Consider the following 144,179-nt stretch of genomic DNA (forward strand, 5'->3'; position numbering starts at 1 on the left):
TTCCTAAGGGGGCGGGTCGTGCGGCGTCATAGCGACGTCAAACGGCCAATAGCGGCAGAGGGGCGGAGATGAGCAGGATGTAAACATCCCGCCCACCTCCTTCCTTCTCATTGCAGCCGGGAGGCAGGTAGGAGATGTTCCTCGCTCCTGCGGCTTCATACACAGCGATGTGCGCTGCCGCAGGAACGAGGAACTACATCGTACCTATCGCTGCAGCGACATTATGGAAATGTCGGAGAATACACCGATGATACGATAATGACGCTTTTGCGCTCGTTCATCGTATCATCTAGGATTTACACGCTACGATGTCGAAAGTGACGCCAGATGTGCGTCACTTTCGATTTGACCCCACCGACATCGCACGTGCGATGTTGCAATGTGCAAAGCCGCCCTTAGGCTACTTTCACACATCAGTTTTTTGCATCAGGCACAATCCGGCGTGTGCCTGATGCAACGGATCTGGCGCAGAATATGCAAAAACTGATGTGCCTGATCCTTTTTTTTGACGGTTCCAATATACCTGATCCGTCAAAAAACGGATCCGGCGCATCCGTTTATGCATCCTTTTCGTCCGTTTTTTTTGCTTGATCCATTTTTTTCAATACATTGGAGCAAGCTCAGTTTATAAAAACGGATCCGGCGACCACATCAGTTTTTTACCGCATTACGCCGGATCCGGCGTCCATAGGCTTCCATTGTAAAATACGCCGTCTCGTGCCGGATCCGGAACAATGCGTTTTTTTTGCCGTACAAAAAAACGTTACAAAATACGTTCTCTCTTGCCGCCGCTTTAGGCAATTATGACGGATCCGGCAAAAGCCGGATGCAATGCAAGGCCATCAGGCACAATCTGGCGCTAATACAAATCAATGGGGATAAAACGGATCTGGCGCCGGATCCGTTTTACCCGTTTTTTTCCGGATTGTGCCTGATGGAAAAAAACTGATGTGTGAAATTAGCCTTATTGAGACCTCTCTCCCAGTTACAAACATGCAATGACTTTACAAACTTGAGATCCTCGTTAAAAAAATCATAAATTTTCCTAGTTTTCCATCTGGATGAACTCTCTGGATTAGATGGAAGAGAACCCACAGATTAAGGGATATGATATTTGTTTGCAATTCATTTTTGAATAGCCTTCTTAATAGACAGGAATGGGAGGTAGCGCAACTCCGGCAAGGTACATTTATGTTTTAGTTTTTGAAAGGAGACAAGATCAACAATCTTTTTGCTGCCCCCTAAACAAGGATCCTTTTTGTACCACCTCATGTGAAAAAGGGACAGCTCCTTCTATGTGGACAGCAGTCGTGATCTACCCCCCAAAATGGATAATTTTTTTAAACCTTTTTAATAGCCTAAAAAGTCTGTTGCCGCAGTGTGGTACTAAAAAGGCTGCCACTCACCATCTGTTCTCCCTATACAGTTAGATCGAGGCGCATTGTTTGCATTTCGGAGCTCCTCCAGACCAGCTGTAGCCGGATGTCACACGTCCGCAGTATAAAGGATTATAGCAGCTTTTTATATGTGCCGTATATGGCGATAGTCACTGAGCAGGTCCATAATAGGTTAGACAGATAATGAATTATGACTGCGACTTTATTCTTTCTCTTTCTATAACCTCTTCAGACTTTGTGCCTCGATGCAGAGAACAGGACGGGAGGAATCCGAAAACTGCTGCCCCCAGATTAAGGCTCATACTCACATTTACCTTAAAGGAACAACTTCCAAATACCCCGCACTTCAGTGTCCACAGGTAAGAAGGGATCTTTACTTTTATCTTCCTTTTATTAGGTGCAGTCCGCACAATGGTGAACTACAGCGCCCCCACCAGGTGTAGTGCTAGTGCTCAGGGCCAAGTTTGTCATTTGAATTTAACTTTATAACTTTTCCTAACTTTTTAGAACTTTCTTCACTTTCCACCATAAAGTTTGGTCTGCCCGAATTATTAATTAATGTATTAAATGATGTTTCAATCTCACAGAACATCAAAAAGAAATCAGCAACACTAATACTCCCAATTCTAAGATTCAGGGTCTGTATAGATTGTCTCATGGCTGTAGGGCCCGACCTCCGCTCCCCTCGGGGGCCCCCAGTATCTATGGCTGGAGGTACACTGATAATTACATAGGAGGAATTTTCTACTGAGGACATGATAATGTGTGGGCTCCTGGTGATATACTGTATATTAGTGACGGCAGCAGAATGTATGGGCTCCTGGTGGTATATATTAGTGAGGACAGCAGAATGTATGGGCTCCTGGTGGTATATATTAGTGAGGACAGCAGAATGTATGGTCTCCTGGTGGTATATATTAGTGAGGACATCAGAATGTATGGGCTCCTGGTGATATACTGTATATTAGTGACGGCAGCAGAATGTATGGGCTCCTGGTGGTATATATTAGTGAGGACATCAGAATGTATGGGCTCCTGGTGGTATATATTAGTGAGGACAGCAGAATGTATGGGCTCCTGGTGGTATATATTAGTGAGGACAGCAGAATGTATGGTCTCCTGGTGGTATATATTAGTGAGGACAGCAGAATGTATGGGCTCCTGGTGATATATATTAGTAAGGACAGCATAATGTATGGGCTCCTGGTGGTATATATTAGTAAGGACAGCATAATGTATGGGCTCCTGGTGGTATATATTAGTGAGGACATCAGAATGTATGGGCTCCTGGTGGTATATATTAGTAAGGACAGCATAATGTATGGGCTCCTGGTGGTATATATTAGTGAGGACATCAGAATGTATGAGCTCCTGGTGGTATATATTAGTGAGGACAGCAGAATGTATGGGCTCCTGGTGGTATATATTAGTGAGGACAGCAGAATGTATGGTCTCCTGGTGGTATATATTAGTGAGGACAGCAGAATGTATGGGCTCCTGGTGATATATATTAGTAAGGACAGCATAATGTATGGGCTCCTGGTGATATATATCAGTGAGGGCATCAGAATGTATGGACTCCTGGTGGTATATATTACCGAGGACATCAGAATGTATGGGCTCCTGGTGATATATATTAGTGAGGACATCAGAATGTATGGGCTCCTGGTGATATATATTAGTGAGGACATCAGAATGTATGGGCTCCTGGTGATATATATTAGTGAGGACATCAGAATGTATGGGCTCCTGGTGATATATATTAGTGAGGACAGCAGAATGTATGGGCTCCTGGTGGTATATATTAGTGAGGGCATCAGAATGTATGGGCTCCTGGTGATATATATTAGTGAGGACATCAGAATGTATGGGCTCATGGTGATATATATTAGTGAGGGTGTGAAGCCCCGCTAGTATGTGTCTGTGCATTACCTTCAGGGACTCCACTCGGCTGGATCTGGTCACAGGTAGGAGATCTTCTTCTTGTCGTGACGCCACTCTCAGTATTGCGGTCAGTGGGGGACCGCCACTGCAGGTTGAGGGACGCCTGGGGCTGATGGTGAGTGCAGTTAGTTGGAATAGCCCCCTGAGAGCGAGGCAAGCCCCAGGGCCCTGTGTAGGTGCGTAGTACCACAAGGCGCAGAATAACTCCACACAGGCAGAATGTCTTTCAGGGTTTTTACTCACTTCAGGTGGCAGGGTGAGTAACCCGGGCGTAGCTGGGATGAACCAGGCGGGAACCAGGTGTCCTTCAGGCTGACTTGTGAGGGTGACTACTAACTCGCCTTCCTTAGCCCTTGGTGGTTTGGGGTGACCCCGACTTTGAGTCCCTATGGGGGTCACCCAGGGAAGTTGCTGAAGCCTCACTCCCCTTCGTTTGCCGTGTGCTTGTTGCCTGGACCAGATCACTCCAGCTTCTTGCCTCCTGTGAGCTATGGGCCCTAACTGTGGCTACGTGGCTGCGGCTTTTGTGGTGTTGTGGCGTGGGCTTTGAGAGCCCCACACCGGCAGGTTTAGCAAAAGAAAGCTGGATCTATCTCCGCTTCGGGATCTGCCGCCCGTTTGGGCCTGGTACTCCCTAGCAGTCTCCTTACTTCCCACTCTGTGCTCTCTCTCTAGCTGGAGATGGGTTTCGGGTAGCCCTCCTAGTTGACCGTTCTCCCCCGTCGGTAGCCACTGCGCGGACGCTGTCAGACTACAGCAGCCCAGGGGAAGGGGTCAGCTCTCCTCGGAGCTCCCTGGACTCTGCTCTGCCTGGCTCACTGCTCCTCCTCTCCTGTTCTTGCCTACGCCACCTAGCAACCAGATTCTCTTACCACACCCCTTGAGAGGAGATGGAGGCTTTTGGCCCCCTCCACTATTCCAGTGAAGGTGAAGGCTTTTCCCCCTCCTGGGATCCCCAGGGGTCCTCTCATGGGTACATGTGTGAGACCTGATCACTATGCGCCTGTGTACCACACCCCAGTCAGCCTTCTGGATTACCTGTGTTGTACTGTCCCCAGCATGGGTGCAGTACTCAGTGGTGCCTGACCAGGTCAGGGGCGCCACATTCCCCCTTAGTTATCACCAGCACGTCCTCGGGCTGCAAGACAACATTTTAAAAATGCATAAAACATTAAAACATGTAAAACATTTTAAAAGCACCAGGTACCATACATCACCACCCTCCACCCACAAGTCCGTTAACCCACCCAAAACCCTTTCACGTTGGCCGCGACTTCAGCCACTTCTGGCAGGATGTAGAGGCGGCTTTCATGGGCTGGTGGTCTTCAGGGTATACCTGGCCTGGTGGATCCGCGCCTTCAGCCTCTTCTGGCAGGATGCAGAGGCGGCCTCCACAGTTGGTGCTGACCAGGTACCCTCTTTGTGGTGGAGAGCCAGGCCCCATAAACAGGCATGCTCTCTGGTCGCAGGTGAGCCAAGGCCCTATATACGGACGGGCTCCTCCTGGTTGCAGACGAGCCAAGCCCCTAAACAGGCTGACTCTGGTGGTGGTGGTGCCCTCTGGTGTAACTATTTACACTGCGAGAGTTTGTGGCTATAGCCAGTTCATAGCCTTAAGGTTTATTTCTCACAATAGTTTTTGTGGGCACATTCTTGAACTTTTAAAACGTTGCAAAACAAACTTTCCAAACTGGTCAAAACTTGCTGTACTTTACTTAAACTTAGGCAGATTCCTCTTCACCAGGGCTTGGGCCTGTAGGGCTGCGGCACCTGTTGCTTTCTTGACCTTTTTCCTCATCTGTAGTTGTCTCATCATTAGGTCTTTGGTCTTTTCTTTCTTTATTACTGTCTTTCCTTTCTTCTTTGGGACATGGTACTACATCTAGGGCATACCAGCCTCTTTCTCCTTGATGCAGGGTAAACTGTACGGAGTCTCCTGTACGCAGGTTCCTTCCAGGATGTCCTCTGGGCAGATTAGCTCTGACGTCTCTTCTGTTGACGAAGATACCTTCCTTTATGCCAGGTGCTACGATGAACCCGTATCCTGACTTGAGGCTGAAGTCCTCCACTACTCCTCTGCAAAGGGGTCCTCGGACCTGCGCTTTGGCTCTTCTCAGGAACCTTTTTTCTTGTAGGTCTCTGGCCGTGATGTCATCTCTCTGCTCTGGGGATGGCGGTGCAGGGGAAAACTGAGTTCTGCTGCGGCGCTGTGTCTTGCGGGCTGGATTCTGCGAAGTGCAGCTTACAAGCTCCCAGGTGAGGCTTTGGGGCAGATCTTCTTCTTCAGCAGGAGGTGTCAGGTCTTCCTCGTCCCAGCGGGAATATGGCAGCATCTCCGGCTCTGGGACTAGCACTGCTGCTGGCTCCGGGGGCAACTCCTCAGCTTCTTGCCCTCCTCTCCCCCTTAGTTCTTCGCTGCACTCAGGTCGTGGCAGCACTGGGGATGAGTGCTCCTCAGCTGGCCCAGGCGGTGGACTCTTCAGCGTGGTTGCTGCAGGGGTTGCCTTCGGGGTGTTCGGAGGGAGCATGTATCGGTCCACCATCTCCTGTGGGAACTTAGCCTCCAGGTCAGCCTTCAGCTGCCAGTATGCGGAGTCTTCACCTATCAGGGATTTCCTAGTAGGGACTTCCTTAGGCTGGGGAGCGGTGTCTGCTCTGGCCTTGCAGGCCGGGGTAAATGGTGATGCAATCTCTTGGCGGGCCGCGCCCTGTATGGCGGCGGCCTGGTCTTGGCGGGCCGCGCCCTGTATGGCAGCGGCCTGGTCTTGGCGGGCCGCGCCCTGTATGGCGGCGGCCTGGTCTTGGCGGGCCGCGCCCTGTATGGCGGCGGCCTGGTCTTGGCGGGCCGCGCCCTGTATGGCGGCGGCCTGGTCTTGGCGGGCCGCGCCCTGTATGGCGGCGGCCTGGATCGGCGTCGCAGCTGCGATGGGATCTGTGCAGGCTGGGCTGGGCGTCGCTGCAGGGACCGGGTCTTGGTGGGCCGAGCAGGGCATCGCTGCGGCGGCCGGGGCTTGGCGGGCCGAGCAGGGCATCGCTGCGGCGGCCGGGGCTTGGCGGGCCGAGCAGGGCATCGCTGCGGCGGCCTGGGCTTGGCGGGCCGCACCTGGCATGGCTGCGGCCTGGCTCAGCGTCGCCGCGCCGGGCGCCTCTTCTGGGACCGCGGTCGTAGCAGCAGGGGTTGGAGAACTTGCGCTGGCCGGGGCAACTCTGGACTCACCCATCAGTGGCACCATCGGGATCTGAGTCGTCGCCGCTCGATCTGGCAGGCGTCGCGCGGCTCCCTCCTCGTAGGTCCGAACCGCCGCAGCCATCTCCAGAAGCTCCGTGCGTCCCTCACTGAGCTGTCGCATGATCCTGGCCTCCAGCTGATCGCAGAAGATAGCAAGCTCCCGGCACCACCAGGCAGCAGAGCCTGGTTCTGGGTATCCACGTCCGGACTCCATCTCTTCTCTCTGCAGCAGCAGGCTTGTGGCTCTCTTTCCTTCCCGCCGTCTCTGGACGCTTCCGCTCTCTTCACAAGCGAGGTCAGAACTCTGCAGGGGATCTCTGGGTAGCCACACCTCTTCGTGGGCGGTAACTTCTTCCAGCGCGGGCTGCTGTTGTTTTTCAGCGCGCTTTTCATGGTGGCAATATGGCGGCGCTTCCAATTTTTCAAGCGGACCGCCCAGGCACATGGTCACCTGTCTGAACAGGTCTAGTCCTTATCCTGTTCGTGACGCCAGATGTGAAGCCCCGCTAGTATGTGTCTGTGCATTACCTTCAGGGACTCCACTCGGCTGGATCTGGTCACAGGTAGGAGATCTTCTTCTTGTCGTGACGCCACTCTCAGTATTGCGGTCAGTGGGGGACCGCCACTGCAGGTTGAGGGACGCCTGGGGCTGATGGTGAGTGCAGTTAGTTGGAATAGCCCCCTGAGAGCGAGGCAAGCCCCAGGGCCCTGTGTAGGTGCGTAGTACCACAAGGCGCAGAATAACTCCACACAGGCAGAATGTCTTTCAGGGTTTTTACTCACTTCAGGTGGCAGGGTGAGTAACCCGGGCGTAGCTGGGATGAACCAGGCGGGAACCAGGTGTCCTTCAGGCTGACTTGTGAGGGTGACTACTAACTCGCCTTCCTTAGCCCTTGGTGGTTTGGGGTGACCCCGACTTTGAGTCCCTATGGGGGTCACCCAGGGAAGTTGCTGAAGCCTCACTCCCCTTCGTTTGCCGTGTGCTTGTTGCCTGGACCAGATCACTCCAGCTTCTTGCCTCCTGTGAGCTATGGGCCCTAACTGTGGCTACGTGGCTGCGGCTTTTGTGGTGTTGTGGCGTGGGCTTTGAGAGCCCCACACCGGCAGGTTTAGCAAAAGAAAGCTGGATCTATCTCCGCTTCGGGATCTGCCGCCCGTTTGGGCCTGGTACTCCCTAGCAGTCTCCTTACTTCCCACTCTGTGCTCTCTCTCTAGCTGGAGATGGGTTTCGGGTAGCCCTCCTAGTTGACCGTTCTCCCCCGTCGGTAGCCACTGCGCGGACGCTGTCAGACTACAGCAGCCCAGGGGAAGGGGTCAGCTCTCCTCGGAGCTCCCTGGACTCTGCTCTGCCTGGCTCACTGCTCCTCCTCTCCTGTTCTTGCCTACGCCACCTAGCAACCAGATTCTCTTACCACACCCCTTGAGAGGAGATGGAGGCTTTTGGCCCCCTCCACTATTCCAGTGAAGGTGAAGGCTTTTCCCCCTCCTGGGATCCCCAGGGGTCCTCTCATGGGTACATGTGTGAGACCTGATCACTATGCGCCTGTGTACCACACCCCGGTCAGCCTTCTGGATTACCTGTGTTGTACTGTCCCCACCATGGGTGCAGTACTCAGTGGTGCCTGACCAGGTCAGGGGCGCCACAAGGGCATCAGAATGTATGGACTCCTGGTGGTATATATTACCGAGGACATCAGAATGTATGGACTCCTGGTGGTATATATTACCGAGGACATCAGAATGTATGGGCTCCTGGTGATATATATTAGTGAGGACATCAGAATGTATGGGCTCCTGGTGGTATATATTAGTGAGGACATCAGAATGTATGGGCTCCTGGTGGTATACATTAGTGAGGACAGCAGAATGTATGGGCTCCTGGTGGTATATATTAGTGAGGACATCAGAATGTATGAGCTCCTGGTGGTATATATTAGTGAGGATATCAGAATGTATGGGCTCCTGGTGATATATATTAGTGAGGACATCAGAATGTATGAGCTCCTGGTGGTATATATTAGTGAGGACATCAGAATGTATGGTCTCCTGGTGGTATATATTAGTGAGGACAGCAGAATGTATGGGCTCCTGGTGGTATATATTAGTGAGGACATCAGAATGTATGGGCTCCTGGTGATATATATTAGTGAGGACATCAGAATGTATGGGCTCCTGGTGGTATATATTAGTGAGGACATCAGAATGTATGGGCTCCTGGTGATATATATTAGTGAGGACATCAGAATGTATGGGCTCCTGGTGGTATATATTAGTGACGGCAGCAGAATGTATGGGCTCCTGGTGGTATATATTAGTGACGGCAGCAGAATGTATGGGCTCCTGGTGGTATATATTAGTGAGGACATCAGAATGTATGAGCTCCTGGTGTTATATATTAGTGAGGACATCAGAATGTATGGGCTCCTGGTGATATATATTAGTGAGGACATCAGAATGTATGGGCTCCTGGTGGTATACATTAGTGAGGACAGCAGAATGTATGGGCTCCTGGTGATATATATTAGTGAGGACATCAGAATGTATGAGCTCCTGGTAGTATATATTAGTGAGGACATCAGAATGTATGAGCTCCTGGTGGTATATATTAGTGAGGACATCAGAATGTATGGGCTCCTGGTGATATATATTAGTGAGGACATCAGAATATATGGGCTCCTGGTGATATATATTAGTAAGGACATCAGAATGTATGGGCTCCTGGTGGTACAGTCATATGAAAAAGTTTGGGCACCCCTATTAATGTGAACCTTTTGTCTTTATAACAATTTGGGGTTTTGCTATTTCAGTGTCATATATCTAATAACTGATGGACTGAGTAATATTTCTGGATTGAAATGAGGTTTATTGTACTAACAGAAAATGTGCAATCCGTATTTAAACAAAATTTCACCTGTGCAAAAGTATGGGCACCTCAACATAAAAGTGACATTAATATTTTGTAGATCCTCCTTTTGCAATAATCCCAGCCTCTAGTCGCTTCCTGTAGCTTTTAATGAGTTCTTGGATCCTGGATGAAGGTAGATTTGACCATTCCTGTTTACAAAGCAATTCCAGTTCAGTTAAGTTTGATGGTCTCGAGCATGGACAGTCACTTCACATCATCCCACAGATTTTCAATGATATTCAGGTCTGGGGACTGGGATGGCCATCCCAGAACATTGTAATTGTTCCTCTGCATGAATGCCTGAGTAGATTTGGAGCGGTGTTTTGGATCATTGTCTTGCTGAAATATCCATCCCCTGCGTAACTTCAACTTCGTCACTGATTCTTGCACATTATTGTCAAGAATCTGCTGATACTGAGTTGAATCCATGCGACCCTCAACTTTAACAGGATTCCCGGTGCCGGCATTGGCCACACAGCCCCAAAGCATGATGGAACCTCCACCAAATTTTACTGTGGATAGAAAGTGCTTTTCTTGGAATGCCGTGTTTTTCCTCCATGCATAACGCCTTTTTGTATGACCAAACAACGTCCACAGGAGCTTCTTCCAAAATGTAACTGGCTTGTCCAAATGTGCTTTTGCATACCTCAGGCGACTCTGTTTGTGGCGTGCTTGCAGAAACGGCTTCTTTCGCATCACTCTCCCATACAGCTTCTCCTTGTGCAACGTGCGCTGTATTGTTGACCGATGCACATTGACACCATCTGCAGGAAGATGATGCTGCAGGTCTTTGGAGGTGGTCTGTGGATTGTCCTTGACTGTTCTCACCATTCTTCTTCTCTGCCTTTCTGATATTTTTCTTGGCCGGCCACTTCTGGGCTTAACAAGAACTGTACCTGTGTTCTTCCATTTCCTTACTATGTTACTCACAGGGGAAACTGACAGTTTAAATCTCTGAGACAACTTTTTGTACCTTCCCCTGAACAACTATGCTGAATAATCTTTGTTTTCAGATCATTTGAGAGTTGTTTTGAGGAGCCCATGATGCCACTCTTCATAGGAGATTCAAATAGGAGAACAACTTGCAAGTGGCCACCTTAAATACCTTTTCTCATGATTGGATACACCTGCCTATGAAGTGCAAAGCTCAATGAGGTTACAAAACCAATTTAGTGCTTTAGTAAGTCAGTAAAAAGTAGCTAGGAGTGTTCAAATCAAGAAATTGATAAGGGTGCCCATACTTTTGCACCGGTCAAATTTTGTTTAAATGCGGATTGCACATTTTCTGTTAGTACAATAAACCTCATTTCAATCCAGAAATATTACTCAGTCCATCAGTTATTAGACATATGAAACTGAAATAGCAAAAACCCAAATTGTTATAAAGAAAAAAGGTTAACATTAATAGGGGTGCCCAAACTTTTACATATGACTGTAGATTAATGAGCACAGCTTAATCTATGGGCTCCTGGTGGTATATATTAGTGAGGAGTTTAATGGTGTCACTTGTTTGTAACAAGTTTTTTGTTCATCGGATGAATTGTCGCTGTTTGTTTTTTTCCGACAGTAGTTCGGGTTTTTCAGTCACTTTCAATTCTGAGTGGGCTGGAGAGGCATGGCCGGAGAGATGGCATACGGCAGGTGTGGTCAGGATTGAGTTTGTTTTGGAGCTATTCGCCATTTTGGTAGCTTTTTCAATTTGGGGTCATTTATTGGCTAACAAACGCATCAAGTTGCAGTCCGTTAGCAAGGGGGTGGTCCTCTGTATTATTACCCTTTCGTCAAAATGCTTGTGGGCAAATAGAGTTCTGAGGCGTTTGGTTTTACAATGTCTTAATTGTAATATTTGGTTGAAATCCTCCTGGGTGCAGGAGACAAGTGAAGCAGTAACACTGCCTTTCTTGCAGCAGAACCGGGTGGATTCAATGTCAAAGAAGGTGCCATTTTCGAGGACACTGGGAGATAATTTAGATCTGGTTCCGGAATTCATTAGGAACTCTATAGCTCCTAGAACATGGGCAGCTTTTGCTGCTGCATGTGAAAAATTGAAGGAATTTTGTCTGTCGGTAAATGCTGATTATAATCGTTGTAATGTGAATCTGGTTTTGCAATTTATTAACTTGTCTCTATATGATGGCTTAAATTATGCATCGTTGCATAAACGCTTAGCAGGAGTGTCTTTCTTTTTCAAGTTACGGGGTGGGGTATCCCTTTTTTCGCATTTTCCGGTTAAACAAGTTATGAACGGTTAATTTTCACCGATACTAGACGTCCTCTTTCTGTAGAGTTGTTGGAGAAGTTGTAGGATGTTCTGGGAGTTGTTTGTTATGGTAGTGTACCGCCCTGAGAGGGGCCCGGCCGCTCTCCGCTGCTCGTGCCGAGCCGCTCGAGGTCCGGGCTCGGGTTTGTCGGTGGCACGAGCGCCTCCGGATCGGGGGCCACGTCGCTCTGTTAAGGGGAGGCAGTGGGGTGGTGGTGTGGGACGAGGTTCGCAGTCGGGGGAGGCTGCGTTGTCGTCGTACGGGTTGTGACGCCACCCACGGGTCGTGGTGACGGGATGCACCACCGCTGTGGCTGGAGTGATGGGGGGGCTCGTCCGGGATCAGTGTTGTGGCCGCAGCCTAGATGTTAGCCCCTCCATGGGTAGGGGAGGTGTGTCCCGGGGCCCGTTGGGGACGTACTGGCGACAGTATTGTTGTCGGTGTGCAGGGCGCCGTTCTGCGGTGCAGTGTCGTGCCCGGATGGCACTGGTATACTCACGATTAATTCACACTCAGAGTCACTGGTAAACCAAAGTTCGGGTATGGTCGGGTCCCGCAGCCGGCTGCTTGTGTTCCTTGTGAGGCTGATGGTGGCCCCTTTACCTTGCACCCCTTGTTGTGGTTTTTGGCTCCCCTGCCTGGACAGTGGTAGCCCGCTGCCCGGTGTTGAGCTGCCAGAGGAGCCCTCTGTTGCCCGCAGGCGCTGGCCCGTCGGGTGTTTGGCCCTTGGCGGTGGCTCTCACCCGGTATCGGTGGGCTTTTGCCTTCTTTCGGGACTTTGGGTGAGAATGAACCCGTGAGGTCCAGACTCCAGACTGCAATCAGTTAATTTGCCTATACTCAGTGGCTTCTAAGCTAGGACGGGGTCTGAGTACCCGGTTTCTGGTGCTCCAGTAAATGGTTAACTCCCCGGTTCAGGGTCGGCGGGCTCCAACCCTGGCCCGGTCCCTACGGTTCCGCCGGTTTCTGTACCGGCACTCCTGCAAACGGCCACCACCGTCTGCCTGCCTGCCTGACGTTACGGGGATCCCAGGCTCCAACCCGGGTCCCTGAGAGCTCTACACTCCACTCCTCTCACTGTCACTCTACATCTTAAACTGTTTGAATTTCCTGCCTCAGGACAGTAGTCTCCTCGGTGGGCGTGTCTTTCCGCCTGACTCCGCCCACCTGGTGTGCCCTACTGGCCCTGAGGGAGGCATCAGGTCTCCCTTTCGGGTGACGGGTGTGTCCTCACAAAAGATGGGGGGGGTGTGTGTGATGTGGTAGGTGTTGTTACCTTTGACCCCTGGGGTCCAGGGCGTCACAATAGTGTAGAAACTGCTTTGTTTCGTTGCGCTTTTGTTTTAGCATTCTTTGCAGCACTCGGGATCGGGGAGCTGGTTTCACCTAGCAAGTCTCAGGTAGGTGGGTTAATGTTGAACGATGTAAGCATATTTGTGCAATACTGCTTAATTTTTCTTTCTAGATCTAAAACTGATCAATTGGGAAAAGGGAAGATCATTAAACTGGCTATGATTGATGGTTCTAGGGAAATAATTTAAAGTTATGGTTGGGGCTACGCCCTTCTATACCTGGCCCTTTATTTGTACATGCTAATGGGGAACCAGCTACCAGGTTTCAATTTTGGAAGCTAATGAAAAGGTCTTTAAACAAATTGGGTTTGGGAGATTTAAAGTTCTCTTCCCACTCTTTTCGCATAGGTGCGGCAACTACAGCTGCATGTTCTGATTTGACAAAAAGAAAGATAAAAAAGATTGGTAGATGGAAATCGGACTGTTATAGATTGTACATGCGTCCAGATTTGTTGTCTAATTGATTTTCTTTATCTTTAGGACCTTTAAGGCTAGGTTCACACACTGCATTTTTTTGACGCTGCGTTTTTGTGCTTTTTGCGGCAAAAAACGCACAAAAACGCACCCGCGGCACAAAACCGCGGCAAAAACGCGTGCGTTATTACCTCGGTTTGGTGCGTTTTTTGCTGCGTTTTGCTGCGTTTTTGCTCACTGCGTTTTTATGCATTTTTTATCAGTGAACAATGCCATTAAAGATTGTTGAAAAGAAAAAAAAAAAAGAAGAAAGGTCTGATGTCATTTCCTTCTTCAATATGTTCTTCATTCTCCACTAGTGTATGCAGGAGAGCATGACCAGCTGAGGGAGGATTCTCCGGTCATGATGTCTGTGTAACCAAACCCCCTTATCCTCTAAAAATAAACACACGGACTGCATGCGACTTGGTTCAAATGGCCACAGCAGCCTTTTTATTGCCTATTGTTTTACAGACTAGTACCTTAGGGACGCCGTCCAACGGGCGACCCAAAACAACCACATAACGGTAACAATAGACAATAACATTTACAATACCCCCCGGGGTAGGCCCAGTCCACTACTACTACTCCCCCTGTCCCCGGCCGCAACACACCGACCCAGAGACGAGGTGCCAATCACCCACGGATTGACCCCCACACTTTGGCAGAACCCCGTGCCTGCCACATCCCGGAAACCGAGAGCCACCATACCAAGACAATGACTCCCGGTCCAGCCACCAATCACTTCCAAACCTCTGGACCAGACCTACCCCCACCGCTACTGTGACAAAAGGTATCCCAACTACCCAAAAACATCTCCCACATGACAACACAAAGGGAGGGTGGGCGGGGATCGTTCGGCGTCCGGAAACAGAAGAGGAGGTAACTCCTTCCTCTCCCAGCTAACCCTTTCCCTGCTCCTCCTCTTCCTCCCCGGCTAAAACCATCCCCCAAAGCCATATTAGGCATATACCACTGTCCCTATTAACCCATCACTCCCTACCTCCCCCTTGGTCATGTCGCCCCTCCCCCCAAGTGGGTCCGTGGCTTTCTTGACCAGCTGAGGGAGGATTCTCCGGTCATGATGTCTGTGTAACCAAACCCCCTTATCCTCTAAAAATAAACACACGGACTGCATGCGACTTGGTTCAAATGGCCACAGCAGCCTTTTTATTGCCTATTGTTTTACAGACTAGTACCTTAGGGACGCCGTCCAACGGGCGACCCAAAACAACCACATAACGGTAACAATAGACAATAACATTTACAATACCCCCCGGGGTAGGCCCAGTCCACTACTACTACTCCCCCTGTCCCCGGCCGCAACACACCGACCCAGAGACGAGGTGCCAATCACCCACGGATTGACCCCCACACTTTGGCAGAACCCCGTGCCTGCCACATCCCGGAAACCGAGAGCCACCATACCAAGACAATGACTCCCGGTCCAGCCACCAATCACTTCCAAACCTCTGGACCAGACCTACCCCCACCGCCACAGGACAGACCACGTGACACCTTACGTGGCCTGGACCCGCCACACACCAAAAGCACGCTCCACACCATCCTGCAGACCCAACGCCCATAAATCCAGACCGACCTCGTTGAGGTGCACACCATCACCCCTCCGAAATTGCCAATCAGCCGGCTCCAAATCCCTGTGCCGTACCACAATCCCACCATTCCTGGTCACAAACCTAGCCACTACCCTATTCACCTGGGCCCTGGCCTTATTAACCTTCTCCACCGACCGAGCCCCTCTCCATGCCAACCTGGTCACTATGTCAGACCATACGACCAGCAAACCAGGATACCGCTTCCACAACTGCAGTAAATCAATCTTTATGTCTCGGATCAAATCCCGCGACGCCCTGGCACCAAGATCATTACCCCCCACATGCAATACCAGCACATCCGGGGGCCGCTCAACTTTACAATGGAAACGAAATTCCGGGACCACCCTGCCCCACTCCATGCCCCGAACTCCGATCCATCGAACAGTCGCCTGCGCACGATCCAAACCCAGCTGTCGACCATTCGGGCGGACCTCCGCCCGACGGGCACCCCAAAATACGAAGGAGTGCCCCAAGATCCAGATCAGGCACTTCCCTATAACAAATAAAACAAAAACGAAAATATCAAAACCAATAACAGCACAACCACCAACACATCAAAAAACACCCCTTTCCTCAAACCTTCCGCACGTAACCAAAGTCCCATGATGCTACAACAACTGCGGTCTCACATACCGCCGAAAACAAGAAGATTCCCATCTACCAATACGCTTTACCACCTCATCTCCAAGCCCCCAACGGGCTGCCTCCGTTGCTGCACCAATTCGGAATGAATGCGACCCGAATTCCTCCGGGCGCTCCCCCGCGTTACGTAGACTTAGCCGCAGCACCGCCACAAACTGAAACCTCGACAAAAACGACCCATTCAAATGCCGCAACAACGGGCCAGGTAAGCCTCCCCTCACGGCCATAAATCTCTCGACTAAACGCACAGGGCACAATTCCTCTCCTGGAACCGCATATAACACCACCAATCTACCACGGCCCAGCTGATCCATTTTTGACCGGCGAATCCGGCACTCCACCTGACTACTGCTCACTTGCACGTCCTCAAACATCAAACCACCACCCGTCACCCTGGACGGGCTCACCAGCTCGCCTATCCGGAACGCCCCATAAAAAGCGAGACCGAAAGCCGTTGTAAATAGAACCGTCTCGTACACAGACTCACAAATGCCGCTCAGGCCACCCACCATCCGTCTCAACAAACCAAACGATACAGGGCGCCTCTTGTCCCTCTCCCGTACGCCACGGCGAAAGCCCCGCAAAGCCTGACGAACCCGAAAATCCTGTGAAACATCACGCTCCCCTCTCATTTTTAACCAAAATGCCACTGCCGACACCCGATGTGCCACAGCCGATGCCGATCGCCCGGCTGAAAAATCCGTACTCACCAATGACAACAAAGCCACCAAGTAATCCACGCTTTCCCCACCAAACATCAGACACAACAACTCCTCCCATTCAGCCCACACCTTAGCATACCGGCACCAAGTCACCTCGGTCACCGAGTTCCGAATCAAGTCTGAGATCACCGCCTCACCAGATGCCACAAATCCTCGGGGCACTCCACTCCAACTTCGTCCGCCCACGGCAACAGCGCCCGAAACCTGCTGAACTGAAAACGAGACAAAGCATCAGCCACCTCGTTGTCAACACCCGGAACGTGCCTTGCCACTACCTGCACATTCAACTGCAGACATCTCAACACTAAATGCCGCAAATACACCACCACCGGCTCCGACTTAGCAGACAAGTTGTTAATCGCGTGCACCACCGCCTGGTTATCACAATGAAAACACACTTTCCTTCCGGCAAAGTGCGACCCCCATAGCTCCACTGCCACTACAATGGGGAATAGCTCTAACAGAGCCAAATTCCTAACCAAGCCGCTCTCCCGCCACGCCTGTGGCCACTGCCCGACACACCAATGACCTCTGAAGACAGCCCCAAACCCGGCCGACCCCGCCGCATCCGTAAACAGCTGCAACGCCCCGTTAGACGCCACCCTCTCCATCACCAGCGTCCGGCCGTTGAAATGCTGCAAAAATTGATCCCATACTTCCAAATCGTCCCTGATCGCCTTTGTGATCCGCACAAAATGCGCCGGCAACCGTACCCCGGCCGTCGCCGTCGCCAAACGCCTCGCAAACACTCTCCCCATTGGCACAATTCTGCAAGCAAAATTCAATTTTCCAAGCAAAGACTGCACCGCCTTAAGCCGCACCTTCTTCGCCGCTTTTACCCCTGACACTGCGGACCTCAAATCACGGACCTTCTCCGCCGGCAACCTGCATTCCATAGCAATGGTGTCAATTTCAATTCCCAGAAAACACATCACCGGCGCCGGGCCTTCCGTCTTATCCGGCGCCAAAGGAATCCCGAAACTGGCCGCAACTTTTTGCAACGCAAATAGCAAACCCGCACAAACCATCGAACCCGCCGGCCCGACACACAGGAAATCATCCAAGTAATGAATGATGGACGTAAGCCCGGACACGTCCCGAACCACCCACTCAACAAACGAACTAAATGCCTCAAAGTACGAACACGAAATGGAACAGCCCATTGGCAAACAACGATCAACATAATAACTGCCATCCCACCAGCAACCCAACAAATGCTGACTATCTGGATGAACCGGTAACAACCGAAACGCTGCTTCCACATCCGCCTTTGCCATCAATGCACCCCGCCCCGCCGCCCTAACCAGGTCCAACGCCTTATCGAACGACACATAATATACCGCCGACAACTCCGGCGCAATGCCATCATTCACCGATAACCCTTCCGGGTAAGACAAATGATGAATCAGCCGAAATTTATTCCGCTCCTTCTTTGGTACCACCCCCAACGGTGACACCACCAAATTCCCGCACGGCGGGGCGACATAAGGGCCGCCCATCCTGCCCAAAGCCACCTCCCTTTCCAGCTTCTCATCCACCACTTCCGGGTGATCCCGAGCGGAACGCAAATTACGATACGGCGGAACCGATGCATTAACAACCGACGGAATATGAAAACCATCCGAAAAACCAGAACTTAACAACGCCGCCGCCTCCTTGTCCGGATACCTATTTAAAAACGGAACCATCACTTCTACCTTCACCGGCGTCGTCCCTCTTACCAGCCCCATCACCAGCCTTTCCTTTTCCTTTTTTAAAACATTTGGACAAGCTATGTCCCCCCCCACATCCGGAGCATTCATGCTTAAAACGGCACGCCGCTCCAAACCTGCACTGCCCTTCATTGTACTGCCAACACAAACCTTTCTTGAAACTTGCCGGGGACCCGGCCCCCCCCGAACCCCCGGCGCCCCCCCGAAAGGGCTGAGCCGGTGCCGACATCAATCGCATCCATAAGGAAATATCCTTATGGTCCCAACGCATATCTGGCCGCAATGCCTTCCGCTGCCTAAATTGCTCGTCGTAGCGCAGCCACGCCAGTCCGCCATAAACTCGATAAGCCTCCCCTATCGCATCCATGTAGCCGAACAAAGCCGAACAATGCTCCGGCTCCTTCTCCCCGACCACGCTCGCCAAAATCGCAAATGCCTGTAGCCAGTTGGCAAAAGTCCGAGGAATAAGCCTATAACGGCGCTTTTCCTCCTCGTCCTTCTCCTTTTTGGAATCACTCGGCTTAACCCTATCCAAATTAAATTTCTCCAGGGGAAGCAGAGAAAATATCTCCACATATTCCCCTTTCCAAATTTTTTCCCGCACCTCCTTCTTTAAATGGGCCCCCAGCGGGCCCTCAAAACAAACATAAACTTCGCTTTTAGCCCTATCATCTAAGCGCACCACCTCATCCTCCTTCTCCTTTTCCTTCTCCTTTTCCTTCTCCTTTTCCTTCTCCTTTCCCCCCCCCGTCTCACTCCCCCCTTCGCCCCCCCCTCTACTCGCACCCGCTCCGTCACCCCCCGTCGCCGCCGAGGCCCCTAAACCGGCTGCACCCACCCACGCCGCCACCGGCGCCTGGGCCCCCTCCCCCCCCCGCTCCCGAAGCCGCCGCCAGCCCCTGCAACAGCCCCAACAATTGACTCCACACTGCGAAACCAGCGGGCGCTGCCGTAGCCGCAGCCGCCCCCCCCCCGAAGCCCCCCGCCAGCGCAGCCCCTGCCGCCTCCGCGGCCGTCTCACCCGACCGCCGCTCGGCGTCTCCCGAGACCGCCGCCTCGCTGTCCTCCGTCTGTCGTCCATCCGACTCCTCCGAACCGAAAGCCTCTTCCCCCTCCTCGCCGCTGGCCTCATCTTCCATCCGACATCCGGGGGGCGCCGCCGCAGCACCCCCCCCACCACGGCCGCCAGACAGGGCCGCCGCGTGGGCAGAGTCATCCCCGCTCCATCTCTTGCCCCGGGGTGACAACCCAGGAGACCGTCCTGTCCCCCGCGCCGGCACCCCGGGCCTCGACCTCTTGCGCCCGCCCCCCTGCCGACTGCAAGGGGCCTCTGGGCGCGGACGACCAGACGCCCGGCTCCGGATCTCAGCCGTCGTCGCCTCTGGCCCTCCTGGGCTATTGCAGGCCTCCATCCGCCGAGTCCTCCCGCTCCCACGGGAGACTGCCACATCCGGGGGCTGCACAGCGGTACTGAGTGACCCGGCGGTTGCCGCAGGGCTCCCGCCGTCACTCCTTCTCTCAGCCGCACCGGGGTCAGGCACCGCCGACCCCCCCCCGGCGCCGGACCTACCGCCACGTGCAGCCCCGCGGTCCCCCCGCCGACTGCAGGGGGATCTGCTGGCCTCTCTCCTGCGCCGAGCGCGCTCCCGGCCTGGAGCCGCTGCAGTCTCAGTAACTCCAGCCCGGAGGCCGGGACCGGAAGCAGGCCCCGTGCTGGCCACTCCCACCTCCCGACCGCCGCGGCTGGAACGAAGATTCCTCCCGCCGGCCTCTGCAGCAGCCAGACGCTGCTGCTGCGCTGCACTCTGCGGAGGGTCCCTGGAGGGGCTCTTACATCTCCTCCTCGCCCCCCCCGCGCCCGGGGAATACCTGCGGGGGGGCCGCGACTGGCGCCCGCCGCTGCTGGGGGGACGAGGGGCAAGCGCCGACGGGTTAACCCCGGCAGCCCTGATGTGGGTCTGCACTGCCAGGGGCCCGTGCGCTGCGACCGCTGCCTGAATCAGACGCTGGAGCTCCTGAAGATCTGCCATGGAGGTGCACATGCAGATCGTTCGGCGTCCGGAAACAGAAGAGGAGGTAACTCCTTCCTCTCCCAGCTAACCCTTTCCCTGCTCCTCCTCTTCCTCCCCGGCTAAAACCATCCCCCAAAGCCATATTAGGCATATACCACTGTCCCTATTAACCCATCACTCCCTACCTCCCCCTTGGTCATGTCGCCCCTCCCCCCAAGTGGGTCCGTGGCTTTCTGACAGCTGCAGAACTACAAGGCTCAGCATACTCCATCCAGGACTGTATGCAGGAGTTTTTTGCCCCCCAAAAAAATGACGTAGGCTTCGCCATATTTTTGTATCCTAGCCGGGTACAGCAGGCAGCTACGGGCTGCCCCCAACCCCCAGCTGCCTATTTGTACCCGGCTGGGAACCAAAAATATGGGGAAGCCCTTTTTTTTTTAATTTCATGAATTTCATGAAATAATTTAAAAAAAAAAAATTATGTGGGCTTCGCCCAATTTTTGTGTCCAGCCAGGTACAACTAGGCACCTGGGGATTGGAATCCGCAGCTCAGGGTGCCCAAGCTTTCTGGGCATCCATGCTATGAATTGCAGTCCGCAGCCGCCCTAGAAAATGGCGCTTTCATAGAAGTGCCATCTTCTGGTGCTGTATCCAACTCTTCCAGCTGCCCTGGTGACGGGTGGCTCAATGGGTAATAATGGGGTTAGGGCTAGCTGTATATAATCAACTGGCCCTAAGCCTGAAATTAATGGTGTCACGCCAATATTAGACATGGCCACCATGAATTTCTAGTACAGATAAAAAAAAACACATCACACAGAAAAATATTTTTATTAGAAATAAAACACAACACAATTAGTGACTCCATCTTTATTGAAATAAAGAACCCCCCTCTGCAGTAATCCTGGGTGAAGGGTCCCGCGCCGTCCAATCCGGATCCAATATCATCTGATCGGTTTGCTGGAAAGCAAAGCGATCAGATGATGTGTCAGGTTAAAGGACATGAATCACATCACACATCAGCTGATTCCATAAAAGCCGGTTATAAAATCAACTGAAGCATCAGTGGAGAAAAAAAAAAAAGTGCTAATTACCGGCAGCTCCTGGAGCGATCGGACGCGAGTCTGATCCCGTCCGATCGCTGCAGGAGCTGCCGGTAATCAGCTGAAGAAGTCTCCTGACGGTAGGATCAGCTGATAGGTTAAGCCGGCCGGGCACTAAAAAGCCAGCGTCACCGCGAGACTTACGATCAGCTGATGCGTCAGGTGACTGCATCAGGTGTTCCACCGCCAGGTCCTACAGCCATCGGACGTGCCCGGGGAGACTGCACACAGCCGGAGCGGGGGTGGCGGTACCGGGAGAGGAGCTGGGAGCGGACATGGCACCGGGAGACTGCTGACAGGTGAGTATGACTTTTTTTTTTCTACTGTTCACTTTTGATTTTGCAGCAGCTTCCATCTCCCGCCTGGACATGGCGCCGCACAGGAGATTGAAGCAGCGGTGGCGGTACCGGGAGGATTCACGCTTCTGTCTTTACTGACAGAAGGAGTCCTCTTCCTGTACACGTCACTTTACTACCCACCCCTTGCCTTTATAGCTGCGTTTTTAGTCATAGAAACGCACTAAAACGCAGCTATATTTGCAATTTGCCTTTTTGATTGTGTTTTTGAACATCTTATTGAACTCAATGGGTGGAAAACGCAAAAATAATTGACATGCTGCGTTTTTGTGGGCACCACAAAAACGCAGCTAAAAAACAATGCTGTGTGCAGACAGCAGAAATGAGAACTCATAGACTTTGCTGAGGAAGCGAAATCATGCAGTTTTCTGAGCAAAAACGCACCCGAAACGCGCAAAAACGCCGCGAAAAACGCACTGTGTGAACTTACCCTAATCGTATGGATAATTGGTCATTCTTTTATATATTGGGCTCAGAAGAGGGCATCGTTAAAAAATTATACTGAGAATCTTTCCTTTCTTGTTTGCCTTATTAACATTTTTTGGTTTAGCTGTAGGGGAATAAGATGGGATCATTTATTGACGGAATTGAAGATAAAGACTTCGTTGGTTCCAGCTCTTGACTTATTGATTATCCACCGGTAGCGGCAACGATTTGGGAAGAGTGAAAACTTTAGATCTTCTCTATTTTATCCGTCGCGATTTAGTCTTAATTAAAAATATGTTTCCTGGTATTTTTATAGTTTTTTCGGTGGTGATCCCAAGGTTGGTCTCGTGTGCGAACGGTTTTATTTAGGAAAAGGGTGAAAAGGTCAATAGAAAAGTTTTTAGTTTCGTTAGGCGATTTTTCTTACAGGCACTCTGAACTGGAAGGTTTTATTCACGGATTATACAGACATGACGGGGTACATCTATCTGAGATCGGATTAGATATACTCAATTTGGGCATGCAGAATATTGTGGAAAAGTGGCTGGGTTGTCGGGGGGGGGGGGGGGGGTGTCACTAATTGTTTATTAGTGCCCCTGGTGGAAGAATCGCACAGCCATTTGGGTGGATTTGGATATTGACACAGTAGGAATTTAAAATATGATTATTGTTGGAAGTTATTTTGGTTCTGGTTTAAATTAAAATGGTAACTGGCTTTTACTTAACTCTTAATACAGTCATATTTTTCCACAATATTTCTTCTCTATGTGTCTTTGTTTGAGTATAAGATTTGGTATGAATGGAGAATGGGTTATGTGTCATCATTCTAACTACGGAACATATACAGCGGCACACTGAAATGCTAAGGCCGGGGCCACACAGGGAACTAGTGCGATCCTCGCATGACACTGGGCTGACGCTGGCAGCACAGCAGGAGCCGGGTGTCATGCGAGTGTCCCTGCGACTGAGGTCCGATCATGCGATCGGACCTCAGCTGTGGGGGGCGGACCGACACTGAGGAGGGGCGGTCCGGCTCTGAGGGGTAGGCCGGCACAGAGGAGGGGAGGGAAGGATTTATCTCCCTCTCTCCTCCATAACCGGCTATTGCCATTCTCACTCTGCAGTCGCGGTACACCAGTGTACCGCGAGTGCAGTGCGATTTTTCTCTCGCCCTATAGACTTGAATGGGTGCAAGAGAAACCAGGAACGCATTCCAGTCGCATGCTGCGATGGTTTTCTCGGTCCAATTAGGGCTGAGAAAATAATCGCTCATGGGTGCTGACACATAGGCTAATATTGGTACGAGTGGAATGCGATGTTTTATTGCACTCCACTCGCGCTGATTTTCATGCCGTGTGTCTTAGGCCTTACAATGAAAAACTGAACTCTGGTATTGCATACTGCTATAAGAACATAACCAGGCTGTGTTCACTCCCCTTTATAACTGGGATCTAGCTGCCCAGACATGGAGGTTTTAACCCAGATAGTGGCATTTCAGGTTAGGCTCCCGGAATACAGAGATTACCTTGCCGTGGAGACCGGGCTCACATGCATTGGCCCATACAGAAGCTAAATATCCCTCTTTTTTTCAACTATTCCTATAGCAGTAATGTAATTCCAGAGTTCCCTTATTCATTGTTAGCATTTCAGTGTGCAGCTGTATATGTTTTGTAGTTATAATGTGTTTTTCAGCTTGCACCTGTTCACACCTGTTGGATGTGCGGGTCAGTCTTTTTATATATTTATAGTCCATCATAGCTTTCAGTAATCTTTCAGCTCAGGAGCAAGAGGAGGGGAATCATGGACAACCCTAGGGTTAAAAGCCCCCCCCCCCATTTCCCCCCAGTGTTCTTCTCAGAAGTCACATGCAGTAAACGTGCTGAAAATACCATGGAAACCGTTAGCTCCACAGCGCCTCCCCATGCCGAACCAGCCCAGCACCACGGCCTAGCAGCTAAGAACTGATAGCTGGTTTATGTGTCTGCGTATACTTGTTGTGCTACTACCTTTTATTTGTATTTCTGACTGTAATACCTGTAAATTCATTGTGTATATATTTTCTAGTGTGCCATAAGGCAATTACATATAAAATCTAATTCTGGGTTGCTCTTTTATCTCGATCCATGAGTCCCAACGTCCATGATCTCAGTTCAATATCTCAGGCTACCTGGGTGGTTCTGGCCCGATATAATCCTGCTAATGGACCTGGCTTATATCTTATCTAGGAACTGGTGGCAGCGTAAAACTTCACCAAGGGGACATTACATACCCCTGGGGGAGCGGACCGTCAAGTGTTAGTGTACCGCCCTGAGAGGGGCTCGGCTGCTCCCACACCGGGCCGGGCCGCTCGAGGTCCGGGCTCGGATTGTCGGTGGCTCAAGCGCCTACGGACCGGGGGCCACGTCACTCTGTTAAGGGGAGGCAGTGGGGTGGTGGTGGTGTGGGACGAGGTGCGCAGCCGTGGGCGGCGTTGTCATCGGAGGGGTCGTGATGCCACCCACGGGTCGTGGTGACGGGATGCACCACCGCTGCGGCTGGAGTGAAGGGGGCTCCTGGGAGCGGTGTTGTGGCCGCAGCCTAGATGTTAGCCCCTCCGTGGGTAGGGGCGGTGTGTCCCGGGGGCCTGCAGGGACGGGCGCTGATGATGGCGGGGTGCAGGGTGCCGTGCTGCGGTGCTGTGTCGTGCCCAGATGGCACTGGTGTACTCACGATTAATTCACACTCAGAGTCACTGGTAAACCAAAGTTCGGGTCTGGTCCGGTCCTGCAGCCGGCTGCTTGTGTCCCTTGTGAGGTTGATGGTGGCCCCTTTCCCTTGCACCTCTTGTTGTGGTTTTTCGGCTCCCCTGCCTGGACAGTGGTAGCCCGCTCCCTGGCGTTTAGCTGCCGGAGGAGCCCTCAGTTGCCCGCAGGCGCTGGCCCATCGGCTGTTTGGCCCTTGGTGGTGGCTCTCACCCGGTATCGGTGGGCTTTTGCCTTCTTTCGGGACTTTGGGTGAGTATGAACCCGTGAGGTCCAGCCAGCAATCAGTTAATTTGCCTAAACACAGTGCCTTCTAAGCTAGGACGGGGTCTGAATACCCGGTTTCTGGTGCTCCGGTAAACGGTTGACTCCCCGGTTCAGGGCCGGCGGGCTCCAACCCTGGCCCGGTCCCTACGGTTCCGCCGGTTGCTGTACCGGTACTCCTGCAGGCGGCCACCACCGTCTGCCTGCCTGACATTACGGGGATCCCAGGCTCCAACCCAGGTCCCTGAAAGCTCTGTTCCTCTACACCTCCTGTCAGCTCTCTCACTAGAACTTAACTTAAACTCAACTTAAACTGTTTGTGTTTCCTGCCTCAGGACAGTAGTCTCCTTGGTGGGCGTGCCTTTCCGCCTGACTCCGCCCACCTGGTGTGCCCTACTGGCCCTGAGGAAGGCATCAGGTCTCCCTTTCAGGTGACGGGTGTGTCCTCACAAGGGATGGGGGGGTGTGTGTAATGTAGTTGTTGTTATCTGTGACCCCTGGGGTCTAGGGCGTCACATTAGTGGAAGTGATGAGGCCGTGTCAGTGGCTCCGACGTATCAGAGACGTCAGGGTGGGGCTTCGAGGCACGGTCATGCACTTTAATGGCGGTATTATTTGCAATGTGACCACACCTACTGTAATTATTTTGCTTGTTTTCCAGCCTGGCGGAATAATCATGTTCTTACTCACCTTCGCCCTCTTGTGGATTTCCGTGTCCGGTGGCACAGATTATTGTGAGTAATGGATGGCTATAAAAAAACATAATTCTGTCAGATTTTATCTTTTCTACCAACTCCTGTCCGGAGATCCAGGACTCACTCGTTCAGTTCTTGGCCATGAACTACCAACATGGCTGTCTAGTGCACAACTTTATTCATCAATGATTGAAGAATCCAATAAAAACTAGACTCTATTATTGTAATCATTGCTTAAGAAAATCTTCAGACGCCCCAATAAATAGGTATTTTGTGCAGCGCCTTAGCAAGATAAAGCTCAAAGAGCAATGTCCTCTGAGGCATCATTAGACTTTGTGAGAGCCCCACCAAACAGCTCCTCATGTCTCAGCCTCCGAAACCTCAGAGGATAATGTGCCGCCCCAGTGACGACCAGGGTGCTCGGATCCGGGGTGGTCATGGCTCGAGGGGTCCGGACCCGGGCTCGGCGGACACGCAAACTGGAGAAGGGGATGATTTACAGGGGAAGTGTTCGTGACGCCACCTGCGGGAGGCGGTAATGGGAGTACTGCTGCTGCTGCAATGAGGACCGGGACAGATTGGTGGGGAGCAGCAAGGTGACAGTCCCTCCGCAGGTAGGGAAGGCCCCGGAGCTTGGGTGATGAGGTGATATAAAAGGCACGGAGCAGGGGCAGGCGTACTCACTGCGGTGGTTGATGCACTGTTTAGGCAGAGATAAACTGAGGCACACACTGTTCTTAACCATGTCTCTGTGCACAGCTGCCGTTGCCTGAAGCATGTCCAGGTCCTGGGTACCACCGGTGTCACTAGTAGTCCAGAACCTGCCTCCGTGCACCGTTTTGTCTGTGTGGGTCCATGTAGCTTGAAGCTGTAAGGGGCAGTTCTTCAGCTTTAGGTGAAGTCTTGCTCCTAAGGGCTGGCACTTGGGACCTCAGTGGGTTGCTTTGTTTGAGAAACCCTGTCCCCCACGTTGTGCTGATGCCCTCAGTCTCTGAGCTCTAGGAAGGTCCCTGAAGGCCCCCTTCCTCTGCAGGTTGTCAGGACGTTGAATTGGCTCCTGACCTAGGGTCCTGTACCCTGTCATGCTCAGTACTGGTCGGTTCTGTCAGTCCTTGAACCCGATCACCAACCTCTCTGGTCCCGGACCACTGTCTGCGACCCAACTTCTGTCTTTCTAGCTCCCCGAGAGCTAACTCTCCAGCTCCTCTCACTCTGAGAGCTGACACTTGTCTGTCTTAGTCCCTCGCACCAGTCTGCCTGACCCCTAGGTGGGTGGCCCTGTTCCCGCTAGACCAACCCACTGGTGTGTCTGACAGGTCATGGTGTGGGGTGTTGGTTGGTTTGTGGTGCTGATGGAGGTGACACTGGTTTCAGGGAATCTGGAACCGGGGGGGGGGGGGGGGGGGGCGGGGGGGGGGGTAGGTCCTGCACCCTGGGGGAAAGGATGCAGTTCCCTGTAGCACCCTGATGTATTCAGGGGCACTACAATATGATTTCAAGGGGAGAAGCTAAGAGATTGCAAAGTGACAGATAAAGGAACTCTACAGTATGAGAATCCAGCAAACATCTCCCCATGCCTCAGCTTGCTGGGTTCCTCTAATTCTCACTCAGTTACAATGGCTCCAGCAATTGCTTGGTTTATTTTTATTACTTTGTATTGCAGTGCAAAACGTGGCCCTTCGAGGTCGCGCAACGCAGTCTACAAATTATGAAACGTTTAGTGCCGCCATCAATGCCATCGATGGAAATGTGGATCCTATCTACCGACACGGATCTTGCTTTCAATCTGAATCTGAGCTGTCACCCTGGTGGAGACTCGATCTACTGGAAACGCACAGAATCTCACATATCACGATCACCAACCGAGGAGACTGCTGCGCAGATTTGATAAGTGGAGCCGAAATCCTTATCGGAGATTCACTGGCCAATCATGGCAACAACAATGCCAGGTAAATATTCTGCAGAGGATATCAGATTATACAGTGTGTCCACCCATATCCTGTATACACCGCACCTATATACAGTGTGTCCCCCCATATCCTGTATACACCGCACCTATATACAGCGTGTCCACCCATATCCTGTCCACCGCCATTAACTTGAGAACGGCGGCAACTATAGGCATAGAAGTGGTGTCTAGGTATAGTAAAGTAGCCAAGCATGCGCTATGCAATGAATCCACCTATAGCGCCACCTGGTGGAAAACAACAGAGTTAGCATTTTTATCTCGAAAACGGAACGAGATAGAGAAAAAAAGTGAATTACAAAGTTGTAGGGCATCATCAGTTCAATACGAATCTATACTTTTCATACAGAAATGCTGTGATTAGAACATGTAAAACTCACAAGGCTGCGGACGTGAAGCGATACCTCATGGAGACCTTCCTACAAGTCATTGCGTATGGTGGCTGTGTGGAGTGGCCTCCACGCTCACCTGACCTGACCCCATTGGACTTCTTTCTGTGAGGTCACATCACACAGCAGGTGTATGCGACCCCTCCACCAACATTGCAGGACCTACGACCACGTATCACAGATGTGTGCAAACGTGTCACCTACCATATTGCACAGCGTGCAGCAAGATACAGTATGCTGTGCAGAGTCCAGATGTGCATTGCAGCTGACGGGGGACACTTTGAGCATCAAAGTTAAATGAGCACCATATGCGTGACCAGCATTTAAAGTTTTGGGGGGGTCATGGGTTTCATATCATAGCTTTTCTGTAAGCAAGGTGTCGATTCGTATGGAATTGATAATGCCCTACAACTTTGTAATTCACTCCGGCCTCACTGTCAGCCTGCTTCTCACTCTGTACAGCTGTTTGTCTGTACAGAGTGGTGAAGCAGAGCTGACATTGCTCTACCTGTGGACTATGTCGGACTAAGGATTGTTTAATAATAAAGATGGAATCGAGAGTCCCAGGCCCCAGCTGCCTGGCTTTACCTTGCCTGGCAATTATAACACAGGGAAGCCCATTATTTTTTTTTTTTTTTATTATTTTAAAAAAATTAAAAAAAAAGCGTGGGCTTCCACCCTATTTTGATCGCCAGTCAGGTAAAACCAGCATCGGGGACTGGGAGTCTTGGCAGCCCTCAGCCGCGCTGGAAATGGCGCATTGTTTCTTAGCACCATTTCCAGGAGCTTTACCGGACTTGTCCAGCGGCTCTGATGGCACGCTGGGTAATAAAAGGGTTAATACCAGATTTATATTCTCAGCTGGTACTAAGCCCGAAATTCACGGTTTCATACCAAGTTAGACATGGCCACCATGAATTTCTAGTGAACAGTAAAAAAAAAACACAACACAGAGACATTGTTTTTTATTAGAAATAAAACAAAAAAACATTTAGAGACGCCATCTTTATTATAAAAAAATCCTTAGTCCAACGTAGTCCACAGGGAGAGCAATGTCAGCTCCGATTCAACCCTCTGTACAGACAGTGTCTATACAGAGCGAGAAGCAGGCTGACACTGAGATCGGAGTTCCACTTGCATATGACTTGTGCAGTCTCGCATCGCCATTACCCGGCACGGACTGACACTCTGAAAACGAGCGCCTCAGCTGCATGGAAATACATGTAGCCGATCGCTCCTGTCAGGAGAGTGTGTGCGGCCTTACTGGGTGATGCCGATGCGAGACTCGCACAGTGACAGTCAAAGTTCAGTTAACAGGACCTTTGATGATGTCATAGTCATGTGACCAGCTTGTAAGCCAATGTCTGTACAACATTCACACCAGACTGGTCACATGGCTATGATGGAAGGTCCTTTAGGCAGTGATGCTCACGGGGGGGAACAGCAATGATCGGATGCAGAAGTGGCCGGGAGACAGAGTCTGCAGGACACATCGCGGGACCTGTAAGTATGATCATAATAATGTTTTTTAATAATGTGCTTTTTTTTTTTTTTTTTTTTTTTAACAGCTCCTGGACCCGAACTGGACCTGAACTGTAACACGAGCTTCCCAGGAAAGCTCGTGTTCGGGATCGTGTGCACGATCACTATGTGTTCAGTACGAACCCCGATCTTTACAGTTCGGGATCGCCCATCACTATATATAAGTCGCCAGGCCACTCTGTACAACGTAAAAAAGAGCTTTCATTACACTCATCAAGCGGGCAGTCTGGTCCCATGGGTGCCGCTGCTCTTGGTCAGGTCTCTTCTTGTGATCGCCAGCCTCTTGCCCAGCCCCGTGTGCAATGACGCATTCGCAGAAAGGCGTAAATTGCGCTTCTGCCTGCTCTTTGATCTGCCTGGCCGAGGGCAAAGTACTGTAATGCGTAGGCGCGAGAAAAGGTCAAAGATCGCCCGCGCATGTATACTACAGTACTTTGCTCTGCCCTCAGCCGGGCAGATGAAAGTGTGCATGCGCAGGAGAGCAATGGGGGCCTCTCTGTCAATGATGCAGGACACGTCATTCACACGGAGCTGAGAAGGAGGGAGGTGATCCAACAAGATGAAGGAGGTGCCAGACTGAGACCAGAAATGCCCATTGGACTGGACCACCCCCCTAGATGAGTATTATAATGGTATTTTTTATGTTATACAGAGCGGCCTGGGCTCCTATATACAGTATTCTGGAATGCTGTATATAAGGGCTCACTGATGGTGGCTGCAGGTCATAAGGGAAACATCTGGTGACAGGTTCCCTTTAATTCCTGAGAGTGTGCACTGTGACTGATCTTCTGCTTTTTTGTATGATGCTAACACCAGGGGGTGTCAGTACTCAGGCAGGATGTAGTACTTTAAAGTCCAGTTAGGTGCAAACCCACTAGAGATGACTAGCATCCGTGGAAGGATGCAATAGAATGGTCAATCAAGCCAAAGGTCAGTGCCGGGAAGTCACATAGATACAGAGAAGTAAGCAGAGCCAAGGGTTGGAAGCCAGGAGGTATTGTCAGGAGCCGGAGGGGAGCCGAGCCGTAGTCAGATAGGAAGTCGGGGTCGGAAACCGAGAGGACAAGTAAGTATAGAGGAGGGAGCAGAGACAGGATAGCAAAGCAGAGACCGGGTCAGGGAGACTGGGAGGTAAACACAAGACGGGAAGGACAGAGGTCAGGGAAAGGAGTACTAGGTAGCGGGCAGGATCAGAGGAACCAATAGCGTGCACTGCTGAGCAGGAACTATCACTGACAGCGTGCTGAGGAAAACAGTTCCAAGATAAGGCAGCGTGACCCCCGGAATGAGGCACGACAGAATAGGTTCCTCCCATAGGACCTAACCTCGGACAATGCAGACAGCAGGAAAACAACACATACAATGGCTCTGCACAAGCAGAATCATACGTGAATCAAGACATCTTGCCTGTCTTTTCCCTTACACTCCTGCCCCTTCCTTCTCTGGGGGAACAAATTAGCTTTATTTAGGAGTATAGCAAGGTACGAGACCCAGCCATCTCCACCGTCAGCGGTAATCCTGGGCATAGGGATAGCTTAGGGTCCCCTAGCATGACTGACAGAATAGGAGCCTTTTTCCATTACTATCCTACAGTCACATCATGACATCCATATTCTCCAGCAGTGCTCTGGTCTGATCTGAATCACCTCCTTTTCTAAGGACTTGTCTTTTCAACTATGGTCAGGCCGATTGGACTTGACAACCGGCTGTGGACAGCACGTTAGTCAGAAGGGAGACACCCGGTGGCCGTCACTTTGGAGTGTTTTTCCAAGCTGAAAATTGCAATGTTGCAGAATCAATTACTCGAAATGATCTGAGACAGGACGTGGACATGGACCTCTGAGTAATAATCTGCATTTCTCCATAGATGCGTGAAAATTACAACAATCCCACTGGCCGGAACGCAGACCTTCCAATGTGATGGCATGACGGGGCGATACGTGAACATCGTCAAACCTGGAGTTACGGGATATCTGAGCTTCTGTGAGGTGGAGGTTTTTGGATCTCCTCTTAATTGTCGCTGTTATCCATAATGAAGAAGAACAAGACCGGTCTGTCCAGTAACATAACTGGAATCCGCGAGTAATCGACATCCTACGTGATACGATGACCGGATTACATAACGTCTGCTCTTCTCTGAATAAGCCTTCCTTTATATTAGTTTAGACAAATCTTTGGCTTTTGACATTTTTTGCATCACAGTTTGTCTGGAGTTTGAGAACGTTTCTTATATTTCATATGAATTGCTTTAAAATTAAACTCATCCATTGGAGAGCGGAAGTTTTTTTTTTTTATCCGAATTTATTATTATTATTATTTATTTTTATAGCGCCATTCATTCCATGGCGCTTTACAGTGAAAGAGGGTATACGTACAGCAATCATTAACAGTACATCACCAAGTTTCTAAGTAAATATATTTCTAAATGTGCTATTAAGATGAATTTCTCACTAGATGTTGGTAACAACCCATCCAAGCTACACAGGCAAAGAAATCAAACCATAGATATTCATAAATTAAGTGATGTGTAATAATGAGAAATGAAACAGGGAACAGTATTGAATACATGAAGAAAGAGAGGTGCAAAAAGCCGTGGAAAGTCCTGACACCCGCTGAAAGCTATCTGTAATTAGAAAGCAATTCTACCACTTAGTAAAAAAACAATATCACCTGATTCATCTAATGGCCTATAAAAAGGTATCTCATTACCAAGGTGCCACACAAGAAACATCGGAGGATGGGTAAAACCAGGGAGCTGTCTCAAGACCTTCACAAACTTATTGTTGAAAAACATACTGATGGCATTGGATACAGAAAAATTTCTAAACTACTGAAGGTTCCAGTGAGCGCTGTTGGGGCCATAATCCAGAAGTGGACAGAACATAATTTCCCCATAAACCGGCCACAAGCAGGTGCTCCCTGCAAAATTTCAGACAGAGGAGTGAAGAGAATCATCAGAAGAATTGTCCAAGAGCAAAGGACACCTGAAGAGAGCGACAGAAAAACCTGAAATCAGCAGGTACAATTGTTTGACAGAAAACAATAAGCAATGCACTCCCCCTCCATGATCTGTATGCACGCTCCTGTATGCATGCTCACCATGCCAGACTCCATTGAGGAACAAAAAAACATATACAAGAGCGTTTAAAGTCAACAATATTTAGAAAAGCCTGTGAAATACTGGGAGAATATAGTCTGGTCAGATGAAACAAAAAATGAACTCTTTGGAGACCATAATACACAACATATTTGGAGGCCAAAAAGCAAATCACCCCCAAATCATCAACAGTGAAGTGTGGAGGTGGGAACATCATGGTGTGGGGCTGTTTTCAGGAAACAGCACTGGAAGACTTCATGTAATTAAAGGAAGAATGAATGGACAAATGTACTGCAACATTCATGATAAAACTCTGCTGCCATCTACAGAATGATGAAGATGAAAGAAAGGTGGACATTTCAGCAGACGATGATCCCAAACACACAGCCAAGAAAACGATCAACTGGTTTCAGAGAAAAAAAAAATAAAGTTGCTAAAATAGCCTAACCATAAATGTATGTCACTAGCAGCTTTAGGCCTGAAACACACAACCGTGAATAACGTGCGTGTTTGTCCCGTTTCCGTATGTACCGGAGACACGGACAAACATGCACCAATGTTAATCTATCATTGAGGTCACATGTGCGTTAATCCATAAGGTCCGTGTGTCCGTGATCCGTATGTGTTTCCGGTTTGCACGGAAGCATGTATGTTTTTTGCACGGAACACGCACACACGGACTCCATGAAAGTCAATGGGTATGTGCGCACAATAACGTGACACGGATGCATCTCTGTATGCTCCGTGTATGTTTTGTGCTTTTTTCTAGCGATGTCGGTTATTCTTTCTTTTTGTGTCTATGTCGGTCAATCTCCCTCAGTCCGTCGGTCGGTCTCTCTGTCTGTCTCTCTCTGTCGGTCGGTCTCTCTCTCTATCGGGCAGTCTCCCCTCTCTCTCATGTCGCGGGCGGAGGAGGGGACGCTGCGCTCTCCCACTGCTCGGGTCCGGCTGCTGCTGCTACTACTGCTCGGTGGTGGCTCGAGCGGTGGGCCGGATCCCGGGGACTCGAGCGGCGTTCCTCGCCCGTGAGTGAAAAGGGGGAATGTTTGTGGTTTAGGGATATTGTCCGTGACGCCACCCACGGTCGTGGTGATATTGGTGACACCACCGCTGCTCTAGACGGGAATCCCGGGAGCGGTGACAAGGAGCAGCTTTGTTGTTAGTTCTCCCCTCCGTGGGTAGGGGTTGGTTGTCCCGGGGCCCGGTGATGGGGTAGGGATGGATGAATGACAGACGGGTTGCGGGGCCTGGTGAGGTGCAGGGTCGCGGGGGCAGCGCTGTGCCGCACGGCACGGTGGTACTCACTCAGCCAATGATGAGGACACAGTTCTCGGTAAAACACACGTCTGGATGGACGGGTCCCACAGATGGCTGCGGTGTTGTTTTCTCCCAGCAGGTTGATGGTGACTGCCTTTCCCTGCACCTAGGTAGTGTAATGGTTCCAATGGGTTCCCACCGGTAACCCGCTCCCCGGCTTGGATATGGGCCGGAGGAGCCCCTTTTGCCCGCAGGCGCTGGCCCTGGGAACGGTAGCCTTGGCGGTGGCTGTGTTTCCCTCTCACGGTTGGACTGTTGCCTTCTGTCGGGACTTGGCTGCTGGGAAACCCAGGAGGTTCCCTTCGCTAACGGATTTGGCAAATTCACGGTAACTCCTAGCCTTGCCGGGGTCCGTAAGCCCCTGCCAGATGGTGCTGACTTCTCTTCGTGTACCGGTCCGGTACCGTCGGGCCACGCCTGTCCACGGTCCTTACGGTAAACTCCGATAGGCCACTCCTGCAGACGGTCACCACCATCTGCCAACCTTGCTGATCCGTCCGGCCCACACACCCGGACCAAGTTCAGGCTGCTCGACTACTACTTCACTCTAGCCCTGCCCGAGCTTAACTGAACCTTTTCCCGCCTCCAGGACTGTGAACTCCTCGGCGGGTGAGGACCAACCGCCTGGCCCCACCCCCTGGTGTGATCATCAGCCCCTGGAGGAAGGCAACAAGGGTTTTTGTCTGACTTCGGTGTGCCTGACCGGGAGTGTGGGGTGTGTTGGAGTTGTTCTCTGTGGCCCCTGGCTTGTCCAGGGCGCCACATTTCCCCTTAGTTAAATGCAGACCGTCCGCGGGCTGCCCGTCCATCACCGGTTTTATTTTTCACGAACTGAAAAAGATAACGGTAAACAGTGATTACAAGTAAAATAACATCTTTCCACATCGGGAGGTACTCTTACTTAAACGTTACTAAACGGTTACGGCTTCCGCTCTCTCCCACCCAAGCAACCTGGCCCTGATGTTGCCCCTAAGCAAACAGCCAGCACCCCTTGACCCCAGTCCAGCACAAGTTGCCCGAGCGGGTTCTGTCCTTTCCAGGGGACCCACGTCCATGGGGAACCCCTGAAATCCCCCAGAGGATTGCCACCGGTTCCGGTGGTGGCTGGGCCCCAGCCTGCTCCACTGCGGGCCCTTCCTCCAATCTGCCTCTCCGGAGGCGACACGGTGAAAGCCAACAAAAACATTTTTATTTACAAGCCACAAGTTTGTGGTTGCCCTGCTAGTTCTCGGGCTTGTTCGTAGTAGTTTCTATGCATAATTTGAAAAAGGGGTCCCAACGGGGACCAGTTGCCGGCAACGACCGGTTCTAATCACAGTTTGTCAATCAGGTAACTTTCTTCGGTATCATTCACTTATCATTTTCAAAACTTTAAACAGCACTTTCAACACAGGTAGTCCAAACGGGGGACAATTGCAACGGGACTCCGCTGCCATCACTCAGACTCCTCTTCATCCTCCGCACCCGGCTCTGGGTGGAAGAACACAGGCACTAGCCCCTCCAGCGCATAGCAGGCGCGACGAGGAAGGGCCGCCCGATACCCGTTGTTTCCGCTCCGGGGGATGTAAGTGGCCTCCATGCCATGCAGTGCGACGACTCCTTCGTCTTCCTCCGAAACGGGCTCGGTATCAGGCCCGGAGTCACTATCATCTGTACCTGCGCCAGGCGGGTTGCCGCCAGCTGCCGCAGCCTCCAGGTTCACTGTGGCAAAGGGGCGTACGTCAAACGGACCAGCAGTAGCACGGTGCACGGGCAGGGAAGACGGGCGCTGCATGGGGGTCAGGGGTAGATCGGGTCCCTCAGCCGCAACGGCCGGTCCCTCAGGGACACAGGGGCGTGAGTCACTCACCCGCTCCTCCATCATAGCTTCCATTCCATACACCCGAGCGACTGCGGCTACCTCCTCCACCTCCGCAGTCCACTGCTCCATCAGTATACATATCTGACGTCGATAGTGTCAGCAGATCCCTGCCGTTCGGGCCCTCAGCCACGCCGCGGTTTCGGACACCGACTCTGGGGCCTCCACATAGCTGGGTGGAACAGCCATCCCCTGCAGGGGTCAGCGGATCGCAGGGTCCCGGCGTCCTTACTTGTATAGCCGCGGGCTACATGCGGCCGGCCGCCATCTCGTCCCCTTAGTCTCTTTCCAGCTCCTCGCCTACAGGGGCGGGGTTTTGGCCTTCGCGCCTCCACTGCTCGAGGAGACGCTCGAGCGGGAATTCTTCGCGCCCAAAATGGCGGCTTCTTGAAATTTTTGGCCGGACACCTCAGGCTGTCACAAGGCGCACCTCTACCGAATGGCAGAGCGGTCAGATCCTGTTCGTGACGCCAAGTTGTCGCGGGCGGAGGAGGGGACGCTACGCTCTCCCACTGCTCGGGTCCGGCTGCTGCTGCTACTACTGCTCGGTGGTGGCTCGAGCGGTGGGCCGGATCCCGGGGACTCGAGCGGCGTTCCTCGCCCGTGAGTGAAAAGGGGGAATGTTTGTGATTTAGGGATATTGTCCGTGACGCCACCCACGGTTGTGGTAATATTGGTGACACCATCGCTGCTCTAGACGGGAATCCCGGGAGCGGTGACAAGGAGCAGCTTTGTTGTTAGTTCTCCCCTCCGTGGGTAGGGGTTGGTTGTCCCGGGGCCCGGTGATGGGGTAGGGATGGATGAATGACAGGCGGGTTGCGGGGCCTGGTGAGGTGCAGGGTTGCGGGGGCAGCGCTGTGCCGCACGGCACGGTGGTACTCACTCAGCCAATGATGAGGACACAGTTCTCGGTAAAACACACGGCTGGATGGACGGGTCCCACAGACGGCTGCGGTGTTGTTTTCTCCCGGCAGGTTGATGGTGACTGCCTTTCCCTGCACCTAGGTACTGTAATGGTTCCAATGGGTTCCCACCGGTAACCCGCTCCCCGGCTTGGATATGGGCCGGAGGAGCCCCTTTTGCCCGCAGGCGCTGGCCCTGGGAACGGTAGCCTTGGCGGTGGCTGTGTTTCCCTCTCACGGTTGGACTGTTGCCTTCTGTCGGGACTTGGCTGCTGGGAAACCCAGGAGGTTCCCTTCGCTAACGGATTTGGCAAATTCACGGCGACTCCTAGCCTTGCCGGGGTCCGTAAGCCCCTGCCAGATGGTGCTGACTTCTCTTCGTGTACTGGTCCGGTACCGCCGGGCCACCGCCCGTCCACGGTCCTTACGATAAACTCCGATAGGCCACTCCTGCAGACGGTCACCACCGTCTGCCAACCTTGCTGATCCGTCCGGGCCACACACCCGGACCAACTTCAGGCTGCTCGACTACTACTTCACTCTAGCCCTGCCCGAGCTTAACTGAACCTTTTCCCGCCTCCAGGACTGTGAACTCCTCGGCGGGCGGGGACCAACCGCCTGGCCCCACCCCCTGGTGTGATCATCAGCCCCTGGAGGAAGGCAACAAGGGTTTTTGTCTGACTTCGGTGTGCCTGACCGGGAGTGTGGGGTGTGTTGGAGTTGTTCTCTGTGGCCCCTGGCTTGTCCAGGGCGCCACACTCGTACTTACCGATCCCCGATCACCGGCGCTGCACGGCGTTCACACTGCTCCGGCGGCTTTTACTATTTTGAAAAAGCCGACCGCTCATTAATCAATCTCGTATTCCCTGCTTTCCTCGCCCACCGGCGCCTATGATAGGTTGCAGTTAGACATGCCCACACGCTGACAGCTGTCTCACTGCAACCAATCACAGCCACCGGTGCAGTAAAAAATAATAAATAGATAATTAAAAAAAATCGACGTGCGGTCCCCCCCAATTTTGATACCAGACAGGGTAAAGTCACATGGCTGAAGGCTGGTATTCTCAGGATGGGGAGCTCCACGTTATGGGGAGCCCCCCAGCCTAACAATATCAGCCAGCAGCTGCCCAGAATTGCCGCATCCATTAGATGCGACAGTTCTGGGACTCTACCCGGCTCTTCCTGAATTGCCCTGGTGCGTTGGCAATTGGGGTAATAAAGAGTTAATGGCAGCCCATAGCTGCCACTAAGTCCAAGATTAATCATGTCCGGCATCTCCCCGAGATACCTTCCATGATTAATCTGAAAATTACAGTAAATAAACACACACAACGAAAAATCCTTTATTTGAAATAATAAACACTAAAAAAACCCTCGTTCACCAATTTATTATGCCCCAAATACCCATCCATGTCTGGCGTAATCCACGGAGGTCCCGCGTTGCTTCCAGCTCTGCTGCATGAAGGTGACAGGAGCGGCAGAAGAACACCGCCGCTCCTGTCAGCTCCACGCAGCAACTGAGGTGAGTCGCGCGATCAGCTGTGCTGTCACTGAGGTAACTCGCGGCCACTGCTGGATCCTCCAACAGTGACAGCAAGTCGCCCGAGTGACAGCGATGAAGTCACTGGTGAGTTGCGGTCACGGGGGAGGATCCAGCTAGCCGCGGGTAACCTGAGTGACAGCAGCGCTAATCACGCTGCCCACTTCAGTCACTCAGGGGATTAGCGGTCCCCGATGAGTCCTTCACGGGTGACCACTAATCAGTACGCGACACCCAGACAGAGCCGCGGTATGACAATCAAGTCGGGTGAAGTTCACCCGAGTTCATTCTCAGCGCGCGTCGCTGTCTGCTGTCAGTCGACATGTAGCAACTACATTTTACATCGCACACGGCCATTTCACACGGGTAACACACACACACGTCAGTTAAGTTTCACACGCACACACGGACATTCCACACGCACACACGGCTAGCATACGCAGTTCACACAGATGCCACACGGACCATAAAAACGGACACAAAAACGGGACACGGACCCGAAAAACGGACGTAACACGTGCGTATTTTTTCACGGTTGTGTGTTTCAGGCCTTAGAAATATATTTACTTATAAAAATGATAATGTGTTCAATACTTATGTCACCTGCTGTATATATATATATACAATTTGGTACGGTCACTGCCAAGCTCAGCAAATACCAAAGAAAAAAACTAGCTGCCACCACCAATCGTTTATTACAGGCCGATTGGATGCTTGTCACTGATAATGTTTGGCCTTACGAGGCTTCAGGGGTGCAGTTTATAGAGGAAGAGGAACAACGCTATTAAATTTTATTTTTTAATCCAACAATTAAAAAGTGCTTATAAAAAGCTATACCAAAGATGTTACAAAGGGGATGTGATGGTGGAATTTTTGGGGTTGTGTATAATTTTGTATAGGTTCGTATTTTAGGCGTGGTGCTCTGTCCATTCTGTGTATTCCTTGCGTGTACATTCTCTGTTTGCAGGTTAATCACTCCCTGCTGGGGTTTTGTCCCTAAGTCTTGGGGAGGGGGGCTTGTGATCCAACTAAATTCTTTGCTTACCTGGGGAATTATTCATTCTGTCTGAGAACTTCAAGAGAGAAGCAGGATAATTCATCCTCTGGGGGAGAAGCTGAGGCACCCCAGAGAGACCTGGACATTTTTTGCTTACTGAACTATATCTGTGTTTCTGGACTACTTTACCCTCTGTGTGGTGGATTATTTTATATATCTTCCTATTTGCATGGAATAAAGGATCTCTGGATTGTTCACCCATCTCCTGCTCTGTTGATTGCGTGATACCAGAGAAGGATCCTATGACAGGGGACAGTACAATACAGTGTATACATCCACATGAAAAATAAAAGGGATAAACAAAAGAAAGTTACTACCTATTGTCATAGGAATGGTGCAGATCTTGTGAAAAATGCTATTGTACCTTTTTGTTTGCATTTCGTGTAGTTATGGCAGTTAGCACCTGTTTACACTTTCTGTATTTGGATATGCAGTTTTTTGGGGATGGGGTTTGCAGTATATACTGGAGGTGCAGATAGGCTTCTATTCTGACTGAGCTATCCTCCTATCAGCCATGGGGTGGTTTTAATTAGTGTCATGTCCTATCTGCCCATATGTTGTAGACATTTAGTCTAAGAGAAGTATGACACTAGGATGGAGTCCCATCAAAAAAGGTCACCTTCCTGCGGTTGATGGGCATACAAAAGTTAGAGAGCTACGATTCGGAAATGGAGCAGTCCTTACAGCACACTATATCTCCCAGCACTGAACATGAGTTTTAGGTCAGAATCTGTTTTTGCCCGGTACTAGTTGCTCCTATCTCCCTCCCTTGGTGACCTCAGATGGTTTCCGGTAAATAAGATGTGGGCTTAGGTACAGAAAATTATGAGATCCCCATTCTTTTGGGTATCTGCTGCCATGAATGTCCCAGGTGGAAGAAATTAACACCATATTTCCTATCACAATTTTATCTTTCTATGCATATGAGAAATGAAATAAATCCTTTGACCGGTTATAACTCTGGAGGTTCAACGGATCCCGGTGATTCTGACATTGTCTTTTTGTGACATATTGTACTTCATGATAGTTGTAAATTTAGGCTGATATTTTTTGTACTTATTTGTGAAAATATTGAAAATTTCGTGATTTTTCAAAATTTGAGTTTTTATGCTTTTAAACCAGAGAGTTATGTCTTACAAAATAGTTACTAAATAACATTTCCCACATGTCGACTTTACATCAGCACAATGTTTGAAAAAAAATTTTTTTTGATCGAAAGTTAGAAGGCTTCAAAGTTCATCAGCAATTTCTCATTTTTCCAACAAAATAGGCATAACCTTTTTTAGGGACCACATCACATTTAAAGGGATTTTGAGAGACCGAGGTGACATAAAATACCCAAAATTGTCACCATTCTAAAAACTGCACCCCTCACACTGCTCAAAACTACATCCAGGAAGTTTATTAACGCTTTAGATGTTTCAAAGCAATGTAGAAGGAAGAAATGATCATTTTACTTTTTCCCACAAAAATTTTACTTTAGCCATAAAATTTTGCATTTTCAAAAGGGTAGTAAGAGCAAATACACAACAGAATTTGTTTTGCAATTTCTCTTGAGTACGCCGACACCTCACATGTGGTGGAAATCAACTGTTTTGGAACATGGCAGGGCTCGGAAGGGAAGAAGCGCCATATGAATTTTTGAAAGCAAAATTAGCTGGAATCATTAACGGATGTCATGTTGTGTTTGGAAACCCCCTGGGGTGGCTTTTTACCACAAAATTGTTACTTCAACCAGGTAGCTTTTTTTTCACAAGGATAACAAGAGAAAATGTGCCATACAATTTATTATGCAATTTTTCTTGAATTCGTAAGTACCTCATATGTGGTGGAAATCAACTGTTTGGGCGCATGGCAGGGATCGGAAGGTAAGGAGCGCCATTTCTCATTTTGAATGCTAAAATATTTGCAATGGTTAGCGGACACCATGTTGCGTTTAGAGATCCCCTGAGGTAACTAAACAGTGAAGTTCACCCACAAGTGACCCCATTTTGAAAACTAGACCCCTCAAGGTATTTTTCCAGATGTTTGGTGAGCTCGTTGAAGCCCCGGGTACTTCACAAAAGTTTACAGCGCTGAGCCCTGAAAATAAAAAAAAATATTTTTACAAAAAAAATTGTTGCTTCAAACATATAGTTTTTTTCACAAGAGTAACAGGAGAAAATGCACCATACAGTTTATTTTGCAATTTCTCCTGAGTACGCACGTACCTCATATGTGGTGGAAATCAACTGTTTGGGCACATGGCAAGACCCTGATGGGAAGGAGCGCTATTTGACTAAAAAATTGGATGGAATCATTAGTGGATGCCCATGTCATGTTTGAAGATCCCTTGAGGTGCCTAAGCATTGGAGCTCCCCCAAGTGATCCCATTTTGCAAACTAGACCCCTCAAGGAATTTTCTAGATGTTTGGTGAGCACCTTGAACCCACGGGTCCGTCACAGAAGTTTATAGCATTGAGCCATCAAAATAAAAAAAAAATATATCACAAAATTGTTACTTCAACAAGGTAGTTTTTTCTTCACAAGTGTATCAGGAAAAAAATGCACCATAACATTTATTATGCAACTTTTCCTGAGTAAGCAGTTACCTTATATGTGGTGGAAATCAACTGTTTGGGCACACGGCAGGGCTCGAAAGAGAAGGAACACCATTTGACTGCGCATTAGCGGACATCATGTCGCGTTTGGAGAGCCCCTGATGCGCCTTAATAGTAGAGCTCCCCCACAAGTGACCCTATTTTGGAAACTAGACACCTTAAGGAATTTACCTATATGGTTGGTGGGCACCTAGTATCCCCAGGTGCTTCATGGAATTTTAAAACATTGAGCTGTGAAAATGAAAAAATACATTTTTAACCTCTAAAATGTTGCGTTAACCACAAAGTTTTCAAATTCACTAGAGTAACAAGATATAATGGACCATACAATTTGTTGGGAAATTTCTCTTGAGTACGCCAGTACCCCATATGTGGTCGAAAACTACTGAAGAAGAAGGGAAGGACCGCATATTGGAGTGCAGATTTAGTTGGAATGAATTGCGGGTGCCATGTCACATTGGCAGAGCCATTGAGGAGCCAGAACAGCAGAAACCCCAACAAGTGATCCCAATTTACAAACTGCACCCCTCAATGAATTCATCCAGGGGTGCATGCAGTGGGCATATTGACACTATAGGTGTGTCCCAAGATTTTATACTATTGGGAATTGAAATTTGTTTTACCACTATCATGTTGTTTGAACCCCAGATTTCCAAGTTTACAACAGGAATAGGTAAAAAAAAAGGCCATAAAATGTGTTACACGATTTCTCCTGCACGTGGCAATACCCCACATGTAACTGTACAGGACTGTTTGACCGCACCGCAGACCGCATTCAGACTCCAGTTGCAGAGCACCTAAGTGCCAGAAAAGCATAAACCCTCTCAAGTGACCACAATTAAGACATTACACTGCTCTTGGAGCTCATCTATGGGTGTAGTAACAATTTAGTCTGTGGAAAACACCCATGGTGCCAAACACAGTGAATGTTGCAGAATTAAGAATTGCAAATAAGTCCTTGTTGTGCCCAGTACACTGTAGTGCACATACCTTGTGCCCACCTTGTGTTTCTGGAAAGCTGAACCCAGTGCATTTAAAGGGAATCTGTCACCAGGTTTTGGCTCCCCCATCTGAGAGCAGCATAATGTAGAGACATAGACCCTTATTCTATTTGCTGAGCTGTTTGCCATCATCTTGATAAAATCAGTGTTTTATCTTCTGCAAGTCTAGAAGTTATACAAAGCTCATGAATATGCTGGACTACCTACAGCACGCCAAGTAGTCCTCTAATGATGATCTACTGCTGATTAATCAGTGATTTTATCAAAACTACACTAAGTAGCTCAGTAAGTGACACATCGCTGGAATCAGGATCTCTGCCCCTACGTTATGCTGCTCTCAGATTGGGTGGCAAAAACCTGGTGACAGATTCCCTTAGCGGGCTTTCCGCACTACAACAATGCCAAACATGTTGATGCTAACTGTGGTTTAGGCAAATTGTGGAGCTCAGAAGAGAGGGGGGAATTTGAATTTGGAAGCGCGTTCTTCACAGGAGACCTCAGATGCCAATGTCCACTAGTAGAGTTTGGGGCGCTGTGGACTTTCACTCTGTTTTCCCAGCTGAGGACACTCGCGTCTCCACAGCATAAATTGACAGCATGTTAGTTTATGCTGCAGAGAAAAGAAGCACAGTGGGCATGGGATTTCTATAAATCCATCCACTGTGCTTGTATTGTACAACGCAGCATTGTGAACTCGGTGAAAACACTTAGTGACCAAGACGCTGCTATTCCTGATTGTAGGCACGCACCCTTACACATAATCCCCGGTGTAAGCGCTCTGTGTAGAGTGCAGGACAAATATGAGCTGCGCCATACTGCAATCTTTTAGGGGCAGACTGAATCAATAGCAGGTGAAGAATTGTTTTTTTTAATTATTTTTTACACCGTTCACCTTGCGATATAGCTGATTCGGCAGCTTTATTCCTCCGGTCAGTACGATTACAGCAATACCAGATTTATATAGTTTTTTCTAGGTGTGGCTGCTCTCACACTAAAAACGCTTTTTACAAAATAATTTTTTTGCATCACCGATTCTTGAAGGTTATAGTTTTTTTTTAATTATTTTTCTGCTAACAGTCATGTGAGGGCTTGTTTTTTAAGGGATGAGTTGGAGGTTCTTGGCATCCTTTTGACCAACATAATATTTTTTGATCGCTTTCTATTCCACTTTTTGTGAGGCAGAATCAAGAAGAAACAGGAAATCAGGAGTGTTTCTTTTACTTTTTTATGTCGTTCACTGTGTTGTAAAAGTGATAAGACAGCCTTATTCTTCAGGTCAGTTCTATTACAGCGATACCACATTTATATCGTTTTTTTATGTTTTGCCACTTTTACACCATAAAAACTATTTTATAGGGGGAAAAACTGTTTTTGCATTGCTGTATTTTGAGAGCTATAACTTTTATTTTTTCCACTCATAGAGCTGTGTGGTGGCTTGTTTTTGCGGGACAAGATGACGTTTTCAGCATTACCATTATTTATATATATGACTTTTTGATCGCGTTTTATTCCACTTTTTTTGTCAACTGTATGATGAAAAGACGTAGTTTTTCCTACATTTTTTATTTATTTTTTTACTGTATTCTCTGAAGTGTTTAACTGGTGTGACTTTTTTTTAGAGCTCGGTTTGTTAAAGAAGTGGCAATACCAAAATATATGTACTTTTTTTGTTTATTTTAACACAAATATAACTATTGATTTGAATATTGGGTTTTTTTTGTTCTTTAGTTTCTGATTTTTTTATATTTTTACTTTTGATTAACTTTTTTTTACTTATTCACTTAGTCCCTTTATGGGACATCACCCCACAGTACTCTAATCACAGGTACAATGTTCTGCATTGCTCGATCACTGCAGAACATCGCTGCTGTCAGCGCTACACTGAGAAAGCCTGTGTGATCATGCTGCAGGCATGATCACACAGGTTTTTCATAGTCAGGTGACCCATAGGTCATGATGACGACCTCAGGTCACCATGACAATGATTGGGCCCTTGCGATTACATTGCTGGGGTGCCAATCTCCTAAATTCCGCGATCGGTATTGATCTTGGCAATTAGGGGGTTAAACAGCTGGGGATGGCGCAGGCACCGTCCCTGACTGTGAGGGCAGGGGTTTGGCTGTTTGGTAAGCTGAGTCCCTGGCCCGATCACAGGAGCACAGACCCCTGTGCCCTCAGGATTTCTAGGATGTACTGGTACGTCTTTAGTTTTTAAGTCACGTAAAAATATGGCATATCAATACATTCTTGGTCTGGAAGGGGTTAATCCTCCCCCCAAAAAAAAAAATCTTTATATTTCCACTGACTTTGAGCTCTGCCACAAAAATGACCAACCTTCAATATTTAAAGGGAAGGTATCGTCAAAAAAAAATTTGAATAACTGAAAAAATGAAAAGTAATAATGTTTTATTGTTTTGTTTAAATATTATTAATTGTTTTTAATTGAGCAAAATATAAAAAAAAATTAAAAAGTTTGATATTTTCCACTGTTAAACACTAGGGGGAGCAGCTTCTGAAATCCTACAGAAATCCCACTGTAGAAAAAGCTCACATTACAGCTGCAGTAAAGTGGGCGGAGTCTGCTCTCCTGTGTGTGATGGCACGCCTCCCCCTCCTAATCTGAGTGTTTACAACAGATAACAGAGAATGACATGTAGAAATGTCTACAGTGTCACCAAGGACAGCAGGAGTATCACACAGGATAGGATTAGATACACAGCTCAGCAGACATTATCACACAGGATAAAATTAGATACACGGCTCAGCAGACAGTATCACACAGGAGGATTAGATACACAGCTCAGTATATAGTATCACAAAGGATAGGATTAGATACACGGCTCAGCAGACAGTATCACACAGGAGAGGATTAGATACACAGCTCAGCAGACCGTATCACACAGGATGGGATTAAATACACAGCTCAGCAGACGGTATCACACAGGATAAGATTAGATACACAGCTCAGCAGACAGTATCACACAGGATAGGATTAGATACACAGCTCAGCAGACAGTATCACACAGGACAGGATTAGATACACAGCTCAGCAGACAGTATCACACAGGAGAGGATTAGATACACAGCTCAGCAGACAGTATCACACAGGAGAGGATTAGATACACAGCTCAGCAGACAGTATCACACAGGATAGGATTAGATACACAGCTCAGCAGACAGTATCACACAGGACTGAATTAGATACACAGCTCAGCAGACAGTATCACACAGGAGAGGATTAGATACACAGCCGTGCACAAACACACACACGCATGCACACGGCGGTGGCGGGCAGAGCAGAGGGCTGGGGGTGTCATCGGAGACGGTAACAGGGGGAGGGGAGGGGAGGCGGCCCGTACTCACACATCCCTGCGGTTGACAGGGGTACAGTGGAGCAAACAGCATACGCTGTGAGCTCCACAATGATGGCGCTGATCTCTTCCCTCTGCTGTGATCTGGACAGCCCAGGGGGCGCGTTTAAGTCACAGCAGATGCCCACTGTAACGTTAATGATGGGGTCGGATCCCGACCACTGTTCTCTATGCACAGGGGCTGCCATAAAGGAGTGAGTAACTGTCGTTACACACACAGCAAACCCATGGCAGCCCCCAGTGCCTCCAGTAAAATTAGAATTAAATAAAAATTAAAGCAGCAATTTTCATTTTGTATTAAAAATACTTGATTTCATAATCACTATTTTTAATACAAAAATAAAAAAACGCGATACCTTACCTTTAAGTGATCTTCCCGGAGAAAGTGCTAACAAGGACAAGGCAGCTGATATTACTCTGCCATGCTGATTTACTAAGGAGCTAAGGACATTGTGGCCTGCAAGACTGTCCCTAAATTAACTATATAGTGGATCATTAAGAACTTTTAAGCAAGAGGTCCAATTGTTATAACGAAAACTTCAGTTGCCACATGTCCACCATGTGCCAAGAACATCTCCCAAAGAGGATTCAGCTACGAGATCAGTTCAAGACCAGTGCAGAGCTTGCTCAGGAATGGCAGCAGGCAGCTGTCAGTGCATCTGTACTCACAGTGAGGTGAAGGCTTATGGAGTAAGGCTCTGAAACTCATCCTGTAAACTCCCGGGAGGAAAGAAATGGACATCAAGTATTATAAATGTGAATGCCTTTATTTTATGATATCTTGCACTTGTATATATGTATTTATCGTAGATTATTACTATATTGTTAGTAATATTTTACTTTCAATTGTCAAGAAAACTACTTCATTAAGGTGCTCCAAAAACCTGAACTTCGCACAGATGAAGAAATTCCTTTTTTCCACGCAAAATGATGTTGACGTATCTCCCGACCATATTGTGGCACTGGAAGGTTTAAGTTACTCCACGTGGAATTGCTGTCACCACTGCACACCTCTAACAGGAACCATGATAGGTTAGAGACCTTCCATACATTCATATATACATATAGTAGATGGTACTGGGACTGGATGTTATAGATCTTTTGGCAACTTCATGGAGAAGACCTTGCCCAGTGGTAGACCACCCCTATAGTTAGTGAAAGTCAGCGGCTCATGGATCCAAAAATAGTTTACATTCAAACCCTTGAATTCCAAAGAAGATAAACCACCAGAACAGAGGAGTATGGAGTGAAGATAGGAGAGAAGACTGGAGGGAACAGAAGTGGCCGAGACTTAGAGAGGAGCATGGAGGAGTTAGGTGGTGTCGAGGGATAAGGGACAAAACTAAGGAGTCCAGAGGAAATAAGGGTCTGGAGAGGACAGAAGAGTCTGTAGGAGAAAGAGGATTGTGGAAAGCACAGAAAATTAAAGAGGACACAGAGATTTGGAGAGGACTGAGTAGTCTAGAGGAAAAAAAAGAGAGTCTGTTGAGGATAAAGGAGTCTGAAGGATATGTGTGACGCCCTGGGCCCCCAGGGGTCACAGTACACTAACATCACACACACGCCCCCTCCCCTGGGTAGGTGACACCAGTCAATCAAATCCTTGTTGCCACCCTCCAGGCTTGATGTCCATACCAGGTGGGGCGGAGCCAGGTGGTTGAACCCACCCACCGAGGAGTTCACAGGCCTGGAGGCGGGAAAAGACAGTAGTTAGTTAGTGTTGGACAGTGAGAGTGAGAGGAGTGAAAATTGTTGGTGTTTGGCTTGGAGCCCAGGCACGTTCAGCAAGGTCAGTAGATGGTGGTGGCCGTCTGCAGGAGTTGGAGTAGGTCAGCGGAACCATAGGACCAGGGTCGGGCGGTGGCCCGCCGGTACTGAACCGGGGAGCAGATTGAAGCCAAGCACCAAGGCAGGGTACTCAGACCCCGACCAGGCTCGGAGCCACCGTAAAGGTCAAATTATCTGATTGCGGTCTGGACCTTAGGGGTTCATTCCCACCTAAGTCCCGTCAGAAGGCAACAGCCCAATCCGTCCGGATAAGAGCCACCGCCAAGGGCCAGAGATCCAAGGGCCAGCGCCTACGGGCAAACGGGTTCTCCCGACACGTACACGCTGGGGAGCGGACTACCCGTGGGAAGCCATAGGAGTCAAATACACTTACACAGGTGCAGGAAACCGACAGCCACCATCAACCCGTCCGGGAAGAGTGAGAACACCGCAGCCGGCTGTTGGCCCCGTCCATCCAGCCGTTTGGTTTACCAGAGACTCTGTCCTTCTGTGTCTGAGTGAATACAACAGTGTCATCCGGCACCGCGCTGCACCGCAACGTTGCACCCGCGCCCACGCTGCCTCCCCGCCTCGGCACCTGCACCTATACCTCCTCCCTACACCCCAACCAGGGGCCTGGGATCAACAGCCCCTACCCACGGAGGGGTCAACACCTCAGCTGCTCTCCGCCATCGCTCCCGGAATCCCCCGTCACCAGCAGCAGTGGTGCCCACCAACACCACAACCCGTGGGTGGCGTCATGACCGACATCCCAAATACCCACCAAAAACCTCCCCTTTTCACTCGTGGGCGAGAAGGCGCTGCTCGAGCCCCGGGTCCGGCCCCGTGCTCGAGCCACCGAGGAGCAGAAGCACCGGACCCGAGCGCCATCGACTACAGACGAGCGGCGTTCCCACCCCTCCGCTCGCGACATATGTGCCTGGAGAAAATGCAGAGGAGTCTGGAGGTGAACAAAAAGCCTGAAGAGACCATAGAGGTCTGTAGGAAGCAGGGGTCATGAGGATACAGAAGTCTGGAGAATCCAAAGAAGTCAGGAAAAAAAAAATCTGGAGAAAACAAAGGTGTCTGGAGGACACAAGAGTCTGGAATAGAATGAGGAGCCTGGAAGGGATAAAGCAGTTTGGAGAGAACACATGGTTGTGGTGGGTATAGGGACGTCTACAAAGATCAGAGATGCATGGTGATAACAGATGTTTGGAGGGTAGTCTTGAGGGAAAAAAGGAGTCTACAGGAAACAGAGTAGTCTAGAGAGAACAAAAAAGTATGGAGGATGCAAGAGTCTGGAATAGAATGAGGAGCCTTGAGGGGATAAAGCAGTTTGGAGAGAACACATGGTTGTGGTGGGTATAGGGAGGTCTACATAGATCTGAGGTGCATTGAGATAACAGATGTTTGGAGGGAGTCTTGAGGGGAAAAATGGAGTCTGCAGGAGACAGAGTAGTCTTGAGAGCATAAAAGAGTGTGGAGGACCCATGGGTTTGGAGAGGACAGAGAAGAGTGAGGAGGACAGAGGAGTCAGGGGGAGAAAGAGGAGTCTGAAAAGTGTAGAGGAGTCTGGAGGAGAAAGAATAGGCTAGAGATGACAGAGGAGCCTGGAGGACACAGGGGTGTGGATAGGAAACAGGAGTCTTCAGAGGACAGAAAAGCTTGAAGAGTACACACAAGTCAAACTCTATCTGAATTCTAGATGCAGTTAGTCCTTCCCCTATGGACCACATACTCCCCATGTGGGCTAATCCCACATCTCAACTATTTCTTGCCCGACAATCTTTGCAGAGCAAGACCTTCCATACTAATATCCTACTAAACATCATCTTATCACTCTATACATGCACCAATTGTATGAACAGTGTTGTCTTCAGGGGTAGGAATCCAAATTTCCATTCATATCTCCCAAGTGGTCTTTGGATATTGGAAAGCTCTTCTGATAATTCTTTTTACTCCTTTGTCTAAAATCTTGTCAATTATGTCCATAACAGTGCTCACTGGAACCTTCAGTAGTTTGGAAATTCTTCTGTATCCAATGCCATCAGTAGATTTTGTAACAATAAGGTTACGATTCGAAGGTCTTCAGATAGCTCACTAGTTTTACCCATCATGAGATGTTTCTTGTGTGGCACCTTGATAATGAGACACCTTTTTATAGACCTTCAGTTGAACCAGCTGATATTATTTTTTACTAAGTGTCAGGATTGCTTTCTAATTAGTGATAGATTTCAGCAGGTTTCATGTCTTTAAATGGCTTTTGACCCTCTCTTTTGTCATGTGTTCACAAGTTTTTCTATGTGTCATTTCTCATTATTACACATAACTTAATTTATAGACATCTATGATTTGATTTCTTCACTTGTGTGGATTGGATGGGTTGTTACTGATATGTAGTGAATGAGAGTATGAAGCCGCTCGTTCTCACCTTGGATTATTGTTCCCGTTGTTGGCCAATGAGTCTCCAACAAGGATTTCTGCACCATTGCAGCCCTGTCTGATAGTGATGGATATGTGGTTAATTCTGTAGACTTCAACAAGTCCACCCTCCACCAGGGAGAAAAGTCATCGTTTGAGTGTGAACAGGATTCGTGACTAAAATCTCCGTCCAGGTTTCCATCTATTGCATTTATTGCCATTGACAAATAGCCATATTGCTGATGAATTAATGTTGAAGACTGAGCAGCCCGACCACGAAGTGCGAGGTTTCTATCTATCAAGAGAAGGTGAAATATGAAAGAAGAGTGGAATAAACCAGTAATCTGCACACAAACAACATCATAATGAACAATCAATTGCTTCTTAAAGGGATTTTATGGTCTCCAGTGTAAAATGGAAAAAATCCCTTTAAGCTATAGCTGCATTCTACATGGGGAGTTTTTAGTTGCAATTGAGCTAAAATCCCTCAGCATTCTGCAGTCTTCGGTGTCTTCCCGAGTGTTTGACCCCTATGGATTCCCACGGGTGGTCCGCTCCCCGGCTTGTACGTGTCGGGAGAGCCCGTTTTGCCCTTGGATCTCTGGCCGTTGGCGGTGGCTCTTATCCGGACAGGTTGGGCTGTTGCCTTCTGACGGGACTTGGTTGGGAATGAACCCCTGAGGTCCAGACCTCAATCAGAGAATTTGACCGTTACGGCGGCTTCCGAGCCTAGTCGGGGTCTGAGTACCCTGCCTTGGTGCTTGGCTTCAATCCGCTCCCCGGTTCGGTACCGGCGGGCCACCGCCCAACCCCAGTCCTACGGTTCCGCAGACCTCCACCAACTCCTGCAGCCGGCCACCACCATCTGCCGACCTTGCTGATAGTGCCTGGGCTCCGACCCAGACACACACAGTCCTTCCTCTCACTCTCTACCTCTCCACTCCAACTCTGCTCCAGCCCCTCCCCCGCTGCTCTGTTTTGCTCTTACACTGGGGGGGTGTCTGTCCTGCTGCACTGGTGTGGGATCAGGTTACCAAGGAGGAGAATGGCTTCACTTTGCTAGATTTCTGCAGGCTCTGTGACACCCTGGTTTTGCCAGGGTGTCACAAAACCATCTCCCTTTACACTGTTTGTATGTTTCCTCATTCGTATCAGTCGGAAGTTTATTCCATTCCTTTAGTATTTGAAGTATTTTTTTCATGTGGATTTTGAGGCAGAATTCGCTCCAAACTCCAAAGAAAAAATTCCTTGTGACCATTTCCTGAGGGATTATTCACACATGGATTTTTCAGCTTCACATTCATCTGCAGATTTTATTCTAAATTCCATGCTTTGCAGGAGGAGTTTGTTGCAGATTTACAATGAAAGCTGCAGAAAGTGCATAATACGCTGCAGATTTTCCACCTACAAATTAGTACAAAAAATCTACAGAGTATCTGCCCCATGTGAACATCACCCTACAGGGAATTGTGAGTTTTTTCATCTTTCTGAAGATTCTAGCATGTGGCCTCTTTAACTTGTCACTTACATCTACAGATGTGCGAGGAGTCTCATGATTCTTGCTCTTCCATCGTTGAAGGAAATTCCTCATCATCCATACTTTCTGCAACTGAAGACAAAAAGACAAATAAAATCCCCGTCCGTAGAGGAGCGACGTGTGTCCACTCCCAGACAGTGGAGGAGACGGGGGTCAGAGGGATGAGGACTCTCTACTGGGGTGTGACTGTCACCAGTTCTGCATCTTTCGCTATTTCATAACCAGAGACCTCCTGATGACACCCCCACGACATCCCCGCTACAGCAGGTGTCACAATGGTGACTTCACGGGTTCATCAGAGTTCATTGGGAACTCCGATGACCTCCTGGACGTCACTGCACATACACTGCTTGCTGGATACCTGTTCCCACTGCTGTCCTCGGTAATGCTGCCCTCGGCGATGCTCCTGCTTCTAGGTCTGAGGTGCAGTGAATATTCAATTAGCATAATTAGCGGGAGTCAGAAGCGGGAAGCAGCAGAGTCGAAGAAAGCAGCGCTGGATACAGGTAAATATAGAAAATATTTTTATTTCTCCCATACGTGTCACACTCATGTCATATGTATGTGTCGCGGGCGGAGGAGGGGACGCTGCGCTCACCCACTGCTCGGGTCTGGCTGCTGCTGCTCGGTGGTGGCTCGAGCGGTGGGCCGGATCCCAGGGACTCGAGCGGCGCTCCTCGCCCGTGAGTGAAAGGGGTGGTTTGGTTTAGGGATATTGTCCGTGACGCCACCCACGGTTGTGGTGAGGTTGTGACACCACCGCTGCTCTGGACGGGGATCCCGGGAGCGATGACAGGGAGCAGCTTGGATGTTGGTTCTCCCCCTCCGTGGGTAGGGGGTTGGTTGTCCCGGGGCCCGGTGAGGGGGTAGGGATGTATGGCAGGCGGGTTACGGGGCCTGGTGAGGTGCAGGGTCGCAGTGGCAGCGCGGTGCCGCACGGCACGGTGGTACTCACTCAGCCAATGATGAATGCAAAGTCTCCGGTAAAACAAACGGCTGGATGGACGGGTCCCACAGACGGTTGCGGTGGTTCTTCTCTCGGTAGGTTGGCGGTGACTGCCTTTCCCTGCACCTGTGTTATGTTCTCGGTTCTGGTGGCTTCCCACCGGTAACCCACTCCCCAGCTTGGATGGAGGCTGAGGGAGCCCCTTTTGCCCGCAGGCTCTGGCCCTGGGAACTGTAGCCTTGGCGGTGACTGTATTTCCCTTCACAGTTTGAGCGGTTGCCTTCAATCAGGTCTTGACTGCTGGGAAACCCCGGAGGTTCCCTTCGCTAATGGATTTGACCGGTTTTACGGCGACTCCAAGCCTGGTCAGGGTCCGTAGGCCCTGCTGAATGGTGCTGGCTTCTCTTCGCTCCCCGATCCAGTACTGGTGGGCCACCGCCCGTGTGACGGGGGTGTACAGCAGAGCAAAGGATGGACGAGGCCGAGGGACGATCCAACAGGTTTATTAACAGGAATACAAGAACAGCACACGATAAGTCCACGTAAAACAGATTCGGGGGCCCTTTCCGACAATCCTCGGACCGGATAACAAAGCAATCGTCCTTACAGTAGTCCAAAGAGTTCCACACAATCCCACGGGCCGCCACACAGGCCTAGCTCCGTCCGTGTCCACAGCCACCCAGGCTGGGGCTCCTGCTCTCTTCAAGTTTCAGCTCACTCTGAAGTTACAAAAAGGGAAATGCCTTGTCTGTGCTCCTTGACCAGCCCACCATGTTCAGGGGGTGGGGGTCACACATCCTATCATCAATGGTTTGGTCCATCACAGGGCTCCCATATGTCTGCCAGCCACAGTAGATGAAGGGATCCCCTGCTGTGCAGAACAATGACTAATCCTTCACTGGCCAATGCAATTACAGATTAGATACACAACTCTGGAAAGAAGAGGACAGGCTATTTACATAATCACATTAGATGCCAAGACTACAATTGTATGAGAGAGACACATTGAGATCAGTAGCTCCCCCAAGGAAATACATGAATTACAACTAATACAACCAGGGAAATATGCATATCATGACATAGTATCCAGCATATACAGTGAGAGGGTAAATTACATCTTCACAATCCCTCCCCCTCCCAACTTGTGTATGTACTAGGGACCTCTACAGGTCACTGGTTAAGTACACACAGGCAGAGCGTTACTTACATGTGGCTTCATGCAGCCACGAATTGGCATCGTAGCTCTCCCACATCATTGCCCAGGAGAACAGCTGCAGGCAGACCACCCATCACCCCAACCACACATCGCCTGACCCCAAAACCAAAGTTCAGATCCACAGTGGCTGTGGGAATAGTCCTCCATTGTCCACCAGCCAGTTCAATAACAATCCCAGGTCCTCTATGGATTGCCTCAGGCCGAACCACTCGGGGATCAGCCAGTGTGAGGAAAGCACCCGAGTCACAAAATCCAACAAGTCTCTGTCCATCCAGCACAACCTCCTGCAAGTGCTTACCTCGATGAGCAGAAGTCGTCATAACTGCGGGTCGCACCCCGTAAACTCCTGGTGGTGCAACATGGGGGGCTGAGTCACTAGGCCAGTCCTCACATAACGGTGCCACATCTTCCTCCAAGGCACTGGGCTGTAAATAATTAACAATCCGATTGGGTGCAGGATCAGTCCTCATTTGAACAGCTGGACAGGAGACTTGCCGATGCCCTGGCTGTCCACATTGATAGCATCTGAGCTGGGTCTCCCTCGATCCAAGGCGTCCTCTTGGGTAAGGGGTAGGGGAACTTGGAGGCCGGCTCCCACCTGAAGGTGCTTTAGGGGTTTGAGGATGATTCCTCCATGGCCTGGCTGGGCATGAGGCCTGCAAATGCCCGGGATGCCTACAAACATAACACCTGCCCTCTGTTACTTCCTCTCCCCGGCGTATTCCAGAAAGTGCAGTAGAAGCAACTGGAGGCACATTAACACGGGTATCAACATGTGGTGGCTTAGAGGAACGGGGAACAATGGGGACAGAATAACTGGGGGCATCCGGTGTTGTGGAGCTGTAAGGCGTCTCTCCATCCTCCAACAGAACCCTCCACTGAGGCTTGAGGGTGAGAGCCTCATCAGCAAGAGCAGCAGCTTCCTCCACTGTCGCTGGTTTTCTCTCACGCACCCATTCCCGGATCTCAGCAGGGCACTGGGCAAAGAATTGTTCTTTTAGGATGACCTGCAGGAAGGTCTCCCAAGATAAGGCCTCCTCTGCCTCCAGCCAGCGATTACATATTTGTTTGAGTCTATGAGCATATATCTTAAAAGACACTTCCCCATCACAGGCTAAAGCACGGAACTGAGTCCTGTAAGTGTCTGGGGTCACAGCATAATGTTTTAGAATAGTCTGTTTAATCTCCGCATACTCACAGTTCCACCGAGGGTCCATAGCTCTATAGGCTTCAGCAGCTCCCCCCTCTACTAGCCCAACCAGATGCCGGACACGCTCCCTGTCCGGGACTTCCATTAATCGACACTGATGCTCAAAGTCCTGGAAGAAGCCCTCAATGTCGCCTGCAGCCTCATTAAACGGCTTAAAGTCTTTGCGGGACACCCTGGGAAGTTCCCTCATGATGGGTGCTGGGGTTACAGTCTGTCTGGAACCTCTCGCGGCTTCCACAGCGAGCTCCTTATCCAGCAGTGCCATCTCCTTCATCCTGCGCTCCTTCTCTTTAGCTCCACGCATGGCCTCCCTCTTATCTTCTATGGTGGTCTCCTCTCCCAGCAAGGCCATCTCCTCCTCGTACCACACAACCCACTGACTTTTTTGGGTATTTACCTCCGGCTGCCGTCTTTCTTCCGTTTGCTGTGAGGATCCTTCCTCCACGTCATTTTGCGAGCAGACTCCTTCTAGCGCCTCAATCAGCTGCTCCTTGGAGAGTCCTTTGAAACGAACTCCTACTTCACGGGCCTTTGATTGCAGGCTCCCCAAAGTCCAGGTCTTGTACTCTGCAGTGCTGGTTCCTGATGTTAAGCCATTGTCCTCCATTCCTTCTGCTCTGATCCCAGCGCTGCCAACCAGTTTGTGACGGGGGTGTACAGCAGAGCAAAGGATGGACGAGGCCGAGGGACGATCCAACAGGTTTATTAACAGGAATACAAGAACAGCACACGATAAGTCCACGTAAAACAGATTCGGGGGCCCTTCCCGACAATCCTCGGACCGGATAACAAAGCAATCGTCCTTACAGTAGTCCAAAGAGTTCCACACAATCCCACGGGCCGCCACACAGGCCTAGCTCCGTCCGTGTCCACAGCCACCCAGGCTGGGGCTCCTGCTCTCTTCAAGTTTCAGCTCACTCTGAAGTTACAAAAAGGGAAATGCCTTGTCTGTGCTCCTTGACCAGCCCACCATGTTCAGGGGGTGGGGGTCACACATCCTATCATCAATGGTTTGGTCCATCACAGGGCTCCCATATGTCTGCCAGCCACAGTAGATGAAGGGATCCCCTGCTGTGCAGAACAATGACTATTCCTTCACTGGCCAATGCAATTACAGATTAGATACACAACTCTGGAAAGAAGAGGACAGGCTATTTACATAATCACATTAGATGCCAAGACTACAATTGTATGAGAGAGACACATTGAGATCAGTAGCTCCCCCAAGGAAATACATGAATTACAACTAATACAACCAGGGAAATATGCATATCATGACATAGTATCCAGCATATACAGTGAGAGGGTAAATTACATCTTCACAGCCCGTCCCCGGTCCTTACGGTTCACGTCAATCAGCCCCTCCTGCAGACGGTCACCACCGTCTGCCAACCTTGCTGTATGTGCCCGGACCACGCACCCAGACACGGTCAGTCTGCTCCACTACCACTTTACTCCTCAACTCTCCAACTGCTCTCCTCTTCTCCTCTCCTACTCTCTACTTCCTTTCCCGCCTCCAGGACTGTGAACTCCTCGGCGGGTGGGACCAACCGCCTGGCTCCACCCCCTGGTGTGGACATCAGCCCCTGGAAGGAGGCAACAAGGATTTTTGTCTGACCTTGATGTGCCTAGCCGGGGTGTGTGGTGTGTTGTTGCAGTACCTGTGACGTCCTGGCTTGTCCAGGGCGCCACATATGCAAACACAGATGTCACATTTGTGACTCATGTACTGTATGTAAATACCCATTCGTGTGGCTTGTACCTGAATAAACATAGACATTTGAAACTGACCTAACTTCTTTTCTGCTGTACACAAAAAGCCTGCGAATCTCATTAACACTCAGTGTGTAGCGCCCCTGAACACATCAGGGTGCTACAGGGAACTGCATCCTGTACCCCAGGGTGCAGGGCCTACCTCCCGTGGTTCCAGGTTCCCATCAACAGTGTCACTGACATTCGCACTACAAATCCCAATCACACCTCAGACCAGAGCTGGACAGACAAACCAGTGGGTTGGTCAAGTTACAGCACGGCCGCCCACCTAGGGGTCAGGCAGACTGGTGGGAGGGAAGACAAGGAGAAGAGAGTTAGCCCTCAAAGAGTGAGGAGCAGGGGAGTTGGAGCTCCCAGGGAGGCAACAGGTTGGGTCGCAAATGATAGTCCGGGACCACAGGAGTCGGGGACCGGTATTAGGAACACTGGACAGAAGTGTAACAGACAGTATAGGAGGACTGTTGGCACCAGAAAGCCCAGCCACCTTACCGGTAGCGAGCACGGCGGGGTACAGGACCCTAGATCGGGGAGTAGCTTCAAGCAACCTGATAATTAGCCTGTGGAGTATAGTCTCTGTATGAACTGTCCCCAAGAGCTCAGAGATTGGAGGCATCAGCACAACGCAGGTGATAGGGTTCTCCAAAATACACAACCCACTAAAATCCCAAGTGCCAGCCACCAAGAGCACAGCTGCCATACACACGGGTAGCAGGGCCCCGAAAGCTTCAAGCCAAGGGGCCACAACAGTAAAACAATTTGTGCACGGAGGCAGGGCTCCGGACTTACCAAGTGACACTGGTGGGAGCGGGACCTGGACGGGCTCCCCCCGTAGAGACTGCGGTGCCTAGAGACTTTGGTTTACCATCTGCTTATTCCACCTGATCCAGCACCAACACTACCGCAGTGAGTAATCTGACCCCTGCACCCTGCTTCCCAAGGCCAAGCAAGCTACCCGTACACCAAATCCCCACTATCCAGGGCCTTCCCTACCTGCGGAGGGACTGACATCTGGCTGCACCACACCATCTGCCCCGGTACTCCCATCGGCAACGGCGGAACTCCCCTTTACCGCAACCCGCAGGTTGCGTCACCAACATTCATCCCCTGTAAATATCCCCTTACATTCGAAGAGGCCGCAAGCCCCTGGGTCCCGAGGCCCTCGAGCCACAGCAACCCCGGATCCGAGCAGTTCGACTGCTGCTAGGGCGGCACAAGTGCAACCCTTTTCCAGTCTCTTTTAACTGTTCCCTCTGGAACTTCCCATTCATGTGAAACAAACTTCCCTACATTCACAATTTTTCTTTTTCTAATTCTCTTAAAAGTCCTATCTTTTTAAATCCAAATGATCAGAGTGGAGGGAAAAACCTGCAGATGTGTCTGTATAGAGTGGAGGGAAAAACCTGGAGACGTGTCTGCATAGAGAGTGGAGGGAAAAACCTGCAGATGTGTCTTTTATAGAGAGTGGAGGAAAAAACCTGCAGATGTGTCTTTATAGAGAGCGGAGGAAAAAACCTGCAGATGTGTCTGTATAGAGAGCGGAGGGAATACCTACAGATGTATCTTTATAGAGAGCGGAGGGAAAAACCTGCAGATGTGTCTGTATAGAAAGCGGAGAGAAAAACCTGCAGATGGGTCTGTATAGAGAGCGGAGGGAAAAACCTGCAGATGTGTCTTTAGAGAGAGCAGAGGGAAAAACCTGCAGATGTGTCTTTATAGAGAGCGGAGGAAAAAACCTGCAAATGTGTCTTTATAGAGAGTGGAGGGAATACCTACAGATGTGTCTTTATAGAGAGCGGAGGGAAAAACCTGCAGATGTGTCTGTATAGAAAGCGGAGAGAAAAACCTGCAGATGGGTCTGTATAGAGAGCGGAGGGAAAAACCTGCAGATGTGTCTTTATAGAGAGCGGAGGGAAAAACCTGCAGATGTGTCTGAATAGAGAGCGGAGGGAAAAACCTGCAGATGTGTCTGTATAGAGAGCGGAGGGAAAAACCTGCAGATGTGTCTTTATAGAGAGCGGAAGGAAAAACCTGCAGATGTGTCTGTATAGAGAGCAGAGGGAAAAACCTGCAGATGTGTCTTTATAGAGAGCGGATGGAATACATACAGATGTATCTTTATAGAGAGTGGAGGGAAAAACCTGCAGATGTGTCTGTATAGAGAGTGGAGGGAAAAACCTGCAGATGTGTCTTTATAGAGAGCGGAGGGAATACATACAGATGTATCTTTATAGAGAATGGAATGAAACGTCTAGTTTCAACTGTATATACACTACTTACAAAACATTAGAGATGAGCGGAGCCGTGGAAGTTCAGTTCAGCGAGTTCAGCTGGACTTTAGGTAAAGTTCTGTTTGGGATCGGACTTGACCTTAACCCCAGTGGAGGTCACTAATTGGGCAGTTCGGGTCTCCGCCCACATGCACCCATAAACAGATCACTTGTGGGGGAGGGTGGGCAGGGTTTTTCCATTTATTTTGTGCTCACTACATCCGACCACACTGTTTTTGCCCTCAGTGAGAGCCATTCAAACACTGCAAGCGGCTCACACTGGGCTGAGTATCGAGTGTACCCGAGCACAGCGATGCTCCCGTGACTGCTTTGCATACGTAAAGCACATGATCTTCAAACCCCAACTCTGTTTTTTGGGAAAAGTCTGTTGGGTATGAACAACAATCACTGAACTTGCTTCACTCTAACATGGGGCTTAATGGCAAAATTCACAACCGGTGTTTGCTCCATGAATCACTGAATACATTTTGGGGTTCAGTTAGAATTGGCATAAACAGTCCTCCTCACCATTTAGGTCACATTTTGTCATCATGGGTCCAATTGATCATCAGTACTGTGCCAATGTGAGGCTTCAAGCAGGATGATCTCAAGTGTAAGTGACCACTGAGCTTAGAGTGTCACAGAGTGTCACCAGCAGGTTGTACAGAGATACAGAGAGACTGGAAAAGTCACAGAAAGGTAGAGAAGTGGACGTCCACTGGCCACATCCCACATTGATGACCGCTTCATTGAGAACAATGCCCTTCAGAACCGAACGATGAATAACACACAGCTCAAAGCATATTTAATGGAAGTGAGAGGCACCCAAGTGTCATGTCAGATCATTTGAAACCGTTTACATCAGCGTGGTCTGTGTGCTAGATGACCTGCAAGGTACCTGACCACAAGGCATAGTCATCCACACTTAACGAGGGCCAAGAGGCCTCAGTGCCGGTCACTGATGAAAGTTGATTCACATTGAGCAGAAATGATGGCCATATTGGAGTAGTCAGGGAGATCGCTGTGCATCAGCCACTGCTGTCACCAGACGAGCCTTTGGTGGTGGTGGTGTTATAGTGTGGACCGGTCTCTGGTCAGTACCGAACGGCCCTACACTGTGTGACTGGTACAATGACCGCCCCGACTACTGGAATATCATCATTACTCCAGTCATTGTGCCTCTGCATGAACAACACCAGCCTAATGTCATCTTCATAAAGGACAATGCTCCAGACCATCGAGGTCACACAAGTAGGGAGCGGCTGCTGGAGACTGGGGGACATCAGATGGAGCGGCCGCACTATCTCCAGACCTGAATCCCATAGAAAACCTATGGTATCAGCTGAGTCACCGTGTAGAGGCCATAACTCTGTACCCCAGAACTTGAATAACCTGAGGGCCATCCTTCAAGAAGAGTGTGATGCTGGCCCCCGCAGACAATAACTCCACTGGTGACCAGCAGGAGGCGCCGTTGTCAGCTGTGATTGATGCTCAAGGTCACAAGAAAAATTAACATATTGACATTTTGAGGGGTATACCCATAACTGGTGTTCCCACCTACAAATTAGTACACAAGATCCACAGCTTATCTGCCCCATGTGAACATTACCCTACAGGGAAATAAGAGGTCTTTCCTCCACCTGAAAATTATAATATACTTAGTGCTTAATAATCCCTGGAGGCGTCTCTGGCTGGATATTCTCATTCCTGAAGGAAATATTCTTTGAAACACTCACATTTACTTCCGAGTGAGGAGGCTTCCGATTCTTGCTCTTCCATCATTGAAGGAAATTCCTCATCATCCATACTTTCTGCAACTAAAGAGAAAAAGCCAAATAAAAGCCCCGTCCATAAAGGAGCAACGTGCCCACTCCCAGACAGTGGAGAAGACGGGGGTCAGCGGGGTGAGGACTCTTCTGGTCTCCATTTTGCTTCGATTTGCAGCACTCTAGGCCTTACTTGCTATAACCTTTTTGCAGCCATTTTTTAGCACAAAAATTCGGGTTCCCATTGACTTGTATGTATGACATTGTAGTATAAAGTATAGCGAACATATGATGATCTCTTTTGAACCTCAGCCTCATGAGAATACAAAGATGGCACCAATGTGGTTCCTCAGTAGACCTCGTCTGCTTTAAAAACCCATCGGCACTCCGCCATCATGAAGAGGCAACAAGGAAAAATGGAGGGTGAAAAATAAAAGATGTTGGCGCTAGCTCCGCGATATTAAATAGTCCCAGCCCTATTGTATGGCACATGGATCGAAAAAGTATATATAATATATCATTCATCACAACAGATCTGACCCCTAAATAAATACAAACCTCAAACAAGAACTTAATTTCAGGCCCCCAAAATAACACGGATTAATGACTAAAGTTTACAGGCCCCAGGCTCTCTAAACAAATACCCATTGTTGTACTTTCTAAAAGTCCTGATTTTCCCTGCTTTTTGCTATGTAGATCCCGAAGCTGGGAACAGCATAACAAATAGGGGAGTGCTTAGCGATATCATATCCAAAAGTGGACATCTTCGGGGCTTTCCTGGCTTTTTAGTGTTCCTTGGGGGTGGGGTTTAAATATCCTGAATTCTTAGATCAAACTGTTGGAAGTAATCCTCAACCAAACCAGACCCACCCTCTAGGAACACTATACATGCAGGAACTAATCCCCCCAAACTAGACCCACCCCTGAGGAACACTAAACATGCAGGAACTAATCAACCCCCAAACCAGACCCACCCCTTGGGAACACTAAAGATGCAGGAACAAATCATCCCCCAAACCAGACCCACCCCTTAGGAACACTAAACATGCAGGAACTAATCACTCCCAAAACCAGACCCACCCCCTAGGAACACTAAACAAATAGGAACTAATCACCCCCTAAACCAAACCCACCCTCTAGGAATACTATACATGCAGGAACAAATCACCCCTGAAACCAGACCCCCCTCCTAGGAACACTAAACATGCAGGAACTAATCAACCCCCAAACCAGACCCACCGCTTAGGAACACTAAACATGCAGGAACTAATCACTCCCCAAACCAGACCCCCCTCCTAGGAACACTAAACATGTAAGAACGACTGACCTCCCCCAAACCAGACCCACCCTTTAGGAACACTAAACATGCAGGAACTAATCATCCCCCAAACCAAACCCACCCCTGAGGAACACTAAACATGCAGGAACTAATCACCCCCAAACCAGACCCACCCCCTAGGAACACTAAACATGCAGGAACTAATCAACCCCCAAACCAGACTCACCCCTGAGGAACACTAAACATGCAAGAACGACTCACCCCCCAAACCAGACCCGCCCCCCAGGAACACTAAACATGCATGAACTAATCACACCCCAAACCAGACCCACCCCTTAGGAACACTAAAGATGCAGGAACTAATCACCCATAAACCAGAATCACCCCTTAGGAACACTAGACATGTAGGAACTAATCACCCCCCAAACCAGACCCACCCCCTAGGAACACTGCTGTAAGCAAATAGGAACTAATCACCCCCTAAACCAAACCCACCCTCTAGGAATAATATACATGCAGGAACTAATCATCCCCCCAAACCAGACTCACCCCTGAGGAACACTAAACATGCAGGAACCAATCAACTCCCAAACCAGACCCCCCTCCTAGGAACACTATATATGCAAGAACTAATCACCCCCCAAACCAGACCCAACCCCTAGGAACACTAAGCATGCAGGAACTAATCACCAGCCAAACCAGACCCACCCCTGAGGAACACTAAACATGCAGGAACTAATCACCCACCAAACAAGACTCACCCTTGAGCAACACTAAACATGCAGGAACTAATCACTCACCAAACCAGACCCACCCCTTAGGAACACTAAACATGCAGGAACTAATCACCCACCAAACCAGACCCACCCCTTAGGAACACTAAACATGCAGGAACTAATCACCCCTCAAACCAGACTCACCCTTGAGGTACACTAAACATGCAGGAACTAATCAACTCCCAAACCAGACTCACCCTTGAGGAACACTAAACATGCAGGAACTAATCACCCCTCAAACCAGACCCCCCTCCTAGGAACACTAAACATGCAGGAACTAATCACCCCTCAAACCAGACTCACCCTTGAGGAACACTAAACATGCAGGAACTAATCAACTCCCAAACCAGACTCACCCTTGAGAAACACTAAACATGCAGGAACTAATCAACTCCCAAACCAGACCCCCCTCCTAGGAACACTATATATGCAAGAACTAATCACCCCCCAAACCAGACCCAACCCTAGGAACACTAAGCATGCAGGAACTAATCACCCCTCAAACCAGACTCACCCCTGAGGAACACTAAACATGCAGGAACTAATCAACTCCCAAACCAGACCCTCCTCCTAGGAACACTATATATGCAAGAACTAATCACCCCCCAAACCAGACCCAACCCCTAGGAACACTAAGCATGCAGGAACTAATCACCAGCCAAACCAGACCCACCCCTGAGGAACACTAAACATGCAGGAACTAATCACCCACCAAACCAGACCCACCCCTTAGGAACACTAAACATGCAGGAACTAATCACCCACCAAACCAGACCCACCCCTTAGGAACACTAAACATGCAGGAACTAATCAACCCTCAAACTAGACTCACCCTTGAGGAACACTAAACATGCAGGAACTAATCAACTCCCAAACCAGACTCACCCTTGAGGAACACTAAACATGCAGGAACTAATCACCCCTCAAACCAGACTCACCCTTGAGAAACACTAAACATGCAGGAACTAATCAACTCCCAAACCAGACCCCCCTCCTAGGAACACTATATATGCAAGAACTAATCACCCCCCAAACCAGACCCAACCCTAGGAACACTAAGCATGCAGGAACTAATCACCCCTCAAACCAGACTCACCCCTGAGGAACACTAAACATGCAGGAACTAATCAACTCCCAAACCAGACCCATCGCTTAGGAACACTAAACATGCAGGAACTAATCAACTCCCAAACCAGACCCCCCTCCTAGGAACACTATATATGCAAGAACTAATCACCCCCCAAACCAGACCCAACCCCTAGGAACACTAAACATGCAGGAACTAATCACCCACCAAACCAGACTCACCCCTGAGGAACACTAAACATGCAGGAACTAATCACCCCCCAAACCAGACGCACCTCCTAGATAAACTAAACATGCAGGAACTAATCACTCCCCAAACCAGACCCACCCCTGAGGAACACTAAACATGCAGGAACTAATCACCCCCCAAACCAGACCCCCATCCTAGGAACACTAAACATGCAAGAACGACTCAACCCCCAAACCAGATCCACCCTTTAGGAACACTAAACATGCAGGAACTAATCACCCTCCAAACCAGACCCACCCCTGAGGAACACTAAACATGCAGGAACTAATCAACCCCCAAACCAGACCCCCATCGTAGGAACACTAAACATGCAGGAACTAATCACCCTCCAAACCAGACTCACCCCTGAGGAACACTAAACATGCAGGAACTAATCACCCCCCAAACCAGACCCCCATCCTAGGAACACTAAACATGCAAGAACGACTCAACCCCCAAACCAGACCCACCCTTTAGGAACACTAAACATGCAGGAACTAATCACCCACCAAACCAGACTCACCCCTGAGGAACACTAAACATGCAGGAACTAATCACCCCCCAAACCAGACGCACCTCCTAGATAAACTAAACATGCAGGAACTAATCACTCCCCAAACCAGACCCACCCCTGAGGAACACTAAACATGCAGGAACTAATCACCCCCCAAACCAGACCCCCATCCTAGGAACACTAAACATGCAAGAACGACTCAACCCCCAAACCAGATCCACCCTTTAGGAACACTAAACATGCAGGAACTAATCACCCTCCAAACCAGACCCACCCCTGAGGAACACTAAACATGCAGGAACTAATCAACCCCCAAACCAGACCCCCATCCTAGGAACACTAAACATGCAGGAACTAATCACCCTCCAAACCAGACTCACCCCTGAGGAACACTAAACATGCAGGAACTAATCACCCCCCAAACCAGACCCCCATCCTAGGAACACTAAACATGCAAGAACGACTCAACCCCCAAACCAGACCCACCCTTTAGGAACACTAAACATGCAGGAACTAATCACCCTCCAAACCAGACCCACCCCTGAGGAACACTAAACATGCAGGAACTAATCAACCCCCTAAACCAGACCCACCCCTAGGAACACTACATATGCAGGAACTAATCAACTCCCAAACCAGACCCCCCTCCTAGGAACACTATATATGCAAGAACTAATCACCCCCCAAACCAGACCCAACCCTAGGAACACTAAGCATGCAGGAACTAATCACCCCTCAAACCAGACTCACCCCTGAGGAACACTAAACATGCAGGAACTAATCAACTCCCAAACCAGACCCTCCTCCTAGGAACACTATATATGCAAGAACTAATCACCCCCCAAACCAGACCCAACCCCTAGGAACACTAAGCATGCAGGAACTAATCACCAGCCAAACCAGACCCACCCCTGAGGAACACTAAACATGCAGGAACTAATCACCCACCAAACAAGACTCACCCTTGAGCAACACTAAACATGCAGGAACTAATCACCCACCAAACCAGACCCACCCCTTAGGAACACTAAACATGCAGGAACTAATCACCCACCAAACCAGACCCACCCCTTAGGAACACTAAACATGCAGGAACTAATCACCCCTCAAACTAGACTCACCCTTGAGGAACACTAAACATGCAGGAACTAATCAACTCCCAAACCAGACTCACCCTTGAGGAACACTAAACATGCAAGAACGACTCACCCCCCAAACCAGACCCACCCCTTAGGAACACTAAACATGCAGGAACTAATCACCCCTCAAACCAGACTCACCCTTGAGAAACACTAAACATGCAGGAACTAATCAACTCCCAAACCAGACCCCCCTCCTAGGAACACTATATATGCAAGAACTAATCACCCCCCAAACCAGACCCAAGCCTAGGAACACTAAGCATGCAGGAACTAATCACCCCTCAAACCAGACTCACCCCTGAGGAACACTAAACATGCAGGAACTAATCAACTCCCAAACCAGACCCATCGCTTAGGAACACTAAACATGCAGGAACTAATCAACTCCCAAACCAGACCCATCGCTTAGGAACACTAAACATGCAGGAACTAATCAACTCCCAAACCAGACCCCCCTCCTAGGAACACTATATATGCAAGAACTAATCACCCCCCAAACCAGACCCAACCCCTAGGAACACTAAACATGCAGGAACTAATCACCCACCAAACCAGACTCACCCCTGAGGAACACTAAACATGCAGGAACTAATCACCCCCCAAACCAGACGCACCTCCTAGATAAACTAAACATGCAGGAACTAATCACTTCCCAAACCAGACCCACCCCTGAGGAACACTAAACATGCAGGAACTAATCACCCCCCAAACCAGACCCCCATCCTAGGAACACTAAACATGCAAGAATGACTCAACCCCCAAACCAGATCCACCCTTTAGGAACACTAAACATGCAGGAACTAATCACCCTCCAAACCAGACCCACCCCTGAGGAACACTAAACATGCAGGAACTAATCAACCCCCAAACCAGACTCACCCCTGAGGAACACTAAACATGCAGGAACTAATCACCCCCCAAACCAGACCCCCATCCTAGGAACACTAAACATGCAAGAACGACTCAACCCCCAAACCAGACCCACCCTTTAGGAACACTAAACATGCAGGAACTAATCACCCTCCAAACCAGACCCACCCCTGAGGAACACTAAACATGCAGGAACTAATCAACCCCCTAAACCAGACCCACCCCTAGGAACACTACATATGCAGGAACTAATCAACTCCCAAACCAGACCCCCCTCCTAGGAACACTATATATGCAAGAACTAATCACCCCCCAAACCAGACCCAACCCTAGGAACACTAAGCATGCAGGAACTAATCACCCCTCAAACCAGACTCACCCCTGAGGAACACTAAACATGCAGGAACTAATCACTCCCCAAACCAGACCCACCCCTGAGGAACACTAAACATGCAGGAACTAATCACCCCGCAAACCAGACCCCCATCCTAGGAACACTAAACATGCAAGAACGACTCAACCCCCAAACCAGACCCACCCTTTAGGAACACTAAACATGCAGGAACTAATCACCCTCCAAACCAGACCCACCCCTGAGGAACACTAAACATGCAGGAACTAATCAACCCCCTAAACCAGACCCACCCCTAGGAACACTACATATGCAGGAACTAATCAACTCCCAAACCAGACCCCCCTCCTAGGAACACTATATATGCAAGAACTAATCACCCCCCAAACCAGACCCAACCCTAGGAACACTAAGCATGCAGGAACTAATCACCCCTCAAACCAGACTCACCCCTGAGGAACACTAAACATGCAGGAACTAATCACTCCCCAAACCAGACCCACCCCTGAGGAACACTAAACATGCAGGAACTAATCACCCCCCAAACCAGACCCCCATCCTAGGAACACTAAACATGCAAGAACGACTCAACCCCCAAACCAGATCCACCCTTTAGGAACACTAAACATGCAGGAACTAATCACCCTCCAAACCAGACCCACCCCTGAGGAACACTAAACATGCAGGAACTAATCAACCCCCAAACCAGACCCCCCTCCTAGGAACACTATATATGCAAGAACTAATCACCCCCCAAACCAGACCCAACCCTAGGAACACTAAGCATGCAGGAACTAATCACCCCTCAAACCAGACTCACCCCTGAGGAACACTAAACATGCAGGAACTAATCAACTCCCAAACCAGACCCATCGCTTAGGAACACTAAACATGCAGGAACTAATCAACTCCCAAACCAGACCCATCGCTTAGGAACACTAAACATGCAGGAACTAATCAACTCCCAAACCAGACCCCCCTCCTAGGAACACTATATATGCAAGAACTAATCACCCCCCAAACCAGACCCAACCCCTAGGAACACTAAACATGCAGGAACTAATCACCCACCAAACCAGACTCACCCCTGAGGAACACTAAACATGCAGGAACTAATCACCCCCCAAACCAGACGCACCTCCTAGATAAACTAAACATGCAGGAACTAATCACTTCCCAAACCAGACCCACCCCTGAGGAACACTAAACATGCAGGAACTAATCACCCCCCAAACCAGACCCCCATCCTAGGAACACTAAACATGCAAGAACGACTCAACCCCCAAACCAGATCCACCCTTTAGGAACACTAAACATGCAGGAACTAATCACCCTCCAAACCAGACCCACCCCTGAGGAACACTAAACATGCAGGAACTAATCAACCCCCAAACCAGACTCACCCCTGAGGAACACTAAACATGCAGGAACTAATCACCCCCCAAACCAGACCCCCATCCTAGAAACACTAAACATGCAAGAACGACTCAACCCCCAAACCAGACCCACCCTTTAGGAACACTAAACATGCAGGAACTAATCACCCTCCAAACCAGACCCACCCCTAGGAACACTACATATGCAGGAACTAATCAACTCCCAAACCAGACCCCCCTCCTAGGAACACTATATATGCAAGAACTAATCACCCCCCAAACCAGACCCAACCCTAGGAACACTAAGCATGCAGGAACTAATCACCCCTCAAACCAGACTCACCCCTGAGGAACACTAAACATGCAGGAACTAATCACTCCCCAAACCAGACCCACCCCTGAGGAACACTAAACATGCAGGAACTAATCACCCCCCAAACCAGACCCCCATCCTAGGAACACTAAACATGCAAGAACGACTCAACCCCCAAACCAGACCCACCCTTTAGGAACACTAAATATGCAGGAACTAATCACCCCCCAAACCAGACCCAACCCTAGGAACACTAAACATGCAGGAACTAATAACCCCCCAAACCAGACCCACCCCTGAGGAACACTAAACATGCAGGAACTAATCAACTCCCAAACCAGACCCACCCCTGAGGAACACTACATATGCAGGAACTAATCACCCCCCAAACCAGACCCCCATCCTAGGAACACTAAACATGCAAGAACGACTCAACCCCCAAACCAGACCCACCCTTTAGGAACACTAAATATGCAGGAACTAATCACCCCCCAAACCAGACCCAACCCTAGGAACACTAAACATGCAGGAACTAATAACCCCCCAAACCAGACCCACCCCTGAGGAACACTAAACATGCAGGAACTAATCAACTCCCAAACCAGACCCACCCCTGAGGAACACTACATATGCAGGTAGCCACTTTTCTCCATTCTCCAGTGCATTTTACTCTCGGGATGTTTCCTCAGACTATATGAAGGCTCCTGGGAGTGAAGAATTCTGCAGACCTGGGGAGGAGGATGGAGCTTATTTTTAGGGCAGTGCAATGCTCTGCGGATTTGCCTGAACCTCTGGGAGTCGGGACCTCTTCCCTTTTCATTGAACTGCCAGTTTGTAATCACATCATCCATTGTTATAAAGTATAAAGACAGAAGTGTACTGGACCTGTAGCCGCGCCGTCACACACCATCCAGAGGAGGACAACGAGGAAGAGGAGCTTCATCCTGCAAATCATCAAATCAGTCTGGTAAATGGCCATTTATATCTGCAGCACAGTAAAGCCCGATATTGAGAATCTACCATCAAGTTACTACTCAGGTAAATGTCTTTTTCTTTGTTTTTGTGATGTCATCCTCCTATGGTCGTCCACACTGATGTAGAATGGTGAGGAGGTTATGGGGTATATACCATTGTAGTCATAGGGCAGGAAAATCCTAGCTGATCCCGCCCCCTTGGTATATACCCCAGCTGCTCCTCACCCCAAGTTACACTCCCTGTATAAAAAAGGAGCAATCTAAAACTCCAGGCCGCTATGGGATGTCAAAGAAAATTACAGTCAGGAAGGTAATATGAGAACAACAGGTCCCAGAATGCCCAGGCTGTAATGATATCAGAGAAAATTGCAGCCTGAAAATTATATTTCAGGGAGGTGTAGGAGAACTATAATTCCCAGCACGCCCAGGCTATGTGACAGTGATATTATAGGGAGGGTATAGAATAACTATAACTGTCTCCCACTATTCCCCGGGCTCAGAGAGCACTAACCACATGAGGAGATGCTCTGTTTCACTTTCTTTCCCAGTCTCTGCACACAAAGTCTTTCCCAGTCTCTGCACAAAAGCTCCGCCCCCTCAGGTCACATGATGATGACATCATCCCAGGTCCTTCTCCACTCATTTCCACTCCCATCACCACCTCCATGCCAGGATGGAGTTTACAAGCTGCACAGGCGCTCGGCCATGCAGCTGGAAAAGCAGTTCTGATCTGTATGTCCAAGGAGCACACTAGGGGTGTACTTACTTCCTAGATGAGATTCTAGCTAGAGTACAGTACGCATGGTATGGCAGCCATATACTGATTTGTGCAATGATAAAAAATATCTTAAAAAAACTCTGCCTCTGTGACTACGTGCCCCTGACTATGTATATGGGCGACACGACTACCAGACTCTGGGTGAGAATCAGTAATCACAAAAAACAATGAACCGAGGACCAGGACCGGTGGCCAAAAATTTCATTGGAGATAAATAAAACACAAGTAAATCGACAAAGGTGGATCAAATCAAGTTACATTAAAAAAAAGCACCTCGAATGCAAAAAAAAAATAGTTTTTACTGCAAAAACAATGGTGCACCATATCCCTATGTAGATTTCACCAGTTGAACTCGGGTGCCGACATAGAAGATCCAAAAAGCTTTTCTGGTTAAGAATTACTTCCCTCTAATTCATTTGAATTTTTTCAAAAACTTGATTTTTGATTAATAAATTGGCGCAAATGTTAATAATGCAAATTTTGTAATTGTTCAGAAACTTCACATGGCGGGAGAAGATAAAGGCAGAGAGGACCCCGCTGACTATAAGAGCCTATACTCTACAAGAAAGAGAGGATCCCACTGACCATAAGAGCTTACACTCTACAGAAGAAAGAGAGAGGATCCCGCTGACCATAAGAGCTTACACTCTACAGGAGAGAGAGAGAGAGGACCCCACTGACCATAAGATCTTACACTCTACAGGAGAGAGAGAGAGGACCCCACTGACCATAACAGCTTACACTCTACAGGAGAGACAGGACCCTGCTGACTATAGGACCCCGCTGACCATAAGAGCTTTCACTGTACAGGAGAGAGAGAGGACCCTGTTGAGTATAAGAGCTTTCATTCTACAGGAAAGAGAGGACCCCACTGACCAAAAGAGCTTACAGTCTACAGGAGAGGAAGAGAGGATTCCACTGATCATAAGAACTTACACTCTACAGGTGAGAGAGAGGAAGACGATGCTGCTGACCATAAAAGCTTACATTCTACAGGGGAGAAAGAGGACCCTGCTGACTAAAAAAGCTTACATTCTATAGGAGAGAGAGGGAGAGGACTCCACTGACCATAAGAGCTTACACTCTACAAGGGAGAGAGGGATAGGTCCCTGCTGATCATAAGATCTTACATTCTACAGGAGAGAGAGGACTATGCTGTCTATAAGAGCTTATACTCTAGAGGAGAGGGAGAGAGGACCCCACTGACCACAAGAGCTTACACTCTATAAGAGAGAGAGAGGGAGAGGTCCCTGCTGATCATAAGAGCTTACATTCGACAGGAGACAGAGAAAGAAGACTCCACTGATCATAAGAATTTACACTCTACAGGAGAGAGAGGACCCCACTGATCATAAGAGCTTTCATTCTACAGGAGAGAGAGAGAGAGGAGGGGGGGGAGAAAGAAAGAGAGGACCCTGCTGACCATATGAGCTTACACTCTACAGAAGAGAAGAGGGGAGAGGACCCCGCTGACAATAAGAGCTTACACTCTACAGGAGAGAGAAAGTAGCTACTGATTAATATTACCAGTTCCAATTAAAGGAGCTGTCCAATATTAAATTGTCTGTGATCAACTGGCCAATGGTGGTATTAAAATCTAAAAAAAAAGACAGAAAAAAATAATTACCTAACGGGCCGGGCTCTTTGCACAGCTGTGCTGCCGGTATCCCCCCGCCAGTCTCTCCTTGGGATATCGGTTGCGTTGTAGAGGAATAAGTAATAAATATGAACGTTCATGTGACATTCTGCCGCTGTTCATTGTTGCTCGCTCTGTGCCTGCTGTTCACTGTTCCCCGCTCTGTGCCTGCTGTTCACTGTCGCCCGCTCTGTGCCTACTGTTCACTGTTGCCCGCTCTGTGCCCACTGTTCACTGTTGCCCGCTCTGTGCCTGCTGTTCACTGTTGTCCGCTCTGTACCTGCTGTTCACTGTCTCCTGCTCTGTGCCCGCTGTTCACTGTCGTCCACTCTGTGCCTGCAGTTCACTGTCTCCTGCTCTGTGCCCGCTGTTCACTGTCGCCCGCTCTGTGCCTGCTGTTCACTGTTCCCCGCTCTGTGCCTGCTGTTCACTGTCTCCTGCTCTGTGCCCGCTGTTCACTGTCGCCCGCTCTGTGCCTGCTGTTCACTGTCCCCCACTCTGTGCTTGCTTTTTACTGGCGTCCGCTCTGTGCCTGCTGTTCACTGTCTCCTGCTCTGTGCCCGCTGTTCACTGTCGTCCGCTCTGTGCCTGCTGTTCACTGTCTCCTGCTCTGTGCCCGCTGTTCACTGTCGTCCGCTCTGTGCCTGCTGTTCACTGTCGCCCGCTCTGTGTCTGCTGCTCACTGTCGCCCGCTCTGTGCCTGCTGTCCACTGTCGCCTGCTCTGTGCCTGCTGTTCACTGTTGACGGCTCTGTGCCTAGTGTTCACTGTCACCCGCTCTGTGCCTCCTGTTCACTGTCGCCCGCTCTGTGCCTGCTGTTCACTGTCGCCCGCTCTGTGCCTGCTGTTCACTGTTGCCCGCTCTGTGCCTGCTGTTCACTGTCGCCCGCTCTGTGCCTGCTGTTCATTGTCGCCCGCTCTGTGCTTGCTGTTCACTGTCGCCCGCTCTGTGCTTGCTGTTCACTATTGCCGGCTCTGTGCCCGCTTTTCACTGTCACCCGCTCTGTGCCCGCTGTTCACTGTCGTCCGCTCTGTGCCCGCTGTTCACTGTCGTCCGCTCTGTGCCTGCTGTTCACTGTCTCCTGCTCTGTGCCCGCTGTTCACTGTCGCCCGCTCTGTGCCTGCTGTTCACTGTCCCCCACTCTGTGCTTGCTTTTTACTGGCGTCCGCTCTGTGCCTGCTGTTCACTGTCTCCTGCTCTGTGCCCGCTGTTCACTGTCGTCCGCTCTGTGCCTGCTGTTCACTGTCTCCTGCTCTGTGCCCGCTGTTCACTGTCGTCCGCTCTGTGCCTGCTGTTCACTGTCGCCCGCTCTGTGTCTGCTGCTCACTGTCGCCCGCTCTGTGCCTGCTGTCCACTGTCGCCTGCTCTGTGCCTGCTGTTCACTGTTGACGGCTCTGTGCCTAGTGTTCACTGTCACCCGCTCTGTGCCTCCTGTTCACTGTCGCCCGCTCTGTGCCTGCTGTTCACTGTCGCCCGCTCTGTGCCTGCTGTTCACTGTTGCCCGCTCTGTGCCTGCTGTTCACTGTCGCCCGCTCTGTGCCTGCTGTTCATTGTCGCCCGCTCTGTGCTTGCTGTTCACTGTCGCCCGCTCTGTGCTTGCTGTTCACTATTGCCGGCTCTGTGCCCGCTTTTCACTGTCACCCGCTCTGTGCCCGCTGTTCACTGTCGTCCGCTCTGTGCCCGCTGTTCACTGTCGTCCGCTCTGTGCCTGCTGTTCACTGTCTCCTGCTCTGTGCCCGCTGTTCACTGTCGCCCGCTCTGTGCCTGCTGTTCACTGTCCCCCACTCTGTGCTTGCTTTTTACTGTCGCCCGCTCTGTGCCCGCTGTTCACTGTCACCCACTCTATGCCCGCTGTTCACTGTCGCTCGCTCTGTGCCTGCTGTTCACTGTCGCCCGCTCTGTGCCTGCTGTTCACTGTCGCCCGCTCTATGCCTGCTGCTCACTGTCGCCCGCTCTGTGCCTGCTGTCCACTGTCGCCTGCTCTGTGCCTGCTGTTCACTGTTGACGGCTCTGTGCCTAGTGTTCACTGTCACCCGCTCTGTGCCTCCTGTTCACTGTCGCCCGCTCTGTGCCTGCTGTTCACTGTCGCCCGCTCTGTGCCTGCTGTTCACTGTTGCCCGCTCTGTGCCTGCTGTTCACTGTCGCCCGCTCTGTGCCTGCTGTTCATTGTCGCCCGCTCTGTGCTTGCTGTTCACTGTCGCCCGCTCTGTGCTTGCTGTTCACTATTGCCGGCTCTGTGCCCGCTTTTCACTGTCACCCGCTCTGTGCCCGCTGTTCACTGTCGTCCGCTCTGTGCCCGCTGTTCACTGTCGTCCGCTCTGTGCCTGCTGTTCACTGTCTCCTGCTCTGTGCCCGCTGTTCACTGTCGCCCGCTCTGTGCCTGCTGTTCACTGTCCCCCACTCTGTGCTTGCTTTTTACTGTCGCCCGCTCTGTGCCCGCTGTTCACTGTCACCCACTCTATGCCCGCTGTTCACTGTCGCTCGCTCTGTGCCTGCTGTTCACTGTCGCCCGCTCTGTGCCTGCTGTTCACTGTCGCCCGCTCTATGCCTGCTGCTCACTGTCGCCCGCTCTGTGCCTGCTGTCCACTGTCGCCTGCTCTGTGCCTGCTGTTCACTGTTGACGGCTCTGTGCCTAGTGTTCACTGTCACCCGCTCTGTGCCTCCTGTTCACTGTCGCCCGCTCTGTGCCTGCTGTTCACTGTCGCCCGCTCTGTGCTTGCTGTTCACTGTTGCCCGCTCTGTGCCTGCTGTTCACTGTCGCCCGCTCTGTGCCTGCTGTTCACTGTCGCCCGCTCTGTGCTTGCTGTTCACTGTCGCCCGCTCTGTGCTTGCTGTTCACTATTGCCGGCTCTGTGCCCGCTTTTCACTGTCACCCGCTCTGTGCCTGCTGTTCACTGTCCCCCACTCTGTGCTTGCTTTTTACTGTCGCCCGCTCTGTGCCTGCTGTTGACTGTCGCCCGCTTTGTGCCTGCTGTTCACTGTCTCCCACTCTGTGCCCGCTGTTCACTTTCGCCTGCTCTGTGCCTGCTGTTCACTGTCGCCCGCTCTGCGCCTGCTGTTCATTGTCGCCCGCTCTGTGCCTGCTGTTCACTGTCGCCTGCTCTGTGCCTGCTGTTCACCGTTGCCCGCTCTGTGCCTGCTGTTCACTGTCTCCCGCTCTGTGCCCGCTGTTCACTTTCGCCCGCTCTGTGCCTGCTGTTCACTGTCGCCCGCTCTGTGCCTGGTGTTCACTGTCACCCACTCTGTGCCTGCTGTTCACTGTCGCCCGCTCTGTGCCTGCTGTTCTCTGTCTCCCGCTCTGTGCCCGCTGTTCACTGCCGCCCGCTCTGTGCCTGCTGTTCACTGTCACCCGCTCTTTGCCCGCTGTTCACTGTCGCCCGCTCTGTGCCTGCTGTTCACTGTCGCCCGCTCTGTGCCTGCTGTTCACTGTCGCCTGCTCTGTGCCTGCTGCTCACTGTCGCCCGCTCTGTGCCTGCTGTCCACTGTCGCCTGCTCTGTGCCTGCTGTTCACTGTTGACGGCTCTGTGCCTAGTGTTCACTGTCACCCGCTCTGTGCCTCCTGTTCACTGTCGTCCGCTCTGTGCCTGCTGTTCACTGTCGCCCGCTCTGTGCCTGCTGTTCACTGTTGCCCGCTCTGTGCCTTCTGTTCACTGTCGCCCGCTCTGTGCCTGCTGTTCACTTTCACCCGCTCTGTGCTTGCTGTTCACTGTCGCCCGCTCTGTGCTTGCTGTTCACTATTGCCGGCTCTGTGCCCGCTTTTCACTGTCACCCGCTCTGTGCCTGCTGTTCACTGTCCCCCACTCTGTGCTTGCTTTTTTCTGTCGCGCGCTCTGTGCCTGCTGTTGACTGTCGCCCACTTTGTGCCTGCTGTTCACTGTCTCCCACTCTGTGCCCGCTGTTCACTTTCACCTTGTCTGTGCCTGCTGTTCACTGTCGCCCGCTCTGCGCCTGCTGTTCACTGTCGCTCGCTCTGTGCCTGCTGTTCACTGTCGCCCGCTCTGTGCCTGCTGTTCACCGTCGCCCGCTCTATGCCTGCTGTTCACTGTCTCCCGCTCTGTGCCCGCTGTTCACTTTCGCCCGCTCTGTGCCTGCTGTTCACTGTCGCCCGCTCTGTGCCTACTGTTCACTGTCGCCCGCTCTGTGCCTGCTGTTCACTGTCGCCCGCTCTGTGCCTGCTGTTCTCTGTCTCCCGCTCTGTGCCCGCTGTTCACTGCCGCCCGCTTTGTGCCTGCTGTTCACTGTCGCCCGCTCTTTGCCCGCTGTTCACTGTCGCCCGCTCTGTGCCTGCTGTTCACTGTTCCCCGCTCTGTGCCTGCTGTTCACTGTCGCCCGCTCTGTGCCTACTGTTCACTGTTGCCCGCTCTGTGCCTGCTGTTCACTGTCACCCGCTCTGTGCCTGCTGTTCACTGTCTCCTGCTCTGTGCCCGCTGTTTACTGTCGCCCGCTCTGTGCCCGCTGTTCACTGTCGCCCGCTCTGTGCCTGCTGTTCACTGTCGCTCGCTCTGTGCCTGCTGTTCACTGTCGCCTGCTCTGTGCCCGCTGTTCACTGTCGCCCACTCTGTGCTTGCTGTTTACTGTCGCCCGCTCTGTGCCTGCTGTTCACTGTCGCCTGCTCTGTGCCTACTGTTCACTGTCACCCGCTCTATGCCTGCTGTTCACTATTGCCCGCTCTGTGCCTGCTGTTCACTGTCTCCCACTCTGTGCCTGCTGTTTACTGTCGCCCGCTCTGTGCCTGCTGTTCACTGTCACCCGCTCTGTGCCTGCTGTTCACTGTCGCCTGCATTGTGCCTGCTGTTCACTGTCGCCTTCTCTGTGCCTGCTGTTCACTGTCGCCTTCTCTGTGCCTGCTGTTCACTGTCGCCCGCTTTGTGCCTGCTGTTCACTGTCGCCTGCTCTGTGCCTGCTGTTCACTGTCACCCGCTCTGTGCTTGCTGTTCACTGTCACGAAGCCAAATGGAGCGAGACCCAACTGGCAATTATGTATCGAGACCGATGTTCGGATCACTTTACCAGAAATAATGCGACTTACCACACATGATACTACAAGGAGCCCTATATACACATAGGACAGGTGGAAAGAGGGAAGTTCTCTTACTACAGACGTATTTCACTTTCCTTTCACAGTTTTAATCATGAACACCTTTATGTGATAAGGAGATAAAAGAAGTTACAGAATTCACCACCGAGGAAAGCGTGATCTGATATTTGTAAACACGCAATAAACGGTCTTCAGATATCGAGATATTACTGCACACGCTGAGAAGATCACGCGGCAAAACAGCAAAAGCACAGAATATAATCTGTAACATTAATAGGACGCTGCTTGAAATAAATGGCTCTATAAGCAAAAAAATAAAGGGATATCTATTAATTCACACCACAAAACTTCATTAACATAAAAGTTCTTATTACTAGTTCATAAGGGCTAATGCATCTGTTGGTTGGAGGTGCGATGCCCCGGCCGGGGGCTATCATTTGAACATACGTATACAAATATGTCTTGATAGGTTTTTCTGAAATATTTCCACCACTGAGTGTATGTCCACATCTAAGGTGCATGGAAAGACATTACATGAACTATTATATACCCATGTGTTAAGTACTTTTAACTATCAATATATTATTACCATATTTGAGAAAAATCTGTTCTGGGTATTACAGGCTCCGCTCCCTTCTCCTGGGTCCGCTGCCCTCTGTTGGGCTCCACGTTGTGTTTTGTAGGTTGCTCAGTGGGGATCAAAACCATCATCTCCCTAGACCTATTTAATCCCCAGTGACACATTCCTGAGTTTTAGGATTGTGTCTCAGCACCGCTATGTTTGTTGTGCTCCACCTTCTCTGTATACTGTGTCTTGCCTCCAGCCCTGCTGGGTTCCACTTCATTCATCCTGCTGCTCCCGAGGCTCCAGAGTGTGACACGTCTTCGCTACCATGTGCATTCCAGCTTGCTGCATCATCCTGGGTCTGTGTGCCCAATCAGACCTGGGACTAACATTTTCCTTGGTTATTTTGCTGTAATTATGTTATGAGGTTGGTTGTGCTGTCATATTTATGCAATCATCATTGTTCTTTTACTGTATTTATGTTATGATCTTGGTTCTGGTGCTGTAGTTATATTATGAGCTTGGCTATGGGCCTGTATTTACATTATGTGTTTGGTTATGGTGCTGTATTTATGTCTTCATCATTGTTCTTTTACTGTATTTATGTTATGATCTTGGTTCTGGTGCTGTAGTTATATTATGAGCTTGGCTATGGGCCTGTATTTACATTATGTGTTTGGTTATGGTGCTGTATTTATGTCTTCATCATTGTTCTTTTACTGTATTTTTGATATGACCTTGGTTTTGGTGCTGTATTTATGTGTTAGGTCCCCACCGGAGTCCGCTCCAGCAACTTCTACTTCGATCACCAGGTGACATTGTGTTCCTGCTGTGGATAGTGCTGTTAATGGGAGAGGAGTTGATATTTATTTATTTAGTTATGTGTCTGACCGTCAGTCTGACTGGGTGGAATATATGCCGCTAGCTGAGTTCGCTATCAATAATCAGTATCAGGAATCCATCCAGACTACCCCCTTTTTCTGCAATTTAGGGTTGCATCCACGTTTTGGTTCTTTTTCTTCCGCTGTGGTGGATACTCCTGAGGCTGACTCAACTGTGGACAAATTAAAGGCTATCTGGTCTGAGGTGAAAGAGAACTTGAAGAAGGCAAAGGTTGGTCAAGCCTCCTCTGCTAATAGGAGACGTTCCAAGGGCCCTAGCCTTTGAGTTGGGGACAAGGTATGGTTATCCACACGGAATATTAAACTCAAGGTCCGTCCTGCTAAGCTTGGTCCGAGATTTATTGGACCTTACGAGATAATCGAGGTAATTAATCCCACAGCTTTCCGCCTGCAACTCCCCCCATCCTTAAAGATATCGAATGTGTTCCATCAGTCCCTCCTCAAGTTATATCGTGTCCCCATTCACCCAGTCAGTGATCCTCCTCCTCCTGTTTTGGTTGAAGGTAACTTGGAGTATGAGGTGCAGGGAATACTTGATTCCCGTAATGTCAGAGGGGCGGTACAGTATTTGGGCATCGGAGGGGTTACGGCCCTGAGGAGAGGTCATGGGTCCCTGCGAGCGATATTCATGCTAAGGGTCTGGTCCGGCGGTTTCACCTCCAATTTCCTGGGAAGCCGGGTTTTGAGGGTCCGGAGGTCCCTCGTGGAGGGGGGGTACTGTTACGTCACCACCGGAGTCTGCTCCAGTGACTTCTGCTCCGATCGCCAGGCGACGTCGTGTTCCTGCCATGGATAGTGCTGGTACTGGGAGAGGAGTTGATGCCAGCGGCGCTGGTGGGTGCAGGCTCCGCTCATTCACTGGGCTGGGTTTCCTTGGGATCTGCAGTACCACTGGCTGACTGTGGGTGACGTGTGTCTTCCAGCTGAGGTTGCCATCATTCAGCTGCAGCCAATGGGAAGATACCACACCTTTCTTATTTCCCCTCCTGTCTGCTGACCACTGCCTGAGATAGTTCTGCATTCCTGGTTCCTGTCCCGCCATATTCTGTTTAGTGATTTTGGTGTTCTGACGTCTGCTTGTTTCCTGAATCCTGACTACCCTTCTGTCTGTTGTTTATGTACCTCGCTGCCCGATCCGTATTTGTCCTCTGCTTTCTTTTCGGATTACATCCTTGCCTTCCGATTCTGTCCCTGTTTTGCATTTCCCGGTTCGACCCTGCCTGACTATTACTCTCATCGGACTGCAGCCTTCAACTGGTAGTGATCACCTTGGGCCCTGTGTAATTCCAAATCCCTGTATAGGGGTTAGAGGGTTTCAGGGTTCTAGGAATCCTGCTTGGTGAGTGGCTTCCCTCTAGCCTGTGCATTACAGCCCATCTGAGTTTGTGGATCCAGGCAGGTGTTACTTTATGTTATGAACTTGGTCCTGGTGCCATAATTTTGTCATTATTGCTCTTGTGCTGTATTCACGTTATGAGCTTGGTTCTGGTGCTTTATTCATATTGTGTTCTATGTTCTGATGCTCTATGTTATGACCTTGGTTGTGGTGCTGTATTTATGTTATGATCTTGGTTCCAGTACTATATATATATATATATATATATATATATATATATATATATATATATATATATATATATCATGAACTTGGCTCTGGGTCTGTACATAAATTATGTGCTTGGTTCTGTTGTTGTATTTATGTCCTCATTATTGTTCTTGTTCTGTATTTATGTTATAACCTTGGTTCTAGTGTTGTATTTATGTTATGAATTTGTTCCTGATGCCATATTTATGTCATCCTCATTGTTGGTGAGCTGTATGTATGTTATGAGCTAGGTTCTGGTGCTGTATTTATGTTATGATCTTAGTTCTAGTACTGTATTTATGTTATGAGCTCGGCTCTGGGTCTGTACTTACATTATGTGTTTGGTTCTAGTGCTGTATTTATGTCTTCATCATTAATCTTGTACTGTGTTTATGTTATAACTTGCTTGGTTCTGGTGCTGTATTTATGTTATTAATTTGAACCTGGTGCTATATTTATGTCATCATCATTGTTCTTGTGCTGTATTTATGTTATGAGCTTGATTCTGGTGCTTTATTCATATTGTGTTCTATGTTCTGATGCTTTATGTTATGACCTTGGTTCTGGTGCTGTATTATGAGCTTGGCTATGGGTTTGTATTTACATTATGTGTTTGGTTCTGCTGCTGTATTTATGCTATCAGCTGGATTATAGTACTGTATTTATGTTATTTCATTGCAATCTATTATACACTTGTACTTATATTTTTCTTTATCTGTGCAATGCCTGTACGTTCATATGTATGTGTGTCCATATAATACAAAACAAACATTATTTCTTAATATAGCTGCATGTGACATCTAGCATGTATATGTACACCATGTTCCAAATTATTATGCAAATTATATTTTTCTGTGATTTTCCTAAATGGTCGGTGCAGATGACAGTCAGTCTAATAGAAGTCAACACCCGTTAGAGTATACATGAAATTTTATTGAAGAAACCTCCCAATGATAACAGTATAATTTTCCTGTTCCAAATTATTAGGTCCAGTAGAGTCTCTAAACATTTTATATGTTTTAAAGAACTGAAAATGCTCATTTGTGGAATTTGCAGCATTAGGAGGTCACATTCACTGAAATAAAAAGCTATTTAAATCCAAAACCTCCCAACAGGCCAAGTTACATGTTAACATAGGAACCCTTCTTTGATATCACCTTCACAATTCTTACATCCATTGAACTTGAGAGTTTTTGGAGAGTTTCTGCTTGAATTTCTTCTCATGATGTCAGAATCGCCTCCCAGAGCTGCTGATTTGATGTGAACTGCCTCCCACCTTCATAGATCTTTTGCTTGATGATACTCCAAAGGTTCTCCATAGGGTTGAGGTCAGGGGAAGATGGTGTCCACACCATGAGTTTATAGGGTGCTTTACACGCTGCGACATCGCTAATGATATATCGTCGGGGTCACGGTGTTTGTGACGCACATCCGGCCTCATTAGCGATGTCGCAGCCTGTGACAGCTAGGAGTGACGATCAACAATCGCGAAAACGGCAAAAATCGTTGATCGTTGACAGGTCGCTCCAAATCATAATGTCGTTGGTATTTCATTCTGCAGGTTGTTCATCGTTCCTGCGGCATCACACATCGCTGTGTGTGACACCGCAGGAACGACGAACATCATCCTACCTGTGTCCACCGGCAATGAGGAAGGAAGAAGGTGGGCGGCATGTTCCGGCCGCTCATCTCCGGCCCTCCTCTTCTATTGGGCAGCCACTTAGTGACGCCGCTGTGACACCGAACGAACCTCCCCATTGAAGGAGAGATTGTTCGGCGGCCAATGTGACGTCGCTGAACAGGTATGTGCGTGTGACGCTGCCGTAGCGATATTGTTCACTACGGCAGCGATCACCGCATGTCGCACGTACGATGGGGGCGGGTGCTATCGCTCGCGACATTGCTAGCAATCGCTAGCGATGTCGCAGCGTGTAGAGCACCCTTATCTCCTTTTATGCCCATAGCAGTCAATGACACAGAGGTATTCTTTGCAGTATGAGATGGTGCATTGTCATACATGAAGATGATTTTGCTCGGGAAGGCCCATTTCTTCTTTTTGAACTATGGCACGATGTTTTCAGTCAGGAACTCTATATATTTTGTGTCGCGGGCAGAGGGGACGCGCTCAGGTCCGGGGCTTCTGCTGCTGCTGCTCGGTGGCTCGAGCGGTGGGCCGGATCCGGGGACTCGAGCAGCGCTCCTCACCTGTGAGTGAAAAGGGATGGTTTGTTTGGGGAGAGAGTTCGTGGCGCCATCCCACGGGACGTGGTGATGATGGCACCACCGCTGCTGGTGACGGGGATCCCGGGAGAGATGGTAGGGAGCAGCGAGGATGTTGTCCCCTCCGTGGGTAGGGGGTTGGTGATCCCGGGGCCTGGTGGTGTAACGGGAGGCTGGATGGCTGGTGTGCAGGGTTGCAGGGATAGCGTTGCGCGGTGCCGGACGGCACTGGTGTACTCACTCAGACAATCAATGACAGAGTCTCTGGTAAAACAAAACGGCCGGATGGACGGGTCCCGCATCCGGCTGCAGTGTTGTTGTGCTCTCCCCGGACGGCTGATGGTGGCTGTCTTTCCCTGAACCTTTTAGAATGTTCTGACTCCTGTGGTTGCCCACTGGTAGTCCGCTCCCCGGCGTATAGGTGCCGTAGGAGCCCGTTTTGCCCGCAGGTGCTGGCCCTTGGATCTCTAGCCTGTGGCGGTGGCTGTATATCCTCTCGGTGTGGACTGTTGCCTTCTGTCGGGTCTTGTTGGGAAACCCATGGGGTTCCTGTCACAGTCGGATTTGACTATTGTCGGCGGCTCCAAGCCTGGTCGGGGTCCGATGGCCCTGCCCGTGTGCTTAGCTTCACTCCGCTCCCCGGTTCGGTACCGGTGGGCCACCGCCCAGCTCTGGTCCTACGGCTCTGCAGAGTTCCACTAACTCCTGCAGATGGCCACCACCATCTGCCAACCTTGCTGTCAGTGCCTGGGCTCTGACCCAGACACTTGCAGTTCGTGTCCTCCTACTTTCACCTCCAAACTCTATCTACTGCTTTTCCCGCCTCCAGGCCTGTAAACTCCTCGATCGGTGGGGCCAACTGCCTGGCTCCGCCCCACCTGGTGTGGACATCAGACCCTGGAGGGAGGCAACAAGGGTTTTTGGTTGACTGTTATAACTGTCTAGGGTGGGGAGGGGGGGGGGGGGGGTTTGTTGGTATGTATGTGACTACCTGGCTAGTCCAGGGCGTCACATTTGCAGAGGCCATTTTCACACCTTCAGGAACCCGAAAGGGGCCTTCCAGATGTTTCCCCATGATTCCGGCTCAAAACATGACTCCTCCACCTCCTTGCTGACATCGCAGCCTTGTTGGGACATGGTGGCCAGCCACCAACCATCCACTACTCCATCCATCTGGACCATCCAGGGTTGCTCTACACTCATCAGTAAACAAGACTGTTTGAACATTAGTTTTCATGTATGTCTGGGCCCACTGCAACCATTTCTGCTTGTGAGCACTGGTTAGGGGGTGGCCGAATAGTAGGTTTATGCACCACAGCAAGCCTTTGAAATATCCTACACCTTGAGGTTCGAGGGAATCCAGAATCACCAGCGGCTTCAAATATCTGTTTGCTGGTTTGTAATGGCTTTTTAGCAGCCACTCTCTTAATGCGATGGACTTGCCTGGCAGAAACCTTCCTCATTCTGCCTTTATCTGCACAAACACGTATGTAATCAGAATCAGCCACAGATCCCTTCACAGTACGATGATCACGCTTAAGTTTTCATGAAATATCCAATGTTTTCATCCCTTGTCCCAGGCATTGCACTGTTTGATGCTTTTCGGCAGCAGAGAGATATTTTTTCTTTCCCATGTTACTTGAAAACTGTGGCTGCTTAATATTGTGGAACATCCAGTTTTCCTTTTATTGGCCCTCACCTGGCAAACTAATTATCACAGGTATCTGAGATTGATTTCAGTGATCCAAAGAACCTGAGACACAAAACCATCAATGAGATTCATTATTAATCGCTAGTACACTTAAATCCAATTTGCATAATAACTTGGAACATAGTGTTAGTATGTGTATATATGCATATGGAATATGTGTATATATGTAATTGTTAACATTAGGCAAAAGAATATAATAAGGAGCTCTGTTTCTGCTTCATCGACTACAGCAAAGCCTTGGACTGTGCTGATCACCATAAATTTGCACCATCACCGGGCTGGTACCAGGGACGACGGGGTACATGCGCCCTACGTCAGGGAGTACCTTCAGGCAACCTGACAATTTACCCGACGAGGACGGAGCCTTCAAGATCCGCTCTCCACCCGCTCCAAAATCGGGGTACTAGCGCAACGAGGGGGACAGGACTTTCCACTGAAACGGTCCAGAAAATCCCAAGCGTGAACCCTGAGAGCAAGCTCCCACACTTAGCCATAGTGGAGAATGGGACCCGACAAGTTCCACACTACCGGGACCAACAGAGAATTAAACTTAGTGCCAGGAGGCAGGTCACGGATCACCAGGCAGCACCATTGGGGACGGGACGCGAACTAGCTCCCCTCAGCGGCAGCGGTATCCAGAACTTCGGTTTATCTAGTTGTCGGTGACAGCTGTATGGACTGAGTGAGTACGAGAGTGACCCCTTCACTCCCCACGGCACTCCCCAACTACCATCACCAAGTCCCGGGGCCTCCCCTACCCGTGGAGGTTTCTAACACCTGGCTGCCCCATTCTATCGCCCCCGGGTACTCCCAGCTGCAGCGGTGGTACTCCTAATTACCACACCCCACGGGTGGCGTCACGAACTCTAATATAATCCCCTGTACATACTCCCTTCATTTGAGTGGCCGCACGACCCCCGGGTCCGGAGACACCTCGAGCCACCACGGATCTGGATCCGAGCAGCCCGGCTGCTGACACGGGAGAGGCACACACTAATAGTAATAAATCTTGTTTTGCAAACATACAGCTCTAGATCTATCATGACGCGACCACAGTGCACAGGCTGTCCTCCATTTTAATCATCTCATGGAAGTTTCTTGGCCATTTAACATAAAATGTGAAGGCTTTGTGCTCTGATAATGTGAATATTGTATAGCTACTGTAAAGGTGCACTGTTAGGCAGTGGAATTTAGCAATAAACCATTATAATGTAGTGATGGGATATGCCACCACCAGCCATTGCTGTAGGGGTGACTAGTGATATCTGAGCTTTCCTTGTTAACAAACCACTAACACCCTGAGCATGGAAACTTGTTGTGATGAGTGCACCACTCACTGTGACAGCTCGGCCATCCCATATGTGACTGGGGCGTGATCAGCTGTCAGTATGTGGCGCCCTGGCCTAGCCAGGTCATCACAGATAACACACAAACACCCCACCCCCATTAGACAGGGACATCAGCCAAACACAAAATCCTTGTTGCCTCCCTCCAGTGTCTGATGTCCACACCAGGTGGGGCGGAGCCAAGCGGTTGGCTCCACCCACCGAGGAGTTCACAGGCCTGGAGGCGGGAAAAGTGACAGAGTAGTTTTGGAGTTTGAAGAGTGAGGAGTGAACACTTTGGGATCTGGGTTTGTGACCCAGGCACTGACAGCAAGGTTGGCAGACAGTGGTGGCCGTCTGCAGGAGTGGTGGAGCAACGCGGAACCGTAGGGCCGGGGAGCGAAGTGAAGCCAGCACATACAGGCAGGGCCATCGGACCCCGACCAGGCTTGGAGCCACCGACAATAGTCAGATCCGAATGTGACTGGAACCCCAGGGGTTTCCTAACAGCAAAAGTCCCGATTGAAGGCAACCGCCCACACCGTGAGGGTATACAGCTACCGCCTAAGGCTAGAGACCCAAGGGCCAGCGCCTACGGGCAAACGGGCTCCTCCGGTATCCATACACCGGGGAGCGGACTACCGTTGGGGATCCATAGTAGTCAAAAGAGAACATCAAGGTGCTGCACTGCAGGACACTGCAACCGGCTGCGGGACCCGTCCATCCAGCCATTTGGTTTACCGAGGACTTTGTACATTTCTTACTGAGTGAGTACACCCGTGCCATCTGGCACCGCGCCGCGCTGTCCCTGCAACCCTGCACCTCACTAACCCTGCCTCCCCGTCACATCAACGGGCCCCGGAACCACCGACCCCTACCCACGGAGGGGGAAAACAACATCCCAGCTGCTCCCTACCATCGCTCCCGGGATCCCCGTCATCAGTAGCGGTGGTGCCCATCTTCACCACGACCCGTGGGTGGCGTCACAGACTAAATCCCCCAAACCAACCACCCCTTTCACTCACGGGCGAGGAGCGCCGCTCGAGTCTCCGGATCCGGCTTACCGCTCGAGCCACCGAGCAGCAGCAGCCGCAGCAGCACCGGACCCGAGCGTTAGCGAGCGCAGCGCAGTGGCGTCCTCCCCGCCCGCGACAAGTATTATGAGTGACAGTCCAGTCGCCCAGTCAGGACAGGGGCATGCTGAGTTTCTGTCAGGTTCTGAGCAATTACTTGGCTATTTAGCCTTAGCTCGGTGGTGTGTGTGCCTTGTTTCTGGTTTTCTGATCTTTTGCTGCCCGACCTTGCCTTTGACTATCCGTTCTGCCCAGCCCCTCAACCTTGATCCACTACGTTCCTGGAATTCTTACGTCAGACTGTGACCTGATTATTCCTTCGTCTTATCCCTTCATTTATGACGAGCTCTCTTGGTATCTGACTCTATGAGTAGTGACTGTCACACTTATCCTATGAACGCCAAGAGGCAAAGAATTGAACATCAAGCATTGTTAATGAGAATGCCTTTATTTTATATCTTTCACTTGTATATATGTATTTAAAGTAGAAAATTACTATATTGTGAGTAATATTTTACTTCTGATTATCGGCCCGAGTTCTACTTTGTTTGTTTTGTTCCAAAAATCTGAACTTCGCACAGATGAAGATATTCCTTTTTTCCACGCAAAATGATGTTGACGTATCTCCCGACCATATTGTGGCAATTGAAGGTTTGAGTTATACAATGTGCATTTGCCGTCACCACTGCACACCTGTAACAGGAACCATGATAGGTTAGAGTCCTTCCATACATTCATATACACATATAGAAGACGGTACTGGGACTGGAAGTTATGGACCTTTTATCAGTTTCACAGAGGAAACCTCTCCTAGTGGTGGACCACCCCCCGATGTTAGTGGAAATCAGCGGCTCAAGGACATAGATTGAATCCAAACCCTTGGATTCCAAGAAAGATAAAACACCAGAACAAAGGAGTATGGAGTGATGATGGGAGAGAAGACTAAAGGGAACAGAAGTGTCTGATAGAGAGGAGCATGGAGGAGACAAAGTGTTGTAGAGGGAAAAGAGGAGATGAGAAAAGACAAGAGGTGTGTGGAGGGAAATTTGGAGTCTGGAGGAGATATTGGAAGTCTGAAAACAACCAAGAAGTCTGGAGGACGACAGAGTCTGGAGAGGATCGAGTAGTCTGGAGTAGAAAGAGGAGTGTGGAGAGGACAGAAAAATCTAGAGGATGTGGGGATTTGGAGAGGCCATAACATTCTTTAGGAGAAACAAATAATCTATTGAGAAGAGTTGAGTCTGGAGGACACATGGGCCTGAAGAAGACACAGGGGTCAGAAGAGTACAAAGGAGTCTGGAGAGGTCAGATGAGTATAGAGCACACATGGATCTGGAAGGGTCAGAGGAGTCTGGAGAGGTCAAAAAATTATGGAGGAGGACAGAAGTTATGGAGACAACTGAGGAGTCTGGAGAACAGAAAAGTCTGGATTAAAAAGAGGAGTTTGAAGCTGACAGAAATCAGGAATACATGGAGTTCCGGAGAGGACAGATAAATCTGAAGGAAAAATAGGAGTCTTCAGAGAATAGAGAAGTCTGTAGGACACAGGGATCTGGAGAGGAAAGGGCAGTCTGGAGATTACAAAAGGTTGTGGAGGGTATGGAAGGGTCTACAGAGGACAGAGGTATATGGAGTTAACAGTTGAGTTTGGAGGGAGTCCGGAGGGGAAATAGAGTCTTCAAGAGACTGAGGTATCTGCAGAGAACAGAGAGTGGTGGAGTAGATAGAGGAGTCTACAGAAAACAGAGTAATCTGGAGGAGACAGAAGAGTCTGGAGAAGTCCTGCTTTAGGAAAATGCAATGTGCATGAACTGGACTTTGACGATCTGCTGGCTATTTTTAGTGATATATGTCTTGATACATAGATTAAATCTTCTTTGGAAGGTGATGTGAGGAATATAACACGTATTGGTAAGTCAGAGTATGTCACCGTTCTCACCTTGGATTATTGTTCCCGTTGTCGGACAACGAGTCTCCAATCAGGATTTCTGCACCGTTCAGCCGTTCCGCACAGCAGTCCTGTCTGTTCGTGATGATTATGTGGGTAATTCTGTGAGACTCCAGTAAATCCACCCTCCACCAGGGAGACCAGTCGTTGTTTGTGTGAGAACAGGATCCGTGATCAAAAAATGCGTCCAGGTTTCCATCTATTGCGTTTATTGCCATTGACCTAAAGCCGTGAAGCTCACTTACTAAAATCGTAGACTGAGTAGCCCGACCACGAAGTGCGAGGTTCTTATCTATCAAGAGAAGGTGAAATATGAAAGATTGAGCAGGTTAAGCCAGTAATCTGCAAAATCGTAATGAACAACCAATTGCACCCTAATGGGATTCTACTGTCTTCTGGCTGCAGTTTGCTTAAAAAACTAAACACACTCCGAGTCCAGCACTTAACCTTTGTCTCTGCTCCAGGTGTCTATCACTCGCTGCAGCGCTGACGTCACGATGACAGTGTACCGTCCTGCGCTCGGCTGCAGCCGCTCGGATCCGGGCTCGCCGGTGGGTGGCTCGAGCGCCTCCGGACCCGGATTCACTTCGCTCTGAAAGGGGACTGGCGCTTTGGAGGGGACGTAGGTTTACGGCCGGGGCCGTGGTTTGGTTAAGTTCATGACGCCACCCACGGGTTGTGGTGAAGATGGGCACCACTGCTGCTGTTTACTGGGCATCCGGGGGAGATGTTGCGCAGCAAGGTGTTAACACCTCCGTGGTGATGGCCCCAGGACCCATTGGGGAGGTAGGTGTTGGGTGTGGAGCAGTGCAGGGCGGTGTTGTGTAGCTGTTGACTGCCTACGCTTCCGTGACGGGAGTCCGCTCCCCGGCTTTGTATATGTCGGGAGAGCCCTTTGCCCGCAGACGCTGGCCCGTGGAATCTCTATGCCTGAGCGGTGGCTTTCTATCCCCCTCGGTGGGCTGTTGTCTTCAGTCGGGACTTGGGTGGGAAAGGACCTAAAGTCCAGACCTCAATCAGTTAATTAAGTCAGTCCAGTAGTTTCTGGACCTCATTTCAGGGTCTGAGTACCCCCCTTTTGTGCTCCGGTTTCCAGTCGGTTCCCCGGTTCGGTACCACTACCCTGCCCCGTTCCCTTACGGTTCCACCGAGCTGTCTTCCCGGCTCCTGCAGGCTGAGGCCACCATCTGCCTCCTAGCCAAAGGTGTCCAGGCTACGACCCAGACACCTGTCAGACTTTACTCCTCTACTCCTCTTTACTGCTCCACCCTCCTCCTCTCCTCAGACTCAACTCTCTCTCTTCTACTCATGTTTCCTGCCTCAGGACCTGTGAACTCCTCAGTGGGCGTGTCCAACCACCTGGGCACGCCCCCTGGTGTGTCCATCAAATCCTGAGAGAGGTGACTAGGGTTTTAAGGTTGGCTGATGACACCTTTTAGGGGACAGGTGTTGTGCAAGGGCCTATTTGTGACTACCTGGCTAATCCAGGGTGTCACAACAGCACTGCAGCAAATCAGTGAGCGTAGCGATTCACACGGTCAACCTGTGCAGAGCCGCCGCACTTAGTGATTGAAGCTCTTCTTTCTGGTCTTACCGAGCATGAAAGCGCTGTTGTCTAGACTTTCCATTGTTTCACGTGCACCCATGATTTTTTTATCTTTTCAAATAAAATCATGGATATTTTATGATGGGTGAGTGCTACAATTTTCTTCCACTCTTTAAAACTCCACCTGCCGGTCACCGGTAAATGTAATTTTAACAATTTACTACCTAATCTGGGCATGTGGTGTGTGTGTGTAACATGGTTCGACACATGTTAAATGTATGAAGGAGGGCTCCAAAACTCATAAATCTTATGAGGACAATGCAAGAACTGCCAAAGACGGAAGAGGAGCTATGATACATATATTATGACACATAAAGGAGGACCCGCAAAAGCGTCGTATAGAGACGCGAAACAGCCGTCGTCTGACGTGCCTCGTGCACCCCTCCCTCCCCCATTGCCTACACTGTTTTATCTAATGATGAAATAAAGGATTTTTGGACACTATAAACTCGGTGAGTGCCTTTCCATTCTACTTTTCTATGACACATAAAGGAGAGCTTTATATACATTCTGTTAAAATTGTTAGGTAGTGGGACTCCTACATTGATAACATATACTAAGTGCAAGGGGTGACAAACGTTAGTAGGAATAACTGCAATACCCACTGGAAGACAACACGGAGGATGGCGTCATAAATTTTTACCCATTTTTTAAAGAATTGGAATCGTAGACTGGTAAAGCCTATGGAAAGGCTGCCAAAATTTAGAAGGGGGAACTGCAATACCCCCTGGAAGACATGTAGAGGAAGGCTGCAGACAATCTTTTGACCATTTTTATGGAGTGGGACTGATAAACTGATAAAGTCTATGCACTGAGTGCAAGGGCAGCCAAAAATCAGAATGACGGACAGCAATATAGCCAGCAAGAGACATAGAGGAGACACTCTGATTCAATGCTGGTACAATATTACAAAGAATCTGCCTCCGAAATTGAGAAATGCTATGTACTTAGTGCATGGCCTGGCTAGAGTTCCAGGGATATGAATTGTACTACACGCAGCAAGAGACGTAGAGGAAGGCTTGTGACTACATATTGTGTCAATTCAAAAGATTCAGACTCCTATCCTGATACAGCCTACGCACTCATTAGAAGGACTATCTAGAAGTAAGGACTGTACAAGCTGCAAGAGACGAAGTTGAGAGCTTCTGATTAAATTCTGAGATAGATTTTAAAACATATCTGCCATCAAACTGACAACCTGCTAACACTCTTCTGGCTTGAACAGTGGAGTCCCGTGCCCACTGCAAAGTGAGACAGGAGGCTACGTCTAGATGATAGGTGTTTGCTGTGCTCCTGCAGCGGGACCAGTTTATCCTGGGTCACAGCCATGGCCTCTGCATGCACCACCATCAGTGGGACATCCATTAACACATCCCTTACTGCAGGCCATGTGCATTTTAAATTATGTACGCAGCTAAGAGCGGTATTATTAGAAAATAAAATATATTTTTAGGTGTCAGGAACCCGGCCTGTAAGGCTAGAATTCCTGCCTACAGGCCTCTAATGCACTGTCCCTACTACAGCATCTTGCCCCAAACTAAATGCAGCTAAAAGAGGTATTATTGGAGAATAGAATATATTTTATAGGCATCAGCAGCCCAGTCTGTAAAGCTAGAATCCCTGCCTACAGGCCTCTAATACACTATCCAGCAGCTTGTCCCACACTAAATGCAGCTAATAGAGGTATTATTAGACAATAGAATATTTTTTTTTAGTTATCAGCAGCAGCACAGTCTGTCTGGCTAGAATTCCTGCCTACAGATATCTAATACACTATCCCTACTCCAGCAGTTACCCTACACTAAATGGAGCTAAGAGAAGTTTTATTAGAGAATAGAAAATATTTTATAGGTATCAGCATTGTCTGTAAGGCTAAAATCCCTTCCTACAGGATTTTAATACACTATCCCTTCTCCAGCAGCTTGCCCTACACTAAATGCAGCTACGAGAGGTATTATTAAAGAATAGAATATATATTTTTTTAGTTATCAGCAGCAGCACAGTCTGTATGGCTAGAATCTCTGCCTACAGACATCTAATACATTATCCCTACTCCAGCAGCTAGCCCTACACTAAATGGAGCTAAGATTAGTATTATTAGAGAATAGAATATATTTTATACGTATGACCAGCATTGTCCGTAAGGCTAAAATCCCTTCCTACAGGATTCTAATACACTATCTCTTCTCCAGCAGCTTGTCCTACACTAAATACAGCTAATAGAGGTATTAAAGAATAGAATATATTTTGAAGGTAGCAGCAGCACAGTCTGTGAAGCTAGAACCCCTGCCTACATGCCTCTCATACACTATCCCTACTTCAGCAGCTTGCCCTACATTAAATGCAGCTAAGAACGGTCCTAGTAGAGAATAGAAAATATTTTTTAGGTATTAGCAGTACGATCTGTAAGGATAGCATCCTTGCCTACAGGCCTCTAATGCTCTATACCTTCTCCAGCAGCTTGCTCTACTCTGAATGCAGCTGAGAGGTATTATTAAAGAATCTAATTATTTTTTTTTTTAGGTATCAACAACAGTCTGTGAGGCTAGCAACAATGCCTACAGGCTCTAACACACTAGCTCTACTCCAGCAGCTTGCCCTACACTAAAAGCAGCTAAGAACAGTATTATTAGAGCATATAATATATTTTTTTAGGTATCAGCAGCATCATACAGTGAGGCAAGTATGACAGCACTGGGTCTTATATAGACCCAATGATGCCATGTGGCGGACCAATCACAGTAATATTAGCAGCCTACATGTCTGCGGCATTACATATGATTGGCAAGCAATCCATGTGTGACGCCCTGGACTAGCCAGGTAGTCACAGTTAGCCCCATGCACTACAACCATCCCCAAATAAGGTGACAGCAGCAAACCCATTAAAACCCTGGTTACCTGCCTCTGGGTTTGATGTCCACACCATGGAGGCGGAGCCTGGCGGTTAGCCACACCCCTCAGTAGTTCACATGCCCAGAGGCAGGAAAAACACGTTAGAAGAGATTAAGTTAGGGAGTGAAGGAGTCAAGTTCAAGAGCGAACCTGGTCTCAGGTCTGCTACTACATATACAAAATGGATACAGCCGCACACTAAATGCCATCAATGTATAAGGGAACTCTGGTACTGCATTACTCTATATGAAAAAATGAGATTTTTAGTTTATGAATTGGCCAATGCATGTAAGCCCGGAAACCAAACGGCAAGGTAAATCTCAATATTCCGGGTCCCTAACTAAAATGCCACTATCTAGGTTAAAAACATCCTTGTCTGGGCAGCTAGACTGAGCACTCCGCCCTATAAACCAGGCTGTGTTCACAATCCTTATACCAGGAGTCCCAGCTGCCCAGACATGGAGGTTAGTCCAGATAGTGGCATTTCAAGTTAGATTTTTAGTCTAGCTGCCCAAACAAGGATGTTTTTAACCTAGATAGTGGCATTTTAGTTAGGGACCCGGAATATTGAGATTTACCTTGCCGTTTGGTTTCCGGGCTTACATGCATTGGCCAATTCATAAACTAAAAATCTCATTTTTTCATATAGCAGTAATGCAGTACCAGAGTTCCCTTATACATTGATGGCATTTAGTGTGCGGCTGTATCCATTTTGTATTTGCTAGGTTTTTTCAGCTGGCACCTATACACACTTGTAGGATGTGCAGGTCAGTCTTTTGAAATATTTTCAGGTCTGCTACTGTCTAACATCTGTGCCCTGGGTAGGAGCCTGGGCACTTTGACCAGGAGGCAGACGGTGGTGGCCGTCTGCAGGAGCCGGGAAGACAGCCCAGTGGAACCGTAGGTAGCCAGGACAGGGTAGTGGCCCACCGGTACCGAACCGGGGAACCAGCTGGAAACCCGCAGCACAAGAGGGGGTACTCAGACCCTGAAATGCGGTCCCGAATCTACGGACCCCGTTAATTAACTGATTGAGGTCTGGACTTTAGATCCTTTCCCACCCAAAGTCCCGAAAGAAGGCAACATCCCACCGATTCCGGATAACGGCCACCGCCAAGAGCCAAGGGATCCAACGGTCCAGCCCCTGTGGGCAAACGGGCTCTCCCGACGTACACGTTGGGGAGCGGGACTCCCGTCGCTGAAGCGCGGTTGTCCAAAATCTACAATAGGTGCAGGAGAAGACGGACACCACCAACCGTTTGGGGACCGAAGCGACCAGCTTCAGGCACCAACTATCCACCATTTGGTTTACCAGAGACTCCCGTGTTTTTGTCCAAGTGAGTACTACTGGGCCCGCGGGCCGCGCTCCAACACTACACCACATCAACCGGGTCCCGGGGCCACCATCCCCTGCCCACAGAGGGGTTAACATCACAAGCTGCCCCCCAACATCTCCCCCGGGGTGCCTAGTAACCGGCAGTGGTGGTGTCTACATTCACCACAACCCGTGGGTGGCGTCACGAACTCTCTAAACTAATCCAAAAACCCCCCTCTTGACACGACAGCCCCCTTACAGAGCAACGTGACCCCTGGTCCGGAGGCGCTTGAGCCACCGACACATGAGCCCGGATCCGAGCGGCTTGGCTGCAGCTGAGCGCGGGGCGGTACACATGCATGTCTAGTGGTTGAAAAAACCCCCCACAAAATATGCAGGGCAGGGACTCAAGCATGGACCTTGAGTACCTGGATACTCAATCGCGTACTGAGCAGTGCCACGCACGTTGGTCCATCACTAGAGATAACTATACTGAGAGTGAAGTAAATTTTCTATTTGCACACTCTTCCAGTTACACTGCGGAACATGTTTAAAACAGTTTTTACCTGCAAATTACCACTGAAGTTAAATACTGTTTATTTATTTATTTTGCTAATAGCGACTTACCCCTACTTGCTAGATAGCTAAGTTGCAGGCTCTTCTGCTAGAATGAAATTTCTTATTTTTCTGTCTGCTCTGTCTGATCTATGTGACGGAAACTTTTGATGCCCGCTGGATGTTATCAGGGGTGTAGAAGAGCTTATAGCATTGACCTCCCCATCCACCAACTGTGGCCCGATATGGAGAAAACACATGGATGAAACCAGCTCCTTCTGTTTGCACTGTTCCCTCATTGAAATCAGTCAGATGTTTATTAATTTAATATATCAAATATTATTTTCATGTGGATTGTGAAGCAGAATTAACTTTAAACTCCAAAGAAAAAAATTCTTGTGACCATTCCATGAGTTTTTGGATTCCATGGATTTTTCATGGATTTTTCAGCTTCAAATTCATCTGCAGATTTTATTCTAAATTTCCGTGTTTTGCAGGAGGAGTTTGTTGCAGATTTACAATGAAAGCTGCAGAAAGTCCATAATACGCTGCAGAATTCCACTTACAAGTTAGTACAGAAGATCCACAGCTTATCTGCACCATGTGAACATCACCCTACAGGGAAATGTGAGGTACAGTATCTCCTCCTTCTGACGATCATGACATGCTTCCTCTATAACTTGTCACTTACATCTACAGATGTGCGAGGAGGCTTCCGATCCTTGCTCTTCCATCGTTGAAGGAAATTCCTCATCATCCATACTTTCTGCAACTAAAGAGAAAAAGCCAAATAAAAGCCCAATCCACAGATACACAACATTCCCAGACTGTGGAGAAGATGGAGGTCAGCGGGGTGAGGACTCTCTTGGTCCTTAACGTCTACTGGGGTGTGACTGTCCCCACTTCTGCATCTTTCACTATTTCATAACCAGAGATTCACATGGAAACCACCAAAATTCTGAACTTTCCTTTAGGATTGGGAGTTATTCCCTCCACCTGAAGACTATAATACACTTGGTGTTTAATAATCCCTGGAGACGTCTCTGGCTGGATATTCTCATTTGTATTGGAAATATTCTTTAAAACTTGTCACTTACATTCACATATAGGAGAGGAGGCTTTCGATTCTTGCTCTTCCATCGTTGAAGGACCGTCCTCATCATCCATACTTTCTGCAGCTGAAGAGAAAAAGCCAAATAAAAGCCTCATGCAAAGATGTGATGCCAAACACCCAGGTGTAATGAGACACTACACCACTAGGTGTCGCCAGACACACTAGTGGAGGATATCTGCAGGGGGTGTAAACTAGGTGTCGCTAGACACACCAGTGAGGGATAGTCGAACAAGACAGGATTCAGATGCCGGGAGATAACATCAGTGACGGAGGTAGAAAGACGAGCCGAAGTCTAAGTGAGAGCCGAGGGTCTGTAAACAAGAAAGTCACGTCAAGAAGCAGGAAGAAAGGAGAGCCGGAGTCAGGGGACGAGCCGAGGTCAGGAAGCCAAGAGGACAAGTTGGGTACACGGGAGCAAAAGGAGTTGGGATCAGGAAACTAATCAAACGTCAGGTCAATGTAGAGGAGGTAACGGGATGAGGAACTAGGTAGCGGGACAATATCAGATCAGTCACTTACGGGAACCAGAGACATACACTGCCAAACAGGAACTATCACTAGCGGCTTTCTGGGTGAAACAACTCCCAGATAAGGCAGCGCAATCACCACACAGGACTAGACCGAGAACCAGAGGAAAATAGGAGGCCCAGCATAGACTCTGCAGGATAACAGAGCACCGCTAACTAGAATCATGACAGGAGCAACATGTGTCCAATCCCAGACAATGGAGACAGGCATCAGCGGGATGTGGACTCTCTTGGTCCTTATTAATGTCTACATGTGTGTGACTGTCACCAATTCTGCATCTATCAGTATTTCATAACCACCAGAGCTGCTTTCTTACACATTCACCGCCCTTTCATGAAACATGTGTAGGGGAGTGCAGCCCCTACTAAGGACATTGTTTTACTGTGACTTTAAGACTCTGCTGTACTGTGGCTTTAAGAGATGGGGCTCCCCTGCAGAAGGCAATGGAATGGCCTGCATATCCCATGCTGTTTTGTGTTTGCTTGGTCTGCCCCAGTGTGAAAGTGCAGGAAGTGACAGAGAGAGTTGTGAGAGGCTCAGAGGCAGACATGTCTGAGAGAGTCGGTATCCGGCCTAGGAGAAGACCTCGCCTGATGAGCCCAGCTGCCAGGGGGATTGAGGGAACAAAAGGCCTTGTCCTCCTCTTCTCAAGTGCGCACCACCACATCGTCAAGCCTCAGAGCAGACCTGTCCTGCGGAAAGTGCCATGAGTGTACGCCTGGGTGCAACGGTTAGGGAACTATATTAAACCTCCGTAGTCAGTGCGGTATCCACATGCTCTCTTTAGGGGAGACCAGTTAGGATAGAGGACAGAGCAGGACTGTTTAATGTTGAATATATGCATATCGTTGTACTGCTGTTACACTATACTATATGTTGTTCCAGTTGTGGCAAACTGTGAAGTCGCTTCATCTAAAGCGTATCCTCTTGTACTGTGGATTGTTTTCCCACCTTTACTCCTGGTTCCCCCTCCTGCTGCTCGGCAGCTTGCGTTTGTTATACCCTGTAAATAAACATTCTCCTTGGTTTATCCATCTAATCCTGTGACTTGCTCTGCATAGTGTGTGGCCTTGGTTCATTGCTTCACATGTGCACTCCATCCATGTACTATTACATCTGACTTCTTTTGTGCTGTATTCACCTTCTCTGGTCTCCTTTAACTGTTTCCTTTGGAACTCCCAATTTGTGTGTAACAAACTCTATTTCTTCCTTTCCACTTAACCTTCTAGTTCTCATTGAAACCTGGATCCGACATTTCCACACCACCTCTGCTGCTGGTGTTTCGACTGTTGAGCTACAGTTTTCTTATACCAAAGACCTGAGAACAGGCAAGATGGAGGCGTTGATCTGCTTTCATCAATTTGTGCTTTTCAGCTCATCCCCCAAGTACCCTCACTTATGCTCCCTTCTTTTCAAGTCCACACTGTCAGACATTTCCATCCCTTCTCCCTGTGATTAACAAATGTGCAGCACCCTCCTGGACAATTTCTCCAGTTCTTGGATCCCTTTTTAATCTGGCTTCCACATTTTATATTTTCACTACCCATGCTCTCCACAATGCTGTACATCCCTACATCTCTTCTTCATCTTTGTTTACCACCCTACCCATCCTCTCTACAGTGCTGCACACCTCTACATCTTCTCCTCACCTCTCTACCACCCTAGCCAGCTTCTCCACAGTTCTGCACTGCCCTACATCTTGTCTTCTCTGTCTACCACCCTCCCCATTCCCTCTACACTGCTGCACTGCGCTCTATCTCCTCGTCATCTATGTCTACCACCCTACCCATCTTCTCCACAGTGCTGCACCGCCCTACATTTCTTCTTCATCTCTGTCTATCACCCTACCCATCTTCTCCACAGTGCTACACCATCCTACATCTCCTCCTCATCTCTGTATAACACCCTACTCATCCTCCCACAGTGCTGCACCACTCACCATGTCTTCCTCATTTCTGTCTACCACCCTACTCATCTTTTCCACAGTTCTGCACCACTCTAAATCTCTTCATCTTCTCTGTCTACCACCCTCCCCATTCTCTCTGCAGTGCTGCACAGCTCTACATCTCCTCCTCACCTGTCTATCACTTCACCCATCTTCTCCATAGGAGAATATGGGTAGACACCACGCTACATCTCATCTTCTCTGTCTACCACCCTACCCATCTTCTCCATAGTTCTGGACCACTCTACATCTCATCTTCTCTGTCTACCACCCTACCCATCATCTCCACACCACTGCACCACCCTACCTCTCCTCCTCATCTCTATCATCTTACCTGTCCTCTCCATTCTTCTAATGATCTAAGACTTACAATCTTCTATTATCTGAACCTTTGAATCTCATCTCCAGAAGTTCTCTTGTGCTGTACCAGTTCTCTTTCATGCTCTACCACAGATAATCCTGTTAAATCTCAATCTCCAAAGTTTTGCTCCAGTAAAAATCTTTAGACAAGTCTATCAGCTTACCTCACTCATCTAGCTATTTCATTTTCTCCCCTCCTAACTCTTCCTCAGAATCTTGTCACTCCTAATATCTGTGTCCTCATCCTCCATGCACTCAGTAGCACTTTGTGTGTGCACTCACATAGGTACTGGATGATCACCGGTTCATGCTAGTTATTTGAATACCTTTATTTATTATGCTGATGGTCAACCCTTACATGATAAGTACTTTTATATCTTTTGTGCACCTATTTCATGATAGAGTGGAAGCTCTTGTGATCAGGGCCCTATTATTACCTCTTGGTAATGGAAGAATAATGTGTTACCCTATATTGTCTGATATTGTCTGTATATGACCCCTCTGTATTGTAACATGCTGCAAAATATGTTGGCGCTGTGGAAAACAAAATATTATTATCCCCCTAAACCAGACCCGCCCCCAAGGAACACTAGACCTGCAGGACGTAATCAACCCCATACCAGACCCAGCCCCAATGAACACTAGGCCTGCAGGAAGTGATCACCACAAACAACCCGCCCTCGAGAAACACTAGACCTGCAGAACGTAATCAACCCCAAACCAGCCTCAGCCCCAATGAACACTAGACCTGCAGGAAGTGATCACCACAAACAAGACCCACCCTCGAGAAACACTAGACCTGCAGAACGTAATCAACCCCAAACCAGCCCCAGCCCCAATGAACACTAGACCTGCAGGAAGTGATCACCACAAACAAGACCCGCCCTCGAGAAACACTAGACCTGCAGGAAATAATCACTTCCAAACTAGACCTGCCTCCGAGGAACACTAGACATTGAGGAAGTAATCACCCCAAACCAGACCCGCCCCGAGGAACACTAGACCTACAGGAAGTAATCAATCCCAAACCAGACCCGCCCCCGAGGGACACTAGATATGCAGGAAGTAATGAACCCCAAATTATACCAGCCCCCGAGGAATACTAGACATGCAGGAAGTAATCACCCCAAACCAGACCCGCCCCGAGGAACACTAGACCTACAGGAAGTAATCAATCCCAAACCAGACCTGCCCCCGAGGAACACTGTGGGAGTCAGAACGCTCTTCACTTTTTTTGTAATCACATCATGAATTGTTATAAAGTATAAAGAAAGAAGTTTACTGCACCTGTAGCCGCGCCGTCACACACCATCCAGAGGAGGACAACGAGAAATAGAAGCTTCATCCTGGAAATCATCAAATCAGTCTGGTAAATGGCCGCTCCCAATTATACCGATTATTACCGATCCCCATAAATAATCTGATCGCTGTGTCGTAAAGGACTTACAATTAGGACAACAAATATGTCCATGTTATTTGCTGGTTTGTGATATATATATATATATATTTTTTTTAAAAAGCGCAATAAAGATGATTTTATTGTAATATTTTTAATCGTTTTTGTAAGTTCATTAGAGGAAAAAAAATCTTTTATTCTTCCTCTAAAATTCAGGACTGAGAAATGCACCAATCATAAGAGCTTACACTCTACAGGAGAGAGAAAGATAGGACCCCACTGACTATAAGAGCTTACACTCTACAGGAGAGAGAGGACCCCACTGACTATAAGAGCTTACACTCTACAGGAGAGAGAAAGAGAAAGGGGACCTAGCTGATCATGAGAGCTTACACTCTACAGGAGAGAGAAAGATAGGACCCCACTGACTATAAGAGCTTACACTCTACAGGAGAGAGAAAGAGAGTCCTAGCTGATCATGAGAGATTACACTCTACAGGAGAGAGATAGGACCCCACTGGCTATAAGAGCTTACACTCTACAGGAGAGAGAGAAAGGACCCCACTGACTATAAGAGCTTACACTCTACAGGAGAGAGATAGGACCCCACTGACTATAAGAGCTTATACTCTACAGGAGAGAAAGAGAGAGAGAGAGATAAAGGACCCCACTGACTATAAGAGCTTACACTCTACAGGAGAGATATAGGACCCCACTGACTATAAGAGCTTACACTCTACAGGAGAGAGATAGGACCCAACTGACTATAAGAGCTTACACTCTACAGAAGAGAGAAAGAGATAGGACCCCACTGACTATAAGAGCTTATACTCTACAGGAGAGAGAGAGGACCCCACTGACCATAAGAGATTACACTCTACAGAAGAGAGAGAGAGAGAGAGAGGACCCCACTGACTATAAGAGCTTACACTCCACAGGAGAGAGAGAGAGGACCCCGCTGAGTATGAAGCTTACACTCTACAGGAGAGAGAGAGAGAGGACTCCACTGACTATAAGAGCTTATACTCTACAGGAGAGAGAGAGAGGACCCCACTGACCATAAGAGCTTATACTCTACAGGAGAGAGAGAGAGAGAGAGAGAGAGAGAGAGAGAGAGAGAGGACCCCACTGACCATAAGAGCTTATACTCTACAGAAGAGAGAAAGGACCCCACTAACCATAAAATGTTACACTCTTCAGGAGAGAGACAGGACCCCACTGACCATAAGAGCTTAAACTCTGCAGGAAAGAGAGGACCACGCTGGCCATAAGAGCTTACACTCTTCAGGAGAGAGATAGGACCCCACTGACTATAAGATCTTATACTCTACAGGAGAGAGAAAGAGAGAGAGAGATAGAGGACCCCACTGACTGTAAGAGCTTACACTCTACAGGAGAGATATAGGACCCCACTGACTATAAGAGCTTACACTCTACAGGAGAGAGAGAGGACCCCACTGACTATAAGAGCTTACACTCTACAGGAGAGAGATAGGACCCCACTGACTATAAGAGCTTACACTCTACAGGAGAGAGAGAGAGATATGACCCCACTGACTATAAGAGCTTACACTCTACAGAAGAGAGAGAGAGATAGGACCCCACTGACTATAAGAGCTTATACTCTACAGGAGAGAGAGAAAGGACCCCACTGACCATAAGAGCTTATACTCTACAGGAGAGAGAGGACCCCACTGACCATAAGAGATTACACTCTACAGAAGAGAGAGAGAGAGAGAGAGAGAGGACCCCACTGACTATAAGAGCTTACACTCTACAGGAGAGAGATAGGACCCCACTGACTATAAGAGCTTATACTCTACAGGAGAAAGATAGGACCCCACTGACTATAAGAGCTTACACTCTACAGGAGAGAGATAGGACCCCACTGACTATAAGAGCTTACACTCTACAGGAGAGAGAGAGAGATATGACCCCACTGACTATAAGAGCTTATACTCTACAGGAGAGAGATAGGACCCCACTGACTATAAGAGCTTACACTCTACAGGAGAGAGATAGGACCCCACTGACTATAAGAGCTTACACTCTACAGGAGAGAGAGGACCCCGCTGAGTATGAGAGCTTACACTCTACAGGAGAGAGAGAGAGAGGACTCCACTGACTATAAGAGCTTACACTCTACAGGAGAGAGAGAGAGGACTCCACTGACTATAAGAGCTTACACTCTACAGGAAAGAGAGAGAGAGAGGACCCCACTGACCATAAGAGATTACACTCTACAGAAGAGAGAGAGAGAGAGAGAGAGAGAGGACCCCACTGACTATAAGAGCTTACACTCTACAGGAGAGAGATAGGACCCCACTGACTATAAGAGCTTATACTCTACAGGAGAAAGATAGGACCCCACTGACTATAAGAGCTTACACTCTACAGGAGAGAGATAGGACCCCACTGACTATAAGAGCTTACACTCTACAGGAGAGAGAGAGAGATATGACCCCACTGACTATAAGAGCTTATACTCTACAGGAGAGAGATAGGACCCCACTGACTATAAGAGCTTACACTCTACAGGAGAGAGATAGGACCCCACTGACTATAAGAGCTTACACTCTACAGGAGAGAGAGGACCCCGCTGAGTATGAGAGCTTACACTCTACAGGAGAGAGAGAGAGAGGACTCCACTGACTATAAGAGCTTACACTCTACAGGAGAGAGAGAGAGGATTCCACTGACTATAAGAGCTTACACTCTACAGGAGAGACAGAGAGGACTCCACTGACTATAAGAGCTTACACTCTACAGGAAAGAGAGAGAGAGAGGACCCCACTGACTATAAGAGCTTATACTCTACAGGAGAGAGAGGACCCCACTGACTATAAGAGATTACACTCTACAGAAGAGAGAGAGAGAGAGAGAGAGAGAGGACCCCACTGACTATAAGAGCTTACACTCTACAGGAGAGAGATAGGACCCCACTGACTATAAGAGCTTATACTCTACAGGAGAGAGAGAGAGAGGACCCCACTGACCATAAAAGCTTATACTCTACAGGAGAGAGAGGACCCCACTGACCATAAGAGATTACACTCTACAGAAGAGAGAGAGAGAGAGAGAGGACCCCACTGACTATAAGAGCTTACACTCTACAGGAGAGAGAGAGAGAGGACTCCACCGACTATAAGAGCTTACACTCTACAGGAGAGAGAGAGAGAGAGGACTCCACTGACTATAAGAGCTTACACTCTACAGGAGAGAGAGAGAGAGGACTCCACTGACTATAAGAGCTTACACTCTACAGGAAAGAGAGAGAGAGAGGACCCCACTGACTATAAGAGCTTATACTCTACAGGAGAGAGAGGACCCCACTGACTATAAGAGATTACACTCTACAGAAGAGAGAGAGAGAGAGAGAGAGAGAGAGAGGACCCCACTGACTATAAGAGCTTACACTCTACAGGAGAGAGATAGGACCCCACTGACTATAAGAGCTTATACTCTACAGGAGAGAGATAGGACCCCACTGACTATAAGAGCTTATACTCTACAGGAGAGAGAGAGAGGACCCCGCTGAGTATAAGAGCTTACACTCTACAGGAGAGAGAGAGAGGACTCCACTGACTATAAGAGCTTACACTCTACAGGAGAGAGAGAGAGGGCCCCACTGACTATAAGAGCTTATACTCTACAGGAAAGAGAGAGAGAGAGGACTCCACTGACTAAAAGAGCTTACACTCTACAGGAGAGAGAGAGAGAGGACTCCACTGATTTTAAGAGCTTACACTCTACAGGAGAGAGAGAGAGGACCCCACTGACCATAAAAGCTTACACTCTACAGGAGAGAGAGAGGACCCCACTGACCATAAGAGCTTATACTCTACAGAAGAGAGAAAGGACCCCACTAACCATAAGATGTTACACTCTTCAGGAGAGAGACAGGACCCCACTGACCATAAGAGCTTAAACTCTGCAGGAGAGAGAGGACCACGGTGGCCATAAGAGCTTACACTCTTCAGGAGAGAGATAGGACCCCACTGACCTTAAGAGCTTACACTCTTCAGGAGTGAGACAGGAGTGAGACAGGACAGAGTGTAGGTTTTACACACTTCAGGAGAGAGAAGCCTACTGACCATAAGAGATTACCCCTGATGGAAGTGAGTGAAAGATTACATTAACAGCTTACACTCTACAAGAGAGAGTGAGAAAGGACTCCACTGACCATAAGAGCTTACACTGTACAGAAGAGACAAAAAGAGAGGACCCCACATAGCATAACAGCTACATTCTACAGGAGAGAGAACCCCACTGACCATAAGAGCTTACACCTGACAGGAGTGAGACAAAGAGGACCCTATCAGTTTACACTCTACAAGAGAGAGTGAGAAAGACTCGACTGACCATAAGAGCTTACACTCTACAAGAGAGAGAGAGAGGACCCCACTGACCACAAGAGCTTACACTACAGGAGAGAGAGAGGAACCTACTGACCATAAGAGCTTACACTCTACAGGAGAGAGAGAGAGGACCACACTGACCACAAGAGCTTACTTACACCCTACAGGAAAGAAGGAGATAGAAGACCCCTCTGATCCTAACAGCTTCCACTCTCCAGGAGAGATAGCTCTGCTGACCATAAGAGCTTACACTCTACAGGAGAGAGAGAAAGAGAACCCAGCTGACCATAAGAGCTTACGCTTCACTGGAGGGAGACACTCTATTGGAGAGAGAGAGAGGTCCCCGCTGACTATAAGAGCTTACACTCTAGAAATCAGCTGACCATAAGAGCTTACGCTTCTCTGGAGAAAGACACTCTACTGGAAAGAGAGTGAGGTCCTCACTGACCATAAGAGCTTACACTCTGTAGGAAAGAGCGCGCCCCACTAATGAGAATACACTCTACAAGAGGAGACAGAAAGCGGCCACTGATTAATATTACCAATTTTACTGCCAGTGTTCCCCTGACAATCTCTTCCCGGGACATTGGGGGGCGTGCAGAGCGATAAGTAGTAAATATTTTGTGTTTTTCTCTCCCCACCCCACCCCCCCAATCTGCCCAGGACAAACCAATGGGAAAAGGGCAAAAAAAATGTTTCTCACCTGAACCAATCTAATTGCAGCAAAAAGCAGCCGATATAAAGGTGAAGCCAAATGGAGCGAGAGCCAACAGGTTGTTATGTGTCGTTCACCGAGACCAATGGTCGGATCACAGCGTGTGATACTGCGAGGAGCCTTATATACACAGGACAGGTGGAAAGAGGGAAGTTCTCTTACTACAGACGTATTTCATTCTCATTTCACAAATGATTCAAAAAGAGTCATGAGGAGCTTTGTGCAATAAGGAGATAAAATACTTTGCTCCCACTGCAGTCGTTACACTCGGCCCTCGGTGAGTCGCTGGTGGGTCCGAAGCAAGAAATGACCACAATAACCTTGTGCTAAAGATTCCTGATTATCACCATAAAGAGTCACATCATTACCATGGCACATGGCTAGAGAGGAGAAATACGGCCACCATTGCGCATGTACTACTCTGTAAAACTCAGTGATATGCCCCATCTGGTCATACTTTAGCATCATGGGTGGCCTTGTGTACCGGGTGTGTACTACAGGAACCTCCTCGTCAACTCCTAGCTCTTGATTTTCAGGCTCGGGTCCCATGATTGTCACTTCTTCATTTGGTAACTCTGAGCCCCCCTGAACGCTAACCTGACTGGGGATGTCATGGGCTTGATACTGGGATGCAATCCTCTTGAAGGTCATCTTCTGTTGACAGGTCTATAAGGTCTTGACACACAGAGCATGGATCACCTGTAGTCAAGTCCCCATTCATCACTAATGTCGCTGTGAGTACTTTCAGGAATAACCACCGAGCTGACCAATTGTCGATGACAAAGATTCCTTTGGGGAGGACGGCTAGCTGGACAGTTTCCAGTGCTTTGTGGCTGATGCAAATGGCTGTTGTGTCCTACAGACAGTAGCTGCTCGTGATGATAGGTCTTGGTGGTCCCCCTCCCATTTTTGTACTTCACAACTTGTTGCGGTCTACAGTCATGGTGGGTCTTCGTTGAGACACACACCATGTGCAGGAGTTAGCGTCAGCTCTAATTCTTGGCCAGTAAAATTGATTGGCTATAGAGTCAGTAGTCCTCATAACACCCAGGTGCACATGCAGCACCCTCAGGACCATTTTCCAAAACAGAATGAGACGCAATAGCTGTCTGCATACATCCCAGCATTGACACTTGGGGGTACTTTGCGATATCGTTGGGGTCAAATCGAAAGTGACGCACATCTGGCGCCAGTAACGACGTCGCAACGTGTAAAGCCTAGATGCGCTGATAAACGATCGCAAATGCGTCGTATATCGGCGATCTGTGTAGCGTCGGCCATTTCCACAATGTCAGGTCGACCGCAGGTATGATGTTGTTCTCCGTTCCTGCGGCAGCACACATCACTGTGTATGAAGCCGCAGGAGCGACGAACATCTCCTTACCTGCCTCCACCGGCTATGCGGAAGGAAGGAGGTGGGCGGGATGTTTACGTCCAGCTCATCTCCACCCCTCCGCTTCGATTGGCCGCCTGCTGTGTGACATCGCTATGACACCGCACGACCCGCCCCCTTAGGAAGGAGGCGGGTCGCCGGCCAGAGCGACGTCGCAGGGCAGGTAAGTGCGTGTGAAGCTGCCGTAGCGATAATGTTCACAAGATATTGCATGTGCGATGGGGGCGGGGACTATCGCGCTCGGCATCGCAAGCATCGGCTAGCAATGTCGCAGCATGCAAAGTATCCCTTGGCGTTTCAATATAGCAGTCCATTTCTAATATCTATGGAGTTCAACAGGCGAAAGAGTAGATTCTTCTGTCTTTAAGGCATTCCTCTCAGTCATCTGGCTCCTTTTTTCTGACCGTTGAACTTTTCTTACACAAGGATCATCCTATTGAGTCTTTTCAATCTAGCTTTGCAGCAGTGGTGCCAGAAAGCAGGTGTTCCTTTCGCCAACTGGTAGGACAAATGTGCAGATGCTTACTTTGAAACTCCAAAACCTGATCACTGTGTCATGATGGAACAATCATGTCTTGGATTCGCTGACAAAAAGCTTCCATTTCTGGGTTAGGGACAAATAACTCGGAGGAAGGCCAAGTTCTGATCTCTTCATCTCCAGACAACCTCTCCTCATGGTTGGGGGAAGACGGAGACTTCTTTCAACCCCACCGTTTTGAGCACTGATGAGCCATGTGATTGGGATTCCCACAAAGTATCTCGTATCCTCCACATCTCCAACCAGTGCTGACCATCATTCTTCCATCTTGAAGACTGTTGTCGTCTTTCTGTACAGCTGAGATATCCGTCACTGTCTATGAAAATACCCAGATGGGATACCACTCCACATGCAAATAAAATGAAGGAATCCGGCACTCTTTAATTACGAAACATGTAGATTTTAATTAGAATTGCAATCCAGAAACAAAAATATGTATGTTTTTGGTCAACAAGACCTTCTTCAGACAGAAGATAATGACAGGAAACTATAGAGAATAGCGCAGACAGAGATGGGGTGAATGCACAGGTGAATTGGGTTGGAGCGCCATTTTCTGGATATCCACCCCTACTATGTCAGCGCTATTCTACATAGTTTCCAGTCTGCAGTCCGACTTGTCTGGTAGACCGAAATGTTACATATTTTTGGTTCTTGATTGCAATTCTCATTAACATTGATATTTCTTCTTGTTTTTGTTGTTGTCATCTTTCATTCACCGATTCAACAATTAGTTTTGGCAGCTTCACTTCCCTAGCCTGGGCATTTAGAAGCTGGGTAACCTGTTTCCCTTGCTTCTCAATGATTTTCGGGAGCTCTTCCTCTCAATGGCTCTGCTTGGGATTTAAAGGAATAGCAGCTACTTGCTTGGTTCTCTGCTCTGTGACTGCTCGAATAGCTTCCTCCTCTCACGCCTCCTTAAGCAGGTGATGAAAGGAATTGGATCATTGGTTATAGCTAGTGACGTAACTAGAGTTTGATGGACTCCAATGCAAAATTTGGACCAGCGTGCCCCCCCCCAACTTTCCTATGTTCTGATTCCATCTTGTCCTCAGCACCCAGCTTTCCCATGTTCTTCTATACATCTTTCCTTCAGCATGGGAAAGCCGGGTGCTGAGGGAAAGATGTCTAGAAGAGCATGGGAAAGTTGAGTGCTGATGGAAACTGATGGAAAGATGTATAGCAGAGCATGGGAAAGTTGAGTGCTGAGGGAAAGATGTATAGCACAGCATGGAAAAGCTGGGTGATAAGGGAAAGAGTGTCTTTCCGTCAGCAACCAGTTTTGCGATTCCATGCTTGTATCTTTGTCCCTCATCCTGTTATACATGGCCCCATTCTGGTATTATCAGGCCCTATTCTGGTATTATATAGTCCAACCTGGTATTACATGGCCCCATCCTGGTATTATTTGGCGCCATCCTGGTATTATATGGCTCCATCCTGGTATTACATGCCCCATCCTGGTATTGTACAACACCATGTTGGTATTATATGGCTCCATCCTGTTATTATATCACCTCATCCTTGTATTCCATGGTCCCATCCAGTATCACATGGCCCCCATCCTGGTATTCCAAAGCCCCATCCTGGTATTACATGGCCCCATCCTGATATTACATGGCCTCATACTGGTATTATATGACCCCCCCATCCAGGTATTATATGGGCCTCATCCTGGTACATATGGTCTACATCATTTTGCACGCAGTAAAAAAATAAAATAATGTTTATACTCACCTTCCCTTTGCTCCCCTGGTGTTCTCATTTATTGCTGGCATTCTGACAACTAACTTCAGTGTCTAAGCAGCACAACACATGGCATCCGCCATGTGCACCCACTTACGTCTGCATTAATTGGCAGCATATTTGCTGCTCACCATGCCCAGGATCTAAGGCTTGGAGAGCAGTGAATAATCGTTCTCTTATTAGCAGCACATGATCGCCCTGCAGCTGCAGGAATCCGGCAGCTAGGTGATCATGTGTGCTACTATTAAAGAGAATGAATATTCCCCTCTCCCATCAACCATAATCCCACCCACCTGTCAGCATTAGCTTCAGTGCAAAGAGGTAGGCAGGATTATGGGCATGGTGAGCAGTGAATATGCATTCAATTAAGCAGCGGGCACACGTGTTAGACCCGGTGCTGGCTGATGCCTCCTGTGACCCCGTGCCGACACAATTTGCAGTGCAGGGACCCAATATTTAAGCTACATGTGTACCCTCGGATGCATATACAGCTGAAGCAACCAGCTGTCCTTCCCCCCCGCCCTGGGGCGGGTCGCGGTGCTGACCCCTGCAACTGTGATCGTTCCACCCATGGTTATAGCTCCTCATAGCACTTGTGCAAGACAACACTTTTCAACTTATCCTGGGCTATGTCAACCTTTGGATATTATTCTATCTGTTCACCAGTTTATCCAGTCCATAAAGATATTCAGACATTTTCTCGTCTGGAGTCCTGGTAGGAGGTGCAGAGGTAATACAGGAGGTCTGTGGCATCCTCTGGAGACCCAAAAGCATCTTCTAAGGCAACCATGAAGCATTGGTATGATGCCTGTGGCTGGCTCCACCAAGCAGCCTGTATCACGTCCATAGCAAGACCCTTCCGACTCTGCAATTTTCTCTGTTTCTGCACAATACTGGTGCACCGCCATTCTTCTAGATATTGCAGGAAAACGTCCCTCCAGGTGTCATACCCTTCTTCACCAGCGAAAAGGTTCTGAGATGATGGTAGGCCTCTTCAGGCTGCAAACGGGGAAAGTAACTTCTCCCTGGTGGCTACAACCACATCAACAGTAGGGGAAATTTCCTCAGGCATCGCCTAAGAAAGGTCACACACACATCCGACAAGAGGACAAGCTGATAATGAGCCTCATAAATCTAATATATAAAGCTGAGTGTATGTATGTATGCATGTATGTACAGTTAGGTCCAGAAATCTTTGGCCAGTGACACAATTTTCGCGAGTTGGGCTCTGCATGCCACCACATTGGATTTGAAATGAAATCTCTACAACAGAATTCAAGTGCAGATTGTAACGTTTAATTTGAAGGTTTGAACAAAAATATCTGATAGAAATTGTAGGAATTGTCACATTTCTTTACAAACACTCCACATTTTAAGAGGTCAAAAGTAATTGGACAAATAAACCAAACCCAAAAAAATTTTTTTTATTTTCAATATTTTGTTGCGAATCCTTTGGAGGCAATCACTGCCTTAAGTCTGGAACCCATGGACATCACCAAACGCTTGGTTTCCTCCTTCTTAATGCTTTGCCAGGCCTTTACAGCCGCAGCCTTCAGGTCTTGCTTGTTTGTGGGTCTTTCCGTCTTAAGTCTGGATTTGAGCAAGTGAAATGCATGCTCAATTGGGTTAAGATCTGGTGATTGACTTGGCCATTGCAGAATGTTCCACTTTTTTGCACTCATGAACTCCTGGGTAGCTTTGGCTGTATGCTTGGGGTCATTGTCCATCTGTACTATGAAGCGCCGTCCGATCAACTTTGCGGCATTTGGCTGAATCTGGGCTGAAAGTATATCCCGGTACACTTCAGAATTCATCCGGCTACTCTTGTCTGCTGTTATGTCATCAATAAACACAAGTGACCCAGTGCCATTGAAAGCCATGCATGCCCATGCCATCACGTTGCCTCCACCATGTTTTACAGAGGATGTGGTGTGCCTTGGATCATGTGCCGTTCCCTTTCTTCTCCACACTTTTTTCTTCCCATCATTCTGGTACAGGTTGATCTTTGTCTCATCTGTCCATAGAATACTTTTCCAGAACTGAGCTGGCTTCATGAGGTGTTTTTCAGCAAATGTAACTCTGGCCTGTCTATTTTTGGAATTGATGAATGGTTTGCATCTAGATGTGAACCCTTTGTATTTACTTTCATGGAGTCTTCTCTTTACTGTTGACTTAGAGACAGATGCACCTACTTCACTGAGAGTGTTCTGGACTTCAGTTGATGTTGTGAACGGGTTCTTCTTCACCAAAGAAAGTATGCGGCGATCATCCACCACTGTTGTCATCCGTGGACGCCCAGGCCTTTTTGAGTTCCCAAGCTCACCAGTCAATTCCTTTTTTCTCAGAATGTACCCGACTGTTGATTTTGCTACTCCAAGCATGTCTGCTATCTCTCTGATGGATTTTTTCTTTTTTTTCAGCCTCAGGATGTACTGCTTCACCTCAATTGAGAGTTCCTTAGACCGCATGTTGTCTGGTCACAGCAACAGCTTCCAAATGCAAAACCACACACCTGTAATCAACCCCAGACCTTTTAACTACTTCACTGATTATAGGTTAACGAGGGAGACGCCTTCAGAGTTAATTGCAGCCCTTAGAGTCCCTTGTCCAATTACTTTTGGTCCCTTTAAAAAGAGGAGGCTATGCATTAGAGCTATGATTCCTAAACCCTTTCTCCGATTTGGATGTGAAAACTCTCATATTGCAGCTGGGAGTGTGCACTTTCAGCCCATATTATATGTATAATTGTATTTCTGAACATGTTTTTGTAAACAGCTAAAATAACAAAACTTGTGTCACTGTCCAAATATTTCTGGACCTAACTGTATGTGTATAGACTGTATGTATGTGTGTATATACTGTATGTATGTGTGTATATACTGTATGTATGTATGTGTGTATAGACTGTATGTATGTGTGTATAGACTGTATGTATGTGTGTATATACTGTATGTATGTATGTATGTATGTGTGTATATACTGTATGTATGTCCGCTAAAGGAATCCGCACCGTCGCATTTACAATTATGAAATTTTGCACAGACGCCCCATGTGACTCAGGGAACGTCATAGAGTATGCTTTGTCGGGAAAATGTAACCCTGCGCTTTACAGTTACTCTCAAAAAAAACTGCCTCCATTAAAGTCAATGGAGCTGGAAGCCACAGGTTATTAATAGCAGCTATGATTGGTTGCTATAGGAACGAAAGACAGAATGACAAAGAGACAGAGAGACAGACAGACACAGACAGGGAAAGAGACAGGCACCGACATAGAGAGATAGAGACAGACAGAGAGACAGACAGAGAGACAGAAAGGGACAGATGGGGAAAGAGACAAATGAGAAATAAGACAGACGAGGAAAGAGACTGACAAGGAAAGAGACAGACGGGGAAAGAGACAGACGGAGAAAGAGACAGACGGGAAAGAGACTGACGGGGAAAGAGACAGACGGGGAAAGAGACAGACGGGGAAAGAGACAGACAAACAGGGAAAGAGACAAAAACAGGAAAAGAAACAAAGACAAGGAAAAAGACAGGCAAAGAGACAGACAGGGAAAGAGACAAAAACAGGAAAAGAGACAGAGACAAGGAAAAAGACAGGGAAGAGACAGGGACAAGGAAAGGCACAGGGAAAGTGACAGAGACAGATGGGGAAAGAGACAGACTTGGAAAGAGAGAGACAGACGGGGAAAGAGACAGATGGGGAAAGAGAGAGAGAGAAAGTCAAAGAGACAGAGGTAGACAGACACAGACAGGGAAAGAAACAGGCAGTTAGGGAAAGAGACAGACAGGAAAAGAGACAGGGTAAGAGACAGAGGGAAAAAGACAGGGGAAGAGACAAAAACAGGAAAAGAGAAAGAGACAAGGAAAAAGACAGGAAAAGAGACAGGGACAAGACACAGTGAAATAGACAGAGACAGATGGAGAAAGAGACAGACGGGAAAAGAGACAGACGGGGAAAGAGACAGACGGGGAAAGAGACAGAGAGAGAGACAGTAAAAGAGACAGAGGTAGACAGACACAGACAGGGAAAGTGACAGGCAGACAGGGAAAGAGACAGACAGGGAAAAAGACAAGGAAAGAGACACACAGGGAAAGAGACAAAAACAGTAAAAGAGACAGAGACAAGGAAAAAGACAGGGAAAGAGACAGAGACAAGGAAAAGAGACAGATGGGGGAAAGAGACAGACAGGGGAAAGAGACAGACGGGGGAAAGAGACAGATGGACAGTTACTATCCCGGGCACCGCCTGGGTACTACAGCTAGTATGTCATAAATATGAAAAATATCAAAAGAACTGTCATGCTCCAGGAAGGGAGCGTCCAAATACACCTGAGAGACACATGTGTACAGACCAAGGAGTGACTGGCACCGGAAAAATAACACCACAAACAAAAGGGGAACACCAGAGACACTATAACAACGGTGGCTCTAGCACTAGTGAAAGAGCTAGATGGGACACCTCCTGCACTTCACCTGCAGCTGTCCCTACTCTCCTAAACAGGCCCTATACAGTCACCTCAACTGCTGCTGAGCAGGAATCTGTGACCCCGAGGAACCCTGTACATACCCTGGCTAGGGCGCTGGAAGGTGAGGGACACTAGCCCCACCACTGCACTAATATGGCACAAGGGAATGTAAGAAAAACAGGGGAGACAGCAACAAAAACGATAATGTCCAGCTCCTGGAGAATTCCTCAGCAGAATCTTCCACCAAGGCTGCCAGAATACAACTGGATTGTATAATCAGCAAGGATTGCTGGGAAACACAACTACTTAAAATCAATGGGACTTGGCTAAAAAGCAGCTGTATCTGACATGCAGTGCAATGAGCTGCTGACAACAAAACTGACATTAACGCATTAAACACAAAAAGAAAGGAAACTTTGTTTAAATGTAGAGTCCCAGATGGAAATGAGAAGCTCCAGTCCTAAAGCTGTCACTAGTCTCTAAAAAACAGGGAGACGACAGTGACAAGAGCTTTATTGGATACAAATAGATCAAGGGAAGGAGCAGAGCACTGAAATGGAGACATCAACAGGAGAGGATACTGCATAGACCGTATTATGAATAGTGGACAAATGCATATATCAAAAAATAGAAGCCAAAGTGGAAAAGTGAAAATGACAGAACAGTTATAATTATCACTTGCCAATTTGGTTTCTATTTTTCCACATGTGCATTTGTCCACTATTTATGCAGCATGTCTCCAGGTGACTGTGTAGCATGGTGTGGGGTGGCAGTCGTGGGCGAGGTAGCCGTCTGCAGCACACTACATGAAGAGGGAGGCCTTGGCTTGGTGTGTGGCTTTGTTTTGAGGAGGCAATGCACCTTTGTAGGCTACATGATGCCAATAGCTTCTGCTGGCCAGGGTCAGATGTTAACCGGTTCATGAAGGGAGACCACAAGTTCTTTAAAAACTTAGTTTTACTCAACAGGAACTTGATAACAACGGTCTACATTACATAGCGAGCACAAGTTCATTTGTTTATCCCAGAGTATCTTTAGACACACTCTTTTCTCCTCACCTGCTGCAACCTCCATTAGTCCTTCACGTTCCGCCTCTTTTCCCTCTTAAAGGGATGTTGCTAATAGGGCCGGACCTAGCTTCAAGGTCTCAGATGCTTAGGGAACTCGCGCCCGGGTCACTCACTTAGTTTCACAGTCTGTTCTGCCCTGTACTAGGACCTGTACTATTTCTTCACTCTTTCCTCTGGTCATTCCTTTGACCCCACATCCGTAGATCACTCTGTAACTCTACAACTCTTTCCTCTGGTCAATCCTTTGACCCAACGCTCGTAGATCACTCTGTAACTCCGTCACTCATTCCTCTGGTCAATCCTTTGATCCAACGCTCGTAGATCACTCTGTAACTCGTCACTCATTCCTCTGGTCAATCCTTTGACCCCACATCCGTAGATCACTCTGTAACTCTACAACTCTTTCCTCTGGTCAATCCTTTGACCCAACGCTCGTAGATCACTCTGTAACTCCGTCACTCATTCCTCTGGTCAATCCTTTGACCCAACGCTCGTAGATCACTCTGTAACTCCGTCACTCATTCCTCTGGTCAATCCTTTGACCCAACGCTTGTAGATCACTCTGTAACTCCATCACTCATTCCTCTGGTCAATCCTTTGACCCAACGCTCGTAGATTACTCTGTAACACTGTCAATATTTCCTATGGTCAGTAATTTGACCCAACGCCCGTAGATCACTCTGTAACTCCTTCATTCTTCCCTCTGGTCAATCCTTTGACCCAACGCTCGTAGATTACTCTGTAACTCCATCACTCTTTCCTTTGGTCAGTCCTTTGACCCAACACCCGTAGATCATTTTGTACCTCCATCACTCTTTCCTCTAGTCAGTCCTTTGACCCAACACCCGTAGATCACTCTGCAACTCTGTCACTATTTCCTCTGGTCAATCCTTTGACCCAACACTCGTAGATTACTCTGTAACTCCATCACTCTTTCCTCTGGTCAATCCTTTAACCGAACACCCGTAGATCACTGTGTAACTCCGTCACTCTTTCCTCTGGTCAATCCTTTGACCCAATGCCCATAGCTCACTCTGTAACTCCGTCACTCTTTCCTCTGGTCAATCCTTCGACCCAACACCCGTAGATCACTCTGTAACTCCGTCACTCTTTCCTTAGGATCTCGCCATCCTCTGTATCAGTCTCCTCTCGCACCAAGGACACCCACGTCATGTGGCTCTGTGAACTCTTCAGACCTGAGATCTGTCTCTGTCACATGCTTAGCCCTAACTGATGTTCTAATAGAAAACAGTCAGTGTCCCTAGGCACTAGTCCCTCCCACTATGGGCAAGTCCCAACCATTAACTGTTTCTATTCCTACTCACTGTTGTTGCAGTACAGTGCAAAACATTATACAAGTGAACATTACATATAATTATCACAATTCACATTACATATCATAGCAATAACGCAGGACATAATACACATTTCACTTTACACTTATACAACCACAACGCGATTGGTGTCTTCGAGGGGGAACATGACAATATGTCCACCTTCTTACAAATATGTAAGTATTCATTATACGATCTATACAATATCCTCTTCTTCTGTTGATGTCGCCATTCTTATGCTTTGCTATTTCCCTTGATCTGTTTTTATCCAACAAAGTTCTATTGATATTTTTCATATTTGAGAGGCTCATTATCAGTTTGTTCTCTTATCGGATGTGTATTGTCTTCTTTGGTGTTGTCCTGTATTAGTCCCTATTACATATCGGCCCAGACCAATAGTTGCTTGACTGTATTTTGATTAAATATACTTTATATACTGTGAATGTTCAATTTATAGGGCACTTTTCACTGAGTAGGAGCGGTAGGAGGTAAACCTCTGCTGTAAAACTGTGTTCCTCAACTATGCTCTCATCAAACCATGTGCTTCAGTTAAAGTCTCCCTAATAACGGTTCCTGCCTTGATCCATCTCAGCAGTGCCTCCACTGTAACACTCCTTTATGAGCCGGGTGTCCAGTGGTTCCCACCTTAATATGTCTTGCTGGGAGCTCTAGGAGAATGCAGAAGGGTCTTCCTCCTCTGCTGGGGATGGACTTTGGAAACCCCTATCTATGCTCTGTACACACTCACAAGAGATGAGATTAAAACACCCTAACATTTATTGTACACAAGGTTAAATGGTGTAGAAGGCCAAGGGAATATCAAGGAACAGTGAACAAATGATATCACACAACCACAACAGATATGTGATACACTTACAGGTACAGGATGTGCTTTACATCTGCCTTGGATGCTGTGATTGCAAAGGGCAATCCCTGGGGGCTACAACAGTATAGCTATCCCACCATAAGTTCCCCAATTCTACCTATGCAGTGGGTGTCCTCTATGCTGATGCTGTCATAACGTGTCTTTGCATTATTGATCTGAGATCTGGCATTAAATTTACAGTATCATCAGTGTTCGGGTGCTGTTTTCAAGATATGCGCTTGGTTCTGGTGCTCTGTTTATACAATGTATTTGGTGTTTTTTTGCACTTATACTATGGGTTTGGTTCTTGTGCTATTTTTTTTTATTTATTTTTTTTTATTATTATCAGTGTTCTGTTGCTGTGTTTATATTGTGAGATTCGTTCTTGGCTTCCATTTATTTCATGTTTTTGGTTCTAGTGCTCTATGCTTGTTATCATAATTGTTCTGGTGCCAAATCTGTTACCATCATTGTTCTCTGGTGCTGTTTTTATGCTGTAAGTTTTGTTCTGGTGCCATATTTATGTTATAAGCTTGGTTGTGGTATTGTTTGTATGTATATTATCTTCTATATTCAGATGTTTTATGTTCAGAAGTAGGTTTTGGTGCTGTATTTATGCTATGAGCCCGATTCTAGTAGTGTGTTTAAAATTTACGTCATTAGTATATAATATATATTTACATTTATATTTTAGTGGTGGATATGTTGTGTGGCATTCGGCATTGCACTCGTTGAGTGGCATGGCAGCGGACTCGGACAAACAGCCTGGGATCACTTAGTGGCACAGCCTGTTTTGGGCGGCCACTGGTTCTGGGTTCACTGCTCTCCAATACAGCAGGAGCTAATCCCTACTGGCTTGTAATCATCTGCTAGGAGCTTAGGCTGCTGATCACCTCCAGCTATCCTCACCCTTTATAAGGCTCTGGATACCGGGGCTGAGTGCCAGATATAGCTTCTGCTACCTCGGTTCATGTGGTTATCCTGTCATATGGTGATCTACAATTTGCAGTTGTGCATGGTGTGTGAGTTCCCCAGTTGTGCATTTATTTCCTACCCCTTTTGCTTTACTCCCCAGGTCACATACTGTTCCTCCTTTGTGTTTAAGTGCAGTGTGTTTAAGTGGATTAATATGTATTTCTGTTATGAGCTTTGTTCTGTTTCTGTATTTATGTTATCTTTGTTCTAGTACTGTTATTAAGTTATGAGCTTTGTTCTGTTTCTACATGTATAGAGGGTAGGTATAGTAATTTATTTATGAATTTGTTTCCAATGTTGTTGTATTAATTTTTTGATCATGGTTTATACTATTATTATATTAACGCTTATGCATTAAGCTTGGTTCTGGAAACCTTGGTACTTGTACTATACTTATGTGTTAAGGTCAGTTCTAAAACAGTATTTTTATGAGCTTGATTCTGGTGCTCGATTTATATATTGTGTTTGGTTCTGGTACTGTATAAATGTTATTAGCCTGAATCTGGTGCTGTATCTGTGAGCCCTCGCGAGCCGGGACCTCTCTCCTCCTGTACCTGTCTGTGCCTTGTTTTGTTCATGATTATTGTACTTGTCCATACTATGTATACCCTTTTCACATGTAAAGTGACATGGAATAAATTGTGCTATAATAATAAATAATATCTCTATTATTGTAAAAAAAAAGAGAGTTTAAAGGGAACCTGTCAGGTCCTGTGTGCACCCAGAACCAAGAGCAGTTCTGTGCAGATTTCTAATCCTTGCCTAACTGTCCCTGTATAGACTAGCATAGATAAAGAGATCATTAGAAAAAGCATTTCTAAAAATCTTTTATTTTATGCTAATGAGTGAGGGGACTAGTTTCAAGAGCTTTACATCCCCCGACTAGTCCGCCCTCTTAGCATGTTAGCATGCCCACAGTGAACACAGGTACGCACGGCACCGCTGGTGATGCTGCATTGAATAGCATGTTATTATGTCCCTTTGGGCTTGCTACCATGCTAAGAGGGCGGACTAGACCGGGGATGTAACACCCTTGGTACTAGTCCCCTTGTTCATTAGCAAAAAATAAAAGCTCTTTAGAAATACTTTTTCTTAAGATCTCTTTATCTGTGCTACTAAATACAGGAATTGTTAGGTAGGGATTAGCAATATGCACCCAGAACTGCGCGTGGTTCTGGGTGTATGTTGGACCTGACAGGTTCCCTTTAACTGTCCTTATATCTAGTAGTAGAAAAGTATTTCTAAAGATTCTTTATGATATGCTAATGAGCGCAGTGGCTAGTCGCAAGGGTGTTAGTTCCCTTGGCTAGTCAGCCCCCTTAGCATGTAAGCCCGCCCCTTTGGGCATACTAGCTCAGTTTGTATGATCAGCAGGTCCCCGGAATTCTGGTCATGTGTACCACACCAGTTTGAAGCCAGTTTGAAGTACAACCAGGTCCATAGTACTCATGACCGGAAGTCCGGGACTTCTGATCATGCGAGATGCGATGGCAGCAGAGAGGTGAGGTTGACCATCCTCTGATGCTGCGCATCATTAGCATGTTAGCACGTCCACAGATGCATGCTTACATGCTAAGAGGGCCGACTAGCCAAAGGTAGTAACGCCCTTGTGACTAGTCCCTGCACTCATTAGCATATCATAAAGGATGTTTAGAAATACTTTTTCTAAAGATCCCTTTATCTTGGCTGCTATAGGCTGGGACGATTAGGCAGGGATTAGCCATATGCACCCAGAACTGCTCGTGGTACTGGGTGCATACAGGACCTGACAGGTTCCCTTTAAGTGCACTCACCACATATAACATAATGTTTCTGAGACTGTGTGGGACCGATTTCAGCTGCTGCCCGGCAGAATACAAGAAAAGAGGGTAGGAAAACCAGGTACATCCAGAAATATATAAATATAACAGTTCTGCCATCTATCTCCTGAGTTGACCTGGAACAATGGTCCTCTCCTGGCTGTCTTCTCTGCAGGTTTATCCAGTTGGATCCAAGATGAACTCACTGGTAGCGATTTGGCATCTTCCATCGATGACTTGATTTCCCTTGCCCTCCGAATGGAGTTGCATTTTAAAGGACAGTATAAGGAAATAACTCTTGATTCCATTGTCACTCATTCTGAGGTGTCTCCAAAATCTCCTTCCAGAATGCCTAACCTGGAACCCATGCAGATCGTCTGGAACAGATAATCTCCAGCTGAAAGATCCCATTGCTTTACTGACTATTTGTATTGTGGTGAACGGGATCAATATTGCACAAACTGTTCCAATCTGGAGGCCAAACAGAGAGAACTTCAGACCCTCGGTGGAGAGGGAGGTATCACCATAGGATAAACTCTTTTCTCCATTAAGGATACATTTCTTGTGCCAATGTCTGTTTCTTACAATTCCTCTGGTTCATGGGACAAGCACTTATTGATTCCAAAGCAGAAGAGAATTTTTATGGACTTCTTTGTGGCCAAAAGGCTGAAAATGTCTTGGTTTCTTTGCAGGCTGAGACTAAACTCCACTCAACAATTCTTTCCTTGTGGTCGTAACCCATTCCGGACAGTCAAGGTAACTCTCCAGATTGGTACACTACATGTTGAGGACATTTCTTTTTCATTTTCGCCCCTTTCTGATATACCAGAAAGGGGCTACATGCTTCTGTCATTGACTGCTCGTCCAACCAGATCATACAATGGGAATCGTCTTGTCATGATGCTTCAAGAATCCTCCTCAAACACCTTCTCAGAATCTCAGCTCTGTATCTACTACCTCTAATGTTCCTGCTTCCTATCAGGACTTCTACAAGGTGTCTTCTAAGAGGATGGGGTCTTGGAGAACCTTAGGGAAGACGTGACAGAGCCTGAGTGTGTCCTTGCATTTTGCTCTTCGTTTTCCAACTTGCCACCTTTGGTAATCCTCTGCCACTCAATAATCCTCTTCTACAATCAAAACATTTTCTACTCCTGTGGCGCCCCTGCGGCCTCAGTCGCCACAGAGTATTGTATCTGTTTTAAGCTGCAGTACTGATCCAGGTAAGAAGGGGTTAACCACTGGTGTTTGGAGCTTACACACAGCCTGAGCTCATAACTTACAAAACATTCACACAGTAATCTTACACAATCCACAGCCCATGACTCAGCCAGTTACACAGGAAGTCAGACAGCCTGGGGAATTTCCGGTTACCAGGGCAACAGCCATTAAGAGTCATCCCAAGGGTGGGGGCTGCCTGGGAATGGAGCGAACACACTTTAGCATGCTTTACACGCTGCGATCTCGCTAGCGAGATCGTAAGCGATCATACCCGCCCCCGTCGGTTGTGTGACACGGGCAAATCGCTGCCAGTGCCGCACAACCTCGCTTACCCCTGTCACACTGACTTACCTGCCCTGCGACGTCGCTCTGGCCAGCGAACCGCCTCCTTTCTAAGGGGGAGATTCGTTCGGCGTCACAGCGACGTCACACGGCAGCCGTCCGATAGAAGCAGAGGGGCGGAGATGAGCGGGACGTAACATCCCGCCCACCTCCTTCCTTCCGCATTGCCGGTGGACGCAGGTAAGGAGATGTTCGTCGCTCCTGCGGTGTCACACATAACGATGTGTGCTGCCGCAGGAACGACAACAACATCGCTAATAAGCAGAAAACGATTTTTTGTTTCAGGACGACCTCTCCGCGGCAAACGATTTTGACCGCTTTTGCGATTGTTTAAGGTCGCTCATAAGTGCACTCATAAGTGTCACACACTGCAATATCGTTAATGACGCTGGATGTGCGTCACAAACACCGTGACCCCGACGATAATTCATTAACAATATTGTAGCATGTAAAGCCCGCTTTAGTTTCACTTTGGAAGGAGTTTGACTTCAGAACAGTTTGGGAGCAGAAGAGAGCAGACAGCCTTATGAGAGCAGCGTTTAGCAGACTGGTCCTGGGGATGGGAGGTTGGAGGTATTAGTCCCAGGACCAGGGGCCATGACACCGCACTGAGTTTGCACAGGGTGGACTGGGAGAAGCAGGAGACAACCAAGTGGAGCTGTGAGACAGAGGAGCAACTCGGTAGCCGGAGGGTGAGCTCCCAACAGCCCTTTCGAGACCAGTGCCAGTCAGGGTGCAGAGCCCTAGGTTAGAAGAACCTTCATGGACTCTAACAAATCTGCAGGGAAAGGGGATTTCACCAAGGACTCTGGGGTCCCCAAGTAGCTTCACGTTACGGGGATCCACACTACAAGGCGCAAGGAGGGAGGTCTCACATGATTCACAACACCGGTGGTGACCTCTGCTTCATCTGGGGTCGGCTGGGGCACAACACGGCGATGACCGGTACTCTGCGGGCGTAGCACACGAACTGTGAGTAACATCACCTGGAACCGCAGCCCCTGTGTGAGACTCTGATTTGCCGGCGTTGCCGCCCTGCGCTTCAGCGCCAACAGCCCTTCCCCTGTCACCATCGTCCTCCCCGGGGCTCGCTCCACCTGTGGGGAGCTGGACTATCAGGACTGCGGTAACATCAGCCCCGAAGGAGAGCGACATCTCGCAGCGGCGGGTAATGCCTGGCCGCCCACCATGGGTGGCGCTGCAAAGCATCCCCCATTCCCATCCAACATCGCTCCTGGAAGAGGAAAAGTCGCAGGAAGGGTCCGTGGAGAGGAGGCCGGGACCCCAGTCACCACTGCAACCGGTGACGCTTTCCAGGGACCCTTCTCTCTCCTTCCATCCCCCCCTTCACAGAACACCTTGCACCCTTTTGTTTGTCCTTTACATGTAGCCGATGGGGCCATGGAGCCGGGTCAGGCCAGTCACAGCAACCCCACAAAACCACTGGCCCATTGACGAGTAACCCCTGAGGTCCTGTGGGCGCTTCACTTCTGCTTCCGATCCAATCATGGAGTATCAAGTAAACCAAGTTCTAGACTATAAAATGATTTGAAGCCTGAGGAAAGATGTTGGGTGCCTAAAAGGACATGAGGTGCCCCTATCCCGCTCAAGACACTCCGTCCAAAGCATAGTGTTCCATCTATTACTGACTCATCTGGGAGGGGTCCATAGAGGTGCACGTCTGTTACACACCTGCCTCGGCCCAGCTGGACATCACCTTCCTCTATGGCCCCCGCCCGCTGCTCTGCTCCACACTGGGTTTTACAAGTGGTACGGTGCGCTGCCATGTGATTATCTGCCGAGGCCTATATAAAGTCCACCATGACACACACCCATACACATTTCTGATTTCGGATGGTCGGCCAGATGAGTGACCGGGGCAGCAGTTATCCCATCGCTGCAGTTCTCTGCTCATTCTCCATTTTTCTCTGCCACAATCAGCCGTTTGCTTTAGACGTTGCAGCGCGTTGTTATCAGATACCGTTAATGTTTTCATTTCCTGATTGAAAACCTTTAACTGACAATGGAAATCTTCTCTCTAAACCTTCTCCTTTGTGGTGTAAGAGTTCACGTTCAGCTTTGAACACTGTTCTGCTTTCCAGTAAAGAGCAAACTCTACTGAACATTTTCCTTCAGATTTTGAGAATTTCTTCACTGATAATCAGGAGTGTAAATGACGATATGAATCATTTTAGTCACAAGATTTTTGGCTTTTAACCATAGATCACCAGATCCTTCCTTTGCACGCACCAGCACCTCCGTATCCTTCACTCTCTCAAACTTTTTTAGGAAGTATTCCATGTGGAATCTTACCCAACCACTGTACCTGGCTGTAGAGCCTCGTCTTGAAGGTATTGTAGAAGTAAGACAATAGAGGGGGATTAAACATGGAATAATAAGCAACACAAGCAATAGGATTAAACAATGCAAAATATATAATATAATATAATAAGAAACTGCAGGACTTTTTTTATACCCTCTAAAAAATTGTTTAAAAGAACTGAAGTCCTCAGTGGTTGATACCTTTTAATGGCTAACTGAAAAGATGGCAGCTTTCGAGACTACTCAGGTCCCTTCTTCAGGCTCAATATAACACAAAATCTAAAGAGTCACATATTTATACACAACAGGACATAGAATGGGGCAGTAAAGAAAACAAGTTATGTGAAGCAGAACTATCACTATGGCATATCACTATACCCTCTATTAATTTACTGTCACATTACCTAAGGTGAGGCTCTACAGTCAGGTATTGTGTGTTTTGGGATTATTTATCTGTGGACACTGCCTTGTTTATATACTTATTGTGCATTCTGTTATCACTCCCCTGATACTTCATTGGGGATATGTACAGATGATTATGTCCATCACCGTATTTTATTCAATCTTTTTCTCTTGTCAATCATGTTTTCAACCTCTGTTTTTGTCAGCCATATATATTTTGTATCAATAAAAACCAAGTTTTATATATATATATATATATATATATATATGCCCTTCCTTGGAATATATCCCCACTTATGGCCCGTCCTGGTATATATGTCCCCTTCCTGGTATATTTAGCCCCATCCTGGGCCCCTCCTAGTATATATATCCTCCTCCTAGTATATATGTCCCCATCCAGGGCTCTTCCTGGTATATATGTCTCCCTCCTGGTATATATGTCCCTTTCCTGGGCCCATCCTGGTATAAATGTCCCAATCCTATTTTATTTGTCCCCTTCCTAGCTTATATGTCTTTTTTCTGGTATAAATGTCCCCTTTCTGGGCCTCTACTGACATATATGTCCCCATCATGGTTTCTTTGTCCTCCTCCTAGTATATATGTCCCATCCTGGGCTTGTCCTGGTATATATGTCCCCATCCTGGTATATATGTCTTCCGTCTTGTATCTATGTCCCCTTCCTGGGCTCCTCCTTGTATATATTTTATACATGTCTCTGTTCTGTCTCTAATGCAAAAAAATCATTTTACTCACCCTCCCCAGCTCATTTTCAGCTGGATGTGCACCCTCAGGGTACATAAGTCATTGGAGATCCATGACTTGTTCATCTTGTCCACATTTTCAGGGGACAGCTGGATACACTTACAGTATCTGTCAGGATACTATCAGCTGCACTGAAGACACGTTCTGAGAGAACGCTGGCTGCTGGGCATGACAAAACTTCCATAGTGTAACTGACCATAGAGCTCAGGCCACTCTTCCATTTTTGAAGCCCAAAATGCAAAAAGATCCAACCCACCCCTGATAGCATCGATATTGAGCTCTAGATACTCCTGCACCATCCACTCCAGTCATTCACTTGTACTCTGTTCTTCTGGTGCAAGTGATGGTCTAAAAAATGTGTATCACAAGTCACAGAAATTGCTGCTGCTACTTAAACTGCTGCTGCTGCTAATGTTTCTGCAGTGATGACGTCCCCACGGTTGGAAGTCTAGAATGGCGATGCACACTGTGAACCTCATTGCTGTCTTGGAGAAAACCACTCTTAAGATTGTGTAGACGTTGGTTTCAATACTTCAGCATGCGCACGTCCCTTTCCAGAGGGGAAGGCATCTGAGAAAATTTAGTCTTGTTCTGTGGATCTAACAAAGTAGCAACCCAGTAGTCAGGAGGTGCAGGTTTGATACTGAAAAGTCAGCCCCAGATTTCAGCACCAAATTTGCACCTCCTAGCAGAAAACTTCACCAAAACGGTGTGAAAACTGTATTTGTGCAATTTTTTTACCAAGAGATGCAGATTTGGTGCTGAAATTTTTATTGATAGTGATGCGTTTTTTGCCAGGAGGTGTAGATTAGATGCAGGAATATGGTGTACAAAATTTCAGCACCAAATCTACATCTCTTGGAAAAAAAACAAAACCCTGAGTTTTCTTGCCAGAAGAGGCAGGTCTGTGAACTCAGTGAGAGTTCATTCAGGTTACCTGGGGTCAGGTTACCTGCAATCACAGGTGGAAGACCATGGGAACTTCTAGCTATGACCACAACTAACCAGCAGAGCTCATCGTGGCTCAGTCTCTGCATGACCCTCACAGCATTCTGTCATGTTCCATGATCGTGCACTTTGCCTTCAGTAATATAGCAGAGCTGAATTGTCATGGGAACTTGTGTGGATTAGCTCGGACCTGCAGGGGTGTTTTGGGGTTTAATAAAGTGGTGAAAGTAGGGTTTTTTGTCTTTTATTTCAAATAAAAGATTCTTTCGGTGTTTGTGTTTATTTACTTTCACTTCCAGATTAGTAATGGGGGGTCTCATAGACCCTCCCCATAACTAATCTAGGGCTTAGTGGCAGCTGTAAGCTGTGATTAACCCCTTATTTTCCCGATTGCCGCCACACCAGGGCAATTGGAAAGAGCCAGGTAAAGCACTGGGATTGTCGCATCTAATGGATGCAACAATTCTGGGCGACAGAGGCTGCTATTTTTAAGCTGAGGAGCTCCCAATAACCATGGGACTCCCCAGCCTGAGAATACCAGCCCCCAGCTGTTGGGCTTTATCATGGCTGGATGTCAAAATTAAAGGGGAACTGCACTTCAGTTTTTTTAATTATTTATTTAAATAATTTTGTTTTAAAAAAAAAAAAAAAAAGCCGCATGTGGTTCCTTTTATTTTGATACACAGCCACGATAAGCGTACAGCTGGGAAATGCAGCCTGTAGCCATATGCTTTATCTGTGCTGGGTATCAATATGGGGAACCCTATGCCAATTTTTGTATTTATTTATTTATTTTTATCCCATAGAAACATATAGAGCCTGTGATTGGAAGCAGTCAGCGGACATGCTGCAACTCAAGGTATAGGCGCATCTAACTACAACCAATCACAGACACAGGTGGGCGGAGAAAGTAATGCATATGCATGAGCTTATTGCATGACCCCGGAAGTGAATGGGTGGCCATAGGACCAGTTACCGCTGTGCTGAAGCCTCGGTAAGTATAGCGCGCCTGCTCCTGTTCCCCTATCCCTTTTACCACCATTTTTAATATCCGTATTCTGGTCCCCATAGACTTGTATGGGGACCAATGTCCGGTCAGATATCTGGAATCAATTCAGGGCCAGAACTGGATTTGCGAGTCTGCCCATCACTAGTGCTGAGTCAATGGTATAGATGAATATGGAATTCGTTAACATACTGTAGTTAAGCCCATGAGTTCTTACAAACAGAGCATCCACCATATTGACGTCCTGCTCTCTAAGACCACCTCTGCTGTCAGGACAAAGCAAGAATTCCAGGTGGAAGACAAACACACACCCTAATTGTCCATCCCCACACCACCAAGGGTAAGCCAAGTACCAGATGTTCCTTTTTGCTTAGGAATTGAGAGACAGACACCAATAAAATGACCCTCTTTACCACAGAATAACAACTCCTACTCTCGAGTTTAGTGGCAACGTGGTGATATTCTTTGTGAACCATACTTAGAGTTACAGCCATTCTACCAAGGATTGGCGCCAGTCAGTTTGAGATCAACTAGGGAATCTTTCAATCTTTGCATGACTTTCTTATTCAGGGTGATAGTGCTCTTCCCCTTTCTCCCAGTCAAAAGGATGTATGAAGAACACTCCACGGCTGATTAGGAAGCCACGTCCGAGTTGTCATGGCTTTGTCCAGTGATTAGGGTTATTACAGCTCACACAGGGGTCACTAGGGACTGTAGAGCTAGGAACTTTAGTCTGTAAAGTAACCAGTTGGGTCAGGAGTGTTTGTTCTGAGATAGACCCTAGTTTATTGTGCTAGCAATACTAGTGCATAACAGTATCTTAATAATAAGCTTGGATCTGGTGCTTTATTTATATTATAAGCTTGGTCTTGGTACTGTATCTTTGTTTTGAGCTTGGTCCTGGTGCTGTATCTTTGTTTTGAGCTTGGTTCTGGTGCTGTTTATGTTATACGATTGGTTCTGGTGCTCTGTTTGTGTTAGGGGTTTTATTATGGTTCTCTGTTTATGTTATAAGCTTGGTCCTTGTGCTGTATCTTTGTCTTGAGCTTGGTCCTGGTGCTGTATCTTTGTTTTGAGCTTGGTTCTGGTGCTGTTTATATTATACGATTAGTTCTGGTGCTCTATTTGTGTTATAAATTTTATTATGGTGCTCTCTTTATGTTATAAGCTTGGTCCTTGTGCTGTATCTTTGTCTTGAGCTTGGTCCTGGTGCTGTATCTTTGTTTTGAGCTTGGTTCTAGTGCTGTTTATATTATGCGATTGGTTCTAGTGGTCTATTTATGTTAGGGGTTTTATTATGGTTCTCTGTTTGTTATAAGCTTGGTCCTTGTGCTGTATCTTTGTCTTGAGCTTGGTCCTGGTGCTGTATCTTTGTTTTGAGCTTGGTTCTGGTGCTGTTTATATTATACGATTAGTTCTGGTGCTCTATTTGTGTTATAAATTTTATTATGGTGCTCTCTTTATGTTATAAGCTTGGTCCTTGTGCTGTATCTTTGTCTTGAGCTTGGTCCTGGTGCTGTATCTTTGTTTTGAGCTTGGTTCTAGTGCTGTTTATATTATGCGATTGGTTCTAGTGGTCTATTTATGTTAGGGGTTTTATTATGGTTCTCTGTTTGTTATAAGCTTGGTCCTTGTGCTGTATCTTTGTCTTGAGCTTGGTCCTGGTGCTGTATCTTTGTTTTGAGCTTGGTTCTGGTGCTGTTTATATTATACGATTAGTTCTGGTGCTCTATTTGTGTTATAAATTTTATTATGGTGCTCTCTTTATGTTATAAGCTTGGTCCTTGTGCTGTATCTTTGTCTTGAGCTTGGTCCTGGTGCTGTATCTTTGTTTTGAGCTTGGTTCTAGTGCTGTTTATATTATGCGATTGGTTCTAGTGGTCTATTTATGTTAGGGGTTTTATTATGGTTCTCTATTTATGTTATAAGCTTGGTCCTGGTGCTGTATCTTTGGTTTGAGCTTTGTCCTGGTGCTGTATCTTTGTTTTGAGCTTGGTTCTAATGCTGTTTATATTATGTGATTGGTTCTGGTGCGCTATTTATGTTAGGAGTTTTATTATGGTTCTCTATTTATGTTATAAGCTTGGTCCTGGTGCTGTAACTTTGTTTTGAGCTTAGTTCTGGTGCTGTTTATATTATCTGATTGGTTCCTGTGCTCTATTTATGTTAGGAGCTTTATTATGGTGGTCTATCTATGTTATGAGCTTGCTTCTAATAATGCATGTCATAAGCTTGGATCTACTAGTGTACTTATGCTATGGTTTTGGTTCTGATGCTATTTTTGTGTATGTGCTTGTTTCTGCTGCTCTATTGTTGTTATGAGATTTGTTCTGCAGCTGTATGTTATGATCATCTATTTGGTGATACATTTATATTATAATCTTGCTCTGGTTCTGTTTGTGTGTGTCTGTTGTTACTGATAACCATCAATCTTGAAGTGTACCCATCAAGGACGATATCAAGATTGCTGTAAAACTGTTATACTTGTGAAATTACCCCATGTGTAATCACAAAGTTTGTTCCCTCTTTGAGATACTATAACCGCTGACTAGTTCTAGCTGCCATGTCTGTGGCTGTACTGTGCCAACCAAAATTGGGAAGGTATGTTTGCCCTCACGTACCATGCACAAAAATGAAACCCAGTTGAAAGCAGTTTAGAAATAGTAGTGCTGAGATTGCAATATGGACGCATCAGAGCTGAGTTCTTAATAGAGACAGCTCCGGACCAGGTGCAGCACTACAAGTTCCAGAAGTCCAGACAGCACGAGGCAGCATCCACATATGTGGCACTTAGTTCTGGTCAAAAGACCCTGCATTTGGGTTGGGCTCACGATCTGAGGACAGTCCATGTTTCACAGACGTGTGACACTGGCCTAACATGGATAGATATTCTGCCCAGCTTTTGCAAACTGTAGGATGGTTACTTATATGATTGTTTGGTCCCTATACCATCTAAATATTGTCCACAGCACATCCCAGCTGCAAATCAGCAATGATATTTAGGCCTACACAGAGCTTGATGTTCAGTTGATCGATGCCATGTTTGACAACAATCCAGATTTTCTGGAAACAATCTCATCAGGGGACCTTCTGAGGTGATGTCACTGAGTTCATTGAGGTCCCCTGAGGTCAGGTTACCTGCGGTCACCGGTGGAGGGCTGTGGGAACCTTCAGCTGTGACCACAACTAAGCTGAGTGACGTCACCGCTGATTGCTGAGGCTCAGTCTCTGCCTGAAGTTACAGCGGGTGGTCATGTTCTATGTCCGTTTGCTGTTCCTTCAGATGGTTTTAACAGTATGGACTGTGGAAGAGAAGCACAACAGGGTCTTATCCAACAAAAATGTAAGATAATAAAGGCAGAAAACTCACCTATAGGGGTTGTGCCAGTCACAACCCCTATACTTGTATGTAACCAACGGTGGAAAAGCTGCAGCCCCGGGTGTAGTGATTCAAGGGTTGAGAAAGGAAATGGATTTACTTTCTCAACCCTTGAGTGCCTTCAGATGGAGCAGAGCTGAAATCGTCATGGGACCTTATGTGGATTACGTAGGACTTGAGTCTTTTAGGGGTTAATAAAAGGAAGAAAGAGGGTGGGTTTTTTGTAATTATTTCAAATAAAGGATTTTTTGGGTGTTTCTTTCTTTTCACTTACAGATTACTAATGGGGGAGGGTCCAATAGAAGCCTCCAATTACTACTCAAGGGGTTAGTGGCAGTATGTGATCTGCCATTAACCCTTTATTACCCCCTTGTGCCACCACACCAGGGAAACCGGGAAGAGTCGGGTAAAGTTCTGGGATTGTCGCATCTAATGGATGTGACAATCCTGCGTGACTGCAATCTGCTATTTTTAGACTGGGGGGCCCAATAGGCATGGGTCTCCCCAGCCTGAGAATACCAGCCCCCAGCTGTTGAGCTTTATCATGGTTAAGTCTCAAAATTTGGGGGAACCGCACAGCATTTTTTAAAATTATTTATTTAAATAAATAACAAAAAAATAGCCGCATGCAGTTCCTCTTATTTTGATTCACAATCAAGATAAGCGCATGGCTCGGGGCTGCAGCCATATGCTTTATCTGTGCTGGTATTAGTATATAGGGGAACTGCATGACATTTTTAAAAAGTATTTATTTATTTTACCGCAGTAGTATAATGCTGTCAGAGAGGGGGGTGCGGTCTGATTTCAGCCAGTCAGAGACGCTGGTGGGCGGGGAAAGCAGTGAATATGTGGGAGGGATAATTATCGGCCCCAAAAGTAGAGCTCGGTAAGTATGTCCTCCTTCCTTATATTTTTTATTTGCAGTCCCTCTACACCATTTTATAACACATAGGTTTTTGCCTCCCATTGAATTCAATGGGTTCAGCTAGGATCATCAATCGGATCGGCGATCTGATCGTCAAACCCAGGAGGGTTCGGCGATCCTGACCCGATCCGATCCTCAGCAGGATCGCTCATCTCTAATCTCGAATTTTGCAAAATTTGCTGGTTTCAAGTTCTGTCTTCCCGTCTTCAGACCAATGAGTTGATCAACGGGCAGTGAGTGCACCTGCAGCACTCAATTCTTCCTGATTAACTTGTTTGGTCTGAAGGCATGAAGACAGAAGCTGATACTGATTGGATGTGAGGTTACATCACAACATCACAACATCACGTGAGCTCTGGCACCGCAACCTGTGGCACTGCTGGAACAGCGCCAGTATGGGTACAGGCTTTTTTAATTTTACCTGTGGGAAACATGAAGAATGAGAAGGGGTTGTCCTAATTTTGAACAACCCCTTTAATCAAATCACGAAAAATTAGGATTCTGGCGAATTCAAATATTTTGTAAAGTCTTAATCTCTAGTAATGAGCTCTCACATCACATACAAACACGAATGTCACTTTTTTATAATTTGGATGCTGTCACCGTCTTTTCCGAATGACAAATAATTTAATGCCAAGAGTTCTGTTTTTATCCCTTTATTGTACTTTTCATTCTTTTTTCATTTTTTACATGCCGTCTTCTCAGGGACCCCAAAGACCTGAACTTCACAGAGTTGAACGGTCCGACTTGACCCGGGTATAACAATGTTCACATAGCGGCCGATCATCCCATTACACTGGAAGGTTTGGGTATCACCGGTGGACATGGCATTAATCGTAGCACAGCTAAAAATAATGAAACCAAAGACATTAAAAACTCCAAAAACAATAATTTGCAACCCTACAATCTCTAACTATGAAGCTTTGTGTACCATTGTGTTATAGGACAGCTGGCTAGTTTTACAAGGGTTCCCCTTTAACTTACCCCAAATTATCACAGGGGGCAACAATGATCAGAAGTAATTCATGTAGATAATGTAGATACAGTATTTGCACCAAATTTTTGATGGTGGAGATTAGTGGTGGAGAGAATGTCTTGGTTGTCCTGCCCAAAGACTATTTCCAACAAACTAAGATGACCAAGACATTTTCATCCACCTTTCCACCATTGCATTCCCTAAGGTCCTTTCTTGGAGAGTTTTGGAGGTCCTAAGCTGTCCCTCAACCTAGGGAGCCCTAACCTCAGGGATACTCCTGATGGTGGAGATGCCTGAGTCTACTTCCTGGCCCTGCTCTTGACCAGTCGTGATCTAATTCCCCCCTCAACCCAAGAAGGGACGGGACAGGAGTGAGATGAAATCCACATATAAAGACAGACAAGGGAAAATCAAAACAACCCACAGCACACAAACACAAAGGTGAAGACAATAAGAGATTCAGGAGGAAAACAAGACCAGGAAGGAAGCTACAAAACAACAGGGGGTAAGCTCCACAACCGCACCAAGTAATAAGCACAAATTACACCAGAAAATCTGGGATACTACTTCTCACAGACCAACAAAGAAAAACTATAGCTGGAATGGGTGGAAGGATTCAACCAGCTTAAATAGGAGGGGAGCAGATGTGATAGGCCTCCCCCCAACATGTGGTTAAAGGGGCAAGCAGACCAGCAGAGATTAACTCTTGCTAGCCTGCCTAGACTCGAGTCTGCTTGTGTTGATCCCAGACACCAGAGAAACCATCGGGTAGAGTGTCAGAATCTGCAAACTAAACAGAGCCAAATGCCACCATGACAGTTGGCGAAGTTTCTGAAACAATCTCTCCAAATTGAGTGTTTGTCAGGTCCTAAAGGGCAAACTCTTGAAAGGTCATGCTAATTTTCATGTTGTTCTACCAAGCTGAGGAGAAAACCATTATATTGTACTGCACATGTGAGACTTCTCCACTCCAGGGGCAGATTTGCTCCATCCCTCACTGATATCAGCTCTGAGGGAAGTGAAAACCATGCTTTTACTTGCAGTTCTCTAAATCGTAAAACATTCACCTTGGGTTATTATTTCCATTGTTCTGATTTGAGTTTCCAACGAGAATAAGGCCACCATTGAGCAGATCTCCACAGCAGTCTCCTCTGTTGGTGATCACAATGTGAGAGATCTTATGAGGCTCCAGTAAGTCCACCTTCCACCAGGGTGAGTCCTCGAGGGTAGTGCTGGTACATGATCCATACAAAAAGTTCGAGTTCAGGTATCCATCAACAGCATTAATAGCATGGGCGAGGTAGCCCCCATCAGCGGCGTAGAGTATGGATGACTGTGCGGGTCGGCCTCGAAGGGCAACATTTTTTACTGCGGATCACAAAAACAGAGAAAATCTGAGACAGTCAGAGAAAATAACTCCTTATTTTTATTCTAAAATTGCTTTTATTATTAATTAATGTTACCCTATACTGCTATTATAATGACCATCAAAGTATCAATCACAAATGTTCAGAAAGCAATCCAACTGTACATCCCCGACCAATCCCAACTGTACATCCCCGACCAAACCCAACTGTACATCCCCGACCAATCCCAACTGTACATCGCCGAGCAAACCCAACTGTATATCCCGAACCAATCCCAACTGTACATCCCCGACCAATCCCAACTGTACATACCCGACCAATCCCAACTGTACATCCCCGACCAATCCCAACTGTACATCCATGACCAATCCCAACTGTACATCACCGACCAATCCCAACTGTACATCCACGACCAATCCCAACTGTACATCATTGACCAATTCCAACTGTACATCATTGACCAATTCCAACTGTACATCCCCGACCAATCCCAACTGTACATCACAGACCAATTCCAACTGTACATCCTTGACCAATCCCAACTGTACATCCCCGACCAATCCCAACTGTACATCACCGACCAACCCCAACTGTACATCACCAACCAATCCCAACTGTACATCCCCAACCAATCCCAAATGTACATCCCCGACCAAACCCAACTGTACATCACTGACCAATCCCAAATGTACATCCCCGACCAAACCCAACTGTACATCCCCGACCAAACCCAACTGTACATCCCTGACCAATCCCAACTGTACATCCCCGACCAAACCCAACTGTACATCCCTGACCAATCCCAACTGTACATCCCTAACCAAACCCAACTGTACATCACAGACAAATTCCAACTGTGCAATTGTATGTATAAGATTGTATGAGATTTGTCAGTGCTGAATAGTTGGGAGTGGTTGGTGGTGCACAGTTGGGATAGTCAGTGATGTACAGTTTGAATTGGTATATTTGAATATAGTGGTCACTGTGAACTACATGGTTAAAGCAGCTGTGCTTGAGTGGTGATCATATAGGTACAGTTTGAATTGGCCGTGAACCCATGCTGCACAGTTGGAAGACAGTCAGGGAAAGAGACAGAGAGACAGCCAGGAAAGAGAGAGAGAGAGACAGACAAAGACAGAGGGGGAAAGAGACAGACATGGGAAAGAGACAGACAGAGAAAGACAGAGAGAAAGACAAAGATAGACGGGGAAAGTGACAGACGGGGAAAATGACAGATGGGGAAAGTGACAGACGGGCAAAGAGATAGATGGAGACACAGATAGCCAGATAGAGACAGAGATAGAGAGAGACAGACAGAGACAGACACAGAGATAAAGAGAGACAGACAGACAGACACAGAGATAGAGAGAGACAGGAAGACTGGTACAGAGACAGACACAGAGATAGACAGAGATATAGACACAGACAGACACAGGGACGACAGTTACTATCCCAGGCAATGCCGGGTACGACAGCTAGTATATATATGTATATATATATATATATATATATATATATATATATATATATATATATATATATATATATATATATATATATATATATATATATATATATATATATATATATATATATATATATATATATATATATATATATATACACTAGTTGTACTACCCGGCTTCGCCCGGGTTAATAGGTGTTGTTAACAAAATAGAATGTATTAACAAAAATGTATTCTGCACACAGAAACCACAAAACAAATAGATAGAATTGTAATTATTAAAAGGCAAAAACTAAGCTAATAGAAGCATTTCACAACATACATTTCAACACCACAGATATTCCACACAGATTTAACTAAATTGGCCAAGTAATGTGCTCCGTCTGTCTCTTTCCCCGTCTGTCTCTTTCCAGGTCTGTCTCTTTCCCCGTCTGTTTCTTTCCCCGTCTGTCTCTTTCCCCGTCTGTCTGTCTCTGTCTGTCTTCTTTTTTGTCTGTCTCTATCTCTCTGTTTCTTTCCCCATCTGTCTCTTTCTAGGTCTGTCTCTTTCCCAGGTCTGTCTCTTTCCCCGTCTGTCTCCCCATCTCTTTGTCTGTGTCTTTTCCTGTAGGTCTCTTTCCCTGTCTGCCTGCCTCTGTCTGTCTCTTTCCTTATCTGTCTCTATTTATCTGTCTCTTTCCCCGTCTGTCTCTATCAAGGTCTGTGTCTCTCACCATCTATCTTTGTCTGTCTCTCTGGCTGTCTCCTCCTTCACTGTCTGCCTGTCTCTGTCCCTGTCTGCATGTCTGTCTCTCTTTCCCCATCTGTCTCTTTGCAGGTCTGTCTCTTTGCAGGTCTGTCTCTTTGCAGGTCTGTCTCTGTCTGTCTCTATCTCTCTGTCTGTCTCTGTCTCTCTGTCTGTCTCTATCTCTCTGTCTGTCTCTATCTCTCTGTCTGTCTGTCTCTATCTCTCTGTCTGTCTCTGTCTGTCTCTATCTCTCTGTCTGTCTCTGTCTCTCTGTCTGTCTCTATCTCTCTGTCTGTCTCTATCTCTCTGTCTGTCTCTATCTCTCTGTCTGTCTCTGTCTGTCTCTATCTCTCTGTCTGTCTCTGTCTGTCTCTCTCTATCCGTCTCCCCACCGACATCTTATTACCTCACATATAAGCTTCTTATACTATGAATGTCTTTTGTTCCTATAGCAACCAATCACAGCTCCTACTAATAACTTGTAGTTCCAGGCTCCATTTACTTTAATGGAGGCATGTGTTTTGGAGAGTAAGTGTAAAGCGTGGGGTTAAATTTTCCTGTCAAAACATAGTCTACAACGTCCCCTGGGTAACATTAGGTGTCTGTGCAAAATTTTGTGATTGTAAATGCAATGGTGCGGATACACTTTTTGTTTCACTTTCTCCCGGGCGGCACGGTGGCTCAGTGGTTAGCACTGCAGTCTTGTGGTGGCTCAGTGGTTAGCACTGCAGTCTTGCAGCGCTGGGATCCTGGGTTCAAATCCCACCAAGGACACCATCTGCAAGGAGTTTGTATGTTCTCCCTGTGTTTGCGTGGGTTTCCTCCGTGTTCCTGATGTATGTAAAGCGCTGCGGAATATGTTAGGGCTATATAAAAAAATAAAGAAAGAAGATTTTTCCTCATTATGTAGATAGGTGCAAAATTAATTGGTAAATTGGAATGCACGGGGTTAAAATTTCGCCTCACAACATAGCCTATGACGCTCTCGGGGTCCAGAAGTGCGAGTGTGCAAAATTTTGTGGCTGTAGCTGCGACGGTGCAGATGCCAATCACACACACACACACAGGCCCGGGACCCGGGGGACACACACACACACACACAGAGGCCCGGGACCCAGGGGACACACACACACACACACACACACAGGCCCGGGACCCGGGGGACACACACACACACACACAGAGGCCCGGGACCCAGGGGACACACACACACACAGGCCCGGGACCCAGGGGACACACACACACACACACACACACACAGGCCCGGGACCCAGGGGACACACACACACAGGCCCGGGACCCAGGGGACACACACACACACACACACACACAGGGCCGGGACCCCGGGTACAGGGGACACACACACAGGCCCGGGACCCAGGGGACACACACACACAGGCCCGGGACCCGGGGGACACACACACACACACACACAGAGGCCCGGGACCCAGGGGACACACACACACACACAGGCCCGGGACCCAGGGGACACACACACACACAGGCCCGGGACCCAGGGGACACACACACACACACACACAGGCCCGAGACCCAGGGGACACACACACACACACACACACACACAGGCCCGGGACCCAGGGGACACACACACACACACACACAGGCCCGGGACCCAGGGGACACACACACACACAGGCCCGGGACCCAGGGGACACACACACACACACACACACAGGCCCGGGACCCAGGGGACACACACACACACACACACACACAGGCCCGGGACCCAGGGGACACACACACACACACACACACAGGCCCGGGACCCAGGGGACACACACACACACAGGCCCGGGACCCAGGGGACACACACACACACAGGCCCGGGACCCAGGGGACACACACACACACACACACACACAGGGCCGGGACCCCGGGTACAGGGCACACACACAGGCCCGGGACCCAGGGGACACACACACACACACACACAGGCCCGGGACCCAGGGGACACACACACACACACACACACACAGGCCCGGGACCCAGAGGACACACACACACACAGGCCCGGGACCCAGGGGACACACACACACACACACACACACAGGCCCGGGACCCAGGGGACACACACACACACACACACTCACATTCAGCTTTATATATTAGATATACAATAATTCCAACAGCTTTTCCTGTCATGGAAAAGGATAGGGACTTGGACATATTTCTATGGACATTTGATAAGACTTGTAGACAGTACCAGTTGCACAATGACCAGTGGGCACAATACTTAACCCCGAGGAGATGAGGCAAGACCCTGGAAGTGTTCATCGCTCTCCCATAGGAGCAAGATGGAGAGTTTGAAGCTTTAAATCAGGCCATAATATGGAAATAGCAGCTGACCCCAAATTGTGGACCATCCAACGTGGACCACAAGACACCCAACTTTGGACCAACTTCAACAATGAGCCCAAGGACTATCAGTTACTACCTTTGAAGAATCAAAGGACCTGATGGTGATGGATCAATTTCTGCATCTTTGTCCTATGGTGGTTCAACAGTTTGTGATGACCGGGAGCCAAATGAGACAGCCAAGGCAACACAGATTGCAGATACCAAGGAGGCCATCTGTATACCGGAGATGCAGAAGCCGACCATCGCCAGCTTGAAAGGGGGTAACCCTACAACCACGACAAATGCCCTTGCCAGATGATATTTGGGAGATATTGCCCTACCCGGCCTGCATCTGATACCAGCCCGAGCTCTTCATATGACCAACTCGGACATATTAGCCTCACCTACCTGGAGAGGTAGAGGACGAACACCACATCCAAGGCCCAGGGGCATTGTGTAGCTTCTTTTTGTGGGTGGAACAGGTGGTAGGTCTCGTGAAAACTTGTAACCAGTTACTGTAGGTGACTCCATCACTGTGGGGTTTAAGGTCATGAACGAACTCATCAGCACTGAATTTGTGTGCGCTGAAGAATTCATCTGTGGGACTGTCACCAGGATTGGGAGTGTTTTCATTGACCCTTACCGATGGCCCGGGTTTCCATTGACTGGGGTTCTAGAAGGGGGTTGAAGGAAGTGTAGGTGTCCGAGAACCTCCCCACAAATGTTTTACTGGGAACTAATCTAGGACGGTTGGTCAATCAATACGTTCCTCACAATCCTCCCTGTTTTAAGAGCTCATGTAATACAAATATTTATGATGTGAATATGAATATCAATGTCATGCATGATCATAAAGTGTTTGATTGCGCGGGGAACTCATGTCACGCTGCGGGCTGCCATCAAAGCAGTACTGGGGACGTTGGAGACGTCAGGAACGTGGTCACATGCAGCGTACCAGTGTCACAACCGATGGCCGGTGGTAGCTGCCCCATGATTAGCACTGAACCTAAAGTATTCTGGGGGAGAAGAAAGTATATCCCATCGCCTGTCAGGGTGATGGAGAAGTGGTACCCTCTGCCTGTCTGGATGATGAAAAATAATTACCCATAACCTTAATTACAAAGGTATACAGTAGCCCTCTAAACAGCTAAAATATGCAAACACTGAATATGGGAATATTGGTTCATTACTGCTATTGGAGCTATGGATAAAAATGAGATACTTAGCTTATAGATTGGTCAATCAATGTGAGCCCAACAACCAATGACAAGGCGTGTCTCATTGCTGGGACCCTATGTTTTGTACTTATATTGAATGTTAAGCTTGCACCTATTCACACTTGCAGGATATGCTGGTCAGTCTTTTATATTTGTTACTCACAGCTTATCACAGTGATGGGAAAGTGGGATCCCCAGACTTTCAGAATGACGGGAAAGTATTATCCACATGCAGTCAGGCTGATGAGAAAGTGTTATTATCCCCAGGGGAGACAGCCAACATAGCCGCTCTTGCGATACTTGGTGCGAGAGGGCATTGAACTGTGGTGAATTCACGCTTTCACCACTTGTTCCTGCTTGCAGCTGCTCACACACTGCTGGGTGACCCGCTGCAGTGACCTGGGGTGACCCAATGAGGTCATCTCAGTTTACAGCACGGGTTCTCCCACAAAACAGTGTGTGAGGCTGCAGTGATTGCTGGGATACTGAGTCTCGGAACATCGTGGGACCCCGTTTTTGATTACGTCGTACCGTGGATTAGGGTTTTTGCAGGGAAATAAATTAGTGAATGAGGGTCTCTTTTTTTCTTTATTTCTTTAATCATTTTCTCTTTTTATGTCTTTCAGGTTTGCTTTTGGAGAACGTCATGGGACATCGCTATGGATTATGGCGTCCTTTATTTTTCCAAATCGTTTTTTTAATAAAATGGTGAACAAGGGCTGTAGTCGGGGGATGTTTGTTCAAATCAAATATTTTTTTAATATTTCTACTAGATTAGTAATGGGGGTGTCTTCTAGAAAACCACCCAATATTAATACCAGGGCTTAATGCCAGCTGCCAATTCACAGCCATTTTTAACCCCATATATTACCCTGTTTGCCACCGCACCAGGGTAACAGGAAGAGCCAAGTACAGCGCCAGACTTGGCGCATCTTATAGTTGAGGCAACTGTGGGCTGCTATTTTTAGGCTGGGAAGGGCCAAATAACCCTAAAAATATCAGTCCCCAGTTGTCTGCTATCCCTTGGCTGGTTTTGCACGTTTTACACACAAAAAACTATTCATTTCAGTATCATGCGATCACACGGACATATCACATTGACATATGGACGGCACACGGATGTCACACAGATGACACACACGGATGGTCGTTTAAATGGACGTGTGTAGGAGGCCTTACAGGGACGGAGCAGCCAATCTTTGCAGCTTGCATCTGCGGTGAACGTAGTGCTGCCACCTGGAGGTCATTTTTCACATTGCTCGGCAGCAATTTAAAAATATTCCTCCCACCACATGTCAAAAATGGGTTGTGCACACAATAAAGGGGTTTTCTGATATTCAGATAAATGGGGCAGCGCTGCCATACCAGACACGGCCCATAAATCAGAGTGCTGCTGTTTCTGAAAAGAGATCATACATTTTATTTAATTTTAATTTTGCATAACGCATAAAAGACATTTACTCACAGGTCTGAGCAGTAATTCCGGTCATCAGCCAGAAGAGGGCGATAGTGAGCCGAGCAGTCATATTGCGAGCACAGGAGTGATGGGAATAGGAGGAACCTGGGCACAATGGAGATATTTACTGGAGGAATGGAATCACACAATGCAAACAACCGAGCTCCTCACCTGTCAGTAATAAAGGGACACGCCGCTTTGGACAATCCTATTTTTATTAAAGAACGATTACTGATCGTCTTTCTGATGGCGCCCTCAGCTATTAGCTGTAATCTGCATGAGAACCCAGCAAGAAGTGTTTTCCTGCAGCACCCCCACAGGCCAGATGGAGAATTGCATGATACCAGATTAATCATCTGTCCCGCTCTTTGTTTCATAAATTGATAGAAGCTACAATGGACAAGATATGCATCTTCAGGAGGACACCGCTCCTCTGCCTCTTAGCTTCCTGTATGCCATGGAGCAGTGTGCTCCTGAAGATTGACACTTCCATTCATCAGAGGTACATGGTTGAACCTCTTCTCTGCCTCCTAGCTTTCTTTATGGTGGGGGGCAGTGTGCTCCTGAAGACTGACACTTCCATTCACCAGCGGTGCATGGACACACTGCTCCTCTGCTTCCTAGCTTCCTGTATGCTGGGGATTAGTGTGCTCCTGAAGACTGACACTTCCATTCACCAGCGGTGCATGGTCACACTGCTCCTCTGCCTCCTAGCTTCCGGTATGCCGGGGAGCAGTGTTCTCCTGAAGACTTCCATTCACCAGCGGCACATGGTTGCACTGCTCCTCTGCCTCCTAGCTTCCTGTATGCTGGGGAGCAGTGTGCTCCTGAAGACTGACACTTCCATTCACCAGAAGAACATGGTTGCACCTATTCTCTGCCTCCTAGCTTCCTGTATGCCGGGGAGCAGTGTGCTCCTGAGGACTGACACTTCCATTCACCAGAAGAACATGGTTGCACTGCTCCTCTGCCTCCTAGCTTCCTGTATGCTGGGGAGCAGTGTGCTCCTGAAGACTGACACTTCCATTCACCAGAAGAACATGGTTGCACCTATTCTCTGCCTCCTAGCTTCCTGTATGCCGGGGAGCAGTGTGCTCCTGAGGACTGACACTTCCATTCACCAGAAGAACATGGTTGCACTGCTCCTCTGCCTCCTAGCTTCCTGTATGCTGGGGAGCAGTGTGCTCCTGAAGACTGACACTTCCATTCACCAGAAGAACATGGTTGCACCTATTCTCTGCCTCCTAGCTTCCTGTATGCCGGGGAGCAGTGTGCTCCTGAGGACTGACACTTCCATTCACCAGAAGAACATGGTTGCACTGCTCCTCTGCCTTCTAGCTTCCTGTATGCTGGGGAGCAGTGTGCTCCTGAAGACTGACACTTCCATTCACCAGAAGAACATGGTTGCACCTATTCTCTGCCTCCTAGCTTCCTGTATGCCGGGGAGCAGTGTGCTCCTGAAGACTGACACTTCCATTCACCAGAAGCACATGGTTGCACTGCTCCTCTGCCTCTTAGCTTCCTGTATGCTGGGGATTAGTGTGCTCCTGAAGACTGACACTTCCATTCACCAGAAGAACATGGTTGCACTGCTCCTCTGCCTCTTAGCTTCCTGTATGCTGGGGATCAGTGTGCTCCTGAAGACTGACACTTCCATTCACCAGAAGAACATGGTTGCACTGCTCCTCTGCCTCCTAGCTTCCTGTATGCTGGGGAGCAGTGTGCTCCTGAAGATGGACACTTCCATTCACCAGAAGAACATGGTTGCACTGCTCCTCTGCCTCCTAGCTTCCTGTATGCTGGGGAGCAGTATGCTCCTGAAGACTCACACTTCCATTCACCAGAAGAACATGGTTGCACTGCTCCTCTGCCTCCTAGCTTCCTGTATGCTGGGGAGCAGTGTGCTCCTGAAGACTGACACTTCCATTCACCAGCAGCACATGGTTGCACTGCTCCTCTGCCTCCTAGCTTCCTGTATGCTGGGGAGCAGTGTGCTCCTGAAGACTGACACTTCCATTCACCAGAAGAACATGTTGCACTGCTCCTCTGCCTCCTAGCTTCCTGTATGCTGGGGAGCAGTGTGCTCCTGAAGACTGACACTTCCATTCACCAGAAGAACATGGTTGCACTGCTCCTCTGCTTCCTAGCTTCCTGTATGCTGGGGAGCAGTGTGCTCCTGAAGACTGACACTTCCATTCACCAGAAGAACATGGTTGCACCTATTCTCTGCCTCCTAGCTTCCTGTATGCCGGGGAGCAGTGTGCTCCTGAGGACTGACACTTCCATTCACCAGAAGAACATGGTTGCACTGCTCCTCTGCCTCCTAGCTTCCTGTATGCTGGGGAGCAGTGTGCTCCTGAAGACTCACACTTCCATTCACCAGAAGAACATGGTTGCACTGCTCCTCTGCCTCCTAGCTTCCTGTATGCTGGGGAGCAGTGTGCTCCTGAAGATGGACACTTCCATTCACCAGAAGAACATGGTTGCACTGCTCCTCTGCCTCCTAGCTTCCTGTATGCTGGGGAGCAGTATGCTCCTGAAGACTCACACTTCCATTCACCAGAAGAACATGGTTGCACTGCTCCTCTGCCTCCTAGCTTCCTGTATGCTGGGGATTAGTGTGCTCCTGAAGATGGACACTTCCTTTCACAGAAGAACATGGTTGCACTGCTCCTCTGCCTCCTAGCTTCCTGTATGCTGGGGAGCAGTGTGCTCCTGAAGACTGACACTTCCATTCACCAGCAGCACATGGTTGCACTGCTCCTCTGCCTCCTAGCTTCCTGTATGCCGGGGAGCAGTGTGCTCCTGAAGACTGACACTTCCATTCACCAGAAGAACATGGTTGCACTGCTCCTCTGCTTCCTAGCTTCCTGTATGCCGGGGAGCAGTGTGCTCCTGAAGACTGACACTTCCATTCACCAGAAGAACATGGTTGCACTGCTCCTCTGCCTCCTAGCTTCCTGTATGCTGGGGATCAGTGTGCTCCTGAAGACTGACACTTCCATTCACCAGAAGAACATGTTGCACTGCTCCTCTGCCTCCTAGCTTCCTGTATGCTGGGGAGCAGTGTGCTCCTGAAGACTGACACTTCCATTCACCAGAAGAACATGATTGCACTGCTCCTCTGCCTCTTAGCTTCCTGTATGCTGGGGAGCAGTGTGCTCCTGAAGATGGACACTTCCTTTCACAGAAGAACATGGTTGCACTGCTCCTCTGCCTCCTAGCTTCCTGTATGCTGGGGATTAGTGTGCTCCTGAAGATGGACACTTCC

General features: G+C 48.3%; 3 protein-coding genes and 1 pseudogene across 3 annotated transcripts in view; 1 reads left to right on the forward strand and 3 right to left on the reverse strand.

Moving 5' to 3' along the window:
- Positions 1-1,626: 1,626 nt before the first annotated feature.
- LOC142297072 (fucolectin-like) lies at positions 1,627-39,635 on the forward strand. Its single transcript, XM_075341319.1, has 4 exons — positions 1,627-1,756; positions 25,797-25,869; positions 27,494-27,779; positions 31,595-39,635. Exons 1-4 carry the CDS (start codon positions 1,643-1,645, stop codon positions 31,758-31,760), a joined length of 639 nt encoding a protein of 212 aa, XP_075197434.1. The 5' UTR covers positions 1,627-1,642; the 3' UTR covers positions 31,761-39,635.
- A 7,701-nt stretch (positions 39,636-47,336) lies between these two features.
- On the reverse strand, positions 47,337-84,474 carry LOC142297448 (fucolectin-like; annotated as a pseudogene).
- A 3,075-nt stretch (positions 84,475-87,549) lies between these two features.
- Positions 87,550-105,953, reverse strand: LOC142297071 (fucolectin-like). Its single transcript, XM_075341317.1, has 6 exons — positions 105,841-105,953; positions 100,671-100,729; positions 96,534-96,614; positions 96,128-96,208; positions 89,060-89,360; positions 87,550-87,813 (listed from the first exon to the last, which is right to left on the reverse strand). The coding sequence occupies exons 2-6, from the start codon at positions 100,726-100,728 to the stop codon at positions 87,660-87,662; spliced, it is 675 nt and encodes a 224-aa protein (XP_075197432.1). The 5' UTR covers position 100,729; positions 105,841-105,953; the 3' UTR covers positions 87,550-87,659.
- A 26,029-nt stretch (positions 105,954-131,982) lies between these two features.
- Positions 131,983-144,179, reverse strand: part of LOC142297075 (fucolectin-4-like) — a 13,526-nt gene continuing 1,329 nt past the window's right edge. Inside the window, exons 2-4 of the mRNA XM_075341323.1 lie at positions 140,918-141,013; positions 133,386-133,686; positions 131,983-132,187 (exon numbers count right to left, since the gene is read on the reverse strand). Coding sequence (XP_075197438.1) covers positions 132,022-132,187; positions 133,386-133,686; positions 140,918-140,978 — 528 coding nt within the window. The 5' untranslated portion in view covers positions 140,979-141,013 and the 3' untranslated portion in view covers positions 131,983-132,021. The remainder of the gene's footprint in view (positions 132,188-133,385; positions 133,687-140,917; positions 141,014-144,179) is intronic.

The sequence above is a fragment of the Anomaloglossus baeobatrachus genome, chromosome 3, assembly GCF_048569485.1.
Source record: "Anomaloglossus baeobatrachus isolate aAnoBae1 chromosome 3, aAnoBae1.hap1, whole genome shotgun sequence".
Lineage (NCBI taxonomy): Eukaryota > Metazoa > Chordata > Amphibia > Anura > Aromobatidae > Anomaloglossus > Anomaloglossus baeobatrachus.

Coding starts and splice junctions, on each gene's coding strand:
- LOC142297072 (XM_075341319.1), top strand. CDS start 1,643: ATGCAGAGAACAGGACGGGAGGAATCCGAAAACTGCTGCCCCCAGATT. Junction 1,757..25,796: donor CCGCACTTCAGTGTCCACAG/GTAAGAAGGGAT, acceptor CTTGTTTTCCAG/CCTGGCGGAATAATCATGTT. Junction 25,870..27,493: donor GTCCGGTGGCACAGATTATT/GTGAGTAATGGA, acceptor TTTGTATTGCAG/TGCAAAACGTGGCCCTTCGA.
- LOC142297071 (XM_075341317.1), bottom strand. CDS start 100,728: ATGAAGCTTCTATTTCTCGTTGTCCTCCTCTGGATGGTGTGTGACGGC. Junction 96,615..100,670: donor GTGTGACGGCGCGGCTACAG/GTGCAGTAAACT, acceptor TTTTCTCTTCAG/CTGCAGAAAGTATGGATGAT. Junction 89,361..96,127: donor CTCCTCGCACATCTGTAGAT/GTAAGTGACAAG, acceptor TTCTCTTGATAG/ATAAGAACCTCGCACTTCGT.